We start from the raw sequence: 133,447 nt of genomic DNA, 5'->3' as shown, positions 1-133,447 counted from the left end.
GCACCTGACAACTGTTCTTATTCAGTGCTAAAATATTAAAATTCATTTCGGCCGGACGAGGCGAACGAGCTGTCTGGCAGGGAAACAATTTGCCATGGCCATCGGTAAATAACATAAAATATAAGAAATAGTTGTGTGCACCGGTGATGCCGAAAACCAAGTCATCGCCTTACACCGCTCTGATCCAAGGCTTAAAGAGGGTCCGAATATCGCACAAACATGTGTTTGTGTAGTTAGATGCATGCCAGGAGATAGCCCCCGCCCCGGAACCGTCTGCACATCTCCAGTCGATTGCAACCCATCCGAACCACCGCAATGCCAATGACTTCTTTTACAGGTTAGCGCTGCGCAGTCGGTTGACTGGCAATAAAACTTTCATAACTCTGCAGCTAATGGAGTTCGAAATGCTGGCTCGTAAAATATCTGTTGTTGGCCGGGCTTGTTCCCTTTGCCATCGGTATAATTGCTCTCGGACTTGCTGGCCGAGAGTGGACGTGGATGTGGATGGGCCTGGTGCTTCTGCTGCTGGCAACGGAAGCGCCAACCTGGCCGGGCCGAGAAAAATTGTCATAAAAACACCACCGCGCTCCTTAGAGGAGTTGCATCTACACTGGCATTTGAGTGGGGCGGCTGTGCGCCATTTCGGCCGAAAGGTGATCGGCGGGCGCGCTAGCCGGACATTTTAATTGAAACCGCAGCCAGCCAGGGTTATAAATAACGAGAAGGGGTGAAAAACCCACTCGGCTGCAATTATTTTCCGGGGAAAAAGTTATTGAACAGACAGCCGTACGATGGCCAACTTAATCACCGCCCGGAACTTCAACAAATGCCAAAAAGTAACAACTACTTAGGGTTAGCCGAAGGTGGCCAAAGCGGGCTGGGGACGGCTCTTCTTGTTTTTTTTTGTGTGTTACTGGCAGTGGGAATGGGAGCGACTTCTCCCGGCCGAGTCCCCTTTGTTTTTGTAGGCGTCAACCTGCTCTTTAAGCCGCATTATTTATGCGGCTGTTCAGCGATAACGCGCTTGCAAAAACGCCACGACTCCAGCCCGACTTCAGTCAAGTTCCCCAAGCCCAAGCCTGCAACCTGCAGCAGCGCAGCAAAAGCAACATAAAAAGCAAAAGCACAGCAGCAACTGGAGAAGCAAGAGCAGCAGCAGCAGGCTGCACTACTTTTAAGGGCTTACTTACTGCACTTAAGCGCTGGAGAAGAAGGCCAGGCCAGGCCAGTCCGAAGGCAACTGTAGGCAGTTGGCAGGAGTGAAACGAAAATATGAGATATTCCTTATCAGCTGGTATGCATCTGAGCACCTCGGGCGCATCTCCTCCTGCTGCTGCAGCTCCTCCTGGGCCCTTGCCCCCTGCTCCACCAGCCCTCCTGATCCGGCTGTTTGCAGCACTCGCTTTCAAACATTTTCATTTGCCGCTGAAAAGAAGCTGCTGCAGATTTATTGTCTTTGCTTTTGTTGTTGCAGCCGCTGGAGTCCTGGTCCTCGCCGCAATAATAATCATAATATCAGTCGTAAGTGCATTTGTTGCTGCCGCTGCACTAAATACCAAGGAATTTCCCATTCGAGGCTGCCCACTGCTCCAATGGGACTCCACTGCATCCACCGCCTGGAGGCTCCAGGGCGCACTGGCTCGCACTGACTCCGAGCTCCCCTTCATAGCTCCCCTGGTGTTTTATTGTTGCCCGGTTTCGATTTCTTTACTTAGAAGTGGGCAATGAATGTCTGTGCCTGACTTGCTTTCCTCGGAACGTGGACAATGCCGTGGGTCGGGGACCGGCGAACGCTTCTTTCCGGACATTTCGCATAGGAACTATTTTCCAAGGAACACGCTTACCAGACAATTTCGGTAATTTAATATCGAGAAATTCCTGTAAACTTTTGGGGCTTGCAAGTATTTTATTGATGTGATTTGCCATGATGTGCGGAACCATGTTAGTTGTTTCTTAAGATGTCACAAGCAGTTAATTATTATAGTTATATATTATTTTTTGGTCAAGAAGGGGACTTAAGTGTGAAGACATTAACTGAATTTACTAATTTTTTATCGTCGTGTTAGGGTACCAAACATTTTTAGGGGACAATAAGACACAAATTGCAACTTCTATACAATTTTGATAATTCTGATAAAGTGGTACGAAATAATACAGATATGGTGAGGTCGGAAGTCTGCTTTTCTTGGGTTATTTATAATAGCTATCATATAAATATTTTATCTGATTAATATTAACCTTTCTGTAGAACGTATTTGGTTAGACTTCTGCCCACTGTGCCCCAAACACAGAAGCAATTGCTGTTGTGTGTTGCCAAGGTTGCATCCTAGTTACACAAATTCATAACTAAAGTAGTGCAATATTTGTATAATACGCACATCTATCTGTATCTGTGTGCACAAGATTCGCCGGGCAAATCTCGGATGGTTTCGCCTGGTTCACGACCAAAGACTGTGCAGCAGAACAACAGCGACCAGACCGAGAACAGAGCCTCATTTAAATGCTTATCAGTGGAATCTGGATGAACAAAAGCGGCTGCTGCTACTATTCGAGACTGCTGGCCAAAACTACTCACTCAAGTGCTGAGCAATGGGGAAAATATTCTGGGGATACGGCATGCCATGGGATGGGGTGAGATGGAATGGCTGGGTGCGGATAGCAGAAAAATGAGAAACCACTGAGATAAAGTGGCAGAGATTCGCAGCATTCAAAAGCTGATGCATTTGGTGTTGCTGCTGCTGCTGCAGATTCCAGCAATCCGCAGCGTGCTCGGTGTATTTGCAAATTTTGGATTATTCATGGTGGTGTTTGGATTGCCCTGGCTGCAGCACACCACTTGATGAAGAACAACAGTGGTGGCACCGGCTGCGGCAGCAGGAGCTATTGCTATTTGCTATTTGCTCAGCATAAGTAGTGTGCAGTGCTGCTGCTGCCGCATTTCTTACGCAGATTGCTGCGGCCGGGGCCGGGCCCTTATGTGAGCGAGTTTTCCTTGAAAGTAGGCAAGACTAACTGCGGAATGGTTCTTCTCCTTATCAGCCATCTCCTGCGCCACACTGTGCCCACGGTGCGCATATTTAACTCTCGCTGCGTGTGTCTTGGAAAGCCCCCCGAAAGCCCCCATTCCGCACTCGCAGCACCATCGCTGGACTGGATGTGATGCATCATTTTGGTCTAATCGCACCGCAAATCGTTGGCATTAGGCCCGGGCCCAAAGTTATGTTTATGTTATGTGCCTGCGACGGCAGCTTCTCCGGCCCCCGGAGATTCCGACTGGGCCCAGGTTTTGTTCTTCTGCTGGTCTGCCACCAGTGCCTACTTCTGGCAATTTTGTGATATTTACTGGCATGTTTGCATTGGTTTCTATTTGCCTTCGATGGGTCCACCGTTCAGATGCACAGATAGGGAGTTTCGCAGGCAAGTAGTGCAGGGCGCTTCAGTGACTAATTCCACGGCTGCTGCAGGGGTAAATTAATCACTGCCATAAAAACGCATAAGTAAAAGAAATCAGCGGTTCTTTTTATTCTTTGTACTTACTTTTAAAACTCAACTAAATATTTTCACTATTGGGACATAATTTGATTTATTCCGGAGAGATCAATCTAAGATCACTATGGCTGAGCAAGGCCAAATATACCACCTTTATCGCCTACATCTCACTGGTATCCACTTCATTTCCCTGCAGCCCACAAAGCGAAAGTCTGAAATGCATTGGCCCAACAAATCTATTTTCCATCCGATTTCCGCGTAACATGTTTCACTTGTCAACTGGGCTTATAAAAATAGACAACAAATATTGATTGGCTCGAGGCCAGCCAACTAGAAACGTAACAAATGCCCGGACACTAGCCGCTTGAGTTTACTTAGCGTCAATTAATACGCTTTCATTAAAAAACTGAATGCTCGATTAGTCAGGCCCGGCTGGAGGGGAGGGGGATGGGTCGGAGGAGTGGGTTCCAATCCGACAAATAGGAATCCCAGTCAGCCGGCCACCTTTGACACGTGTGACCCACAAGCTCCAGCAACGTGTGCCGTCAAGTGGAGAAAATTCGCCTTTTGACAAATGTGGTTTCGGTTTCCGAAACGGGGAAAAGTGTGCGGAACGAAAAGAAAGAAAAGTAACACACATGCCTCCATAATGCACAAACAAATGTTTGTAAGTCTTCTGTTTGCTCGACGGACAATTCAATCAACGATGCGTAAAAACGAGCCAAGAATAAAGTCGACTTGGAGGAGGAAAAACACGTAAGAAGAAAAAGAAAGCCAAACTGCAAAGCCTTTGAGCCAAGAGTTCGATTCACGGGGGAAGGAGTGCGGCCTGCTAGAAATTTATAACCGCAAGCGCTGCTCTTTAATTACGAACGACACAGAATTCATTTCGAGTGTCTCAATTTTGACATTATTAATGTTTGCCATGCCACCCAATATGCGAGTGGAGTGGGGCCCTGGGACATGGGATATGGGATGCAGAGGGTTCCATGGCTGTAGCATGGGGTCGAGCCGGTTTGCTGCACACGTTCTGGCCATACAAATCACAACATGGCCATATGCGCAATAAGACCGCGCCTGATATACGATTTTGGCTTAATCTTTGTGGAGCATGTGCGTCTCCGCTCGAGGATGTATGATGTAGTTTTGAGGGGAGTGCGTCTGTGTGTGCCGGGGCACGTTCGAGATTTGCAGTTATAGATACCAGGGCCACGCACTGCACAAGTGCACCGCCTTGCCTTCCAAAAATGCAAAAACGAACGCAAAACGATAAGAAAAATCAAATCAAGTTTGGCCAGCCTAGGCTCGGTCTCGGTCGCAGTCGCAGTCTCAGTTCCACAACCATTCTGTATCCCCCGATAGACTCCGCTCCCCGAGCGTTACTAAATCCATAAACCGTTTCAATACCGAGCCGAGCAGCGGGCCGCCAAAAGATACATCGCCCAGTCGCACAATCGAGGCAATCGCGAATGCATGGGGCCAAGTAACTGGAACACAGCAGGATGACATTTTCATTGAGCCCAGAACGCAGAGCTCTGAGGGACAAAGTCGGAGTCGCAGTCGGATTGGTCTTGGATTCGGATACCCAGAGCTGGAGTTGCAGTCGGAGCATCGTGGTCTTGGCTTTGGCTGCGACATTGAGTCAACGTCAGCAGATAAAACAAGTTGGTGCTAGTCGCAGCTAGGAGATGTTAGGACTGGCGAGTACCCAGTGAAGGCTTTTAAGTCTGCAACAAATCATAGACCATTTTCTAAGTCTGGGAATCTATCATACCCTTATTAAACAATTTTGGGATTTTATCTTCTTCACCTTAAATAATAGGCAATGCATTCTAAACACGCCGAGCATAGTTTTATTTTAATCTCATATACCTTTAGACTTTCTTACTAAAAACATAATTTCAAATGAAAGCTGCTTCCAGCACTAAAAACGAAACGGCTCCACACATTTCGGCACACCTAGCTCGTTGCCTCCGTTTTATAGACCCATCCAAATTGCACTCAACTAATCCCTAAAAACGAACCAGAACTCTTCGAGCAGTGGGACAAAAGCAGGGTGGCGGTGGAGGTGCCTCTCTCCCTCGTACCCAGTGCATATTTATGGGCCATAGTCGCATTAAAATTTATGTCTTAGAAGTGCAAAATATATAACACAAAACACGGGGCCTAAAAAATGCACCGCCCCACAGCTCGATGTGGGGGAACAGAAACGGTCGGAGATTGAGGGCCCGAATGAATGGAGCATTTATCCAAACGACGACGACAAATGGCCACGCTTGCCCATAGGAAATTAAGACTTCCTCACGGCCCCCATCTGCCGTGTGCACACCTTCGCACACACGAAAATCCATACGTTTTCAAACCCATTTTCCACTTCCCGATATGCCGATGCGTTGTAGCTGTGGCCCACAAAAACGTTTGATCGCCGCCGCCAAGAACACACACGCGTATTTCAGCTCGGTTCAGTTTGGATTTCCTGCGAGATGGACAAGTAATTTTTCTCAAGTAATTGATACTCTGCCGCGTCGCAGCATCGCCATTCCATGGCATACCATCTCACCCGTACTCTGCCCTAGCTGTCCGGACAGCTGCTGTCCGGCTGTCTGACTTTCCGTCTTTCAGTCCGTTACCGCCTGACAGTCTGCTGTTGCATATTAATGACTTTCTTTAATGTCTTTTCCTCATTTATTTTACACACGGACACATTTCACACAGTCTTGTTGTAAGGGAGCCTTAACTATTCTAGAAGATTTGCAGTGTTTGACTGGAAACCATTCTTAACGAATAAAATTTAAGTTTCTAAAAAATTTTCACAATATTAGTGTTAAATGATCGATATTTTTACTCTTATTAACCCTTTTTAAATAATTTCGTATTCCAAATGTATTTTTTACATATTATACAACGTCGCCCTAGTAATGATCTAAGATTTTAAAAGCTTTTTAAAAAAGGTATTGAAAAGTATACTATGAAAAAATAACCTTATTATTGAGGCATTCTGGCTATACACATATGCATATATAGATCTGTTAAAAATATAATATGTAGCTCATTGGTTTAGTACTTTATTTTAGACCCTAGATCTTTTTGAAGAGTAACTAGAAGTCGACCATTATTGCTTTCCGCTTTGCCAGCTTATTTTTAAGCAGTGCCGTGTCGGCGATTCGCTTTTGGCTTTTGAAATGCTCTCTGTGGGCTGTGGGCCACCCAGATCCACCCATCTTCGGCACTGGCACTTAAACTCTGGGCCGCCACCGCACGGCTACAGCAAATTGAGTTAGTATAATTAAATATGACATTGGCAAGCGTATATCCGGCAGGGTGTGGGTTGCCGCTTGACAATTGAAATTAAGTGTTGATGCTCCCTGTGTCCGTATCCGTATCTGTATCTGCCTGGTGTAAGGGAGCCAGCCAGTGAGCCAGCGCGCCAGGCAAGTTGCAGGCGCAGTCGGGCGACAAATATCATATGCATATCATGTCAGGGCGGACGTGTAATGAGCGGGCAGAGCAGCCAACCAAACAGGCGGACAGATGCATTGCGGCATAAACGCCTCACAGGCGACGCGCGCAATTTTCAATTAATGCATCCACATTCATGGCCTCCCGTCCCCATGGCCATCCAAGTTTCCACCCGAAAGCCCCGTCTTCATTCGCTCAGCTGCTCGCCGGCGGAGCATTCCCTACTTCCAAATTCACGCATTATGCCGCGTAACTAAATCAAAATTCAGCGACAACAACAGAAGCAGCGAATGCAACTGCAACTGCGACTGGCAACTGCATTTGCTATGGCGAATGCATCTGAAGCAGGCGATGCTCATGAAATTTGTGTGCAATTTATGTCCGTGTGTGGTAAGTGCACAGTGCGCTGGGGTTGCTCACAGGCCGAAGTTCTAGTAGGGAGGTCACCTCTTAAGTAGGGATCGTTTTTCAGGGCAACGTTTTTAAGGGGTTTCATTAAATATATGGTTTTCCACCAAGACAATGATCATTTTTCCTGCTAGTTTTGTAATTAAAACCCAGTGTCATAAGCTTATTAAGTCCATTCCTGAAAATATGCAACAATATTTGTTGCATTATTTATCAGAGGTTTCAAATCTCAAAATATTGTCAAAGCGATAAAAACAATGTGATTTTCTGTTAAGACAGCTTCAATTGTTCCCTGTGCTTATAGGCTTATAGAAAGCTTAAGTTAGATTAGGTATCATAAGTTTTATTTTATAATTGAATCGCTCTAATATTTTCTATCCTCTATACGTCTTTATTAGGGCTCCAAAAGATACATATATCTGTGGGCACTCCTTCTTTTTATTTGCAACTAATTGAAGGTCTAAGAAACTCAGTCTAAAATTGGGAATTGGCAGGAATGTCCCAATTAAGCGGCCGCATCCAAAAGCGCTATTTCCGAGTGGAGCAGCATTTATTGCCTGCTTCACCCCTATGGCCACCTTCTGATCCAAACCAGACCTATTTGCGAGCGGGAAGAGCAGCAGCAAGACCAATACCACCATACCAGCCCACCGAATCGTCGGCTTTTTACAGCGACAATTCCGCTGCAGCACATGCCTCATTGCAGCGGGGATGCCGAGGTGCCGGGGGCAGTGTCATCGCGATAGAAGCCTCCCTGCAGCACGGAGATGGCATTTCAGAATGGAGCAGGGAGTCGGCACATAGCACTCAGAATGGAGCGCCGAGGAGGATGGACGACCCTGCGATGGTGCCGATGACGACGAGGACGCCACCGGCGGCTGCGAAAAGTTTTGCTAGCCGGGCGACAGCTGTGAAATATGCCGTCAGGCATTTGAATTTCGCATAATGCACGCCTGCCTGCCAAGTGGCCGTTGCACAGTGGGGCAAATGTGGAAATCTGGAAAAAAGAATGATACAAAATTTTCAAAACTGCTTTGCAATTATATTTGTTAACAGATTTATAGTTACAATTACAATTTTCTGTTTTCGGTCTTTGCTTTCTTTGCCCACGAAAATTTGTTTATTATTGAAAAAGGACTCTAAACTGTTATGATCTTTAAAAAAATGTTAATCCAGATTATAAATAAAACCATAGTAGTCACTTATTTCATTAAACACTTTTTCAATATTAGTTTTAATTCAAATGCTGTCTAACTTAAAGAAAACATGTCCAAAAGTTCGTTTGTGGTTTTTCAAGTAAAGCACAGATACAACAAAGATTTAAAAAGAATGCTCCTTTATAAATAAACTCTTTAAACCATTAAGCTACTGTGGAATAAAAAATCGCCCAATTTCCTGCGACCCACTGTGCAATGCTGCCTGATTTGTATGCAATCATATTTCGGGCACCGTGCAGAAGTTGTCTGGGGTCGATCCGCTCCACTGCGTCGCGCTCGACTTGATGATACTGTTGGATTACATTTAGGATTGTTTATGTTGTCATCTCCTCCGCAATTGTTGCCCGGCCGGCGAACATGCGACCAACAATTGTGCATGATATACGATGGCGACAACAGCAATGATGACGCTGAAATGGAGCTGGTTGAGCGGATGGCTGTGCGGCTGGATGTGGAGATGGAGATGGGGCTGCTCCGACTACGGATAATCACGATGATGGTGATTCTGAAAGGGGTTTCTCGGGACGATGATGATGGCGGCGATGATGACGCTCTGGCGACATGAAATGCGCGTACAACAACGCCATTTAGGCTGCCGCTGTTACTCGGCCCACATAAAGGCACTAGGAAGCGAATACATTTGGAAAATAGACCAATTTGCTGCCTACTGTGCATCGCTACCGTCTGTCCTCCTAAAAACCAAACTCCACTTCACGTGGGCGCAGTTTCCAGATGCGAGTTGCGAACTGCGAGTTGCAATTGCAATTGCTGCCGCTGTTGATCATCAGTTGCTGTTGCAATTGCAGTCGTCGGCAATTGTTATTCATAAATGCGAATTCAATTTGAAAATTGCTTTAATTTTACTAGGCTGTCGTCACTTCTGAGTTGCTGCAAAGACAAAGCTGCAGCCCGTCTCCGCGTATCCCCGGAAAATTAGCATTTTGTATAAGTTTTCCGCTCTCTGCGAAATGCCCTGCAAAAAGCCGGAAGGAAAATAATTTTCATACTTTTTTGGCTCTCGCTTTTTGCTGCAACCGAAAAATGATCCAGCACACATGTTTCAGAGATCTAAAAAATGTTATCGAAATTAAAAGAATTTGTAACCTCAGTTGGAATACACTTTCCAACAATTAATTAAGAAAATAATGAAAATGAACAGTAAATAAACCCTTGGTCTAAGGTAACCTCGGCAATACGTTAGATCGTCTTTTTATTAAGTTGATTGCTAATCTCACTTTATAATGTAAAGGTGTTTTTCAAAATCACAGCTGGAATAACAGTTGTCATTTCCATTTCCATTCAAATTGAATGAGTTAGTTGTGCTTAAATTAACGGAAACGGCAAATGGCCAGCGGCCGTTTTTGCTGCAGCTCCCTTTTTTTGAACTCTGTATTTTGCGTATCTGACCGCTTTCAGTTGGGCGCATTTAACAAAAAAATCTGCATTAAGCGCACCAGGATTCCGATTGGGATTGAGCATGAGAATGGGCCTGGGGCTGGGTTTTTTGGGCCTTCTCGCAGGGCACACGCAGCCGAAGCAGACAAAACAAAATCATTTCTCAATTTCACGCTTCAAATAATTTACTAATTAGATTTGCATATAATTTTTTGGCAGCCCGCATGTCCTTTCGGCCGGACAAAAAACTGACTTGGCAAGCTGGTGGGCAGAAGCGTATCCAGGATCCGCATCCTGCTGGGTGCAATAAAAGTACGGTCAAAGTTTTGTTTGCTAAATAGTTGGTTACAAATTCTGTAAACTCCTGGCTTTTTATTGCTGCCAGATTTCGGACCAACAAACAAGCATCCAAACTAATTATTCCAAGCAAACACACTCACACGAGGCGCTCACAGTGGGAGTTCAATTTTAGCAATTTAGCAGAGATCATCATAATTTGCATTTCGGTTTGGCCGAACGGTAGAGAGAAGCGATAACAATTAGCTCAGGGCTGAAAAAAATGAAGAATTAATTTATTTTTAATAAAAAACTATAATAAATGGATTAACTTTGTTATACTAAGGTAGTTAAAATAATAAAGGTATTTCAAAAATTTTTTGCTTGCAAAAATATTAAATTTCATATTTCATTTCATAAGTGTTAAGACCGATGACCCTACTTAAGGTTATTTATTTATATTGATAGTTTTTGTTTTATACATTTTCAAAGATATATATTTTAGGACCCGATCTCAACCCGCTCCATCCCTAGCACTGCAAACTGACTAACAACTTTTGAGCCAATTTAATCAAAGCCAATGACAGACGACCCAATGAGCGCAATGAAAGAAAGGCGAACTGCTCCGAAGGAGAGGCGCTTGGGAAGAAGGGAGCTGGAAGACATCCAGTTCAAGTCACTTGGCTGCATTTCGCATTTGCATTTTGAGAATCTTGACAAGGCTTGTGCTCCATTTGGGGCCGACTGGCAAGACAATGATGCGGCCGGGACTGCGACTCAGGCTGCGGATGGAGGAAATTCATTTGGGTGCCTTTGTCTAACCGATCGATCTTTCAATCAATGACCGCCGAGCACCGGAGCGTGCAGATGCTGACTCAGAGCATGCAAATCTTCTGCGGTCCCAGCAGAATGCATCAAAATGCAATCAAAATTAAGCAAAGCCAGCCGGAGGCATGAATCACGGGGGTCCTCCAGGCTTTCCACGTGTGGGGGTGCACCGTCATTCTATTTTAATTAATATGACAGCCCGATCATGCAAGCGAATTCAAATGAAGAAACGAAAAGCGAGCACCTCTGACTCCATTAGGAGCTGGCTGCATTGCTAATTTGGGCTGGAACCGATCGGAAACCTGGAGAGCCCCCAAAAAGCCAGCTGAAAGAAATGTCACCATTAGGGCGCTCGACGGAGCTGACATTTAAGCAATTCCAAACGTTTTGCTAACAAATTTTACGGCAGCAACTGCAGGAAATCACAAAAATCAGCATTGACCTTTTGACATATGGCTCTTGCTCCGCGACTGCGGCTCTGTGTGACTTCTTAACTTGGCCCAAAGTTGCTACAGTTGCAACCGATGTTGCTGCCGTCGTCGTCGTAGTCGAGCCCGTCGTCGTGCCAGGCACTCATATAGGGACAACTCTGAGCTCTCGGCTCTGGCCAGCACACAACAGCGAGACATTTTACAAATGTTTCCAATTGAATTGCTCTGATTTTGGCCAAGACCCCCTGCAGGCCCCCTTGGCCGCCCGTTCAATTCAAGCCGTTAACGCTAGCGCTGGCGGCAGCAGCGGCAGCCGAAAATGTCGTGATGATGGCAAATTGTAAATAGCTTAAATGGTCTAAATGGTTTAAATGATTTCAATAGCTCTGCCTCCGACTCGGATTGCCGGCGCTGGAGGAGGAGTCTCTTGTCCAAAAAATAAAACGGAGAACGAGAAGAAAATAAGAGGGAAACACAGACGACAACGAGGACGACTGTTGGCCAAGTTAGCTTCTCCGTTTTGGCTCGTTTTCAATGGTAACAGTTATCACACAAACTAATGACATGAAATTAGGTATTGCCCGACTCCAGCCCCGACTGCCGCTGCAACTCCTATTCAAACTCCCACTCCAACCCGAATCGAAACCCCACTTTTTGGCTGTGACTCCACTGACTTCGCTGACTGTGCGCGGCTTTTGCTGCCTGCCAGTCGGAAAACAAAGCCGGGGAAATCGGGCAACAAAAGCTGCAAATTTAACCGCTTTGTTGTCGCTGTGTTTCGCCTGCCATAGTTACCTTTGAATTTTAGCTTAATGCTAGGAATACACTCGGAATAAAGGTGTTAACTTAGAGTCGGAAAAGTAGAGCAGTTTCCAGAAAATTGTCTAAAGGGGGCAAGCACAAAAGCAGTGCGATTATGAGCTTTCATTTAATTTCACATATCATTTAATAATCCAAGGTTGAAGTTGAAGAAAAATGTTTCTAGCTAAAAATGTAAATCAAAAATTTGAGATAGAGAGCATTTTTATAAAGACCCTTTCCTAGATTTTGTTATTATAGTTATAATTATTATTATCGCTGTACTCATACTTAAAAAACAAATTTTTATAAATACCTTGTATTTTTTTCAAATATAAAACTTCAAGTTTCTTCTTAAGAAAAGTGTATAAGATGCTAAATACGTTTAAGGAAATTCAATGTGGGTTCCTCTACAAAATTATACAATTAACCAAATCAAATACATAACTTAAATCTTTTTTCCTCAACTGCACCACCCACCAGGCGAGAAACCGTTATATCATGAACTGCAGGCCCAAAGTTCGCTACCAAAAAAAAGAAAAACCCCAAGCCAAACTGATTCTGTGTCACAAATATTGCGATACATTGTTGAGGTACATTATGAATTTTCCTTATTGATTTGTGCTACCAAAGTGATCGGAAAAAAGGCTTCGGGGGACCACCGACCGCAGAGCAAGTTCATGATCTCGGACAATCAAATAAAACAATAAAATCGCGCTGCCATTGCTTACCTATTTCCTGGTGAAATTATATGTATTGGAGGCGGGGAAATGCAGATCCGAAGTGCACAAATTTCCCAACGAGAGGAATCGGCAGCAGCGGCATTCAAATTCGGGTCGTTTGAGGCATTGAATTATGGTAGCTCATTAGGCGGGCGCCTTGTCAACAGCTTGGAGGCGGGGAACATGCCCTTTTCCTTCAATCACGCCACACAGATCCCGAAATCCGGTAAAACATTCAACATTTTACAATTGGCCATAAAAGGCAGGACCGCAGACACAGAACGCGGCCGTTGAAGGCTAGAACGGATCTCTCCCTCGATCTATCCCGCTTCTCACAGAGCTGGAAATAATTTAGATCACGAATTTGTTGTCGTATGCAAATTAATCAAATGTCGTCTGGTAATTCAATAATGTCAGAGCGGGCCAACGAAATCGATTACTTATCGGGCAGCCCAAAACATTTTGAACTTTGGGTATTAATTACCGACCGAAAGCATCTTGATTTCCCCATAAAAATATAATATCAATATGCTAGATAAGCGCTCGGCTGCCTAAAATGCAGCTTAGTTTCCTCACCACAACCACCACCTCTCCCGGGGTGGTCGTCGACTGTCCAGGAATCGGACTCCGCGTCGGAACCGAATGGTATGCCCATGTCTGGTTCGGGTAATCCAAGACGGCATTTAACCAATTTAATATTATTATCTATGATCTGGTGGTGCAACACACAGACATCTCCTCATTCTCATTCTCGGTCTCGGTCGCAGTCTCATTCCGCAGTTGGCCCCGGCCTGTAATCAGAGAACACTGGAACATGGACTCTGAGCACGGATGGGATGGTATATTGGGAATGGGAATGGGATGGGGCTGGGATGGCTGGGATGGAGGAACCAGTCTCCGCGCTGCCCGTTTGTTGACAAACGAAAATGAGTGAAATATTTTTCCAGCTCTTTCTAATTGGCGCTTGTAGCCAGGCTTGTTCAAACGATCGCAGGCTGAAATCTAAAATCTACAGCCTTCTTATCTTACCAGAAATGAGCAGTCGGAGCATTCCACGGCTGTCAGGCTGCCAGATTGCCAGAACAAACGGACGGACGGACAGACGGACGGACACATACGGACAGCGACATTGATGCATGTTTATGTAACCGCAAATTGATTATCCAGCCTCTAGGCCGCATCTTCTAGCTCTTAGCTGCCGACTCGCAACTGCCAGACTTCCAGTTGACAGCTTTCATCCGCAATTAACTAAAAGCGGGACGAGATAAATTTCACAAGTGCAATCCCTGCTGCTGTTCATAAATACGATTATTTGGAATTTGATTAGACACTCTAGTTTTAATTAATTACTTTGTTGCGGCTTATCTTCGCATCAGAGCCCACCTCTGCTCTTCCGGTTAATTGATTTTTGGCCGCCCGCAGAGACCTTGTTCTTCATCGCATTTCGTATCGGGGTCAGTGGCTATCGCCAGCATTAAATCACATTTTTGTCGTAGCTTTCGACGAATGCATTGCCATTGTGTTTTATTGCGTTGCGGTTTTGGAACCGATCTGAAACTTTAATTGATTTTAAAGCCAACCTCGTGTGTGGGTGGCTGCGAATTAGCCAGGTTGTGTGAGTTGCATAAGTGCTTGTATGTGTGTTTTTCTGTGGCTGCAGGCACTCGCAATCAACCAGCCAACCCTCCCGACAAGCCGCATTCTGATTTATTCATTATAAATAGTTGATTTAAGTTATTTATAAATTGTTGTGCAGGAATGTTTCGGTTTGGGCCTGAATTTAGCACAATGCAAAAGGAATTTCACAAAATGAATTAGTGATTTTGCCGACTTTTTTTGCTAAAGCAATCTATGAATATTCTGTTGCCCATGGAGAAGAAATGTGAAACGTTCGACAACAGAAAGGAAAATATTTTCTTAGGCTATTACAGACTACTTTCGATTGGGCCTTGAGATAGTTGGCCATTCTTAGACGGGCAGCAAACTAGCATGTTTAAAAGTCATAACTAACTTATACTCTTGCTTAACAATTGCACTGAAATTAACTTGTATATTGTTAAAACAAGTACAAGTACTGGTAAAATTAACCAACGTTACGAACATCAAAGGAGGGGTTACACTTATTCTGTAGTGTAGTCCAATTATTTTTGGTGAGCATTAGTACATTATATTATATATACTCGTATTGTTTATTTAGATATATTCTTTTATTCACTGGCATCTCAGTCAGCATTTAATATTCAACTCGACCCGGAGATTTGCAGGCGTGGCACTTTTTCACAATTAATTGGCCCGTTCTGGGCTGGTCAACCGAACTCGGGCAAAGCCCCGAAACCAAAAGCAAGCCAACAAAAGTTTTCTGGCAAAACACACATATGTGTGCACACGCACGGAACTGCTCCACTTAATTTCAAAAACTGACCGCACACAATCACATGCCAATCTCAATCCTTGGCGAAATAAAAATCAGTTACGAGTACACGGAATTTAAATTGAAGCTCAAATATTTGGACAGCCGGAGGAAAAGCCCCCACACGCTGCAAATGAACGAAGGTAAAGTTGGAATGGAAACCGAGTTGCATTCAATTAAAAGAATTTTCGATTATACAAAGTGCGTTTTGTCAGCCAAATGCAGGCGACGTCCACTGGCTCTGGGGCGAACTGGGGGCGTCGACTCGGCCAGATCCATTCGGTGGATTCCCACCACCGGGTGGGAAAAGATGGCAGAGGAAAAGGTAAATAAAAGTGGACATGTTAAACATCCTGTACATGACAACTACCAAAGTTACAAAGACAGCCGTTTCGAATAGGCCTGTGCCGGCACTTGACAATGTCCGAAGTATAAGTGCTCGAATTTTAAAACAGCCGAGGAAAACCACACACAGAAAAATCAAACATGGCATGGGACACCGAATGGTTGCGGGGGAAAAACAAAAGTAAAAACAAGACAACAAATGGGGCCAGGAAAATAGAAATCTTGAATCGGAATTTCAGCCATTTCAAAAATTGATTAGAAGCTTTAGAAACACTCTGCTGAGCTGCAGCCCAGGCGAAGGGGAAAACTGGTGGCCAAGACAGCACCAGGTTGGCCCTCAAGGATATGCGGGAGTCCGGGGGAGATGCAGATCCCGTCCTGGCAGCTCCACAGCTCGGTCTGCTGGATGCGACGACGACATCCTTGCCCCGCTTCGTTGCATGTTGCGGACAGCCCTGGCTCAGCTCGAGTTGCAAGGATATTCCTGTTTGTCGATGGGCAGGCTCTCTGTTTTCTGTTTGTCCCTGCCTCTGCTTTGTTGCCTAATATCCCGGGGACGGGTACCGGCGACGGAACTGGGTCAATTCCTGTAGCCCGGGCTGCGAGCTCGGGCAGCACACGTAGTGGCAACTATCTGAAAATGACGCCAAATTACCAATGCAAAGTATCCTGGTCTCGTTTGGCCAGTGCAAATATTACCAAAAAAAGGAGCAAGACAGAGCCAAGAAAATGAAAACTCAAACATTGCCCCCGTTTGCTTCGCAGTTACCTCGGCCAAATCGCTTTGTTTCGTTTCGACTTCCTCTCCGGCAGACAGCTGCTGGTTTGCCACTCTGCAGTGTTTCTTTTTTGGAAAGGAAATTTCCTCGACTAGAAGTTGGCTCACATTGTGACAACACAGGCACACAAAGTTGGGCTCTTGGCCCGGTTCGCAGGGTCTCCACTGGTCTTTTGCACAGGTGCTGGCGGCTTTGAGTATGATGAAGTGTATATGGAACGGATATAACGTAAACATTTGGCGGGATATTGAAAGACAATGTGTTTGTTTGCTTCCCTCGCTGCTTTTGATGATGGCAAATTGAATTGGATGAGCGGACTTTATTACCCTATTACGTAGGGGTGAGTGGAGCGAACTTAAAGGTAAGGTTTTCGAAATGTAGATGGCATTGTTACAAAATAATACCAAATCAATACCAAATAGCAAATACTCTAAAAATTCAAACAAAATACCCATGTATCGTTAATCGAACCTTTATAATGTTTATTATTAACTTTATCTTTAACTGACATCATAAGATTAGGTAATATTTTCCATTCCACTCCTGTCCACCGGTTATGCATTATAAAGTATAAACTTGTAATTCAATCTAAGGAAACATACCATTAATGCCGCGAGTACCTTTAAGGCGTGGAAAGCCTACATTGACGACTTTACAGCTGAAGTACTCAGTTCTAAAAACTTCATTCGTTCCCTCATTTCGCCACATCTAACTCATTGCGAATGTAAATTCGAGTGTTTTGTCGCTAAATCGCAGTGCTCGGCAACTCGGCTAGGTTTTTGCACTTCCTTACACATTCCCAGTTTAATTAGACCAAATTAAAAGCGCGCAATGAGCGGCGAACAAAGGCGGCGGGACAAGACCTATGGGGGAGTCCGGGAAACGGAGATGGAGCTATGGATACGAGGTAACCTCCAGAGCAAGCCAGCCAAATGACTTAATCGCATTGCGCGACTTTGTTGCCCATCTCCTCCCTTCCTGCGCGCCGGCATTTGCCATAAAAATGCAAATGAAAAACCCCACTGGAAGCAGGGGAAAACAGGGGAAGCACCGGGGGCTCCTGGAGCGGGAGCGGAGAGGATGGAGTGATGAAGTGCAAGAGTTACGCCATATCACGATGTTGTCTGTGTTTGGTTAATGCCACGGCTAATCCGCGTCCGTTACCTTAATCCCCCTCGAAACAATTTTGTTAACAAACGAACATCAAAGAAAATAAAATGTGCAATAAATTTAATTTGCACTGGCGTGCTCGCTCGCCGGCGAAATAAAAATCACACTCCCCCGAACGGAGGGCGACTTCCTTCCTGCCCCTATATCTTCGAGTAAGTGGAGCGGGCACCGAGTCCCCGACTTTGTCCGCTGTTATCGCCAGGTTTTATCGACAAACTTGGAGTTGCCGAATAAAAGTAAAAAGGGAAAAAGTGTCAGTGGAACTTCGCAGCTTAAGCGGACTCGCAGCGAGCTCAACACTTGATCAAAATGCCACAAAGCGATTTGCATATTTTAATTAAATTCGCGCTTTGCTCCCCGGCATAAAAAACGAAATTAAAAAGAACCTCCGCCAGAGAAAAGCGCAACACGGTCGCCAAAGTGAAACGCAAGAGGGGGCTCTGCCGCCTTTGCTATTTTGAAAAATATGTAGAAAAAACCGAGCGCAACACATGTGACCACAAGCGTATTAAATTTTGTCCGCTCCCCCAAAAAGCGGAGCGAAACACAAAATAAAAAGTGGGAAATAAAAGCACAAATAACAGAGATGGGCAGAACTTGGCCGGAATGGCTTAAAATAAAAGCATGGGTGGCGGCAGGGGGTGCCAGCCATGTGTGTGGCCAAAGGTAGCCAACTAACAGAGTCACAAAGTGACTGCCAGTGGGAAAGGTCAGCGCAAAGCACTGAAAGAAAAAAGGTAATCCACAAAGAAAGACCTACACAGTTTGGCAGCGAAATTGGCTAGTTGGTGAGCTGAATGGCTTTGAGTTGATACGCTCTTCAAACCACCTCCATTAAAATAGAGTTTTTCCAAATTTCCCTTAATTAAACAGAAAAGGAAGCCTTTGCAATGTGTATGGTGAAACAGGTATCTATTACACTTACTAATGCGCCTTTGACAATTGCTTAACTTTTGAATAACTTACTGGAATCGTAGTTAAATTTTAATTAAACCTTTTCAAATTATTAATTTAATTAGAGCACGCTTATTAAGAGACAGGTTGCCTTGACCTTATAAAATAAATGCTGCCCATTAGTGAATACTTAGGCTTATGTGATAACCCTTCAAAAATAAATAAAGAGCCATTTAGCAATAAAAATACAACCAATTTCATATATTTTTGGTTGTTTGCCTTTTTATTTACGCTATTTTGATTGTTTTACGCTACTTTGGTAGTTATAGTTTCTTTAAAGAGCATGATGCATACAACAATATTTGGTCAAAGTGACCGCTAACAGTCGAATTTGGCCTAAAATAACATCGATTGAATTGAAATGGATAAGTTCCCCCTGAAAACTATGCCCTATAGACCAGATTGCCCCAGTAAATCGCTTCTCTCTGTGCAGGGCCCACAGCCATATCGCAGGTATACGTGGCTGCTGTTGCTGCTGATGTTACTTACCGCAACTTTGCCGTTTGCCGCTGCAGCAGCAGCAGCAACATGGCCAAAGCGTAGTGCAGCATAAAGTGTTAAATTGGATTAATCCAGAAGATTTACGCTGCGGGTGATATCAACATGGTAGCGTAGCAACAGCAGCAGAGGCAGGCGGCAACATGTTGGTGTCGTTGCTCTTGCAGTTGCTGCTGCTGCTGCTGCTGTAGCTGTTGCTGCTGCATCAGCCGGCAGCAACACTTGAGCGGAGTCAGCAATTTTATTAAAACCGGACGCGTACTTCAACACCACCGGAAATGCAACAACAACAGCGGCGAAAAGTGTGTCAATGTGTGTTGCTGGTGGTGTAGCATGCTGTTGTTGCTGCTGCTGCTGCTGCTGCTGCTGGACGTCAACGACCATGCAAATTTTAATACGAAATTGGGATTACTGAGGCGACCGCGGCCAACAACAATCGGGGCGCAGCCCGAGTTGTTCTGAGCTAGTTGCAATAGCAATAACAAGAGCTGCAACAGCAACCCGGCGTTAAAAGTGCCTCGACAGCAGCAACGTGCAGCTGCAGAGAGGCATTTCTGCCAGCGCGTTGATTATCCCAATCAGCAACACTTTACCAGCGTAAATCTATTTAATTTGCCATCGGGCCCCCATGCAATCCAACCACAAATCAGCTGTTTCACCGTCGCTCTTGTTAAATGTAATTGAACCTGTTCTTAAAGTTTTGTTTCGTAATTTATTATGGGCGCATGAGAGTTGCAAGCCGAAAGCAGAGAAAATAGCCCCAGTTGGGAGCTCATTGCCCATAGCTCCGCGATCATCATCAGTACCACTCGGCGTACTGATGATGATGGTGATGATGATTGAGCGGCCAGGCATGCGAGGATCGCGCGCTCCTTGCCAAGATCGTGCCTGACGCGTAATTGATTATTACGAGAGTGCAACAGCAACAGCAACACCACCAGCAACAGCAACACCACCAGCAACAGCAACACCACCAGCAACAGCAACAGCAGCCTCAGCGGCAACTGCAACAGCAACAGGAAAATACCAGCGTAATGATGTATTAGTTAAACTTGGCCAACCGGTTCGCATTTCGGCCATGAAAAACGGTTTAGAATTAGGAGCCGTGATTACATACTTCTGGTGCCCCATGCCACGGACCCCAGTGCGTTGAAATTGAAAAGAAGTGGTCACCATGCTGGTTACCTGCAGTTACTGTTGTGTCTTATGTTGCTGGCTGAGATCCAGATTGGAGTGCATCTCTGCACTGTTTAAGAATGTTTCTAAAAACGTGGTTGTTGGTATTTTGGCTTAAAGAGCAATACGGGGAAATTAAAGCTGCACAAATGAGTTGCAAAACTAAAACGCGTTATAAATCACAAAGCTCAGTTCCGTTTGTTTGAAATGGCGAAGGTTTATTGACCAGGATACAAAAACAATAAAACTAATTGCAATTACATTCTATGTATGGTTCTAAAAACTGTGCCTATGCTTATGGATTTATTTAGTAATTTAACTAATTTGTCAGATTTCCATAGTAATGCTTTTATCCAGTAATATGATTAGATAATAAGCTTGGTGTTCATCTTGGCTTTTTGATTGTTTCAGCTATGGGTACTTCTGGCAATGTTGAGCATGGGGTTATTTTACATGGTTAAATAGCTAAGTAATTCGTACAACTGCATTCCGTTGACTTACCTCCAAAACAGGAGTTTTTCGGCCGCTTCCCGGAGCATTTTCAATGCCAACACTCCAACAGCTGGGCAATATATATTCGTGTGGACTGCTCGTATCTAATGGCACTGGCGAACTGACAGCACAAAAAGCTATGCAGGGCCATGCCGACAACGGGGGCCATAACTCATAAGCTACAGCACATACCAAATACCAAGGGTCTACTATGCGCGACTGTGCCGCCACACGAAAAACTCAAATTTTAATTGCTCGACATTAAACGATCGACGACGACAACAGCAGCGGAGTTGAATCGGAACTTGGGCTTCGATATAGCCCATAGTCGAGCAGTGCAGACCGCAGCAGAGCCATAAAATATGCACGTTTCGTTTGTTTGTCGTTGGTTTGCATATGTCCCCATCCCCAGTGCCCAGTCCTCATCCGCATCCCCATCCGCATCCCTGAGGCCCCATCGCAGGCAGCCCGGCAGTACGGGCCGCGGATCGAGACTGAGACTGAGACCGAAGCCGCGCCGGAGCAGACAGCATTTAGCGTACGATTTGGCGGCGCGAAAAAGATAAACTCATAAATTATGGCATTGAATGTCACTTCAGCCACCGCCGATTCGCCAAACGCCGACAATAGCAACAACGACAAACTCAAGCCCGACTTCGCGGGCAGGACGCGGGACTGGAACAGAATCCGCGGCCGGGGCCGGGGCCGGGGCACCGGCGATAATGAAGCCCATTTTAAAGTCACTACCATTCAATGCGATTTGATTTACAATCCCATTTCGATTATAATCGATGATGATGTGTGTGCGCGCTTCGACCGAGCCATGAACTTGCATATAAATACCAATCTGTGTCTTTGCCAGCCGCAGACTGCAGGCTGGGGAGTCGGGAACTCGGGAAGTCGGTATTCCGACCAGGGAGCCGGGATGCTAAGCAGAGCAGATCGGCGGTCTCTAGCGGTTTTCCAAGGAAATCGAAAAGCTGCCGCAGATCCGAGCAGGAGTTCAATCTTGTCTGCCCGCAGGCCCAGGCAACAGGCGCTGCACAGTGGGTTTTTGTTAACTTAAATAAGCCAATGTTTGTTAGGATTAAATAATAAAATCTGAATCTACATATATTTCCAAACTTTTCGCTCATATAATAATCAATCCATTAAATATATTAAGTTCTTACATCAGATAACTACTTCTATACTTTTCATAAGTTCAGGGCCGCCTACGCCTCAGAGACCCTTAAACTTATGATCTTACAGAAATATTTATAATACTCTAATCTTATTGGAAATACTATAAATATTTTATAAAGACTGTAACTTAACTAAAAAAATACAAATTTTAATTTCATCCTAAATTATTTTATCTAAAATTAAAAATGTGTATTTTAAAATTATCATTCTTATATTTCAACAAGTTTTTTTTTGTTTCGTTTAAGAAAGCTTACACGTCTAACAGTGGGATCACATAAAAAACAATAAACACTCTTATGCAATAGAAAGTTGAAGCGTAACCTTTAAATCTTTCTCTAAACAACTGGCAGCAGCCCCACTGTGCAGTGCCGTCTGGCAGTCTTGGCCGTCCGCCTTACCTGTTGGCGCAATTGAACTTGAATACGCTTCGGCAGCGGCGTTTTAGTTTAGTTAGCCCGCCAACTTGTCAGACAAACGAATGCGGAGCTAACGAACCCACAACCTCCCGACGACACCCCATCCTGTCCCCGAGCCATCTGCAGCCCGGCCGACCCGATGATCATTGTCGCATTCGCATCCGCCACGATGGTGGCAATTGTTTTGATGGCCGCTGATAACTGCAGCGGCGGGGGGCACCAAGATTCGATTCCACTCGATTCCTCTCGATTCCACTGGGGACAGAGACCCCTAAAAACAAAACCCGACAAAACGGAGTTCAATACAATGGGACCTTATATATTTTGTCACCAGTCTGGAAACAGTTCTTTATGGCCTTTTAATTGAAGCTGAGACCATTAACATCGGCCAGGCTGTTCCAGCCCACGCGATGGGGCCTAAATTTATTACAACTTAATTGTTAGCGTTAACGCTGTTGTGCGCAATTGTATCTGCCGTTCGGCTTACGAATATGTCTTAATTTTGGCGTAACGCCCACTCAATAAAGGCGCCCAATGGGTTGGGCGGTTCCCCAAGCCGGACGTGACTGAATTTGTGTAGAGAACTGGGATGGTCCTGGTACTTAGCACTCGGGTAGAAGATACAGATGGAAACATAAAAAACGTGTAATCAATCAAGCAGGTATATAAACATTACTTACCTTAGAAAATCTACTGTTTCTTTGGAAAGGATCATCTTGGATCATACTCAAAACTACATTAATTGATATAAAGCTGTAAAGGACCTGTTGAAATACTGGTAGAGATGGTTTCGCTACTTTCAGTCCATATAGGACTGCCTGCCAAAGATCGACTTAAAATAGAGTGATTTTATCATTCTTTGTATCTTTAAATATAAGGTTCTTAAGTTGTAGAGCTCTTTTTCATATTAGGTAATAGCCTTTTTGCAGAAAAATGTACGTACAACATAATATCATGGAAAATAAATAAGCAATGGATTGTGATAAAATGAAATAGTTTTTATAGTTCGCAATCTGTTACTCCATTTGTCGCATTTCGACGCCCACGACCTTTCCTTTTGGAGAAAGCGCTTGTCGCACATTTTTTACTCCCCCTAGATGGTAAAATGGATGTGGAGAAGACTTCTTCCCAGGCAATTAGTTCAAATGCAGTGTGCGACTGTGATATAGTCGCCCACTTAGTAGGCCCGCTGGCAAAATGGCCTAAAATATGGCTGCCAACTAACTTCCATAATTTCATGAGCAATTTTGGGAGCCGACAGGAGGAAGGAGCAGGGGGTTGGATGGAGGATCGGAGGCTCGGAGGCAGGAAAACAGCTCGCATGGCCGCGGACGATGTTGCTGGCAAAGTGCAGTGATAAATCAGATTGTCACTTTTGTATATTTGCGCCGACTGACGACGCCGTCTCCCTTGAAACCGAGTTGCATGCATGCGAAAGCAGGCTTTTGATGCGTTCATGCACACCAGGGAGCGCAAAAATTAAATGTATAAAAAAGACGCACATATCTAATAAGCAAATTCCTTTAAATAGTGGCAAATCTTTAACTGGACTACAAGTTAAATGGAAAAAATACTACATTTAAATTTAGTAAAATAAAATATTTCTTAAATGAAAAAAAAAACAATATCATTTTATTTTTAAACAATTATTTTAGAACATTAAATTTATTGAATATAATAAAAGCTAATTTAAAAACTGGTGCTATTATTTCGACAACCAATGTATTGCATGCAAGTGTCCGCCTTAAAATGCACTCTCTAAACAGGAAGGGAGAAAAAAGCGGGACAACATGCATGCACTTCACTTTGCCGATGGGCCTCGAGTCATAATTATTATTATTTTGATTATTTCACCTGAAAGATGACATTATTAACATCGCTAATGTGTCGAAACGGGGACGCGATGTGCTTACAATAAGCATACTTGAATTAGTAATTCACTGCGAGAAATTCAACTCGAAAATAATATTTCCTACTTGTGGTTAAAATCATTTGTATAATTTGATACAGTGAGTGGCCACTTACTGAAAGGGTTTCCTAGTGCCCTCATCCTGGATAGAATTCCAGTGCAACAAAATCAAACAATGAAAAACAGATAATAAAAAGCTATAATTGACACTGGAACAATGCTGTCTAAAACATGCACTCCTCAAAGTTAGTTAGCTAATTAAGAAATGCTTATTATACTACAATTTTAAATGGTTAATTGCAACTCTGTCCAGAACTACTGTTTAGACGATGTCGAAAAAAGCGCATCCAAAGTCAATTTAGATAAATTGCGACGAACACCTAAAATCCTGTATATATTAAAGGTTTTTAATAAGAAAATAATAAAGTTAAGGACCAACAAGTTTATTATGCTAAAAGCTTAACCTTTAATAAATTCAACAAAATAAGTTTTTTCTTTTATTGTATGAAAACAAATGTGTATGTGCTGCCTTCAACTACTGACTTGCCACAGCCATGTCACGCTGGGATTCCGGTATTTGAGAAATGTGGAGCTTCTCCAGCTGAGAGGCCTCCTCCTCGTCCAGCTGCCTTGAGGAGTCCATATGTCCCAGATACTCAGACGGGTGCGAGTAGTCCACTGATGTGGCCTCCTTCCAGCAGGGACTCTTCAGCTGGTCCATAATCTTGAGATGCCGATCCGCACAATAGGGCTCCACGATGATGTAGTGGGGATCGTCCGTATGTGGTCGGTCGTACATGCGAAGTCGCGAGGCATTGGCCTGTTCCTGGACACGTTTGATGAACTCGGGCCGACTCTTGGCCAACATGTTCAAGGCCTCCATGTTGTTGACCTCATCCAGGACGACGAGGTCGCCCGCGGAGGATTGTCCGGTGCAAATACTGCCCTCGGGGTCGGCGAAGATGGCCTGGATGTACCGCAGCAAGTGCCAGATGTGGTGTTGCTCCTTGCGCCACTCCTTGAAGACGGGTGTCAGATCGAGGGTATTGTTCTGCGGACAGATGTGCGGATGGAGAACGACGGTCGAGAAGACCACCGTGGGCAGGATGAGGTCGTCCGGGAAGCTTTCCGGCAGCAGAATGGAGAAGCGAAATACGCTGCCCGCATAGATTCCACTGTGCACGAAGAGCACGCCGTACCAGTGCAATCCACAAGCATAGCTTGGGATGGCGTAGATGTTCTTCAGCTCGTCCTTCGCCAGGTTGTACTCGGCCAGGATCCGGTAGCCCTGCCGAATGAGGGCCATCCTCGGGTTGGTTCCCGTAGAAATCCACATGGTGATCGCACGGCTTGGCTGTGGCACGAGATGGATCAAGCTCCTCCAAAGATATAAGTTGCGACTACTCAAAATTCGGAAGAGCTTGTGGAATCTTGCGGGACGTTTAAGTATGACAGTGGTTCCCTAGAGGCCTAGAAATGAAATGATATGGAAAACTACATTTTTTGACAACTAATTCTTATATTATAGACACAAGTTCAAACATTTACAGGGATCTCATCAATTTATTAGCTAAAGCAAACTTTAGAGTTAAAGATAAATCATACAAATCTGCATATTGTTGACCCCTTAAAGTATGTTTGATAACTAAATGGGTTCCATATGAATATGGAATATTTTGAGTGGACATATAAAAAATGTTGAATATCATGATTTTGATTAATATTTAAATAAATATTAAACAAATATTTAATTAAGCTGTCCACGTTCATTTTGATCGGCCAAAAGCCTTAAAGCACATAATTCTAAGCTTTTAAGAATATTTTTAAATTATTTTAATGACCGTGACAATGATCAGTGTACTTTTGGCCAACAACAATATATTTACACTTACATTTATGCAGCATGTCGACTTACTGCAAGACAACATTCAATCGGAAAACGGGAACTGTCCGCAGAGACCTCAAAAAACTATGTCTGTCCAGTCACAACTACATAAGCCTCACTGGGAGGGGAGGCGGGGTTACCAGCAGACGGGACTGGAACTGGGGATCTGGAACTGGTACTCAGCGGCATATTCAATCATGTCAAGTGTAATAATTTTGCGAATAGCAGATACACGCAGAAAGCGAGCCCGCAGCCTTGGGGAGCTGGGGATTCGGAGGCCTGGAGGCCCGGAGATCTGGAGACGGGGCTTAGGCGCATCGCATGTGTGAGTGCGGATTTTTGATTTATTGTCGCCACGGTGCTCTGATGTACGGTTCTTTCACGCACTGGCAACATAATGTGGCATTATAATGTCGCATGTTCTGGCCGTGTGAGCCGGTGTTCGGCTCTGCGTCCGTGTGATTTGTTATGAATTTATTATGTGACGGAAGTGGCTCTGGCATGGCTTTGCCAACCCGCAACTGGTCGAACAGGCGAACAGTTTGCATGCCGGTGACGACGGCTATGGGCGCAGCTGCTAATTGGCGAAGCGTCGCTCACCTTTCCTCCTTAAGAAGTCGCTCTTGGCAAGACCACAAAATAACTTTTGATATTTCTGGCACTTTAACACGGGGCTTGTTGTGCCCTGGAGGAGGCTATCACCTGTTTAGATCGAGATATTCTCTTATTAACAATGATACTGAATATACCTTTTTTTAAAACCTGCTAGCATTTAAGTTGAGTTGCAAATTCTATAAAGCAATCAAACAAATTATTCTAATAAGATAATGAGTGCTGGCATTTGATTTCTAACCGTAGCCTAAGGATCATGATAATAATGCACCGAAATTAAAATAATTTTTTTTAGTGCCGGCAGAGTATTTCCATTTTCGGTCTTCAAGTCCCAACTCCTTCTTCTTATTTATTCCCCTAAAAATACATATCCAAAACACTCACAACAAAGACGGACAGACAACGAGGCCTCCTTGATAAGTTCAGCCCAGAAAAGGGAATGAATCGAATGCATAAACGAAAAGATAAGGGAATTGCTAAAATAATGAACGGAAATAAAATTTGGTGTTGGGTGCTACAACTCATTAAAAATTATACGCGATATGTGGCGATATGATACGTTATGATTTGCGACTGTGGACCCGCGAGACTTTCTTTATTTCTTTCACCCCGAAAGGCATCCAACTTGCCTGGTGGTTAACGTTAACGCCAGTTGTCAGGGGCTCTGACATGGGTGCAACACCCAGGCGTGGAAGGGGGTTCGCTAAGGCAATTTTCACCTACAATCCAACTGGGTGACACCCAGAAAAAGGGGAAGTTAGGGTTAATATCTCTACTATAAATTTATTATTAATTAATTCAGTTAGAGCTGCTATTAAATCCATATTTTACATTTTCAAACTAGCTTATGAGGCCAACAAACTAAATTAAAATTCACAATGAATTCACTTTAAATATACCTTCTTTTTCGGAGTGCACCTAACCCATGTCAGATTGTTTGGCCCCAGGCAATCGCTAATGTGAGCCCGATTCCCGGGATTGCACCTGTGGGGGATAGGGACTCCGCTGGCTGTCACCTGGACCGACCTGTCGACCGACCACGGGTCCAGCATTCAATTTCGGACTCCACTCCAGCTCGAACTCATATGCGGGCAGCAATTTCTCCGCCCTGCTGCCTGTCCTTCTTATCAGCTTTCTTCATTTATGCTGCGCTGCCTTTCGGGAACGGAAGAACTGGGGATGCACAGAGCCCAGACCCATCCCGAGTTTGAGGTCCGGCATTTGTAATACGGTGGCATATAACACTTAAGTGCCTGTTGTTGTTTTATAAGATAAACTCTTGCGGGGCCCACATACGGCCACTTTGGAGGAGGGGCGGCGGATAAGGCGATGCCAATTTCATTTACTGGCACTTTCATTAACCATCGCGAACAACCAGGCGAGTCAAAAAAAACGAACTGAAGTCGAATAAAATAAACGAATTGGCGTGCTTTAAAGTTCTCGCTGAAAGTTGCGGGTTGGCCACAAATGTTTGCTCAGCCCACGAAGGAGGGAGGGAATTCTGGGAACTGTACTCAAATTAAATGGGTTTGTATTTCAGATTCAGCGATTGCTATCAATCAGTTATATTCGGGGAAAGCTCGAGAATGTGGTAACAGAAATCGCTGGAAGCAGTGGGAAGTGAGCAAAACTTGCAATGACAGGAACAAAAACTTTGATTTCGAGAAGTGCTCTCTTCTTGATTTTTAGTACTAACTCATTTCACTCACTTAGACACGCTGTGTTTTAAACACTATGCGAACATTTACCCAACTAAGTTTAGTTGTAATACTACGCGGAGAGAACAAAGTCTTATTCGTCTGAGTTGAATATATTCTTGATAATAAAATGTTTTTATTGAACTCAAATCAGGTAAACTATTGGTCCAGTCAGTACTTCATACTTCTCTTCTCACCATTTCATTCCACTATTGAGAACAATAATACCAAGATACCTTAACGGGTTTCAAGAACAAATGTTCTTATTTCAAGAACAATGTAAATGAAAACTAATCATTGTTCAAACTTTAAACTTAATGAGGCTACCACTGTAAAGTTTTTAGGCTATAAAAGCGGTTTAGTAAGACAGTTGGCTTTTTATATACAGTGGACCTACCAGCAAAAATCAGAAACCATTTGACCTTGCCAAAACCAAAATATTCGTTCTAAAGGCAGGTAAAACGATCTATTCGAAATGCCTCCTTTTTGACTTCTCAGAGCAATATACAACCATTTAAAACTATGGACTGACAACTTGAAGACCCTCCTCCTTATGAGTTATGAGCATGCGACTTATCTTTTTGCGTGTTGTGGCATACTTTCGGGCGGTGCCATAAATAGTGCCCAACTTGAAAGCAATGTGTGGAAATGTGAATTATTATTGCATTGCCCTTACTTATTTATGCGAAAAGTGTGTGGTGGCCAGGAAAATGGGAGGAAGGTATTGGTCAAATGATATCCCAGACTCAGACTCCGAGGTGCACTGTGTGTGGCTTATTCAAATTCAAATTAGATTATATGCAAACACCGGCCACTCTTTCACTTGCCGTTCTTTATTATTATATAGGAATGCCGCCCGAAAAGAGCAAAAACAGCGAGCGACGGGAACCGACGGTCTACTAATATTTGCATAATCGCAGGCAGCTCAACCGAGCCGGGCTGAGCTGAGCTGGCCAACATGCGGCAAAGCAATTATTTCTTTAAAAATAAATTGCATGCACAATTGGTAGCAATAGCAATTGCAGCAGCAGCAGGAACAACAAAGTACCCACGGAGGATGAGGACCACCAGAGAATGGATCCAGCGAATCGCAGTCGGAATCGGAATCTGGCCGAATGCAGGTCCCGTCGCCGACGACGACGAATTTGGTCAAAACTTCTTTTCTGTGGCTAAGACAGGGGAGGAGGGGGCGTGGCAGCCAAGCTCAGCTCGCTCGTTTTTGCGATTTGTGTGTACGCCCCATTCGTTTATTTGCATATCGATTTGGAGTTTTTAGTCCGACAGAACCTACTGCTCTTTCCTCCACTCCACATCACTTCTGCCAAGCGTTTTCCCTAAAAATACTTGGCATGATTTTATTTGCCCACAAACAGTTGCATAATTGAACAGCTTCCCCAGTCTTCGGGCCAAGCGTTTAGCCCCCGGCTTCATGCTCATAAATAGACGCCCTAAAACTCAAGTGCAAATTCAGTTTTTATAGCACACTTACTTAATCTTCGGAGCCATCTCTCGATGGGTGACATAATGCCAGGCGATCTGCTCGATAGGCACGTGCCCCAGCCCGATTCCATCAGTGAGCTCCTCCTTGGCCGGAATGTCGATGGGTGCAATAGTCTTAATTCGCCGAACGACCTCAATTCTTGGTAAAAGTTTTCGGGCAGTCACGTAGCCATAACGCGTTGGTAAGTCCATTGTTGTTGCAGGAAATTGAAAACTTTTGTGGCCCGAAATCGGGCCCGTCAAGCCTGGCATATGCCAAGTCCCTTCACCGTTCAGAACTTCGAAGTACCTCTGGTTTTAATAACTTTTGAGAAACTAATAGTTTCAAATTGTACATAACTTACTTTATTTAATTAAATAATGAATGTATTGCCATAAGTTACACCCTCCATTTAAAATGTGTGGTTATTTATCCACTCGGACTTCCATAATCTAAGCCTTCTTCTTTTTCTATTACTTCTGTACCATTAAACTGAACAATTCAAAAAATGCAAACCTACTTTTGTCGTTCAACATAAAAAATTCCCTATTGTTTGTTTGTTTATTAAATCTTTTTAACAACTTTTTTGAATCACTAACAAAACATAGTCGGGATTGTATAAAATAAGGTTGCTTATCGCTGCTGCCAGCGCAAAATTCAATTTAGATTCTTTAGAACTCATTCAATCTTTGCCCGAGTAAGCTTGACTACAACTAGGGTGTCCCACATTTCCTTATCCTAGAACGTCAACTGCCTCGGGGAATAATTAAAATTTTCACAAAAACCCCTCCCCCTTTTTTGGGCCCTTAGTTTTTCGTTCGCCTTGTTAGCCACACAGTCAGCCCTTTGACCAGTCAACTCTGCAAGGGTGAAGCCCTCCAAGTCAGTCACTCTCATTATGTCCGCTCGCTTTATCATGTTCCTTGTTGACATTCGCGCAGACACAAATGAAGCAATTTTCCTGACATGCAAAACGTGCAACAGTTGCGACTGTTGCAAATGGGAATTGGAGCTGGAGCAACTGTTGCTGCAGTTAATTTTCGTATATTTAATTCGCTTTAAATTATTGCAGAGCGGCTATGACGTTGGTAGCTGGCCGCTCTTTGATGTGCGCCCCGTCACCCATCGCCTCATCACCCGTTAGCCATTTACCATTTACCATTGGCCGGGCCAAAAGACGAGACGCCAAAGGTAAGGCCAGCAAAAAGGAGCAGTCTCGAGCCCCAACAGCGAGCTCCTCTGCAGCTCAATGATCCATCTGTGCAATTTGCAAGGCAAATCAAAGGCTTAATGAATTCATTTCAATTAAACAAACAAAAAGCGAATCAAACCACAACCGCATCAACGGCGATAGACAGTTTGCATTAATAAATCGTTTAGCTGGGAGCTCCGTTTCGCATATCTCGGGCCAATCCATTTGAACTTGGCATTTGCGGTCGGAGTGGGCAAAAACCGGCACAAAGAATCTTGTTAATTGATTCTGATCTTTGAAGTTCGGCCCATGCAGCTGCCAACAGAAGAATGGGCCTCACTTAAAAGGTTACGGGTCTTGTAAATTGTGTCTTCTTTTTAATGAGCTAGTCGCTCTAATAAAATAATTAGTGCTATTGCTATCTGAAAATCTTGAGAGCTCTGACTAATTATTGTAAATGTTCATTTCAAAACTAGTCCATATTACAAAAAATGTTAGGGTTTGCCTAGATATAAATCAATTTGATACACAGTACGGGTTATTGTGTATCTTAAGTAGCTATTATTCTTCAATTCACACATTATTGGATTGATTGATTTTATAAGCAAACAATACATTTAATTTATGAAGATTCTGTTTATACATTTTACAATTCTCCGATTAAAATATTATGTTTATTTTCGCACATTCCAATCAGCAGCTACACAAAGATTTCATGTTAAATGATGTATCTTCAGTAATATCTTTAATATTTAACTCATTACATGATCTCATTTTCTGTTTGCACATTTTACAATGCGGCTATGTATATTTTCCGCAAATTCCGGGCTGTGTATACAAGCAGCTTAAGTTTATGCACGGGGTCAGTCGCCCGAGACTTTCGGATTGCTCCCCTTTTTGGGAAGCAACCGACAGCCGCATGGTTGATAAGCCTTAAGCTGCTTAATCGATGAGCAGAGAGTTGTCAAAAATAATTCACAGGCCGCGGCAGCGACTGAAAGGTAAATACAAATACAGGAAGACGGCCCGGCGTATACGTAATGTTATCGGCCGGCAGATCTACCCTTTGGAGCTGCCTCAAAGCCCGCTGGAAGGAGGGGGCCTCCATCGGATGGCCAAATCAGAGTCTCTTGGTCGCGGGCCCTTACATGAGAAATATTTTAGCGTACAATGCAAAAATGGTAGCAGCTTCGCAGCGTTTCCTTATCAGCGCAACTCCGCTGACGGATGCTCCCAAAAAAAACAACGAGGTGAGCAGCAGAAATGGGGAAGAAAGGAAACAAAGGCAGAGGTGGAGCCGAGATAATGCCACAATGAAGACAGCATAACGCGCCGCTGTTGAAAAATCGGTGCTCGAGCCTGACCAGCAGCATCAGCAGATGGAGGGATGCGTCCGCATCAAGATAAACGAGCGTGCGCCCGGTCTCGGAACTGGCTGGCTGTATGCATTCACGAGTGTATATGCCTATCCGACGGATCGCCCCGCTGACGGTAAGCCGAAAATCAAAGCTATAATAATGCATAAGTAATTTGCAGCAGCGGCAATCGAGAAAGCCATCACAGCCGAGAAGCTCGTGCCTTGGCCCTCTGCCCTGACAACAGTTAATCAAAATGCCGAGGAGCAGGCCAAGACAACTCAAGCACACTGCCTCTCGAGCTCCTTCTCCACCTGGGGCATTATTTATTAACTGAGCAGCATTTATCGGCACATCGTTGAGAAGCCGGGAGGACACCGCCCATATTTAAGGAAATCTTAAGCAGGGCAGTTGAAAAGCTCTCTTTCTGTCATTTAATATAAATGGAGATGTTTATCTGCTATGTTGCTGTTTAAAATAAAATCAAATATATTTTCGGTTTAACGACTCCTAATGAGAACTTAATAAAAAATACATAATAAATTTAATGTAAAAAAGTTTTTCAAGCGCGTGGCAATGAATTTTGTAAAAATACTCGAACAAATCAAATGTCTAAGAGTATGTACTTGTACTTGCGAATAGAAATAAAATGTAAAACCTGCGTCAACATAATATTATATTCTAAAATTCAATAGTAATAGTATTCAATGAGTGCATTTTGTCACCTAATCATATATTTATGTGGGGTTTCGAAACCCTACGGATTTGTGTGCCATAAATAAGTTAAAATCTATTTTTATACCCTTGATAAATGATTTCAGTCAGAAGCTTGCAACGCAGTGAAGGAGACGTTTCCGACCCCATAAAGCATATATATTCTTGATCAGCGTCACAAGACGAGTCGATCTAGCCAAGTCCGTCTGTCCGTCCGAATGTCCGTCTGTCCGTCCGTCTGTCCGTCCGTTTCTACGCAAACTAGCCTCTCAGTTTTAAAGCTATCGGGCTGAAACTTTCCTAAAAGTCTTCTTTCTATTGCAGGTAGTATATAAGTCGGATCAAGCCGGATCGGACAACTATGTCTTATAGCTCCCATAGGAACTATCGGGGAAAAAAAATATATATATATATATCTTTCGTGTTTTTTAACATATACCTTTCTAAGCTTGGATATAACATTTTTAAATTCTAACATTTTTAAGTTCTGAATTTCGAATTAAATTTTATCAAAATCGGACGACTATATCATATAGCTCCCAAAGGAACAATCGGAAAATTAGTGGTAAAATAAAATTGAAAGATTATATCTTCGGTGTTTTTTAACTTATAACCTTATAAGCTTGAAAATAAAATTTTTTAATTAGTTCTGAATTTTGAATTAAATTTTATTAAAATCGGACGATTATATCATATAGCTGTCATAGGAACGATAGGATAATTGCTTGGAAATAATGTGAAACAAATTATAGCTTTGTGGCTTTTTAACATATTATCTTATAATATTGGGAATATACATTTTAATGTTCTTAAGAATTTCGAATTCAATTTTATAAAATTATTGATTATTTTTATAACTCCAAGGGTATACAAACTTCGGCTTGCCGAAGTTAACTTCCTTTTTTGTTCTAATGCATTTTTATTTAAATGTAAGACCTTTTCCCTTTCCTTCTTTATTACTAATAAATAGTTTTTTTCACGAAAACATCGCTACTCTCTAATATTAGTTGTGATACAGCAAATTCCTGTACCCCGAACTCTGTTTTTTCTCTCGCCAGGAGCGTGGGCCAACACTAACTGGCCTAACAAGTTCAACAAAAGGCATCGCAGCACAATGGCCCAGGCCCGGGGTGCAGTCAAATCCAGTCCCAGCATAGGGCCAAGTCCAAACAATGCCACTCGGCCCGTAAAAACACAGGGGAGCACCCAGTGGCCGAGCCTGCGGACACTGAACTAGATTTTCATTACCATAAAAAAAGGAATTAAGCCAAGAAACGGCAGGGAAAAAATGAAATCAGGAAGTGTATTATATAATTTTATAGATACTAAACTCAACTTTGACACAAATCGGCTGAGTGCGGTCTGTAAACATGACATTTGCTGTACACGAATCCAGCCAGGAGTCGCCACAACTTGGCCAAGTCGATGCTGGCTCGTTTGGACCACTTCTTGAGAGGAGCTGCAGTTGCTGGGTGATGCTTATCGCAAAACGTTCAATTATTTTATTTGGTGCAGATGTGGCCGGCGATAAAAGTGCCTGATAGCAACGGCATCGACATCGACATCGCCGACGGACCGCAGCTCCTCTGGGTTCAGTAGCACCGGGAATGGGACGGGAACGGGCCGAGCTAAGGCCGCACTTGGGAGCTGGGGGTCTGCAGAGCTCAGTTGGCCCTGCTTTGTATATGAGGCTCAATTAAAATCAGTAGAGGCCAGCGGAAAAAGCAGCTAAATAATTGACACAAGAAAGCAAAGCCGCAAATTTGCCGACCCGCAGCAGGAGCAGCAGGAAAAAATGTGTCATCCGATAAATGTCCGTGCTGATGGTCAGCCTCATAAAGAGGTCTAAGCTAAAGGCCACAAAACGAAGGGGAGCCACAAGTTACTATGAGAAAAGAAAAGAAAGACCATTTTGCTCGAGAGAAATGATCTTAAATATGTCCAACACTGTATTCAATTCAGTGTGTAGTGTACGGGTTGGAAACATTGTTCAGCAAGGGTCAGCTTTTGTGTATTTTATTTGTTAAACTTGCGGTATAACGTTCTACGAAAAAGATCATAGAGACATTGTTGAGAGTTTTCATCAAATAACAGCCCTAACGCTCATAAGTAAAAAAAATCTTAATCAGCTTTTTAAGCACTTATACGCAAGATTTTCTTAGACATACAGTTAAATAAAATGCCCCTATTTGGAATACAAATATATTGTAGCATTCTTTTTGACACTGTTTTCTAATCTGAGCTCGCATTAATTTATGTAGAATAATAGAACATCTAAAACATTTTTTGTTTTAAATATTTATTTTAGACAATAGGTCACATTCTTTCATGATGTCTTTACAAAAACACAAACCACATATTATATAAATATAACATACTTTTAGACACCTTTAAAAGGGGCTTGAAAGTAGTATAAACTACCGTGGCAGCTAAATCAGCTTATTTATCACTTATACTCAAGATTTTCTTAGGCATGCAGTGAAAAAGAATGTCCCCCTCTGAAACAAAAAAAAATTTTGTAGCATTCTCTAAGACACTTTTATCTAAGCCTCCCTTTATTATATGTAGAATAATAGAACATCTAAAACCATATTTGGTTTAAATATTTATTTAAGACAATGGGCAACATTCTTTCATGATTTCTTAGCAAAAACACAAACCACATATCACCTTTTTCATATTATATAGATGTAGCGTACATTTGGACACTTTTAAGGTGGCATGGAAGTAGTTTAAATTTCCGTGGCACCCTCTTACTTCTATACATTTTATTCAAACTACTCTGCATAATGGGAATCATCGTTTTAACGAAAAACACAACTCAATTACCCTTTGTTAAAATTAAAATGCAGTCAAACGAAGCTTAAACGCAAATATTGACTGCGAGCTCTTAAAGACAAGACCTCGGCCAAAGCCGCAATGAGCGAGGCTGTTTACTAGCTGTTTGCTGCAGTTGGCAGCAAAAGTTACAATTAAAATTGTTGAAGCGCAGAGAAGTGCTGACCAGAAGCCAACAGGCCCCGGCGAAAAGCCAAAGCGGATGTTGTGGGCAGTGGTGGCAATTCGTTTGCTATTGTTGGTTGTTCTTGCAATTAAAATTATTCCGTTTGAGCTATTGATGATGAAGACCCCCTCGAAAGAGGGCCCAGAGTGGTTGGCATGGCACATAGTGGAAGCGGAAAGTGTGCCATTATGGGACAGCTCGATTTAGTTATCTAACAGGGCCAGAACTGAAGTGAAACCGACCGGCTGTGGCCAAAAGTTCGCAGAGAGTGCTATATCAAGTTGAAGTCTTTCGGTTGCGGCCCGGGCAACTGGACCAAAAAACTGTATGTGGGACGGGAACCGCAGCAAGTTGGAGTGCCAATGGTTTTTTAATTCTCGCCCCGTGCTGAAACTTTGCACGCGGAACGGCTAAATCAAATCCAATTTGCAATCAAATGCAAATTGCCATTAGATTAGTTTATTTGTGGCAGCCACCGCGACACGCGGAATCCATCCTGTCATCTGTCGCGGAGCAGTGACAGGTTTTTCCCGCATCTGGAGCTGAATTATATTCGCCCAGCCCGCCGAGGTGGAGATACAAGAGTAGAAGAAATAAAAGGGCAACGCAGTTAATAACAAAGTGACGGAATATGCGACAGCAGCTGTCGCCCTGGCAAACAGCTCTCAAATGCCAAAAGGTATGCCAAAAAGACACTGCCAGCAGTCATGTCACTACCAAGGAGTCACTACCCCGGGCACTCCTGAATTGAGTCTGATCAAATTAGGGTCCGTGGGGGTGTGTTTGAGTGACGCTCCGGCTGCGGATGTGGGCGTGGCTGGGGCTGGGGGCGGGTGGCGGTGTTTGTCAGGGGGCGTGGCTGTGGGTGTCCAACAAGTTAAGTGAGTTCTAAAGCTTCTACCGCCATCGCGGAGACTTTCTATATGAAAAAAAAAACATTTCAGGGGTGAAAAGGCTTGAAAAAGAAAAGGCTCTCTGACTTTGCAAAAGGGAACATTTGTATGACATAATGATTTGTTGAAAAATATAATATAATAAGGAAATTACCACTAAATAAAGTAAAAGAAAAATATTCAAGCACATTGTTCATAAACTAGGCACATTTTGAGTTCCAAGTTTTCAATATAAGAACAAAATGACTATTTGATGACTATGCTACTGACTGCACTAATAGCTTATTTGTTCAGATAAGCAATGAAAATATCGCCCATTCAAATTGCTTCAAGAACATTGAGAAAGTTTTCAACCTAAATAAAGTCGTTCTGTTTTAGGAACATTTCCAACTCTGTGTTCGAAAATTCAAATAAGATTTCAGCATCCTGTATTAACAATGTACCTTCAATCGTCTTTATCATTTACCTGAGTACGTGTATTAGCTTTTTCAGATATATGAAACCAAAGACTTGAATATTAGACTAACTGAAGTACAATACTGGCTACTGCTTTTGCTCTTCGATTGCCCCCACATATGTTAGCTGGTGGTGCCGCTTAAGCAGCTGAGTCTTCTTTCGTCAGCCACCCACATTGACAGTTTCCAATTGTTTGCATTACATGTTGGCCACATTTATGCAGGGACTTCGAACGGGAGGAGTGGAGAGATATTCGGATCTGGATCTGGAGGCACCCAATGCCGGGCTGCCAGTTGCCATGTCCCAGGAGCAGGAGCTGGAGCTGGGCTCGTATTTTCTGGCTCTGCCCGCCTGTGTGTTATGCTTTACTTTTACTTCGATGCACACAAAAGGCCATGGAAAACTGTCATTGGCAAAATCTAAACAATAAGTTTGTTATTTTTGAGCAGAGCCAACGAACCGAAAGAGGGCCTCTGCCACTGCCACTTCGCTCTCCTTAACGATAATGCCGCACCCTCGGAGGTTAGGCAATTTTCCTAGACTCGGGTTGACACAATTTCCACTTGGCCCGATGTTTTCCCAATGCTTCTGTGAGTTCCTCTGACGCAAGCCTAATTGATTTCAATTTTCCATCGCAAGGGAAACTTCCAGGCGGGCAGTTAATAGTGCTAATTTCTGCCATTGTTGGCCCAACATGCATTATTAGTTGCAGAAGCAGAAAAAGCACTCCATTATCAATTTCGAACAATTGCCCAACAATTTTCTATTTTCCGCGCTGCCCCTAGAAACAGGAGCTCTACATACCTACCAGTCCTGTGATGTTACGCAAAATTTACATATTTGACAGCCGTGTCATGGTCAGAAACGGAATAGTTTTCATTCTTCCAGCCTGGCTCTGACACTTTTGCCCACACTTTTTGTGCAAATGTTTTGACAATTTGACTGGCAGTTGATTGCTCGGCCTGCAAATTTATGGCCAAAAATTTCACACTGCACCTGTCAAGCAATTAAGTTCCAATTGTTTTTCATTTGCTTTATTAGATAATTGAAATGGTTTATTAAGCAGTCAAAGAGAGTGTTAATTGTTGCACAGCTAAGCTGGCGAAACCGATTGTTTAGATCATTTTGCCAAGGTACATAAAAATTAATGGCTTTCAAACGGTAGAGGAATATGTATTTAAGATGCCAAAATTGTGCAATTATTTATGTCTTCCTTTAATTTACTCACGCAGATAGATACTTACCAACAAATTTATTGGTTTCACTGCTGCCTGGAATGGAATTTAATACTGGTCAGTTATTGCAGCCATAAAGAAAACAATTACCAGAAAAAATGTTGACAGCCACATTTAGTGCTGCTTGTCCACTTGCCGACCCACACCCATTGACCTTTTTCGCACCCACCTCGGAAAGAGAAACTCCCCCGTGTATTTGACAACTACAATGGTTTCATTGGGACACCGTACCAAATTTATGCAACGCAATGTGCGGCGCCAAATTATGTACACTTCATTTCGCGTACAATAACGAAGAAAGCACACGCCATATATTTCGCACTTTCCCCGGGAAGGAATTCACATCAGGTGCAGACGTTGCCGCTGACCTGAACTTGGGGTCAGTGTATTGTTTACCTACTACACAGCAGCAATAATGGCCAGGAGCTGTGGACGTGCCAATAGCTACGAGGGGGCGTCCTCGGATCCCCGGCTGGTCTTATGTGAATACATAAACACATGCGAACTCGACAAATTCGACACAAATGTGAAAATGCGACAAGATTTATGCCAAAGTAATAAATATAAATGCGGTTTTGAGTAGAAAATAGAAACACAGGAGCATTGGCGCACACAAAGGTGCGTTTGCACATCGGGCACCTAGTACATATAAGTATATACATTAACATATATGTGGCCATGTATTCGGACGGACTGGGGCAGTAAATCATTGCGGTTGGGCTGTCAATTTATCGTGCCGCCCCCATCCATCTGGCCATATGTTACAGGAGTGTAAATATTGAAATAACTTAAGGAAGTCGGCTCGGAATTCCTTGACTGGCCGACTGGTCGTGTGGACATCGAGGCGCCCCAATAAATCACACGAAAAGGAGCACTGGACGAAGTACCACCGGGCGCATACGTAATCTATTTGAAAACGGCATTGGCAAACAAAAATGCCACTCCAGCTGGCCTGCGTCGGGAAAACGCAATTTTTATACTTTTTGGCTTACCAATCTGATGCTCTTCCACCTCCACACCTCCATTTCGCATTTTTCTGGCCGGGCGACTTGCAAAAATATGCAAAATTTGCAGCTTTTCCGAATTTATGGTTATTTGTGTTGCACTCTTAATGCTATTGAACTTGCACTTAACAAATGGCATGGCGCCCAATCCGATTCGCCTGCTCCGGACCCGCCCAGTTGCACTCCATTTAGACGATGAAATACACGCTGCCCCACCTCCTTTCCTTTCCGCACTCGCATCCCTTCTTTTTGTGTTTTTGGCTGTCTTTCAAAGCATTTTAGTTACATTTTGTATATTGCATTGCAATATGCGTTTCTGATATGTGTCTGCCAATTCGAAAGCAAGTGCAACAAAATAGCTTTCCCGTACGTAAAAAGAATATATCTGGCTTTCAGAGGTCCGGTCCTAGGTCAGTTTTTAAATACTGAAGCTTTAATAGAGAATTCAGTGAAGTGCTTGTGCTTGAGTATTTCAGTTTTATAGAAAACATTCAAAGGTAAATCTTTCTTTGACCAGCTTGCTGTAAAGTTGAATTGACTCAGAATCGTTGAATACCAAAGGATATATTTTTAATATTTAGCTGCGAATCGGTTAACACCAATACGTTAGTTTCCTGTCGTTTGGGAATGCTTATTTTCATAAATCTGCATTGCATGTCGCAGCAGCTGATCAGGATCCTAGCTTTGTGAGCTTGGACAAGAACAAAATTGAGTCTGAAATATATCTAGATTATTAAAGTAATAAAAAAGCTTTTTTTCTGTGTGATTCATCTAAGTTATAGTCAAAAACCATTTAGTGATACCACATTAGAAATTTTTTTTTTGTATATTGTTGGGAGGTACTTTTAATAGTGCAGATACCTACATTTTACGTGTAATAAGGGCTTGATATTATTATTTTCACTAACTTATATAACTTAACTTACTTACCCTTATTATCGCCAATAAGGAACTAAGTTTTTAGAGAATATATATTTGGGTTCATAGGAAAATTACTTCGTAATAACAACTTTGGCAGCTATCGCACAAGGCTTTCTACTTTGTGCCACTGCTCGACTTTAATAATAGACAGCGTACTTTCTGCAATACCCAATCGTTTCTCAAATTTGACATTTCTGTGTAAATTTAGTTACCGAAGTTAGTTTTGTTACCCTAGCACTGCCCCCTCTTCCAGATATGCTCGAAGCCACCCACTAATTAAAATCCATATGCGCCAGCTAACTGACAATAATTAGCACACAAGCGCGTGCAAACAAACACGCAATTAAAAGTGCATAAATATGCAAGAATTGCGCATGCTGCAGAGGTCTTGCCATAATGCAACCCCACCCAGACCCCAGCCCCGGCTGGGTATAAAAACTAAAGGCATTATAATGTCAGGCTGGCTTTTATGCACACGTCAGGCTAATCGCTAGCACAAACACACCTCCACAAGGGGCTCTCGATCCCCGTCCCGCAGCCCCATAGCTAACCCCAGCCTAAACCCATCCAAAACCCCGAGCTTGTGCAGGGCAAATAGAGCGAAACCATAATTGTTGTACTTGGCAACTTGAGTTCTCTCCTCGCTTTTTGTGTCGTAGTCAGCAGCCGCCGTTGGGGCCATGAAATATGAATAATGTCAGTACCCAGCACCAAAACCAGTTCACAGTTGGCCAGATCCGAGGATGGAGGAGCTGCTGCCGGTGCTGCATGTGCTCGGCAGTTTGATGTGCGTAGTATTTGCTAAACCCATTTAATGAACCCCGTCCGAGCCCCTGCCCGCTCACTAATTTCGCTTAATTCGCTGCCAGCGGGTGACTCTTCAGGGGATGATGATAGTTTGACTCGGAGAAGGATTCCGTATTATTCTTAATGAAACGAGCGGCGTCACTTTCACGAGCTCGTAACTGCAAATTGGCCGTACTTTTCAGCCAGCATCTCCGGTGACACGGACCACGGATGATGGAGAGGCGGAGGTATTTGCATTTAAGCCCTGGCAGTTAAATATTTGTGAAGCCACGTGATGGTAATTAAATGGCGTTTGCAAATAAAAATGGCTTAGCTTGTGTGCGCGGCAAACCCTGTTTTCGAATGATAAAAAGATTTGCTCGTGTCAAGGATAACCATTAAACATTTATGAGAATTCATTAGAAGGAATACGAGCTAGAAACAAGAGAAATGGAAACAGTGAAGAATTTACATCGCATCACATAAGAAACCTACCAAAGAAAGTCAAATTTTTATTAATTTAATTTAATGTATTTGTTCATAAATGTGCTTAGCTGGAGAAGCTTTTTTGTTTAAGTTGCCATTAGTTTTCATAAATTTTCTATAAAGCTCAGTTTTTTTTACTAAAGTGAGAACATTTTTAAACCCTTGCATAGCGTATAATGATGTTAGTCAGAAACTTGCAACGCAGTGAAGGGGACGTTTCCGACCCATAAAGTATCCATCTAGTCGTGTCCGTCTGTCCGTCCGTCCGTCCGTCTGACCGTCTGTCCATTCCTTTCTACATAAACTAGTCTCTCAGATTTAAAGCTAGCGGGCTAAAACTTGCCGAAAAGTCTTCTTTCTATTGCAGGTAGTATATAAGTCGGACAACTCTATCTTATAGCTCCCTTAGGAATAATCGGAAAAAAAATTCTAAAAATTTAATCTTTGATGTTTCTTAGCATATAATAATATAATATTTGGAATATATTTATTTATATTTTTAAGAATTTCGAATTAAAATTACTAAAAGTCGGACGACTCTAACATAAAGCTGTCAAAGAAACGGTCAGAGAAATAATAAAATATTTTTTTTTAATATCACTGAAGGCAACAACAATACTTAAACATTTCACATGCTGTTGCTAAGATTGATTATTTCTCATAAGTGCAAGGGTATACAAACGTCGGCTTGCCGAAGTTAACTTCCTTTCTTGTTTTTCATAGTTTTGTACGAAGCAAAACCTCCCTTGAATCAGATTCTTACAAATATTCCCTAAGTAAGGAAAAAAGGTAGACAATTCAATACTGGGGTTTCTCAGTATCCAATTAAATATCGCATGTTCCATTGGGCCATCCACAGGATGTCCGAGGTCCAGTAGCCTGTCACGAAATGTCAGTCGGCGTGACCTGCTGCACCATTGGGAACCACATGTCAACGCTGATGCGGAAATTGTCAAGGGCGATTCTTTCGTTAGCACACGGCTGGTGTAAATGTATACAGAATATATTATGCAAATTGCATATGAAGCTGAAAACTGCATTGTAATTATATTTATAGGCTAGCACGCCCAATTTTCGCCAGCTAATAATTTCTTAATTAACCTAACAATTTTGGCCAAAGAGGTCAGTTGCAAACAAAGCGCACGTTGGTCAATAAATGCTGAAAATAAGTGCAGTTAATTAAACAGGACTTTATTAAAATCAATTCAAAGAACAAACAAACAAACTGCTTGCTAAATAAATATACCAAGCAGCTGCTTTAAGACTTCTGAAGAAAATGTTCATTCTCAGTGGGAATCCTTATTACAGATTGAGTGAAACTGAAACAGCCCGAAAAATCATTCAATGAAAATTATTTAATGGCTTAAAATTATTTCATTGGCTGCCACGTAAATTTAACAAGCTGCATTTCCGATTCGAACGGCGCCCATAAAAACCGCACTCATAACCTCAATCGATTTATATGTACATATTTGCCTTTTGTGAGCAAACGTCGATTGGAGGATAAAGAAGGATGCACAGCCAAACGCATGTTGAGAACAGATTTAAATTTTTAATTCACGTGGTCCTTGAAGAGAGACAGGGTAGAAAACCTATGCAATAAATGGTCAAGCTTCGATATATGAAACTTCAAAAAATATTAGTATAACCAACTTTATCTTTTAAATCTTTGTTCGGGGTCTTTTAATACTAGTGTACAGTAGATTAATAGAACTGGGTCTAATAGTCGAATATTTTTGACAATTTAAAAATAACTTTTAAAAAATGTCCCTGCTAGAATAATATTGCATTAGATTTCTGCACAATTTTTTTATAAAGTCCCTATCGGCAACATTTTTCCCATAATATACGAGTTTTTTCAAGTTTCTCCAATAAATAGCTGGGTGTCCTGATTTTTGAAGTTCGACCGTGCCCGCTTTTCAGCCAGGGAAGTCGAACGATTTTATGTGCCAGCGTGGGGAGTTCCTGGTGTTTGCATGTGTGCCAACGATGTAATGAAATCCCTTTAAATGTTTATGAAAAATTCATGACGCGTGCAAATGGCGCGAAAACAAGTTGCCCCGCGAGTGTGTTCCAAAACGTGGGAGTGGCTCAGGGGGCGGCCGGACCTGAACTGGACCCACAGAGCCGTTGCACGGGTGAAAATGACGGCGCCAAGCTCGCCGGACACGCAGTGTTGCATGCAAAATATGTTATGAAAGGAATTCGGACGTTGTATTCCGTATTACCAGCGTGGTTTTTGCTGCCCTCAATGGTCTGGCGGCCAGTTGGACACGTACATCAGCCCGTGCGCCCAATAAGTGAGCAAGTGCACGGACACGGACATGGACGCCTCGAATCGCACGTGATCTCAAAAATGAATCCATTTGTTTGTTAACTCATTTTATCTCAATTATGCGCAAACAATGGGATTAAAGGCTACAACAAGAGCACACAGTTAGTACACACAAATAAATGTGAAATCATGTAAACCTCTGCCAAACTCAAAAAATCAAAAAGGTAAAAGTCAGTTATGGATGGCTTACACGAAGAAGTATCGTATATTTAATGTGGAATTCTATAGTCTTATCGATTACTATTTACGAGTAATTGGTTACATTTAAATCGCCCAGCAACAACAAAAAAATGTCTTAGTCTTCGAAATCATATAACACCACTCCTCAATCCTGTTTCTAACAGCACCTCAAAATAGTAATTCAAATAGGAAAAAAAATTATTTAGAAAAAAAGATCAATATTTTGAATGGATATACGGATATATATGTAATCGTAGGAACACCTGGTTCATACTCCTTTTTTCTATAGATGAGTGTAAGTTTTTAATGTAGAAAAATCGGTAGAATAATAAAAAACACATACTACAATTGCATCTTTTTGACATTTACACACATCATATTTGTCAACAATATTGTATGACCCTTTATAATACTTAATAGTTTTTGGCCAATTCAAATTGGTAAACGATATCCTTGCTCCCATCCCTAGCCCCTTTCGTAGCATGCTTATGTGCGAGGGCGTCAATGCGCGAACAGAGGGCAACTTTCGAGGGGAAGGGAGGCGCTCGAACAACTTCGACCGTTTCAATACTAATGAGGCTGTCAAGTGTTTTGCATAAAAAACCGGACAAAAAGTGTGCCTTTCGGGGGAGAGCTCTTTCAGCTAGGCCGCTTTTTATGTTAATGGCCCACACACACGCAGCTTGGACCTCTGTGTGAGTGGGGCACGCACACACAAGTAAATTAAACTAGGCAGGCCGCCGTTTGTAGTGCAGGTCAATTTTTCGATAATTCGAAAAGTTTATTTAATACAAAACGTGATTCAATTACAAAACTGACCGAAAAGTACACACGCACTGTCCATGGGCGGAGGAAGGGAGCACGGGGGGCGATGTTTGCCGTCCACTCCTTGACCAAAAAGTAGTTTTCTCTTGTAAAGCGCAGCGTGTGCGCCATTTTCGCAGCTGTCTTTTGACCCGGCCATTATTGTTGTTGGCGTTCGTGCCGCACAATGGCGCTTTGTTAGTGTAACGGAAATGTTGCGGGCGGGTTGGTGGCTCATGTTTTGATCCTGGTCATTATGCCGTTTCTGGGGGTTTTCAAAGGACTGCGAAAAGCTTTTGCGGCGAATGTCCCCAAAAACGTTCTACTCACCTGACGAACGTAGTTATAATAGCTTTGACTATGGTCAATTTAATTTTGATTTCCGTCTTTTACGTTTTCCCTGCATATTGACTTTAAAAACTATCGTCATACTAAACCTCAATATGTAGCTTAATTTGTTGACCATGTTCATCAAATGTTTAATAAAGCAGTGCAACATTTTCAATAAAATCTGAAAAAATAGTAGAAAAATCAAAAAAGCTTAATTTATTTTCACAATAAAATTATTTCACAACTGGTGTAAATTACCCCAGGCTATACACAACTTTATCGGACAACAAGATTTATATTTCTGTTTAGATCTTTCACTGCCGCAGCTTTTGTCGTTACTATGGTATACGTTTAAGCGATACGCTTTAAATGTATATTTTAAAGTTTAAGAGTAAGTGAAATAACAACTTTAAGACTTTCACGCACCTTTTAAGAAACCGGATTTGAATGGCAATAAAGCTGATACAAGCAGATGTTAGAATGGTAAACTTTCTTGGAGTTTGTTCGCTGATTTTCACAATTTTGCTTTTTACTCCCAAAGCTTTAAGCTTTATTTTTGTGAAATTAGTTACTGAATTTCGTCGTGGTTTGCCCGGTTTCAACAGCAAACATGTTTGGCCATAAAGATTGTAATAAAACGCTCAGTTCCAATAAATATTTTTTGATAACATTACTGATATCGCCGTGTGCTGCTGTTAGAGAGCTTTACAAGAACGCATTGTGACCTCGCAACAAAGCTATCAGGCTGTATCCAGTAAAATAAACACCCCACTTTTTACAAAATCAACTCAAAGAAGGTAAAATTGATATCAAAATTATTATTATTATTCTATTGTATTGTATTTAATACATTTAGAACTACATTTAAAGTTAAAAATCTTTCCATAATTATATTGATATTTACATTAGATTAACCATTTTAAAACACACACTAGATCATGACGATATTAAAACCAACATTATTATATCGTGAACATTGTTCTTTTCAAAAGATTCGGATTACATAAAGCCTTTTGTAAATATAATAAATCTAACTAAAATCTTAAGTATTTAAATAAAATTTAAAAAAAATTAATAGCCGCAAAATTTAAATTTCAGATAAATAACATTTATTGGCTTATAAGAATAGATGATTAGTTATACTTTATTTCTAAGGGAAATTAAGTTACATAAGATTTCGTAGTTCTTCGGATGTTCCACTTTACAAATAAGTATTTGATGTTTACCTATTTCAGCTAATCGCTGGGTGGGAGCTTTTCCCCCGACCTAGGGCAAACCAGCCACCAACAGGTACAAGTAGAGCGCGTTCGCTGAAGCTCCGCACAGACGCTTTTCGGATTTCGCCGAGCACGCAGATCGCTGCCACGTGAAAGAGGATGATTGTAGTTACCTTCGCTCTGGGCCTCATATTGGCCGGCCTGCTCTACGCGGCTATGACCTGGAACTTCAACTACTGGCGAAAGCGGAATGTGCCGGGTCCCAGGCCCAAGCTCCTCACCGGCAACTACCCCAACCTGTATGCGATGAAGAGGAACATGATCTACGACCTGAACGATATTTACCAGTGAGTAGAACCAAACCTCCTAAGGTCAATGGTGTGTTATGGCGGCTTTCCCACTCTTTAGGAAGTACAAAAGCAAGTATGATGCTGTGGGCATCTTCAGCGGACGGGTTCCCCAACTGCTCGTGATCAGCCCGGAACTGGCACGTCGAGTTTTCGTGTCGAACTTCAAAAACTTCCACGACAACGAGCTGTCCAGATTGACCGACGAGAAAACCGACTTTATCCTGTCCAACAATCCGTTCTCGCTCACCGGGGAAAAGTGGAAGCAGCGGCGGGCTGATATTACTCCTGGTTTGACCAATAGCCGAGTAAGTTAGGTCATAAATCGATATCTGTCAGTATATTACAACTGCATTGTAAACGAATAGATAAAGTCCGTCTACCCAGTGACGAACAAGGTGTGCCAGCAAATGAGCGAGTGGGTGAAGAAGCAAATTCGTTTGGGTGCAGTCGACGGCATCAATGCCAAGGATGTAAGTAAACAGATATGAAAGAACATCAAATTCACGTAATATTAATTGTTATTATTTACCACAGTTGGGTCTCTGCTTCACTTCCGAAATGGTCACCGACTGCGTGTTGGGCCTCAGTGCCGAGAGTTTCTCGGACAAACCGACTCCCATCATGGCCAACATCAAGGACCTGTTTAACCCGCACTGGACCTTCATGATCCTTTTCGCCCTGGTCAACACCTTTCCCTCCCTAAGTCGCCTGATCAAACTGCGCTTTGTACCGCACCATGTGGAGCGTTTCTTTGTCGGGCTTATGGGAACGGCGGTGCAGTCGCGAAAATCCCAGCTGGCAACTGGCCAGTTCCAGCGCACCGACTTTCTGGACTACCTGATGCAACTGGGCGAGAAGAGGAACCTGGATACCCGCCACCTCCTGGCCCACACCATGACCTTCCTTCTGGATGGCTTCGAGACTGTAGCTGGCGTTCTGTCGCACATGCTGCTGCTACTGGGCCGCGATGAAGTGGTGCAACAGCGCCTGCGGGAGGAGATCCAAGCCCATCTCCAAGACGGTATCGTACCCTACGACAAACTCGATGAGCTGCCCTATCTGGATGCCTGCCTACACGGTGAGGAAATCCATTTTCCAAAAATGGGAGACATATAGTTCTCTTATCATATTTTGTAACCTAAATCTTTGAACCGCCTTTGCAGAATCGATTCGTTTATTCCCACCTGGCTTTATGACTTCCAAACTCTGCACCGAATCCGTGGAGCTGCCCAACAAAGACGGTCCCGATTTTACCGTGGAAAAGGGTACTGTTGTTGTGATTCCCCACTCCTGCCATATGATGGACGAGGAGTACTTCCCCGATCCGCAGACCTACAATCCTGACCGCTTCATGGATCCCGAGGCCGCCAAGAGCTTTCGCGAACGAGGTGTCTACATGGGATTCGGAGATGGTCCGCGTATCTGCTTGGGTAAATGTAACTCTTCTTTGCTCAAAAAATAGTCTAATGGTTGAAACTTTCAATAGGTATGCGCTTCGCCACATCCCAAATAAAGGCGGCCATCGTGGAGCTGATCAGCAAATTCAATGTCAAAGTCAATCCAAAAACCCGCAAGGACAACTTGTACGACCCCACCCTGTTCCTAGCCAATCTAAATGGAGGTATTTGGTTGGATGTGGAGGTCCGGCAATAATTACGTTAAAAGGTTTTACCAGCTATAAACTATTTATTGGGGGTACATTATCTCTATAAGTGCCTTATCTGGCCAGTTACTATTACACAAGTGCTTTTTAAAGGTTCATTACCATATAATCAGCCATTCTTAAACCAAATAAAACAAAGTATAACAACCAATAGGTTTTTTTAATTAAAGGAGTATTGATAATAGCCTCCATTGATACTTATAATTTTTAAACGGTGGCCCCATTATTTTTTCTCTTTGGAAAACCACAGCGAAACCCAAGGAGAGAGTGGCTTAATAAATACATAAGTTTTCTACAAGACCCATAAATAAAGAAACTTTTTCAATTAATTTAAAGTGTTTAATTCACTCAAATATTCTTCGAAGAGTATTAACATTTTGTTATCCCAAGGATAATTCTTTTAGCGCTTTTCGTCCTTACCTTTTTGCCAACTTGCCGCCATACCAATGAATTTTTATGCAAATTGCAGTCGCCTTGCAGTTGACAACGCCGGCACCAAGTGAAGGAAGCTGCCGACGACGCACTCCCAAAACTTTTCCCGTCCCCCGAAAACACTTGAGGCATTGCCATAAATCTTTGAGCAGTTTGGGCCACCCCCGAGTTTCAACTGGTGGGTTAGCCGAGTGGGGTGGAACAGTCTGGGGTGTTTACCTTGTTAGCTCGGGGGACTCGGGGGTCCTGCTGAAAAATACTCGAGGCAATCAGACGGAATTTGCATAATTTGACAATTGTTTTCAAATTGCAATAACAATTTTAGCTTAATTGTTTTGCACACGCCAGCGAAAATATTCTTTCCAGGGCGCTGCCTTAATTCCCATTCACTTGATTAGTGGGGCAAAGTTGCTCCTCCTGTACGTTTTGCGGCAACTGCCACAGGCAGAAACTTTTTCAATTCAATTGTAAAATAAATATTTTACAAATAATTGCTGGCGAAAAAGAGGAGCAATATTTCGGAAAAGTTTCTATTTTATACGCCACTTTTTTAATGGCCACACAATTTGCTGCGTTTAGCAGTCGCCATTTCGAGGGCGGGGCAATTCCTGCCGATGAACCGCAGCTGCTGCGCAATTAAAATGCATGGCTATTGTCAAGGCAAATTGCTTGCTCTGACAATGGCAGAACAATTGAGTCGGGACGGGACGGAAGTCGAAAGGACCTCGCAGTGGTGGAAATTGCTGATGTGATTGAGCCCTACATGTTTATGCTAACTTTTTTGCCTTTAAGTCATCCACTCACCGCAAGAACTTTGCATAAGCAGCAGCTGCGCTTTCGGATTTCATTGTCACTTTAGGCAGAACTGTCTCAAAGTTTTCCGGAAAATGGACACGAGCGAAGTTCCAAATAACCAGGGTGCAATCGGATCAAAGAACTGGTTCCACAGCAAAGTAGATAATAAAAAAACACAGGGAAGTTGAAGTCCTTAAATAATGTATGCCCAAGCACTCGATTTGCTCTAGAGGTGCTTCGTTTTAGGCCACCTTTAAACATGAGTTCTTGAATTAGTAATACAAGATCTTAGGAAATCAACAAAAAACTTCGGACAGATGAATTTTATTTTTATTTTTTTCTAAGCTATACGGTTCTGGTTTGCTTTCAACGTAAACCTTATATCAAAAAGATAGGAAATTCATTTATTTACTAGCCAGAATTTTTTTATAGATTGTTTATAAAGCAAACCAATTAAACTGAACCATTTTTGAAATCCGGTCTTTCACCAGGCATCGGTGGTTCAGTGGTAGAATGCTCGCCTGCCACGCGGGCGGCCCGGGTTCGATTCCCGGCCGATGCAAAACAGCTATTTTTGTTTTTTTTTTTCGGCGTGCTTATCAAAACGTCTAAACGTCATACAGGCATTACAAAAACCTTGGCCAAGGTCCAGAGACATTATTACTGGAAAAATATGTTCAAAGAAATAAAAGAGTACACAAAGAAATGTCCTATTGGCCAAAAGCCGAAAACGACTAAGCATACTAAAACCCCACTAACTTTAACCGAAACTCCACAAAAAGATATCGATATAGTAATTGTAGATACTATTGGTCCACTTCCAAAATCTTATAATGGAAACGAATACTAGTAACACTCATCTTTGATTTAATTATTTATAAATTACCTAGTAGCTATACCTACACCAAATAAAAATGCAAATACAGTAGCAAAAGCTATATTTGAAGATTTTATTCTAAACTGCGGACCAATGAAGACGTTCATTACGGACATGGGAACAGAATAAATAAATTCAATTATTGAAATTCTTATTAATATTAAGATTTAACTAAATACCTAGTAGCTATACCTGTACCAAATAAAAGTGCAAATACAGTAGCAAAAGCTATATTTGAAGATTTTATTCTAAAGTGCGGACCAATGAAGACGTTCATTACGGACATGGGAACAGAATAAATAAATTCAATTATTGAAATTCTTATAAATATTAAGATTTAACTAAATACCTAGTAGCTATACCTGTACCAAATAAAAGTGCAAATACAGTAGCAAAAGCTATATTTGAAGATTTTATTCTAAAGTGCGGACCAATGAAGACGTTCATTACGGACATGGGAACAGAATAAATAAATTCAATTATTGAAATTCTTATAAATATTAAGATTTAACTAAATACCTAGTAGCTATACCTGTACCAAATAAAAGTGCAAATACAGTAGCAAAAGCTATATTTGAAGATTTTATTCTAAAGTGCGGACCAATGAAGACGTTCATTACGGACATGGGAACAGAATAAATAAATTCAATTATTGAAATTCTTATAAATTTAATATTTATTTTTTAACTAAATACCTAGTAGCTATACCTGTACCAAATAAAAGTGCAAATACAGTAGCAAAAGCTATATTTGAAGATTTTATTCTAAAGTGCGGACCATTGAAGACGTTCATTACGGACATGGGAACAGAATAAATAAATTCAATTATTGAAATTCTTATAAATATTAAGATTTAACTAAATACCTAGTAGCTATACCTGTACCAAATAAAAGTGCAAATACAGTAGCAAAAGCTATATTTGAAGATTTTATTCAAATTCAATATTCAATATTCAATTATTGAAATTCTTATAAATATTAAGATTTAACTAAATACCTAGTAGCTATACATGTACCAAATAAAAGTGCAAATACAGTAGCAAAAGCTATATTTGAAGATTTTATTCTAAAGTGCGGACCAATGAAGACGTTCATTACGGACATGGGAACAGAATAAATAAATTCAATTATTGAAATTCTTATAAATATTAAGATTTAACTAAATACCTAGTAGCTATACCTGTACCAAATAAAAGTGCAAATACAGTAGCAAAAGCTATATTTGAAGATTTTATTCAAATTCAATATTCAATATTCAATTATTGAAATTCTTATAAATATTAAGATTTAACTAAATACCTAGTAGCTATACATGTACCAAATAAAAGTGCAAATACAGTAGCAAAAGCTATATTTGAAGATTTTATTCTAAAGTGCGGACCAATGAAGACGTTCATTACGGACATGGGAACAGAATAAATAAATTCAATTATTGAAATTCTTATAAATATTAAGATTTAACTAAATACCTAGTAGCTATACCTGTACCAAATAAAAGTGCAAATACAGTAGCAAAAGCTATATTTGAAGATTTTATTCAAATTCAATATTCAATATTCAATTATTGAAATTCTTATAAATATTAAGATTTAACTAAATACCTAGTAGCTATACATGTACCAAATAAAAGTGCAAATACAGTAGCAAAAGCTATATTTGAAGATTTTATTCTAAAGTGCGGACCATTGAAGACGTTCATTACGGACATGGGAACAGAATAAATAAATTCAATTATTGAAATCACACCACCACCAGACAGTAGCTACCGTGGACCGAAGCAACAGAACACTTAATGAGTTAATTCGCTCATACATCTCAGTTGACAAAACAGTTTGGGATTTAGGGCTGCGATACTTCGTATATTGTTTTAATACAACCCTATCTATGGCACATGACTATTGTCCATATGAGCTAGTTTTTGGTAAAAGTTCAAATCTACCAAAACATTTTAACAGCATAGATAAAATAAAACCTCTTTATATTATAGAAGATTATGCTAAGGAATCCAAATTTAAGTTGGATTAGGCTTGGAAGGAGCGGCTGCAGTGCAAGTGGAACGCCTGGAAGGAGTAGCAGTAGCGGAAGTGGAAGGAGTGGCAGCCTCCGTCTTATCCGGCTTTGTCATCCTCCGCTTTGGCTTCGGCGGTTGAGCGCTCTTGTCCTTCAGAATGCCCTTTACGCCAATCTGACAGCTGCGCCAGGTGGGCAGCATGCCTCCCTCGTCCGAGCGCGGCAGGGGCAGAGCAGCATCCTGGCTGGTGTGCTTGGCCAGCAGCTTCATCGAGCGCTTGCTCGGCTCCTCGGTCTTCCTCAGCTTGCGGGTCTTCTGCAGCTTCGCCATCTCCAGGTCCTCGACACTCACGTTGGAACGGTTCGCCAGCTTGGCGAAGCGTTGGGCCTCCTCCAGTTTTTCGCGTGCCAAAGCTGAAGCGAGTCACTCACTAAATATTTGCACCTTCTTTCGGGCTTCAACTCACTGTAAGCCAGGTTCAGAATAACGCCACGCGTCTCCGGTTCCGCCTCCAACTGAAGGTCCCCGAGCAGGCTATCCACAAACGCCAGATCATGACCGATATCCAAATCGCTCTCGCTAAGCTTGTTATTCGTTTTCTTCGCCATCGTTATTGGGAATGATTTTCAAGTGCCTTGAAAGGTCTCGACAGTTTGCTTAGGCCAACTTGATTACTGAAATAATTTTTCGTTGGCAGGTTAGTTAGTGGAAACTCTGCATTCGTAGTATGTATGTATGTATGGCATATGGCATTTGTCATGATTTTTTAGTGTGGAAGAATGGCACTCAGATTGTAGTAAAAATTAGGATTCCCACCAATTTAATGAACATTTATTTTTTACGAATTTTCTCATTTTTTGTAAGGAGTGCATCATGTTTTTTTTATAAAAAACTCAAATTTTAAAAATTCTTTGTTTTGAATACCAATTGATTGGAAATTAAATTTCTAGTTTTGAATATCAATAGATTGGAAATTGAACAACGAGTTCTATGAGGTATTTCACGCCGCAATCTGAAGGGGTGCATCATGTTTATTCCCTTGCAGAGGGTATATTGATTTCAGTCAGAAGTATGAAACGCAGTGAAGAAAATGTTTCCGACCCCATAAAGTATATATATTGTTGATCAGCGTCACTAGACGACGATGTTTTGATTGAAGCAAAAGCAAAAAATGTATTACATCGTCATCTTCGCTCTTAGTTTCTTTAAAGTAAAAAAAGAAAGAACAAATTTGTTCATAAAGCACCATTTCACTAAAACACTAACAAACGCCAATCCTAAGTTTCTATCAAAGGAAGTGCCCACCGAGTGGCCATTAAAATGCAATTCACAAATGCACACTCAAGTAACACCAACCTTCTTAGTGCTGTCCCCCAAGTAGAAGTCAACAATTTGCATAACCACATGGCAGAATGGCTGGGCGGCGGAATGGGTCACAACGGGTCAGTCAGGCAGTAGTTAAAATGCTACAAAATTATACATTAAATTCCGAAACTTGGCACATCCGATGGCCAAACAATGGCCCAAACAGCTGCCAGTGCGAGGCACCTGAGCAAGGCCAGCCAAACAAAGCAGCCAGGCAAAACCAACAATAACAGGACTCGTTGGCCGGCTCCTGCCGGCTCCGGCTTGGTTAGCCAAGCCAACCAGCCACTTCCTGTTTTCCAGTTTAAGCCGCCGACCCACCGGCACGCACAGGAATATCCATACGCATTTTCAACCGGCGAATCCGACCCATAATTTTCACAAGTGCGTGCTAGAGGTGTTAGTGCAAGGAGTTTTTACAAAAATATGAAAAAGAGTAATCAACTAATATTACAAAATTGTTAAAACAAAATTTGAAAATATATTAAACATTTTGTTTAATTACACATCTTTAAAACCATATTTTTTAGGTTATCTAATATAATTTTTATTAATAAATAACTTTAAAAAAATTGTTTTAAAGACTCAAAGAAAATATTAGTTTATAACTTACAAAGTGTAAAATATCATATTTCTCTGTATTTAATACCTTAAATAATAAAGCCATTTTATTGAAAATTAAAAAAAATATTTGTTAAATATCAAGTATATGCGTATTTATTGTCTTAAAGCCTTTTATTTTCAAAAATTAATTTATACTCTCTATAATTGGCTAAAACATGTAGTATAGCTCACGTACTCATCTCTAATCGCTCGCCTTTAATGGAGTTTGCACACACTTTCGGAGCCCTGGAAAACGCAGCGAGACGATTGCCGGCTGCCCGGCAGACACAAATAGGGTTTTTGGGTTAAACTGCAAGTTTTTGTTGACATTTAAATTTGCATGGAAACATTTTGGTTGCAGGCCTGGCCTGTCATATTTGATGTTTTCCCAACCGAAGGCAGGCGGAAGGGCGCTGCCAACTGTCAAGCGGCGGCTGTGTGCATATGTGCTCGGGCTTGGGCCTGGGTTTCGGCGACCGGCGAGTGTGTTTTAACTGGTTTTAAAATTGTTTTAATTAAGCCCGTATTGCTGCGCATTGTTGCAGATCCCAGCGACCAACCAGCCAGGCGGCCAGCTCCGAGTTCCCCACTCAGCCGGGCTCATTCAATATTCAGCATATTTTTAAGTGCTTGGGCGCGGAAAAATTCCGGGATCCTAAAAGTATGCAATGCAAAAAGGAAATTGCAATACGGAAAGTTTGCGCTGCTGTTGTTCTCCTTGCTAAATAAAAAAGAAGGGAAAGGGCTGAAGAGGACCCTGGAAAATGGCCAAATGCCTTTCCTTGGCGGACCCATCAACATAAACAGCTGTTTCCGCTAAGTGTACCTGGACACTCCAGCAGCTCGGCCATATTACGTGTACGTAAGCCGAGGTGTGTGTGTGGAAAATGACAATGCACAGTGGACAGCGGAAAATCGGAAAAGCGGGATAACAGATGCCTCAGTTGGTGGCGTCGTCAAGGAAACGACGATGGCGTCGTTTGGTGGCCTGATGGAATTTTCTTTCTTCCCCTTCTGCCGGCAAAGTGGGGTCAAGTGTCAAACGCGAAGAACGAGATAACGCCGGGATGGGTAAGTAGCTTACAGCATGGTATGCTTAAATTATGTTGTTCTAGCCGATTTAAAAGAATAAATTACAGGGAATATGAACGTAACTTTTTGAAGCAGAGAGAAAGAGAAAGAACGGTTTAATACAAAAAGAGCAACCAAGTTAAAAAATAGGTCAGGTCGCCCATGAGCACATTTTGAAACCCTTGTGACAACACTTATAACTGAGAAAAAAAAGAATCAATTTGAAAGAGCAAGAAATCAAATTTTTGGTTCAAGATTTCTCCAAGCGTTTCGGTTTGTATGCCGGGGGCCGAAAAACGATAATAGTTTATGGATAGGCTTCGAGGATCCCTACATGGCCAGCATATTCGCAAATACGAACCGTGAAATACCGTCTGGAAGTTTCACAAAGAACGAAACTTTAGGTATAAAATTGATTCTTAAAGGCAAAACATTCAAAAGTCTGCCATATATCGGCGGAGCCCACTGGCGTCAAACATTTTATTGTACATTGCTAAGAATAATAATAAATATTTTAACAAGAAAGGAAGCTAACTTCCGCAAGCCGAAGTTTGTATACCCTTGCAGTTATAAAAAATAATCAATATTTTTATTAAATTGAATTCGAAATTCCTAAAAATATAAAAATGTATATTCCCAATATATAAGATAATATGTCAAAAAGCCCCAACGCTATAATTTGTTTCACATTATTTCCCACCAACTATCCTATCGTTCCTATGACAGCTATGTGATATAGTCGTCTGATTTTAACTAATTAAAAAATGTTATTTTCAAGCCTATAAGGTTATATGTTAAAAAACATACATACCCTCTGTAAGGGTATAAAAACACATTATTATAAGAAGTTTTTAGAGTTTTAAAGTTTTTAATAGTTATATTATAAATAAAAAGTAAATATTTTTTTAAGCAGAAAACATATAAATGTGTTTGATATTCAACACTAAGTGTACATCTTTTTTAAATTCGAGAATTATTTTTTACTCCTGTCATAGGAAGACACGTGGAAAGATATTTTTTTACAACAAATCACGCAAAATCAAGCCAGCCGTTCTCGTGTTCTACTACTTTTGTAGCTGCTGAAACTTTTCCTCAAACAATTCATTCTTAGATTTTATTCTTCTATATCACTCTATATCACTGCTTCGAATTTTAAATAAAATGTACCATAAACCATCGGAAAGCTCAGTACATACAAAGATACCATAGCTATGGTATGCATAGGAACGTCCTGCTCTTGCAGAAAATTCAGATTGCCGAAGCTAGTTTCCTTTCTTGTTTAGATTATTTTGTAAAAATAACTAAAATTGGTAACTTGAACTAAAAATCTTTTTGAGTTGTTGTTAAAAGTATAAAAATTACCAAATTGTAACGGAAGCATTTCCAGACAGAGGACAAAAAATTATGATATGATATGCATAAATATCAAGACATCAGGAGCCAGAATAGACAAGCAAACGCAATTGGACGACCAGACCCTTGATTTTGTTTACCGGATCGAATTTTAATGCAAAATACTTATCTGGATATAGTATTACTTTTGTTTATTGCTTAAAAACTATAGCCGACCGGGTAATTCAACGCTATTAAGGGTAGACACTGTGTTTTTACAGTAAACTCATTAAACACGAATAAAATACGAAATACCGCTGTTTTTAAAATTTAGTTTCGATTCAAAAACGAAAATGAAGTGAGAAGAATAGTAACAACTTATACACCGCATCTATTATTTTATTAACCTTCTCAATACACTTAAGGCGTCTACAGACTGCTGCACCTCCATACCCGAAATGCAGATGCATCAGATCACCACAAGTCCAAACAGCGCAAGTGTTTATTTATAATTTACACCTCAATAGCCAGCAGAGGGATCAACAAGTTGCCCCAGTTCCGTGCCACGAAGCGGAGGCCCTAAGACCTTGCCCAAAGTGCCGGTGTCTAATTTTAAAATCGAAAATGAAAACAACAGAGAATCGGAATCACAACAGTTGCTACATCTCTAGCACAGATCCGAGCATCAACAAAAATCAAGAAAGAAATAATAACCAAAATAAATCGGAAGCTCTGTATGAAGAGACGGCGAAGACGCAGGTCTTTGGCAGTTGCGAGGCGGCGAGAACCTAACAATTTCGAACACGAGAAACTGAAAACAGTTTTTCAGTCTTCGAAAATAGCCAGCAGAGCGATTTGAATATGTGAAGGAATCACAATCTATTCGGGAGACAGTCGCTGGCCAAACGCGACGCAACTGCGAGTGCAGCGGACAGTCGGTCGGTCCCACTATATAAAAATAAACCGAAAGAAGAAGCCGTCGGCACAGGCTGTGCCAAAAAATTTTCAAATTAGAGTACATATAGTGTAGTGTGTAGTGTGCGGTCGTTTGCGTTGTAAATAATTTGAAAATTCGTAAAGTAACAATACCTCACTCCCCCAAACATGAGTGCACTGGGCGTGGGGCGGAAGGGCAGCGGCCAACTGGAGGTTATGCAAAAGGCTGGCTGGAAGATCGATGGAGACGAGAAGGGTAGGCCGAAGAATGCCGTGACAAGTCTGTGCAATAACCTGAAATGCTCTCCAACACCATCCAGCCTGCTACATAGATGTCGACGAGGATGACGACCAGGACCAGGAGAGCATGATCGAGTCAAACTGGCGTTACCTACCCGACCTAGTGCTCGAGCAAATCTTTACCTACCTCAGCCCCAAAGAGCGCTACTATGCGGGATTGGTGCGTATGTGGAAATATTACAAGAAACTATGGGATTTATGTTTTTGCACCACTAGGGTGACATTATATTTATCATTTTAGCATATATGCACAACGGACCTAAACATTTAACGGAGTTAGACGACATTTGTATTAACTTATGGGGTTTTGATTTCCGGGCTCTTACTTACTTTAATTATTAAAATAAAATTATGAGTAGTAAAAATATCTTGCTAAGTATAAATTAAGCTTTAGCCAAACCCAAAGTAGTAATATTTATAGTTCTTAGAAATCCCGCAAAAAGAAGTGCAGATTTTTTGGAAACCGCTCTTTCGCCAAGCATCGGTGGTTCAGTGGTAGAATGCTCGCCTGCCACGCGGGCGGCCCGGGTTCGATTCCCGGCCGATGCAGAATCACTTTTTTGTGGCCCAAAACGCCGTTTCATTATTTTTTCCTATTCTCCAAAATATGTTTCGCTCCCCAAAGTATTTACAATATACGTAACCGCAAATGCAGAATGTTTACATTACAATAGCTGACCTCTAAATAAAACATACCCATCAGTTCAAATGGAAAAGTTTCCGCTCAGTTGAACCAAATAGCAGCTGGTATCGTAAAAGTCTGAAAATTGCCTTCACTGCACCAGCAAATGGTTTATCTCCTTAACTTGAAATTTAAGAGGGGCATTCCGTCAGAGAGTTAGAGATATGATCGTTGAGTTTGGGAATATTGAATTAATACATATATTTGTCATCAGGAAGTGATAAGATAACGATGGCACAATCTAATCTTTGCAAAAAATTTAAAAGAAGATCTCCTGATCCTACACAGTCTGGCTAAGAAAACCGTGCAACAATGCAAATCCTTCAGATAAAGTTTCTCTGTGATCTCTTGCAGGTTTGCCGCCAGTGGTATAGAGCCTTCTACTTGCCAACCGTGTGGAACAACTTCTTGGTGGATGATCGAACCCTCACGAAACCGAAGTTCAACTACTACTCCGGCTGGCAATTTTGCCTCGATCACATGCGAACCCAGTTCTGCCTGTCGAAGATCGGCAAGTATATGCGGGGCATCGAGTTTCGTCCGTGGCACAGTTTCAACAACATCTTTCAGTTTATGACCATGTTGTCATGGAATATCGACAAGGTATGCAAATATTATATTTATGAAAAATAAGCTACATTTTTAACTATTTCAGGGTAGAGAGGAGAACCCGGGTACGGAGTTTATTGGCATAGGCCGCCGGATACGAACCCTGGTCTATCACTTCCCTTGCAACATGTCGCAGCCCAACGATCCGGAGGGAATCAAGCTGTTCGGCACTGGAGGTCAGCTGCTGAGGGTGCTGAAAGAGCTGCTCCTGCGATTGACTGACCTCCACACCCTCAAGCTGGTGGACTTCGTACTGGAGCGCTACGAGGCGAATCACCTACTGGACGAGGTCGTCTGCAGTTGCTGCACCAAGATGAGGGTCCTCAATCTGGTGAATGTGACCACGATGCACTGCCCCATCATGCATGTGGGTCTGTTTCTCAATCTGCAGGTGAGAGCGCTTGAATTTCATTTGTTGTCACAGCAGCGAGTAAACGTTTTGGTTTAGGTGCTCACCATATCGCCACAGAACATAGATGACGACGTTCTGTCCCTGCTGGCGGACACCAAGCTGCGGCACCTGCACCTGCTGCAGAACTGCTACACGCCAAACCACCTGACAATAAGTGCCTGCGGCGTGAAGGCCTGGCGGAACGTGAAGAAGACCAACCCGCGCCTGCGAGTCCATCTGCGGATGGAGAACCTGGCGGACGGGGAGGTGGTGCTGCAGCCGGAGGCGCCTGTCCACAGCATCACGTACTGCGCGCCGCAAACCCGGATTCGGGCCGAGCTGCTGGTCCGCATGGTGGACCACTACCGGAACACCCTGGCCGTCTACGGCCACGAGCTGCTGCCGCGCTTTTCCAGCCCCAAGCCCTTTCACAGCCGCATCGACAGCTTGATGTTGCTGATGTGCCGGCAGTGCTTCAATGTGGACACTCTGGTAAGTCCCTCGAATCATATCTCCAGCTTAGGCAAATATTGATTATAAAACTGAACTTTTCAATCTATTATTGATAAGATCGCTTTATACCAACTCACTAACTTACTTTTGGAAACTTCCTTTGGATATATTACTTAAATCAGTTTTAATAGCTTTGAATCTTAGTATCTCATAATTTATTTTTATATTTTTTAGCACTTATAGGAATTTTTGGATAGTAAATAAGTTTAAGTCACACTTACTGACTATTTTAATAATCTAATATTTATCTCATATTTACTTTGAAAGTATTGCAATTTGAATCCTACTTTTGGGGTATTCCTTAAATGTGTACATCGGTGACCACTTATCACCTTATCACCGTTTTCCCCAGGTCATCCGCGAGAAAGTCTCCACCTCGACGCTTTTGCTCATTGCCCGAACAGCCAAGAATCTGCAGCATCTCTACGTGCGGCGGTTTGCGGTGATTCTGCGTTGCGATTGGCCCAGACACCCGGAATGGAGCGACGAATTCAATTCCTGGCTGAAGCGAAACTCCAGATCCTACGAGGCCGTCGAGCGGGAGATCTCAGAGATTCTGGGCTACAAGTGGCGCCTGCTCAGCGACCGGGACTTCAAGCAGCTGACTGTGAACGTGAAATCCGGAGCCTAGGTGCCTGGGACTTTGCGAATTCTGAATCCCCCTTTAAGACTTGTGATAAACGGTGTAGAGCTTTAATAAAAAACCCAAATAATGAAAACAATTAACGACTTGAAGGGGGCTATTGAAATTTACTTAACTTTTGCTTCTGTTTGTCAACTCCGAAGGGTGATTCCAAAAAACGCGGTTGCCAGAATGATTTAAAAGCCAATGCATCCGAGGCAAATGCATCAGTTTGCGAAAGAGCCGAACCAGAAACATGAAAGCTGTGATCATCCTCGTGGGACTTCTGTTCATCATGGCAGCCGCATTTGCCGCACCTCATTTTGGAGGCGATCCGCATTACGATCCCCACCACGATCACCACCACGATCATCATTACGATCATCATTACGATCCCCACTACGACCCGCACCACCATCATCATTACTAGGGAGTAATAAAATTCGGAAACAAATGTGTTTCAAGTAAATAAATATCTCCAACTTAATACTTCTCTTTGAATGACAAATAAAACGCTTGAAAACCATATATTTACAGGCCTGAGAATTACCTTATTATCCAAAATAAAGCTAAATATCGTGAGCAATTGCCAATTCGCATGGGAGGGGGAAGTACTCAAGCAGCAATTCGCACCTTTCGGCAGGTGAAATTCGATTACTTTGTTTGTCTACGCTGTGATTGAAATCCCCAAAATCGCAGCACCACCGTGCTTAAAAGCCAGCAGCCCTCCACAGATTTGTCAGTCAGTTGTGAAATCTTGCCAGAAACATGAAAGCTGTAATCGCTCTCCTCGGACTTCTGTTCTGCATTGCCGGAGCGATGAGTACGCCGGTTGTAGTTGGGTTGCCGCTGCCCCTGCCGATTGGCGTAGGATTCGGAATACCCCCTCCGCCGCCTCCTCCGCCACCCTACGGGTACTACCCCTCCCCCTATCACCACCACCACCATCATTCTCCCGGATACGGCTACGACTACGGATACAACAGCTATGGATATTGAAAATATTTTTGAATTTATCACCGAAACACAAATAAATCTTTATTTATAATTTATTTATGTAAAATAAGCAAGGTCCTTTAGGTCAATTTGAAATGTTATAAGCACGAAAATAATCGTTTTTTAAAAAATATTTGATCCTTGTATGATTTCATAATTTTAATCAAATGTTATAAATATTTATGGAATTTGTATTTCATTTGAATGTAGAAATCTTTGGTATTTAAATCAAACAGTTTATAAGCCATAAAATTACCATTTAAATCATACAATTTCGCTACCACTAAATAAATAAAACACTTACCTCCCAAATAAGAAAGAAATTAAGCAACGCAATCGTGGACTGTCTATAAGTTCTTAAGCATATGTAAGTCATGGTACACTTTCACGATAGCCGAGCTTGCACTTTCCAGGGAAATGTGCTTTCCGCTGGGCCATTTATGGCAACTTGCCATAACCCCATTTTCTTGCCACAAAGCTCCGCAACGCCGAAGCTTCGGAAGCTTGCCCTTTGCACTTGGCTGGCTGCAACGACCTTGAATGCAGCAAAGACCCCAAGAACAACAACCCACTGGGGGAGTGAATCAATGCAGGGAAATTCAATGTCAGTGCCAAAGCTCCGTAGGCATTTAGCCGCTTCCAAAACGAAATGGTATACTTTCGGGCACTCGGCACATTACGTATACGTCGGTGGTCAGTGAAAGGCGCGATGGTGGGTGGGCGATTCGTTATTGAAGCAATAAATATGTAAGAAGAAAACAGAATCGGGGGAGATAAACACGGCACTCGCGAGAAATTGCGACAGGGCAGTGAGACAAATTTAGCCGAGTCAAAATCTGAACCGCATCGAAGGAGATTCTCGGCGGAGAGCAAACTGTTGCTGCTGCTTCTGGTGGTGCTGCCACTGGGCCTGAGCCACTGGGTGGCTGTGGTGGCGCTGGTGGCGGTGGCAGTTTTTGTTTGGCGGGTGGCGGTGCCAAATGATGATCATGACCGCGTAGAGACGCAGATAAATATAATTGAAACACCACCAACTTATAAGCAAATAAAACCCGACGACGCCACCGTAGTGCGGGCATTGTGTAACTGCAACGGCATCGCCAGCATGAACAAAACGATTCTGCACTGGAGCTACCTGAACTTCAAGGATGTGCCGATGGACCTCTTCCTCTACGAGGACCTCGAGGAGGTCTATCTCAAGGAGAACTTCATATCGGTGATCCCCAAGTGGCTGCTGAACATCACGACCCTCAAGTTCATCCACCTGGCGGGCAACAATCTCAGCGAACTGCCCACGGACATCTACATGCTGGAGAACCTGGAGTTCCTGGACGTGTCCAACAATGAGCTGCGCGAGCTGCCGCCCACCCTTGGTCTCCTGTTGAATCTCCAGCAGCTGAATGTGTCGGGCAACCAGCTCACCGAACTTCCAGTGGGTGAGTAGAGGTCCGCTTCTTGGAGTCCATGTCCGCTTACTTCGCTCCCAGAACTGAGCAGCCTGCGCAATCTGGAGCACCTGAACATCGCCAAGAACCAATTCCGCCGACTGCCCATCCAGCTGAGCGAGTGCGTCCGCCTCAACGAGCTGAACGTGAGCGACAACGAGGCGCTGCTCCACATCCCTGAGCGCATTTCGAACCTGCCCATGCTGCAGTCCCTCGCCGCCGATCGTGAGTAAACTGGGCGGCTGGGGATCGGTATCTGTGTCGAGAGAACCTCACTGTCTCCTCCCGTTGGCAGGCTGCGCTCTCGTCTACCTGCCGGCCGCCCTCTCCAAGTTCATGAACCACGTGCGCATCTTCCACAACACAGCCATCAACTACATACCCATGGTCTACGAGAGGTTCTACCAAAATTTCTACGACAACCGCCAGAGAAGCACTCCCATGTAAGGAGTTCCTTTTACCTTATTTATTGCAGGCAATTGGCAAGGCAATGCTTATATACAATATTGCATTGATTGATTTGTTTGGCAGCTCACTGTCTTCCCGTTTGATAATAACTAAATTTAATTTCGGATGCAGCGAGAAAACAAATCAAAATGTATGTATTCTTGGCTGGTTGCCCTCAAGCATGACTAAGGGAAACTTGGGACTTTGATATTGACCAATACGAAAGTGCTAAGATATCTCAAAGAAGCAATTTCCAACGAAATTTGAGTGGAATAAATATATGTTAAGACCAATACAAGGGGGAAACAGTAAAACAAAGAATTATGTGTTAGGTTTTACAATTAAGATATGTAATTTTATACATTTCTTTATATCCTCCCCACAATCAAATCTTTGTCCGCCACTGGCTATACAATATTAATATCCAAGGTCGAGCAATTTACTTTATTTTACATATTTTATATATTTTGTTGTTTATCCCGAATACTTCGATTTTTCACTTTTGTATTTCAATTAGCCCACATTTATATTACTTTGGGATCTTATCCTTTTGCTATATCCCTGTTCTCAGCGCCGTTCGTCGCAAGGGTCTTTTTTGGGTCCGCGAGCTGGAGACGAACACCAGGCTGTTACTTCCGGTGGGCACCCGCACAGTATTTCCGGTTCCCTCGACGGAGAACCGGGTCACGCTCTACGACGACTGTGTGCACGCCCTCCAGTCGCTGAACCGCTCCTTGCCCGTCTACGAGAACGCCGCCCTGCACCGCCTGCTCCCGGAGCCGTATATCAGTTCCCACATCAACAACGGACCCATCGCCCGCTGCACGAACTCCACCTGCTCCAGATGTCTGTACACCTCATACTACTTCATGGTCGTGAAGAGGTGGGTCGGAGTTACGCTGACGTTAGCTTGGCGTTAGTCATGTGGTCATTGTTTTGGTACCGCTGAAACCGGTCCGCTTTCTAATTGGGGCAAACGGACCTATCACAACCGCAAGAAGTGCAGTGAAGTCTGCCTATGAAGGAAATTCTGACGGCGTTTGTTATTCAGACTTTTATACACAGCCCTGCTTTTTTAATTCAATTAATTTAAAACTAAAATGAACTTGTAAAGTTGGATGCCCCCATTTCATATTAACACCGAAACACTTAATTTTTTGGTCACAATTTCCACTGCCTCTAATCTCAAAAATTAAACTACTAATTAATTAATGGATTCTTCATATTTATATATATTTTTGGAACGAACTTATACACAACCAGGCTCAAACCTGATTCATTCACATTGCATCGAAACTTAAGGTACTGCAGTTCACTTCTTACAAATTGCGTTTTCAAGTCTTGTTTTTAGGGATTCCTTTGATATTCTAGCACTGTAATCCAACATTTGCAATTCCTTATAGGCGTGGCAGCACTTCCAAGCAACTTTTCACCTGCAATTTCTGCACCAACCGATGCGCGCTCCTCTGGCTGACGAGCAATGACAAGAAGTACTACCAACTGAATTGGCGAGTGTCAGATGATGACGACGATGACGAGGAACTCGTGTCCAGTGGCAAGTAGAGCCAGTGGAAATTGCCCGACCTCGTTGTATATAGTCATACATGTTTAATTATTTAATTATTATCTTTAATTACCATTAATTAGTTTTGTACATGTCATGTAAATGCTATTGAACTACTGGCAACCGGCGCCATGTGTCCAAAGAGAAAGCCCCCGATAATCTAACCCTAGGCTTAAACAAAACTCTGTGTGGGTCCCCGTTCGTGGAGGTGTACGTAGTCGTCCAAAACGCACTTACGGGCCTCGGGGAAGGCCTTTCGACAGTCGACACCGTGACGACCCATCCTGAAGGCATCCAAGTACCGACCGTCCAGCGTTCGATGAGGTCTGAGGATAAAAGTGTTACACCTGCTTCGAGTCCAATTGGAAGTCGGCTTACCTCAAAAGCCTGTGTAGTATTTGAGCGTAGAGTCCACTGTGCTCGTCCACCTGACCGTTCTCGCAGATCAATCGGTCCAGGCAGGCGCTTCCATTCTGACCCAGTTGATTCATATAGCCCTCGACGAACTTGAATAGCAGAAGCTGGGGTTCATCCACCAAAAGACGATCAGGCACCGACGGAGGAGCTGGCTGGGTCTCAGGTCCCTTGAGACTTCTAGAACCATCCCAGAGCTTCCACCAGTAGATGGGGGTTTGCGGCTCATTGAACTGGTAGTGGAAGTTCATCAGCCAGACCAACTGGCGCCAGACCTTCTTCTCCATCAACGGAACCGGAAATGCACAGCCCGTTACAAACTGTTGAGATACAAATTATTATTATTCGCAATACTCAATAAATATTTGATGTCCAACCTTGACAACACCGCCGTTCTGATAAATTAGGAAGCGCTTCTGCCGCCTGTGGTGATGCCAGGCAGTCAGATTGGCCCTCAAAGCACTCGCAGCCTCCAGGGTCAGAAGGAAGAGTATAATCTTGGCTCTAAGTGGGGGATCAGTGGTCAGTGGAAATTCAACAGATGTCACTCTACGGTTCATTAACTCACAACAGGTTCATTTCTCCGCTTCTTGTGCTACCCGCTCGAGCTCCAAACAGCATTTACCGCCTCGATTCTTACAGCTCCAATGCCATGGCTTCGATTTACTATAGTCTGTAAGCCCAGGGAGATGGGTGTAGACACGGTGTTAGAGAGAGGTGAGAAAAAGCACGTGCTTCTGTGGGTTTCCTACTTCTGCCAGACTAATTAGCAAACACTGCGTCTGCGCCAGCAGCCCACCGTAAGAGGTGGCCATGCCTCTAGAAAGTCATTCGGCCGCGGCCCCTTTTCAATCACTGACTGGAATGCTTTCAGGTTCAACGCCGAAGACGGTGTCACGTGAGTCCACTACAGGTGGCACTGTCACTTGAAGGTTGAGTCCGCAGAGAGGAGGTGTCAATGCAGACTTGGAAACAATTTATTTCTTGGAATTTATTCATACCAGAACCCTCTAAGTCCATTTTCCTTTACATTTTCTAGTGGAAATCTCGGTGATTTAAGTAAAAATAACTACTCTGGGTAAAACGCAAGTAAAATTTGTTTGTAAAATTTACATTTTTCATTGTTTCTTCTAATCCCCCTCTCAAAACAAGTGCTTCGAAGTTGTTGCTTGCGTTTTGGGAGTGGCCCGAAGTCCCAGTGATATGCGTCGAAATGGCCACGAAGAAGGAGTGCAATGTGTATTATTGTTAAGAAAAAACTCAGAGTTGCTCCAATAAAATTCATCCCTAACAGTTTGGCATTACTTTATACCCAGTACATCAGTATATTCCAACTTAAAAGTCCCAAGATTTTTCTTAATGTACTTAAATTCCCTATCCTATAAATTGCCTATATCCTATACTTCCCTTTCAGACCATGTAAGAGTGTTATTGGAAATATGATAACGATAAAAAGTTGTTAAATTGGTAAAGAATAGGCTGTGGAAGCAGAGGCTGCCCCCACTCTCCTTGGAAACCGCTACCAGTTGCAGTTAGCTCACTTTACGGGCTGCCATGGCGAGGTGGCATTGCCATAGTTCCGTTTGTTCCATTTATCGAATAGCAGCGGAAATGTCGAAGCACTTGGGCCAGTCGAGTCCAGAATTCTGCTGCGTGGCGTTAACTGCCACAGAATTGCTTTCGGCTTTGAGACAAATGTAACCACAACGCTTTGGCGAGGGAATTGGCACAAAATTATAAGTATACATCCAAGAGGGTACGAAATTGTCTGTGAAAATGATGCGACTTCCGGGAATGCCCATGTTGCCAGGTGCGCAGTTCTACGATGTAAGTGGTTGCAAGAAGTGCTCCAAGATACTAAACTGAGCCTCCCTAACAGCGCGCCAAGCGTCGCCATCCGCGACAGCAGACGTTGATGCACTACCAGGGCATCCAGATGCTATCAGACCGCCGGGAGCCGGAACTCGTGGAGCCCAACGGCATTGTGGCCGATCCCAAGTGTCCGCCTGTGCCCGCCCAGCTCAACAGCCTGTGGGCCCCGAAGGCCACCACCAAGCTTCCCCCCTGGCTGGCCTACGACAAGCAGGTTCTCTGCTTCAGCGCCTACTTCAAGGAGAACCTGACCGAGGTCTACCACGCCCCCTACCAGGTGCGCAAGGTGAAGATCTACTTTTACCTGGAGGACGGCACCATGCAGGTCACCGAGCCAAAGGTGGAGAACTCCGGCATCCCACAGGGCTGTCTGGTCCACAGGCAGCGCATCCCGAAAGCGCTCCCCACCGACCGCGAGTTCATCTCCATCTTCGACCTCAACGTGGACACGGACGTGCAGATCTTCGATCGGGTCTACCATATCAGCGGGTGTGACATCTTCACCCGTCAGTTCCTTAACCGAGCTGGAATCTTTGTGCCTGAGGCCCAGCAGGAGCCATGGTAAGATGGGGGTTACTCTTACCAAATTGAAGTACAAACATAGTTAATCTGTAGCAAATACATTAGATCATATAGTAAGAGTCTTGTCAACTATTTCAAAGCGTTCTAAATACTCCTTTCAAAAATTTAAATTTTCTTAGCGATCCCACCACAGAAATCCGAAAACGTTCCGGCTTGAAGCAGACAGCAAGTGCCTCTTCCTCGGCGCTCCCCAAAAAGCACTCATTTGCCCAGTTTCTCGAATTCGATAGGCGAGTGCTGAAGTTCCAAGGCTATTGGAATGATCGCAGCGAGTTTGGCGACGTACGGAAGCTGGAAATCTGTTACTACCTGGCCGATGACACCATTGATATCAAGGAGAAGTTCCCACGGAATTCTGGGCGAGAAGGGCCCAGTACTTTTTTGAAACGGGGCAAGCTGCCAAAAGAGTTTTCGGGACTGCCGCTGCCCGGACAGCAGACGGCCATGACGCTGCTCAATGTGCTGGGCAATAGTATGCGCGATGTGCGTTACGTAGCCGACCCGTTGAACACTGGCCAAAAGCAGGTCCACCACTACACCGATCAGGACCTGCAAATAGGGGCAGTCCTTAATGTCTTCGGAAGGCCTGTCGTCCTCACAGGCTGTGACCAGTTCACACAGAGTTACTACAGGGAGAAGGTGAGTTACGATAAATTTGTATCCTTTCGTTGATTATTTGAATCAATAACGAATAACTTTTTATAATATTTATGACCTTAATTCAACTTGTAGTACGGCATCCAGGAGTTCTGTGCCCAACCAGTTCCGGAGCGCAGTGATGCTCGACCGTACACCCAGGGAGGCATGGGATCTCGTAGGCTGCCACCCTACAATGGGTGGGGAAGCCATGAGGATTCAGAGGGCAATTGTATCACGGTAGAGCCCAAGCCACCGCAGGCAGACTTCAAGAAGCTCTTTAAATACGATGGCTGCATACTGCGCTTTGGGGCAAAGCTCGTCTCGGCCATTCGGGACAATGCAGAGCGTGATTTTGTCATAAGCTACTTCCTGGCGGACGATACGGTCCAGATCTACGAGTCGTCACGTCGAAACTCGGGATTTTTGGGCGGGGAGTTTCTTAAAAAAGCCCGGGTTCCACTGCCGGGTCAGGATATGTTTAGCTCCTCGCGTCCTGAGTACTACAGGGCCAACGACTTCTATATTGGACGCACCATGACTCTTAAGGATCACATTTTCCACATAGTTTCGGCGGATGAGTTTACGTTGATGTACATGGAGCAGCATCCCAGCGAGGTAAACATATCAATTCGCATTGATATTGTTAAATTATGAAATTAAAATTTATTTTCTTCCAGTTCCCCGTAGCCGATATTCGACTGATTATGCAAAAGATCCGCGAAGCAGTGCGCCCGGAGTACAAGGAGTTTGTGCTGCGCTGCAAGCCGGATGGAGACCTCGGAGACTTCACCACCGTCAGCTTCGACACGCTGCGCTCGACCCTCCTGTCCTATCTGTCCAAGGATTGCCTGCTCAATCATGAAATTGTGACCGTGTGTCGCTTTTTCTCGGCTGAGCAGGCAATGCCTCCCAGCTGCGACAGGAATCGAGTGCGAGCTGCCGCCCAACTGGAACTGAAGCGAGCTTTATGGAACGGCGTGGAGCAGCTGAACGACCACCTAAGCCACATCAATCCGTCGTGCAGGCCATACATCAGCGAGGCTCAAGTGAGGTCCACATTGCGAGGGTGCCGGCTGCCCTTTAGTCTGGAGCTTGTGGAAGACATCTTGATGGTGCTACAGCGCAATGGACAAAACGAGATCGAGGTGCGCGACTTCCTGGCCTTCTTCAACATGCGCAACGACCAGGTGCCCGACATTGCTCCTCTCAATATTGCCTTCGAGCTATGCCCCAAGCTGCCGTTCCTGCACAAAGGTCGCCTGGTGGATTTCACCTGGTTCCTGGACTACCTTGGCCTAGAGGAAGAACTGAAGCGAGCCAACAGTTGAGGAGTATAGAAGGCGTATCAAAAATTGCATGTATATACAGAAAAATTCGTGGCAATATAACTTTCGGAATGGTGAACTTTGTGCTTAAGACCTAATCGTACATGGTATCCTAAAGTTTTGACTCGGTGAGCCAGTTGAAGGACTGCGGCTTGCGATCGGATGACGGACTGATGGCCACATTGATGATGGTCGGCCTGTCCTTCAGCTGATTGGCCGCCTTGACAGCCGCCTGCAGCTGTTCGATCTCCGTGCAGAAGTAGCCCTGCATACCGAACATTTTCATCATCTCTTCGTAGCGCACCTGAACGCCCAATGCCGAGGGTGGTGTGCTGCAAGATAAGATTAGCCGTAAGTAGTTGTACCAGATAAACCGATAAGCTAGCAGCACTCACATTTGGGTAAGATCGCCCTCACTGCGAATGGCCTCAAAGGTGTCCTTGTCAAAGCCGCCATAGATCCCGTTGTTGTTCACGATCACGATGGTCACGGGCAGCTTGTACCTCACCATGGTCTCGACCTCCATGCCTGAGAATCCAAAGGCGCTGTCGCCCTCCACGCACAGTACTCGCTTTCCGGGGGCAAAGTCGCGGCAGTACAGCGCGGCGGCCACTGCGAATCCAGGACCCACTCCCATGGTGCCAAAGGTGCCGGCATCCAGGCGGTGCCGTGGCTGCTCATTTAGCAGCATGGAGCGACCAATATCCATGGTGTTGGCCCCCTCACTGACGATGATTGTGTCCTTGGGTAGCAGCTCGCGGAGATGGTGGAACACCGCGTAGTAGTTTAGCGGGGTCTCCGTGTTAGAATACATCTTTTGCACAGCGTCGCGATTTTGCTTGCACTTGATAGCCAGCTGCTTCCACCAATCCTGTTCGTAGCCGAACCGGAAGTTAACGGCGTTCATCTGCTCGAAAAGTTGTTCGGCAAATGGACGGATATCCGCCTGGATGGCCACAGAGGCCACCACCGAGTTGTGCAACTCCTCGGGGTTGATGTCCACCTGGATGAACTTCACATCCTTATCGTAACGCGGTGCCTTTCCGAAGTGGAGTATCCAGTTAAGTCGAGCGCCCAGGAGCAAAACAACATCGGCCTTCTGCAGGGCCAGGGTTCGAGCCGAGGAGACGCACTGCGGTGCTGTGTCGGAGACCACGCCCTTGCCCATTGGGGTGGGCAGGAAGGGCAGGTTGGTGTTCTCGATGAAGTGCCGCAAAGTGTTTTCGGCATGAGCGTAGGCGGATCCCTTTCCAATGATCACCAGTGGTCGCTTAGCTTGGCGCAGCAGCTTGGCGGCCCGGATCACATCATCGTGCGGGGGATAGGCGAGTGGCGGAGCCGGATGGGCCAAGGCTTTGTAGATGCGGTCCTCCTGGGCTTTGGACTGCAGGATATTGCCGGGGAAGTCAAGGTAAGCCACTCCAGGGCGTCCATACGTTGCGTACCGCACCGCCTTCTCCACGTGCAGAGGAATAAGGGCAGCGGTGGCCGGGCGGGCGGCGTACTTGCAGTACGGACGCGACAGCTCCACTTGCGGGCACTCCTGGAAGCCGCCGATGCCCTCGTGATCCTGGTTGGTGGCCCCGCCGATGACGATCAGTGGCCAGCAGTTGACCTGAGCGTTGGCCATGCCACCTGATTGTGGGATTGGGCAGCATTAGTAAGGATTAACTATACCCCTTGCTTTTTTATGTAGCCGTACCTGTTACATGGAGTAGTCCGGGTCCGGATACCACTAGGCAGACACCGGGCTTTCCAGTCAGATAGCCGATAGCCTGGGCAGCGTAGCAGGCGGCCTGCTCGTTCCTCATTCCGATGTACTTCAGCCCGGCGGCCTGGAAGGCCATGGACAGCTCGATGACCGGGATGCCGATGATGCCAAAGACATACTCCACGCCCTGTGTTCGGATAAGGAGATATTTGCCGGTTATTTAGAATATCAACTCAGTCGTCAACATTCAATCGCTCTGGATATTTATAGACCAAATCACCAGCCAACGTACTAACACGTTCTTAAGTGATTTGCCCGGAATCCGGTTAAAGTTTATTGATTTTAATCTGCCCCCCGGCGATAATCGCCGCTGCAAGCACGAAGGTGTTTTGGGTCGTGGTAGCAAACCTTTGGAACACGGTCTTTATCAAATCCGCTCCGCTTTTATGAACGGGAGTAATCGGGGGCCCAGTGCCAGCGACAACAGCTACCAAGTGTTTTTGAACTTTGCACAACAAACAGGTGCCTCGAGATAAGGGACCACTCCATTGTTCTCGCCAGCTCCGCAGATTCCACGGCCCCATCGACACGATATACATTTTCCGACATTTTCGCCGCCAGCGCGAGTGCAGAAAGTGCATTGCGAAAATGTCGGACAAACGGACCGTCGGCCAGGTGATCCTCTTACCTGTTGCTTCAACGACTCGGCAATGATCTGCACGGCTTCAACCTCGGCCATTTTGCGCGCTTTTAAGTATTAATTGTGCTAGAAATGTATTATGCGCCGCCGCGTTACCTTGCGTACTGGCTTAAGAATTTGTTAAACAAATTAAAACAGAGTCCAACAAAAGAGGGTGACCAGTGACCGCGGAATCATCGATAAGTTAGTCCGTCTCGAAGAAATATACCGTTTCTATTGTTCGAATATACCAAAATATTCCAAACGGCCACACCGAAGAAATCGATTTTACCGCGAATACTATCGAATATTTTGTTCTCGCGGGAACTTTTATTCGATTGTTTCAATCCAACATTTTCTTCAAAACTTAAATTTTTTTATAAAAGAATTAAACGAATATAGTGAACTTTTATATATGGAGGCGCTTAGGTTCATTTACCCAATCAATAATTATGTTGAGTAGTTATTTCCATATTTATAGTAAGCTTTATGAAACATTGAAAAACCAAAATAGATTGTAAGCGTCTGAATCGGAAAGCATTGCTTAATTTTAATATTTCTATACTCCCTAATAGTAATAGTGTCCTACTTGATTCCTTGTTCCACATATTTATTTAACTTATCCATAGAGTTGAATTTAGAACCTAATTAACTAAAACCGTTTTACTAAAGTACCAACTAGTACTTGTATAAATATTTTCAAATACACCCCTGACTTTTATTTTATTTTATTTTATTCAAAAGATATTTATATTGATTAAATTATAAACTGCTTTAGGTCAAACTAAATAAACGCAGGTTATTTACTGCCACGCCTTCCTGGGAAGCAGAGTCTTCTGGAGTTGGTAGTTGATGTACAGGCGATACGTGCAATAGTAGAAAAATTCCACAACAGAGATCATGCTGAGTCCAAGGCAGAGATTAAAGATGCCACCCAAGTCCGCTGAAAAGGGCAGTAGTTATTCCCATAGTTCCCAAGGATACCTGTACTCACATAGCAGCCCTATCCAAGACATAACAGTCACTTTCCGGATAACTGGCACCACTTGCTTTGCCAAGTAGACGCGGAGCACGAAACTGTCGCTGTTGATCAGCTCCGGAGAGCTGTTGGGGAACGAATCATGTGACAACCCAGGAAGTACCCTGCAATACTCACTAGAAGCGGCTCACGGAGAACGGATGCTGGTTAAGATCCGTTTTGTACGAAAGAGTGGAATAGGTTACATCATAACAGTTGGGGAGGCACTGGTCACATCGCACGCTTTTGAAGTTGTCTGAAAGGGAGGAAATTAAAAACCTTTTTGGGACCCTATCTATCTAAGCATCAAAAACGGATTTTCTTTAAATACGTTTAAAATAAACACAGCTAAAACAGCACAAACTTGCAACAAAAATATTAACCAATCAATAAATATTTTATATTTTATAATTTGCAGTTCCATAACATTTGGGGTTTTTGTTAGTCTAAAAAGGTATCAATGCTGTCGTTATTATTACAAAATCGTAAGAAGAGAAAACTTAAACTGAGGTTATTTAACATTTTTTTAATAATTAACTGGACTACTAGACTAGTTGTTGAGATAAGCAGTGCAAATATCTCCAGTTCAACTCAAATCAAGCACTTAAATAGAGTCGCCAAATTTTAACTAAATATACTTTTCTCGTTTTTTGCCACGCCCACTGTAACCCCCCCACAAACCGCGAAAAACTGTGGCGGCCCCCCTAACGCCCACAAACAGTGAAAACTCTTAAATCTGTCAGCCGCGCTAGGTGGCGCTCACTCACTTAAGATGAGTAAAGAGTATCTAATAGTCGAGGCACTCGACTATAGCCTTCTTCCTTGTTTTGTATAAAAGGGCCTGCCTTGGAGATCTATTTTTGTTATAGGCAAGCAAATCCTAACCATGCTTGTAGGAATGCTTATCTTTTGACACATCCCAAACGAAATACTGTTGTTCTGAAATATCTAAATAATTCTCGATAGAAAAAGTAATATGGAAGAAGTCGTTTTGGTAGAGTTTACCATGTAAAGAAGTCGTTATGGAGTAAACGTAGAAGATAAAAGTATAAGGTCTTGGATATTGGAGAACATTGACAGATCTCTTACCATAGTTGTCTGAGTAGCAGAAGGTGTCGTTCAGGTTGCACTCCTTGAACTTGTTCCCCACAATGGGCAGCAGATAAGGATGGCAGCCACACTTCTGGACGATGGCCTCGGTCTGACAAGCGAGCAGGCAGGCGGCCTGACGGTAGCTCCTCAGCTGCAGGTCGTCCGAGATGAGGCAGTCCCGCTTCCGTTCCGAGAGTTCCAGCACCTCCACCGAGGAGCTCTGCACCGTGGGCGAGACCTCCACAAAGCTCTCGGACCGAGCGGTGATGGTGACCGAGGCTGCCGACTCCGTAACATAGTCCATCGGATGGTGGACCAGGACGATGAGGCCCGTGTTCAGGTTTCGCTCACTGCCCTCCGCCCCCACGAAGGTCAGGCCGCCGTCCATACCGAAGATGTTGGCCGAGAAGGGCACAAAGCTGGTATTCCGCGGATTGTAGTTGAAGGAGCAGCAGGGCCCCAGGTACGCCGTCGTGGGGATGAAGGACAGGTACTCGTGGCTCTGGTTGCACTGGAACTCCGTGTGGCCCCAGAAGCAGCGCTTCACGTAGTCGGAGCAGCCCGGGCTGACCGCCATGGCGGCCTCCCAGGTGCTCACATTGTTCAGCCGGAGCACGGCGTCAGTGGCCCGATAGCTGTCGTGAGCCGGCGGCTCAAAGCTCTGATCCGTGAAGGCGTTCAGGAACTCAAATCCGGCGGTCACCTCTGCAATGTCGTACTCCTTGGGAATCTTACTGATAGGAAACGGGATTGTAAATAGACCCCTGGACACATTTTCGAAGCTCCTCACAGCGTCTTGACATAGCGATCGACCCGCTCCGAGTTGACCACCTTCGGACTGCAAATGGTAACGCCCGGAAAGGCAACGTCCGTGATTGAGAGGTCATTGGATATGGTGTTCAGGATGGGGTACGAGTAGAACTTGAGCCACAGCAGCAGGGTGAGGTAGATGCTCAGCAGGAGCAGCTGCAGCAGCACCGACGACCAGATGAACCTGGACAGGCCGTAGGTGCGATTCCGACGCATCAGCCATATGCCGCTCACCTTCGTCCGCTCCGTGTACTCCCAGAAGGTGGCGACCATGGCCGTCCTAAGGGAGCTTGGGCCCTTCCGCTTCTTCCTGCTGCCATGGCTTTCCGAGTTCCTCTTTCCAGGTGAAGGCCACTTTCCCGGTCCTATCATTTCGTACTGACTGGACCTTACACACGCAGCGCAGGCTTTTATAAGCCTGGTTGGTGTCCTTAATGCCCCGAAGTTCGGGTGATAATTATGGGATCCTTAAGTGGCGAACTTGTAGTGGCGGAATACCTCATTTGCGCTGACCATTAACGGTAATTATAGAACCCTGTAAATGTACCGGTAAATCAATAAAAATGTTCCTCTATAGGAATCAATTCTTTTACAAGATTCTTAAGATATGCATGTTTGCTAGCTTTGTTGCCAGATACTGTTCATCAGCCTTACTTTTTTCAAAGTTATGTATTGATTTTTTATTGGCATTACATTTTCAAAAAGTAATGGGCTTATAAGCATTACTTTCTCAAAACGAATTAGTTATTTAGTTTCAAACTTATTTAAAAAGTAAGGAATTACTTAAAACACTACACTGGACAAGGTACTTATTTTACTTAAAAAGATTACCAAATTCTATAACCTAGAAATCCAAAATATGAAATGTTTAAACAGCTTGGGACATAGTCGCCCCAAAACATTTTTTTATATTGCCTAATGTCTATGACTAACCATTGGAAATTAGAATTTATAACGAAATTTCGCACTTTATAAACTGCGCCTTGACTTCGCTGATAACCTACTAAAAACTCGTATTGTCATGACGCTAAATCGCAATAAAGCGCGGCAATTTGTTAGTTGAAAGTGTCCTCAAATTTGATTAGCATATGACTAATTATGAGTGTCAATTCCGTTTTTGCACGAGTGCCTAATCGAATAAAGTTCTGCAAAGAGCCCCCAACCAGTTCCCCAAAGTGTTCCCGCAACCAGGCTAAGGTCGTTGTGCCAACCTAAGACGAACTGGTTTCGAGATCAACTGACTCGTGACTCACAGTTCACGTGCGCCTAATGAAACCATTAATGGTTAATAATAAATACTCTGCTAAAGCTTTAATAGGACTCTCCATAAACAGACACGGTTCGTAGTTATGGCATAATACTAAGAATACAAAATCACAGGTGATTGCCAGGGCACAAACTACAACTTTGTGTTGACAATATCCTCGCGCGACTCGGTGGTCTGAACCTCGTTCCACTTCTGGATCTTGCCCGAGCCGAAGACCCAGAAGAACAGGGCCGGCAATATGTAGGCAGCTGCTCCAATCATGAAGACCCAGTGCCACTGGTCGATGGTGTTCTACGGGAAAGGCAGCAAGTAAATAGGTTAATAACGTTGCTAACGTATCTTAAGAGTGCCCCACAAACCTCGTTCTTCGTGAAGGCGGCCACGATCAGGGGCGAGAAGATTCCCGGAGTGGTGCCGATGCAGTTGATGATTCCGTACAGCGTGCCCGCGTAGTTGGGCGCCAGATCCTGCGAATTGGCCAAGTTGGAGGCTGTGGCAGCCCCGTTGAAGCCCAGCGAAATGGTCATTATGGCCACGCAAACGTAGGGATCGCGACCAAAGTAGGCCAGGATTATGAGCATCACGCCGGGCAAGATGTGAGCTGTCCAAGAAAATTAGAGCAAGCTTTAGAAAAATGTGTCTTGTAATAATCTAAAACCACTTACAGGGCAAACAGAAGGCCTTGCGCATTTTGGTTACGGATAACCAGCCCCGGCGACGAACCCAATCCGCCACGGCACCGAAGCCGAAGGCGCAGATCAGGCGGGCCACGTGTGGCAGACTGGACAGGAAGCCCGCGGACGAGAGGTTGAAGCCCAGGACCTCGCTCAAGAACTTGGGCGTGGCGGTGATCAGGAAGAACAGGCCCCACATGCTTCCGTAGTGGAGCATCATAAGCGACCAGAAGGGGAGGGAGAGGACCAGCTCCTTGTATGGAGGCCACTTCTGCAAAAAAAGTCAAAGGTTGTCAAAGGTAAGGTTGTAATGAAGAGTTTTGAAATCCCACTTAAGAAAGTGGATATACTTTATGAACAAATATTTACTTGTCTGTAAGTCTACTATAGGTATACTTCTGACACTCAAGATTTGTTATTTTTTTTTGTCTTTTATTAAAAAGAAAAGGTTCTAAAATAGTTGATTAATATTATCAATCAAAATGGTAATTATCCACCAGAGCCACTTACCTTCTTGCTGCTCAGAGTGTCGCCCAAGCTGTTCTCAATGTATTCCCGCTCCTTAAGGCTGATCGTGCTGTGCTGAGCCGGAGTATCCGCCACTAGGTAGAACCATATGGCCACCACGATCAGCACGAATATGCCTACGATGTAGAAGGCCCAGTCCCAGCCCAGGTTCTCGATGATCACTCCGCTGATTGGCCACGTGATGACAGTGCCAAAGGTTCCGCCCATCAGCGAGGCCACAAACTTGCCCTTCTCATCCGGAGGCGACCACTTGGACACCAGGCTGTGGCAACACGGGTACACCACGCCGTTGAGGAAGCCGATCAGGAATCTGACGGCGAACACCGCATACTTGTCCCAGGCAGCCGCCGCCGGAGTGAGAGCCGTAAGGATTCCGGCCACCAGACAACTGTAGCCGGCGACATTCCGGGCTCCTAGCATTTCGGCCAGGGTTCCAGCGGGCAGAGAGGTGATCATATAGCCGTAGAAATAGGCTCCCAGCAGCAGGGCCTGATCCGACTGCGTCCAGTTGTAACGCGGTCCATACTAAGAGGGATTATACGTTTGAATAAATATTAAAATATATATTGTTGTAGGTTAAGAGCTTTTAGGATAGTTCACAACTAAAATGTTACTGTTTTTAGACATTGAATAGGGTTTATGTATTGTGAAATATATCTCATTTGTGAAATATATCTTGAATTTTTTATCATGTAAATCAGGGAAACTCACATCGGGCAGGGCCTCCACCTCCGTTCCGTTTTCGTGGCTGCTCGTGTCCTCCACCATGGCGATGATGTTGATCGAGAGATTCACCCGCATCATGTAGCTGAGCAGGCAGGCCATGAAGAGCATGATGGCCAGGTTGACCCGCTTGGGCACATAGACTGCGAGCGACAGCAAATATTGGTTATTGACAGGTGGATATTCTGTTTTCGATGGCGGCACAGGCCCCTCGCAGCCCATTAGCTCAATTAGCGGATCGGAAAGACCTGATCTCTAATGGGCTGCGCATGCGCAAATTCCAATATTTGAGCTCGATTTCATTTTGGGGGTTCACTTCGCGGATCGAAGATCACGTGAGGCGTTATTGATGGGACATTTTTCGCATGACTCGTGCTGCGGGCGATTCCGAGCGTGTGGCAATAATAAATACATTTTGGTACTTACAGCACGGCATGAAGGCCATCTCGGAGGCTTTTGTTATGGCTCCGCTGCCTCGCGTCAGGTGTCAGCTGAAAGCAACAACAGGAAGCTGTTAGCAAGACTCTTATGCAGATCACTTTACGGTACGGGTACGGGTGCGGGTACGGGTACGGGTACTCCCCGAGGCATTTGCCAAAACTGCCGCATAAATTATACGAGTTGTTGGGTGCCGACTCACTGTCGGCTATTTTCGGAAACAGCTGATCTCAAAGAGTCTATCAATTTTAATAAATTTACATTTTAAATGCTCTGTGTCAGTTTGTGCCCCCCTCTTATTTCAGAGAAAGAGCTTATAGGCAGTAACTATGTATAAAATGGCCATCAATTTTGGGTTCCTCGTTTGAATATTGGTATCTCTATTAAGTTTTAAAATAAATAGATGTTTTGAGTGGACAGCTAATTATACATGTTAATAGGTTATTGGTATATATGTTTTTAAACGGGAAACAAATTACAGTTAAGCTTAATAATACCAATTAAGTAGTTTATAACCGCTCATTACATTTAAATGCTGCTCATTAGGCATCTGTAACAATCGTTTGTACCGCGAGGGCGTGTCACAACTAATAAAGTAACACTTTCGGCAATTCAGCTCTACTCAGCTTCAACAAAAGTTGCAATCTAAAAGTGCTCGTTGCATGGAGATGTCGCAATACCCGATAATCGTGTGTGCACGTGTTGGCGATCTATGTAGAACCGACCCTGAATTTTTAGAGGCACCCGCTAGCCATATCGCCGAGAGTGCTTTCGGCGGTATCTGCGTGCAGTGCACTTGTCAAATCTTATAAGCACGTCCCACTTGGCGCTTTAGGCCGGCACGTGAGGCCCCGTTTAGGCAAATCGAGCTACGGGCCAAAAGCAAAACACATGCATAACTAAATCAAATGCCACCAGCTCCGTCGCCGATCGTGCCCTGGAAGTGTCGAAGGGCATTGGCAATGTCGGGGCTTGCGATCGAGGAAGCTTTACGATAATTGCCCGGCGGCATGCCACCCTCATTTTCGAGTCATCCCATTCGGACGATCTCTGGGATATGATCTTGCGATAGCATTGCTTGGATTCCATCGTTGGGGGCCCATGTTCTGGGGGCGAGGCATTTAAACAGCTGCCCCCGCTGGATTCGCACAAAAGAAATGTTTGCGCTAAAGCTGTTCAACTTTCTCACATAAAGGCTCGCTGCACATAAAGCGGGCTGTAAGTTGATGCAGAACACTTGTTGGCTGGCTAATATGCCCTACATATCCGGTCAAAACCAAAATGAAAGTGCCCAAAAGGCGTCCCCTTTCCGTTTCCCGTACTCCACGCAGTGTGAATGGTCCCCTTAAATCATGAAATACGATTAAATGTTTTATTACGCAGGGGATAATAAAATTTAGTGCCTCTTTGTACACGGATGATAAGCAATCTCAGGCCAGGCAATCAATTCTCTGAATGGAGCCAAGGCATGGCAATAGCGCCACTTTATCTTTAGCAGCACCACGATCCCGCGATGCAAACAGACGGCAGTAAATATAATTCCCCCTTTGTTTTGCCTTCCTGAAATAGCACTTCCATATACGTACGGGTACACCACTTCGTATCCTCCGACTTAGGTAACTGTATCTATGGGAAAAGAACAAAACCGCCCCTTTGACCCGCCTGGAATCGCAATGATTCGGGATGATTACGTGCCTTGGATGTGAATACCCGTAGATTGGTTCGGGAAAACTATTTTGGCAAACAGCCGGGAACTAGATTGGAATTATTGATTCGCAGTACGTGAATTGAAATTGCTAATTACACCTTTGAGCCGAGATCAAAGAACGCAGCCAACGACCTTGCGCATTAATTTGGCCTAATAGTGAGTTAGTGAACCCCTAATTGCAGGGAGCGTTACATCAGCCAGAGATCTTGGTTCCCGACAACCCAGGGCACTGTGCACATTCTGAAAGCCCAAACAAATCATTAGGGCGAGGCTAATACACTTTTCTGGTTTCCCCCACTCGGTTATACGGGGAAACTAAGGCAGCGCCAGCTTCTCACTCTAATCTGTGGCGTTAAATCAGCTCGACAATTTATGGGCCGTTCGGAGGTGTTATAAAGTTTAGTCGAATATGGCGCATGGGCAGGGACTGATAAGTTGGCCAGCTTGTTAACGAGGATCATTAGAGTCCGGTTAATCGTCAATTAGCCGCAATCGCAGTGGACCCTGTGCCTTCCCCGGGCCGGGCATTGCCGCGATAAATGATTTGATTTACAATCGGAAAGCGCTTATCTGGGAGGACCAAAACACCGCATATAGGTACGAGTCGGAATCCGAAGATGGAGCCAAGACGTTGTATATTCACGACACGCGTTCCATTTACATAAGACTTGGTAACCCACTTGACACGGTTTGCGGTTGGTCTCGGTCTCTTGGTATCTTGGTGTCTCTCCCCCTTCTCGCGAACCGATCCTCTGGTCCCCAAAAAGCCCCATTGGCTGTCACCTATCTGCGAGTGTTTTCAGTGTGATTGCGATTCTGGTCTCTGCAAATTATTTCAGCGGCAATCAAGCGTAACCGACTAACAAATCAGGACCGGTAATGAACCCAGTTAGTTGGCAGTTATTGTAGTAGATCATTGTTTTTGCTCATTTTCGGTTCTCATAGCCCCACAGGGCGAGCTGAACTGCCACTTTGCACCAATTCCCATTGAAATCACATATATGTGTTTTTTGCGCTTTGCATATTTGCACGTTATAATTAAGTTTTAGAAAATTACGTGCCGCATGAAAAAGTAGTACACTCTCTGTAATGAGTGTAAATACCCATCCCTCTATTCGGTAAATGGAATAATGCGAAATCGATGCGACAATTGCGAAAATTGCACGCACATGTTAATAAAAATCACGAGTGGCAAAAATGGGTCCGTGCTATTCATATTTTCACGAAGCGAACCCATGTAAGTTTGCTGGGCGAACGTTTCGAATATCGTGTGAATATTTTGCGAAGACCCAAACCCGCACATTAACCTAGATACTTCTTTCAATCAACCCGCCAGAGTCGGTCCACAGTCCCAAGTCCTGGCCAATTGGAATAATTTGGGAGCATAGCCTTCCTGGCCTGTTGCCAAGGCCTGGAATTAGCGGAACCCAGACGCCACTTGTCTGTCCGAAAGCGAACACAAACCAAATTGAAATTGTTTCGAATAGTGGTCGCGGTTCAATGAATCGAAATAACGAAACCTGTTATTATTTGAAATGCAAATTTTCGGTAACTGAAATTAAAGCGGTCAAAGCCGAAGTAAGCGCCAGTTCTGGCTTTTATTTTCGAATGTTATGCACAAATATTTGAGATTTCTCTCTTCTCAGATATAAATAATGCAAAAACAGCATTGGTTACACTTTCTTAAAGATGGCCTAACATTTCCAGAAATTTCAATATCTCATGTTTCGAAGATAATACGAAAGGGAAAATCGGAATGGCTACTTCTAGTTTTGTACTACTTTGAAGGGGGCCTGTCTTCCCAGATCTCTGTTCATCGATTCGCTGTGGAAAATTTGCAATGAGCCGCACTGTTAGCACAAAAACAACTCGCGATCTCAAAACACCACAGTCATCTCTGTTTATCTCCGCTTATGTTTTCGATTCGTACTTCTTCGTGGCACCAATTTTGCATGGAATTTTTCCACGGAGCCCCGCCGTAGCATCGGTCCAAGTTGGGCGCCAAAAACTGCGCTCGAAATGCAGCAGGCGATTTTTGAAAATTCAAAAAACTGGACTTTCCCGTTGAGAGCCCCGAAAATGCGTTAAGTGCATGGGCTGCACCGCCGAACTGAACTCACTTTATAAGGCTGGTACTTTTTGGGAGCGATCGGAGCTCGGACTGCTGAGAACGCCGCGCAACGAATGGAGCTAAATCGGCGGTTGCCAATGGCATATATACTTGGGCGACGATTTTGAGCAACGGCAGCGGTTAAAACGGTTAAAAATTGTTTAAATTGCTGCCGACGGTTGAAGCTCACCGCCGACTGGCTTTTTACGCTTTCTGATAGCGTGCCAAATATCGCATGCGATTCGCGGAACAAAACCCGAGAAATTTTTCAACAAAAATATCACAAAATCGTGCTAAAATGTAAACCAATAAACACGATGACTAATAATTCAAAAATATGACCACATTATATTAAGTTTACTAATTTGTTGTGTACATCCAGCCGAGTCCAGCGAGTTTTAGAATGCTAGTTTATGGCCATTTTTGTATCAAATTTGCAGTTGAGCAAATCTAGAAATACACAATAATTTTCGAAAACACCATTATAAAACACGTGCTGTGAAAACTCACTTGACCGTTCACTTGTTTTATAATTTTTGTTTAATTAGCGCAATTGGCAAGTGACAGTGAAAAGCCACAGAAGCGCAGAGCCCACATTATTGACTTAAGTTTATTTATAATTAAATATTCACCTACGCCCGCAAATAGGTGTTCACACTCCTCACCTTGGATAACTTTATTTTCAGAGTAGACAGCTGGAATCGGAACCCTTTGGCACATCCGAGACTTTCCGCTGCTCGCCGCGACTTGATTTCATGGCAACAATTAGCTTCCTGGCCAACTATCTCGCGATGTGTGTGCCATATAAAACGAACATTATCTCCGGCGGTTATCCGACTTGTACCAACACAAAATGTATATGTTGCCAGCCCATAAAGCCAAATTGATGCATTTAGCTGCTTGTTTCAGATAAGCGTCTGTTATGAGTGGAAACTGTCAGCTTTTCAGAATGTGATTTAATGACAAGCATCTTTTCCCTTAAACACCGTAAAATGTAGGTTGTCTGGAGTTAACGAACCAGAAGCAAAGAAATTATCTGGCAGAAAATAAAGATTCACATTATTGGAACTTAGGAGCTAAAACGTTTTTAATTTCAAAATTTTTTTTTATGAAGCAGTTATTTTAGTACATCATTTGTGCCAATGGAGATTAACAATCAAAAAATTTCCATTGTAAACTCTACTTGACTAAGATTACAATCGCACAGACTGAGCAAATGAAATTCACAACATATTCACATACAGCATACGGTGGGCGCAGACTTTGCCAACCAACTTACTGTACTCAATAATCGTATCGACCTCGTTGTCAGTGCCGCGAAGCTGTGAAGTAGATTCATGAATGTTAGAAGAATCTAATATTATTTGTTACAATTGCTGGTGGACATACCTGCTTGTAATGCTTGTAATCGGCGCAGGTTTGGGCATCCAGCAGCAGCATAACTTCGTCTAAATGCTCTATTAAGAACTCGTTCACATCCCTCGCAGAAGCGTCTGGGTTTAAGCGTTGGTATTTGTTTTCGTCCAGCTTAGCACGAATGGCTAGGAAAAGGGGTTTCAATCAGAAGAGAACTTGGTTCAATTCACCGCCAAGCTTACCATCGGTTAGCGGCAGCCATTCGTAAGTCTCTGGGCACAGCAAGTACGAGGCGGACAACTTGCCCTTGTAGCGCATCTTCGGGCAGGAGTGTATGTAGAAACCCATGTAGTAATAGTTCAAGGAGGGCACACTCTCGGCGAGCGACTGCACAAAGTCAATTTCCCTGAAAGGATTCAAACAATGTATTTATGTTTTATTCCTCGCGAATCATTTGTTACCGTAGTGAGCCGTATGTGCCCAGCGATAGAAAGCTGTAGTCCGGATCGTAAAAAAAGTAAACTGAGCTCACACACGCGGGCAGAATGTCAATCACGCCTACCGCAATCAACTTGTCGTCCAGCCAATACTGCTGGTGAAAAGATCCATAGCCGATCTCGGGTCCATCGCTGGGCTTCTCATTCTGCAAGGGACGACATAAATACAATATAAGTTTGAAGCGAAACCACTATCAAGACCGAATTGATGTGCACTAGAAGTGGGAAAAAACCTTCATGGGCGTCAGCTGCAGATGATCCTTGTAGGCGGCCTGATCCCTGGGAGGATCGTTGTGTATCGCTATTTGATACTTCTTGTACAGCGCAAAGCTCTCGGGCAGGGTTCGCTTAAACTCCTCGCCGTGGACGTGCACCAAACGCAGCTGTGAAAACATTTCGGGTGAATTGGCATTTATAATTACCTTAAGGGGTGATTTGACCAAGAACCGCTGCATACTAGCTAGGGTGAGGCGTGCGGGGTTATCATTGTGAATGGTTATTTGATATTTGCGATACAACTCAATCACTGCATCGGCACAAGTGCGCTCTGTGTCTGAGGATGCGACCAAAACGATCTGCAAGAACACAAACAGCACAAAGACAGTGTGTCTACATGTAGAGGGAGACTCGTACTTGGGGGACGGACACAGAAAACACAAAAGTACAGTACTCAAATCAACTCATAACAACAAAGGAACACGACAACTAGCTAGTCCACGCAAACGGTCTAACAAAAACTTTAATGTCCTATCAACTATCCATTACGTACCTTTAGCTTGTGTTTGTTGGTCTCGTTGTTGATTAATAAGAAGTCCCGAAGGCTTTTTTCCTGGGAAAGGGTTTTCGTTGAAGTCGATGCAGAGTCCCCCAGCTTGGCTTGCCGGCGCTCCAATCGCATTTGCTTGGCCTTCTTGCACGGCTTGTTTGAGATCGGTGCTGCAGCTGTTGAATAAGTAAATGAAACATGAGAAAGCAGATAGTGTAGTGTTCTAGGAAATATAGGGTTCTTCGAATCTCGGAGATTTGAAAATGTTTTTTTCACCAGATGGGCGATCAGGTTGTACGATATTGACTTAATTTTTATGGCGCTCTTTTCCTGTCTTTAAGAAGTTAGCAAATAAATACAATCGTATCTGTTTTGTTAAAATCTTATTTGATTTATTACTTTTCTTTAGGGTTTAGTTATGTATGTTTGAGAGCCTCTATATATTTAAAAGTTTTCTTAAAAAAGTTTATCAACCTAATAAATTTACTTAAAGGTAAGCTTGACAAAATCACTCTGGGTGAAAACCAAATAGCTTTAAAAGTGTATCTATCTACTCTGAGTATCCAAATAAAACCTTCCACTTGGGCCTACTAATAACTACGATTTGCGGATTATACCCACATTTGTTGGATCCCAGCGTTGGAGCTTCGGCTGCTGGAGCCGCCGCCTGTTTGGGCGGCTTCTTTTGAGCTCGTGCCAGTGACGCAACGTGTTCCACATTGATAACAGCCGGGCTCTTATCGGGCAGCTGGGGCTGCGGCTCGCTGGCAGTGACCTCGATCGCAACTGTGGCGTCATCGGCATCGCCTTCCCCGTCTCCCTCGCCTGCCTCGGGCTTGGACTCCCGCTTGCCATCGCGCAAAAATCGATTCATGCGGCGCAGAATGCGCTTGTTCGACTTGGACAGCTTAAACTCCAGGCCATCGCACTTGATCGTGTAGCAGGGGCAGCAGGTCTCTTGGTTGCGCTGCTTGTAGCAGTAGTTGCCGCACCGCCTCCAGCCGCGGTCGATGAGGTCCTGGTAGTCCTGGCAGTCCAGCCGGTAGGCGTGCATACCTGTTATGCATGACGAATGCGCAGTAATGAGTACATTGCACCTGGACCTTCTGAACTGGTTTTGCATGTTCTTACCGTGCGAGAGGCTGCAGTTCGCTCCCGCGCAGTAGCCGCACTTGCTCTGCTGGCTGCCGTAGTACTGCACAATGCTGACACTCATTATCCTGTTCTTCGCTCGCCGATCACAGTGCAAACATAGTGCATTTAACTGCAATTGGGTAAATCAGTTCAGCTGCGGAGCCGCTCTATTGCGAAATTTTTGGGCAGTCTAGTGTGACCAGTGCCCGCCGGCTAAAAAATAACTTCGAGTCAGACAATAAGGCTGCTTACAGACTGACTCCACTACAATTTATTTATACATATTAAATGTGTCCAACTAAGTTAAAATACGTTTTTTAACTGTGAGTTATAGAAAAAACTTATTGCAGTTGAAATTTTAGCTTTGCAAAATAAGACTATTGTTTAGCTTTATAATCATTTTAATTTTTACGAATTTTTAAAACTAGATGTTTTGTGGTATTCGATTATTCATGCAAAATTAAAATCGTATCCTGTTTTAGTGTTTCATATTGTTGAACTTTTGGCTAGAAAACTTACAATTTAAACTTTGAGAGACGCATAAAATTTGAGTAATTTAGAACAATTTAAAATATTAATATAATATAAATCAAATTCAAACTTTTAATTTCAAAATACAGTTTTCAAAATTTGTGAGTCCCCCTTTCGCGAATCACGGAGCAACGGCATTTTTTCAACACAGCCACACTGACCAGCAGTCGGTTAACTTAGTCGCGAAGTCTTATAACAATAGTAATGCTGGAGCCCGCAATAGTTGGGCCAATTAAAAATGTATTAAGCTAAGAGTGAGGAGCCCCTAATCTGTAGGTAAATTGGCTAATAGACAATCAGAGTGCAGGTCCACGTCACACTGAGCAGACCGAACTCCAAACTAATTACTTAGTGCGTAGTTGGGAAGTGAAAGTTTTCCATGGCCTTTCTTCGGCCCACAGTGTAATTAAAGTTTTGGAAAAACCTGAATGGTTGTACCAACGTATGCAGACCTGGGAATCGGCTAATCCTCAGTTCCTTAACTGCATTTGTTGCCATTAGTAAACTGGCTTAGCTCTGTCTTTAAGGCGACCTTCACACCGTCAAAGTTAGTCACTCTAATCCGGAAAAGCAATGCAATAGTTGGACATGGTTTATCACCTGTGCACATGCAATGGTCTTTGTGCGCAAAAGCGGCTAACAGTTGCATTACTGCCTTTTCTTACAGTGCACAATGATTGACGCGGCTTCCGCCGAGCGGGGAAGCCCCAAGTTTATTGCCCTCTTCAATGACAATCCAAAACTGGGCCACCAGGACGACAACCCACAGCCGATGAACGGAAAGGACACCGATAGCCACGTACCCGCCGACCTGCAGACGGAATACAGAACACTGTTCGCCGCCTGCCAGGACCACGCCGCCTTCTTCGCCAGGGACCACACCGAATTCGGCCAGCGGCTGCACGCCGCCCACATCGCCTGGCAGGACTTCATCGTCCTGGCCAATCGGCTGGTCCTGCAGATCGAAGCCTTCGCCCACGAGTACGACTTTGACGAGCAGACGCCGGGCAATGGATACCGGAGCTTCATTTACGTCACAAACGCTTGCATCATACACGGCGTAGGCATCTGTCAGCAGCTGACGGCCACCCGTTCCGCCATGTTCTTCCGCAAGAAGTTCTACATGAAGGAGGTGGAGGCCTGCTCGCAGCTGTTGTCCTCGCTGTGCACCTGCATGCAGTACCTGCTCATCCTGCGCCAGTGGTCGGCTAGCACGGGGGATCTGTTCGCCTGCGGCAACCACACGGCTGAGCAGCTCTTCGAGTTGGGTGACACCATCAACCAGTATTGCTTTTACGGACGCTGCCTGGGCTTTCAGTACGGCGACTCGATACGCGGCGTTCTCCGCTTCCTGGGCATCAGCATGGCTAGCTACTCGGAATCGTACTACTCGCAGGAGGGCGACGGCGCCATCGTTAAAACCACCCGCAGCCTGTGGACCAGCGGCAAGTACCTAATGAATCCGGAGCTTCGTGCCCGACGCATTGTTAACATCTCGCAGAATGCCAAGATCGACTTTTGCAAATCTTTCTGGTTTCTGGCTGAATCCGAGATGATGCACAAGCTGCCCAGCATTGTGGGCAGCTCTATCAAGGTCAACCGCCTGATCGAGTTGCCAGCGGAACCGCTGAAGCTGCCCCGTCGTAAGGACTTTAAGCCACCGGAAGTTCCCGGCAACGATGTCAATCAGAACCAAGGCGATGACGACTTTGTGGAGATTCCCGTGCCCTCAGCTCACCTGGGTCCTGGACTGCCAGTATCTGTCCGCTTGCTGAGCGCCAAAAGACGATCGGGAATGCTCGGGGAGGGTCGCTATCGTGGCTGGCACAAGCCCACAGCGCCAAGTCCCTCGATTCTGTTTCACTGCCATGGCGGTGGCTTTGTGGCCCAGTCCTCCAAGTCCCATGAACTGTATTTGCGCGACTGGGCCGTGGCCCTGGACTGCCCCATTCTCTCGGTGGATTACAGCTTGGCGCCAGAGGCTCCGTTTCCACGAGCGTTGCAGGAGGTTTACTACGCCTACTGCTGGCTTCTAAATAATACCGAACTTTTAGGCACAACGGCTGAGCGTGTTGTGTGCGCTGGAGACTCGGCTGGGGCGAACCTGTCCATCGGAGTGGCCCTCAAGTGCATCGAGCAAGGAGTTCGAGTACCTGACGGACTGTTTCTGGCTTACTGCCCGACTCTCGTTAGCTTCGTGCCCAGTCCTGCCCGCCTCCTCTGCCTGATGGATCCGCTGCTACCCTTCGGCTTCATGATGCGTTGCCTTCGTGCCTATGCAGCACCCGCCCAGGAGACTCTTCAGGAGAATGCTAGACATGTGGAGGATGCCGCCCAGATACGCAATGCCCCCAAGTCTAACGTGGGCAGCTTGAATTCCAGTCGTCGCACCTCGATGGCCAGAAGTCCGCTCACGCCGCTGGAGCCCAACGCCGATCCAGATGACGAAAGCAGCGACACCTTTGCCAGTGCCTCGGCTTCTTACCACAGCCAGACCGTGGAGCGAACCGATCTGCCCAACAGCGAGGGCGACAACAGCTCATGTGTCTCCTTCGAAGACGACTCGCAGCCCATTGTCCACTACCCGATTGAGATATCAGCCGACCCACCTAAGGACTCCGCATCTGCAGCGTATATTGACAACTTTCTGGACAAGTATCTCATTGACACCGCCACAATGGAGGTTACCGAAGAGACAGCTGCCGACGCAACGCAAGTGCAGGCAAATGGGCATGCCAAGATCAGCTCGGATGACGATATTCTGGTGGAGACTGGTCGAGACCTCGTAGCAATGGATACGCTGCAGGGTCGTCTGCAGGAAGCCGTCAGCAACATAACTAATACATTGACCCGCTGTACGCAGTCCTATGCGATTCATGGGAGCAACGTAATGAGCCAACAGGACGTGCGCAATATGGACGCGCTCATAGCACGGAGTCCAAGCGAGGAGTTTGCATTCGACGTGCCTAGGGATCCATTTTTGTCGCCCTACTGGGCCAGCGATGAATGGCTTTCCCAACTGCCAGAGACCAAAATACTTGTAAGCTGATAAAGGTGTAAAATATTTTGATGAAATAATTTTATGTCTCCCCATAGACTCTTAATATGGATCCCTGCCTGGATGATTGCGTTATGTTTGCCAAGAAACTGAAGCGCCTTGGTCGCCAAGTAAACTTGGAAATATTGGAAGGGCTTCCGCACGGATTCCTCAATTTCACCATGGTACCAAACCTTTTGGCCAGATAAATAAGACAAACTAATGTAAACTTCTTTAATTTAGTTATCAAACGAGGCCATGGAGGGATCCAAGAAATGCATAAGATCTCTACAGACGTTGCTTCAAGTAAATCCGAAGCTAAAGACCAATGACAAAGCCAGCTCGCTGGACGACGAGGAGTCCTCCAGTCCCAGTGCGAGTCTGGCAGCTTCATAGGATGAATTTCAATCGGTCTATATGCCCATAGAACTGGAGAGCAAAACACCCGACGAGGCACAATAAAAACTGATGGTAAATTGTAAGTGACAATGGGGTTTCAGCTTCACTGTAAAATATTGTCACCTGCATTTATCCCCATTGGATTCTTCGTTCACATGGGCGTGTAAACCGAATATTGTTATGCGGAAGAACAAACTGAATTGTTCACTGTTAAATGCACTCTTCTTGCTTTTTTGTGTAATCTCAAATGTTTTTATACACTTTTATATGACACAGCTTTCTATGTTTTATATACTCACAAAATATGTATAGGATATATCGCTTTTAGCAAAAGCAAGCCAAGTATGCAAGTATTGGAAGCGTGTAAACACGCACTATTTATTACGTATATTTACGATAAACGCTCTTGACTCCAGGCACACACTCGCTAAGAGCTGTTTAATGCAAAACTCCCGAATATGTGCCTGATACGAAACGAGTACTTATATACAAGTGTATAGAATATGCGCCCTTTACCCCTTTTTCACACCGCCCACAGTCTGTCCAGTTTTTTTGGAGCTATGGAGGCTAAAAAGTTCAACTTTAGCTATGTTATAGATATGCCTAGTTTTCTTTGCCTGCCCCACGCGGACCCGTCTGAAAGTATATCTTTGGTACACCAGGTGTTTGATATACTATTCCACTTTATACATATATGTTTGCAATCTCTCTCCCTTAACTGTAGCCAGTGTTATACACAAATGCAAATAAATGGTTATTAACATTAAACAGCTTTTTTATTGATCAAAAATGCGAATTTAGCTTAAAAATTAGGAATGAATTGTACGTGGGAGGATGAGAATATACGATGGGGAGATAAATACGAGAAAGACCGCTGGCTTATGTCTCGTTGTCCTCAATCTTGGGTGCCAGGTAGTAGCGAATATGACCCAGATCCTTGATCGCATACTCGACCACCAGTGGCACATCTGCGCACATCGACAGCTGCACCTGAGTAGACAATGGCGTCGCCTTTGTGAAGGCGTTCAGGTAGCGACAGGCGAAGGTCAGGGTCACCGGCTCCTGCATCTCGATGATCACCGCCTCCTCCTCTTTGTCAACGGATCCGGTTTGGGCCAGCTTGATGTTGGCTGTGCCCACATCGCCGCTGGCCGAGAACTTGACGCCCTCCTTGGTGCAGCAGATCACGACGGATTCGCTGAACTGCGCCAGATCGCGGCAGATGCGAGCAAACTCCATGGCCGGCATGCGGACCACGCACGAGAAGTCGGTCTCCGGGATGCCCAGGTGCTCCTGGTCCAGGTTCATCAGCTTCATCTCGTAGTCGGAGACCTTCTCCTGGTTGGCCGACTCGAACATGATGGTGACAGTGTCGGCGTTGTCCTGCGCCTTCATCGTCACGTTGTCCTCGTTGTTGGCGCACTTCAGGATCTTGGCCATGCTGCCCAGGTTCATGCCCATGGAGAGGTTGCGATCGCAGCGGAACTTGTCGAAGCCATCGGATCGCAGGGTCAGCGACACGAGCGACACATGGGAGTTGTCCATGGCCTGCAGCTGTGGGGTTACAAAGAGTTTAGATTTCCCTGCTGTTCAAGGACTTCTCCAAGTCATTTTACCTGAATGCCGGAGTCGCTGCAGTCGAAGGTGGCCTCGTTGAGCAGATCCTTAATGGCGTCCAGAATCTTCTTGAGGATGGTGGCTTGTCCCAATCGTGCCTCGAACATGTTGAGTGGGTTTCTTTGTTTAAATACTGATGTTGAAAGTAGGAGTTAATGTTGCCGAGGCAGTGACTTTAGAAGGAATGACGAACGTGGGCAATTTTTACATATGCGTCGGATCAGGCGGGCTAAATGAGCGGGAAAGTGGTGTGCAAAGCCACAGGCGATATCGATTACGAGTGCGCGGCAGCTATCGATATGAGACTGCCAACCTGATATAACACATAACAGAAAGGGCCACTCTAAGACAGATATATTTTTTAAGTAGACAAATTACAAAACTTTTAAATATTCAAGTTACATATTTTCAACGGAGACGATTACTTAGAAAATTTCGGGGCGCGGACATTTGCTGCTTGTTTAATCGTGCTGCTAGCTTCGTCATTCCTCGCAGTTCTTCAACACCAAGACCTTGAATTAATTATGTTTAAGAGAAAATGTTAATTTAAACTTAATGTTTTTTAGTAATTACCATGCACTGTTTGAGTTTCCTGTACTCCCTGTGGATCCAATTGAGTAAAGTATGCCTCCAGGGCGGAATGTTTTTGCATTGTGGCCACGCAGAGAGCCGGGATCATAGAGGATAGGTTGAAGTCCATATAGGAACGTCGTCGTAGGAGCTCCTTAACCAAGGGCAAATGGCCAGCATAGCTCGCCAGAGTAAGAGCGTTTTGGCCAAAATAGTTAATGGCAAAGATGTTTCCGCCGAACTCCAGAAGAGTGCGGGCACAATCGAATCTTCCCAAGTAACAGGCCTTCAGAAGGGCGGTGTTTCCGTAGCTGTCCACTTCCTCGAGGTTGTACTGTCTGCCATCGCGTGCCATTGTACAGACGATCCGCAGGGACACTACATCATCTTGTCCCACGCAGTTAAGGGCTAGAATAAAGATAATTAATTTCTGAGTTTAATTGTTCTACTTAAATTACCATTTATTTCACCCATTCTGCATGCTTTCCATATAACGGCTCTTTGCGGGAACCAGGGATGTGTAAATCGGTAAAAGCTCTGATCTTATTAATTAGGGTGTTCCCTGTAAATAAAAGTCAATCAAAGGAATAAGAACCAAAACTAACTACATAAATTTAATGTTCGAAAATTAAACAAAAACTAATTAACTATTTAAGCAACATGAAAGTTCTCTATTTTTACTGATTTGTCTTTCACTTTTATTTTTTTCTGTTTTTTATACACACCCATCAAATTTTTTTCCGGGTAAAAATCTAAAAATAAGTCTTTTTAAACAACTGATGTTTTAGCATGGACCGTAATCTTTATGAGCTTTATTTAAAAACATAACAAATAATCATTAAAACACGAGAGGAAAGTAACTTCGTCAAGCCGAAGTTTGTATACGCTGCAGATGTAAAAAGTAATCAATGTTAGTAACACCATATTACATGTTTAAGGATTGTTGCTCGCTTCTTTAACATCTGTTCGTTATAGCCGTCCGAATTAATATTATTAAATTGAATTAGAAATTCTTAAAAATATAAAAAATGATATTCACAAAAAACACCCCAAGCAGCTATATGACATAGTCATCCGATTTTGATAAAATTAAATTCGAAATTCAGAACTAATTAAAAACTGTTATTTCCAAGCGTAGGAAGTTATTTGTTTCTAAAAACAGAAGATATAATTTATAACTTTTTTTCCGATTGTTCCTATGGGAGCTTTAAGATATACATAGTTGTCTTATCCTGCTTATTGTGACTTATACGCGACTTATTGGAAAAGTTTCCTAATAGCTCTTTAAGTGAGAGACTATTTTGCGGAAAAACGGACGTACAGACGGAGGGACAGACAGACAGACAGACTGACGGACGGACGGACGTACGGACGGACATGGTTAGATCGACTCGCCTAGTGATGCTGATCAAGAAACGTCTCTTTTTCTGCTTTGCAAACTTTTGACTAAAATCATAATACCCTCTGCAAGGGTATTATCAATAATCATTATTCTATCCCTGGTCTTAATATTAATTTAAATATGGAAAAATAGTACTCTACGCGGCTTTTAAGTAACTTTTTAAATTCAGCGATAGAACAGAGTGCGCCTAACAGCACTTAGTAAAGTGTTAACAGCACGCTAACTGAACGCGGCAGCCAATTTTAGGCCCTTTTCCTCTCTTGAGGCAGCCACATTAATACGGCCTTCTTTTCTTTTCCCGTTTCCGGTGAGTGGTGTGCTCCGCGTTTAATTTTAATGCATTTTTTGACCAAATTATCCATTAATTTATTGCAGTGAGGAGTAAATACGAGAATACAAACGGCAAAATGGTGAGTGGTCTAAAGAGCAGTGAAAATTGAAGCATTGAACAACGAAAAAAGAGATACATTTCAAAAATGTTGAGAGCCTTCTGTTGCGAAAATGCGAAAATGGCGTGGCTTACAAACCATTTTAAAAACATTTTGTCTTGTCTTGCAGTCGCTCGTCATCCCAGAGAAGTTCCAGCACATCCTGCGTATCATGAATACGAACATTGATGGCAAGCGCAAGGTGGGCATCGCCATGACCGCCATCAAGGGAGTGGGTCGCCGCTACTCCAACATTGTGCTGAAGAAGGCCGATGTCGACCTTACCAAGCGCGCCGGTGAATGCACCGAGGAGGAGGTAAGCTGCAGGAGCTCAATCCGCTAGTCCCGGCTCACCCACTAATCCCGCTCTCCACCCGTGCTCACAGGTCGACAAGGTGGTCACCATCATCTCCAACCCCCTGCAGTACAAGGTGCCCAACTGGTTCCTCAACAGGCAGAAGGACATCATCGACGGCAAGTACTGGCAGCTGACCTCCTCCAACTTGGACTCCAAGCTGCGTGACGATCTGGAGCGTCTGAAGAAGATCCGCTCCCACCGTGGTCTGCGTCACTACTGGGGCCTGCGTGTGCGTGGCCAGCACACCAAGACCACCGGTCGCCGCGGTCGCACCGTCGGTGTGTCCAAGAAGAAGTAAGCTGCTACGTTCCCTGCCGGATTTCCGATCTACTTTAATTTTCACATCAACCACAAAATAAAAGAAAACACGGAAGCCGGAACGTTTTAGTGCGGAGTATACGTGAAGTTTGTTATATTTCTAATGTGTAACGTGCTGGCGTCATCGAAATAGTTCCAAAATGTCCGGTGCCCCCCCGCCGGCAAAGCCGCAGAGTAGCATCTGCATGTTGTGGCTGATCATTTGCAAGACTGCTCGTTTTCAGCTGTCCAATACGCTGACCAGCGTGATCATCATTGTGGGGCCCATCGTTGTTTTCCTCGTCTATGCGGCCACGGCTCTGTTCCGGGAGCCGCTGGCAGACTCTGCGGTGAAGCACCCGCCCGTCAATATCACCATAAGCGAAGTGCCGTATGTATAAGTCACCGACAGACTGCCACAATAATCCAGGCAACCCTGACACACCCTCTGAACCAGGTACATTTTCTACTCGCCTAAGAATCTGGTTGTAGCGGGAGTCATCGAAGATGTGGTCCGCGATCTGAAAGCCAAAGGTAGCGAGGCCTTTTCCAGCGCCGTTCAACTAAATAGTGCTCTAATAGAAAAAGGTTCATATGGCTACGTGGGCATTGAGTTTGAGGACGCCTTCAGCCAAATTAAGGTCCTTCCGGGTAGAGTCAAGGTGGCCTTGCGCTTTCCACTTCACTTCCGAACGAATTACAAGCTGACTTGGGACGACAGAGCGGTCTTTAAGCACTCTGACCTGGACACTGATTACTACCAGGAGGAGGGGTTTCTAGTTGTGCAGGCCAAACTGAGCGAAGCGTTGATCCGGGCCAAAAATGAAAACGCCATCCTGCCCGAAGTTATCGTGCGTCCCTACCCAGACCCAAAGCACTTGGAGAGCACGTTCATGGACAGCAGGATGTCTTTGACTGGTGTCCTCCTCCTGCCCTTCACCATATCCGCCGCATATCTTGCCCAAGTATCCCCACTAAGCCCGATCACGTGTATGGTAGCTGATTAGTATTTTTTAGATGATTGTAATGGAGAGGCGGGAGCAACTGAGGGCCATGTTGCAGCTTCTGGGCGTCAGAGCGTGGATCTACTGGCTGTCCTGGTTTCTGGTGGCCTTCCTCCTGTTGTCCATTCCCACCGTGCTTATGATTCTCCTGCTGAAGTGGCGCTACTATCCGCTGAGCGACTGGACTCTGGTGATGTTTTTTCTTCTGGTCTACAACTTCCAGGTCTTGTGCTCGGCCTTTATGATCTCATCCTTCTTCTCGGACACTGTCGGGGTGCAGGTGGCCATCCTGATCGTGCACTTAGTGGGCTGCCTGCCGTGGCGTCTTTTGATTATGGGCTATAGGCCCACTGTACCAGGGACTCTACTCGTCTGCCTCTTCCTAAACAGCTCGTTGGCCTTGGGACTGCAAGAGTTCATAAAAAGCGAGAACCTCCACGTGGGAATGCATTGGAGCAGACTCTTCGAGAAGACCGATTGGAAAGAAGAATTTATAAACTTGGGTCCCATCCTTGTGTTCATGTTGCTCGGCGGCGTGGGTCGCCTGATAGTCCTGGTTTACATGGAGCACCTGAAGAGTAACCAGACCAATAAGTGGTACTTTCCGATCCAGCCATCCTTCTGGTGCCCGCGAAGGGAGCGGCGGCGAACCACTGAACGTGATCTTGAAGGGCAGGGGGAGGACGAGACGAGGGATCGTGCGTTGATTGTCCAAACCAGTAGCCTGACAAAGGTCTACAACGAACGCTCTGTGGTTACCGATGTCAATCTTAGTTTTTACCAGGATGAAATCACAGTGATTCTGGGACACAATGATTCGGGCAAGACGACTATTCTCATGCTCCTGGCCGGATTCGTGAGGCCCACCTCCGGCGAAGTGGCCATCAACGGATATAACCTGGCCTCCAAGTCGAAAAGGGCGCGTCAGTCGATGTGCATCTGCCCGCAGCACAATGTGCTTTTCGAAAAGGTCAAAGCCAGGTGGCACCTCAAGTTCTTCTGCCGGCTGAAGGGAATGAACCGGAAAGAGGCTTCTGCCGAGGCGGACAGATATCTAGAGGCCGGCAATATGCAGGAATTTGCAGACACGAAGGTGAAGGATCTCCCCAGCGGCATGAAGCGAATGCTCATGCTGTGCTGCAACCTGTGCGGCAACTCGAAGGTTGGCATTCGGCTCCCGAGAACCCTGTGTAAGTCTCCTCTATTGTAGATCCTCCTTTTGGACGAGCCAGGCACCAGTCTGGACCCTCTGCTGCGGAACGAAATGTGGAACCTGCTGCGCCGGGAACGTAGGGGGCGCTGCATCATCATGGCCACGCACAACACGCACGAGGCCGAGGTGGTGGCGGACGAGATTGTCATCCTGTGCGACGGCCAGGTTATCGGCTTTGGCACCACCGGTTTCCTCACTCAGGTGGCCGACACTGGCTCCTCCTACCTTCTGATCTGCACCAAGTTGGACGCCTGCTTTGTGGCAGCGGTGACGCACTTTCTGCAGATACGCTTTCCCGACATCAGGCTACATGAGGAGTACGGTATCTACGTGTCCTACGAACTGCCCACCAAGTACGTGCAGCAGTTCCCGGTTCTGTTACTGGAGCTGGAGGACGCCCTGCCAGATCTGTTGCTCCAGGAGTTTAGCTTGTGTGCCCCCACACTAGGCAGTGTCTTTCTGCGGATTGGAGAGGAAGTGCGGGAGGCCTGGGACCGGGACAACTCGGTGAACATGACGTCACGCCCGTCGCCCATATCATCCCTGCTTAGTAAGTGCAATACGATTTACCTGCTATCATTTTAACTCGAAACTCATGTGCGTTCTCTGACCTGAAATCTATTTAGTTAAGCGGTTAACTGATATAAATGTTATAAAGCAAAGTTAATGAATAAGCAGTACACTGAAGGTATACAATAACCTTTGCTTTCTTAATATTATTATAATAATAATATTATTATTAGAGTAAAAGGGTATACTAGATTCCTCGGAAAGTATGTAAAAGGCAGAAAGAAACGTTTCCACCCCAAAAAGTATAAATATTCCTGCCGAGTAGATCTAGCCCTGTCCGTTTGTCCGTCCGTATCTCGGAAACTATAAAAGCTGGAAGAGTCAGACCTGGCATGCAGCTTCCTGGGCTTTCTGCGCAGTGTAAGTTTGTTTCAGCAGGGTGCCACTCCCACTCTAACGTCCACAAACGGCCTTAACGCTTAAATCTGTCCGTCACACGTGGTGTAGAAGGCATTCGCCAATATATACACGAAGAAATAAAAATCTACAGTAACCGACCGAAGGTTACGAGTGATACATCAATTGAAAGGTATTGCAAAAACTAAAGGGATTGCATACCTAGACAAAACAAGATTGTGGGAGACTTCTCAAATGAGAAATTACTACTATGATGTTTTAGGATCCCAGAAATTTTAGACGATGTTCAACAGCTCAATATAAGAAACATTAGTTCTACCACTTTCGAAAAAAATAGCTAAGTTTGGCGAAGAACAGCTATAAAAAGCTCAATCTTAACCTAACTTGTAAACTTATAAAGCTACAGGCTTGTGCTAAATGTTGTTGGATAGGTACTTTAAAATACTATTACCGTCTTTCAAACGTGATTTCTCTAAATATCACTGTTTACGGTTATTACAATTATGGGCCAAAAATTACAATTACCATTATGCTAAAAAACGGATCCAACGATTTTGAATTAAATTATAAGATAGATAGATTTTGAGATTCCTCAACTTTTGACATACGGCACATTGTTGTGAAGAGACCCGTTTGAAATTTATTAATATAGGAAGTGGGCACATTTGCCAGTTCAGACTTTTTTTGTGCGTATCCACACTCTATTTCCATTTCTGGAAAATCTCGCTAGTTTGGCGGAAAACAGCTTTAAAGACCCAAAATGTATACCCCTTAACTGGCGAACTACTAAAGCTTTAGACTTGCACTATATGTCGTTAGAAAGGTTATTTCAAAATACTTTGTACGCTTTCCTAACGTGATTTGTCTAAATACCATCGTTTAAGGATTATGTCCAATTTCTTTTTTTTAGTAGTTCTACCTAAACTTTTTCCCGGCTTCAAAAATTTAATATGACTACAACAATAATTCTGCAAAAAAACTATTTGTGTATAATTTCTATGATTTTTAAAAATAGTTATCAACCATTTTTAAAGATTAATGAAGTTTAATTTTACGGACTTTGCTACTGGACCGCAGCGTTCCTCTTTACTTAACTTTATCGTTACTTATATTTCCCCTCACGATTCCCAGACCTCCTGCCCACATTCGACGTCCGCGAGGACGACGGCAACGTGAAGTGCTGTAATCAGTGGCGGGCCATTATGGAGAGGAAGAGAATCTTCGCGTGGCGCCACCGAAGGCTGTACTGCCTGATCATCATGATTCCGATCTTCGTGTGCGGGCTGGTCATCAGCTTTGCGCTACTTCTGTTTGTGTTAGACAATCATCTTTTTGAGCTACTGGTCACGGACCTGGGACTCTACTCCAAGGCGGTGTTTGTGATCGAATCTCCCGGTGACGATAATAGCTTAGCCCATCGCTATTGGGAGAACATACTGAGCAGAGGAGGCTCAGCGCGCAGCACAAGGGGAACTCCTCTCGACGACTATCTTCTGAAGCAGATGGAGTCAAATCAGATGGCGGTGATTCATTCGCTTCTGGCCGGCGTAACCTTCAACGCCACCGCAGGCTCGATCGTCGCCTGGTCGAACAACAAGCTCGAGCACGGTTCCCCGCTGTCATTGGGCATGGTGTACGCGGCCGTTGGACAGGAGCTGGCCCAACTGGATATCGAGATCCTCAACAAACCGTATCGGGACTCGGTTCTGCAGGCCATGTCCGGCATCAGCGAGTTCTTCTACATAGAGTGCGCCATGCTCGTGTTCTACTACCTTGTCGTGGCGACCACCATTTTTGCCGCCCTGCCGATCATCGAGCGCCAGACCAACGTGCAGCACCAGCAATTTTGCAGCGGGATGAGCCGGACCACCTACTGGCTGTCCCACCTGTTCTGGGACTATTGCTACTACATCGTCATGGTGGTGGCGCTGCTCTTGGTCAACGGGATCATAGCCAAATCGCCCTTTCCCGTGACACTCTTACTGCTCGCCTTCGGATTTTCCGTCATTTCGTTCACCTACATGCTGTGCTTGATGTCCAACGATTCTGGCAGGATGTTCAGCCTTATTTTGTACATTAACATGATAGGTAACCAAAGTTTAATTGTCTTTGCATACGATTTTGACGATACTCAACTTTCAGGCGTTCTGGCTTTGTTCATCCATCCCAAGAGCAACGAGACGCGCTATGCTATTCTTGAGACCATGCTCTTGGTCCATCCGCATTACTCTTTTTTCTGTGGCATGCACGATATAGTCTTAAAAAGGTGTACCTTCTGCCTTAAGCACCTTAAGTTTCTGCTCATCAGCGGTGCGGTGTACCTGATTCTGGTCCTCCTGGCTTGGGTTCCACGTCGAATAAGCTATGCCTTCAAGTTATGCTCAGATCAAACCTCCTTTTATGCTTTGCTGACTAATTACCAATTTTCAGATCCATTAGAAACGAAAAAATAGACCCAAGTCATAGAATCGAGGATAGGGAAGTTAGCGCAGTCCGGCAGAGATTAGCCTACTTGACCACCAGACAATACAATAGCTTCCCTCTTATCCTGAAGAACGTAACCAAACGATACGGCAGTTTGTTGGCAGTAAGATCTTTAACTCTGGACGTTAATCCGTAAGTGTAAACGAAAGATTGCATTTAACCGTATATAGTAAAACTGTGCTCGACTCCTTCGGTTATTAATCACCTGTAACTCAGGTATACTGGTTTAAGAACACATATAATCTATAAGATCCTTAGGTAGGAGTAAGCTTGAGAAAAGAGTTGAAGTATTTTATTCTTCTTGTTCTGTCAATAATTGAAAGCTGGTAAAGAAATCACTGCCTCGTACAAAAACTTTACATATAAATTGATTCAAAATGGTTTAGTTTCATATAAATGCACTGATCAATAGAGTCAAAAATTAAAAGAAAAAGGTATTTCAATATTCTATTATAAAATTAGAATACATACGTTATAGAGTCGGATAAATATGTTTTTCTTGGAGTAATGTGTATATAAAAGCATTTGAATAAAGTTGAGCAGTTGTGACATTATTTCGTAGCTGGTGAAATAAGTGCTAACTAAAACAGAGTCTTTAATTCTGCCTCTAGGAAGAATTGAATAAAAACTCATTAAAATGGTTTAGTTTTGTGAAAAATTGTTATTAAGTAAGCGATAATTGAATATTAAACTATTTTAATATTAAATTATAAAAAAGGCACGGATTTCTTAAAATGTATTTTGTAAAAAAGGAACTACATAAATAAAAGTTAAAAATAATGATACCCACTTTCGGTCTAAATACTACAGATCTTCTTAATATTTCAAACAATTGTAATTCCATACGGTTTAAAAGCATTGCTGTTTATTATATACAATTGTCTCGTTATCTGTTTACCTGAATATATTTATTCCTCCAGCTTCGAATGCGTCGGTCTGCTGGGGAGGAATGGGGCGGGCAAGTCCAGCACCTTCTACATGATCGTGGGCATGCAGTCGATCACCGTGGGCAGCATTCACATCGTGGGATTCAGTTTGAAGAGTCGCCCGAAGGAAGGGTTGCGTCACGTGGGCTTCTGTCCGCGCGAAGAGATGCTTTCGTCGTACATGACCGGCAGGGAAGCACTCCACTTCTGCTGCCTTATCAACGGCATCCGGCGGGAGCACATCAACAGACTGGTGGAGTCGATGGGCGAGTGCTTTAAACTCGTCCGCTATATGGACAAGCGTATCAGCACCTACAGCAACGGGACCAAGCGGAAGCTAATGATTGCCATGGCCACCCTGGCGCCCACGCTGATGTGCCTCGACGAACCCACTGCCGGCGTGGACATGCATGCCAAGTACGAGATCTGGAAGGTTCTGGAGGGCATCCGCCAGGGCGGTCGCGCCATCCTCCTCACCACGCACAGCATGGAGGAGTGCGAGTTTCTGTGCACCAACGTGGGCATCATGGACCACGGATCGCTGCTCTGCTACGGAAGTTTGGCGCGTCTCAAGCACCGCTTCAACAAGGGCATCTTTGTCAAAGTGAAGATGGGCACCCAAGCGGAAATGGATGTTGCGGCCGAGGTTTACGGACGGATCACCATGATGCCCTCAAGCGACAGTGAATTAGGAAGCACGCGTGGCTCTCGCCGGATGTCTTTGGCGCACTTGGTGCGACATCATAAGCCTACAATGGAAGCAGTCAGGAATGCGGAATACAGCCGATCTCAAGTTAACACCGCCAGTTCGGAATTAGACAATCCGGAGAACTACGACCTTTTGTTACAAAAATTAGAGCAAGTTTTCATGAAAGACCATCCCTACAGCACTGTCAGGTAGGATAAGCCCTTATCGATATAAGAGCATAGCTTCCATATCAGTTTCTGAAAGTTTCAAAACAATTCTTTTTAATAATACTTAACTTGGTTTACAAATTATTTGTTCGATGCATATGGTAGTATTCTTATGTATGTTTGTGGCATGCATACCAAAATAATTTTTACAAATTCCATTTGTTTACGCATTGCATGAGTATGAATAAGCTTATAAAGACCTTGCAATTTAAGTATTCCTACCCAACCTATTAGGCAGCGACTGAAGGGATTTTAGAATTTCGATTGTTTTGTTCGCATTGCTGTAGTAGACTGTACGTGTTTTTAAAATCACCTGCTCCCACGAATTAAATACTTGCATAGTAGGTGTATTCTTATAAACAAGTAGGCCTTTTGCTTTGGCAATGCACCATGGTTTATTTGCAATAGCATGTAAACAGATAAATAATAATCATCAGTGCGGGGAATCGCAGTGCTACACAAACAAAATTATCTTTACTTAAAAGAACTTAGAGTGCCCACTTTCTCTTTCAGCGCGAAGTACCCCTACCGAGGCATGATTACCTTCTGCATTCCGAACGGGAAGGTAAGGTGGTCCGCGCTCTTCCTCTACATGGAGAACTTGAAAAATACGATGCAGATATTGTACTACTCGGTCAGTCAGACGACCTTCGAGGACGTGTTCATGGAGTTTGTGAGGAAGCATAATGAGGAAGAGCAGGTCCCTGAATGAATAACACATATGCTTATCAACCTGCCGAGTGGCGGAACCCTTATCGTGCCAGTACTGGCTTTGAATAACTATCTGTGAAAGCTGCCACCAAGTGCTAACAAATCGCTAAGTTCGTCAGTTTGGCGTGCAAAAAGAGCGTAAATAAATCGGGCGATTTCGCTGAATCATGAACCGGCATTTCGGCACCCTGATACTCTGGTTTGTAAAATGGCTTGTATATATTTTATGACACTGCTTACAAATAAATTTGAAGTTAATTTTCTGTACATACACTCCCAAAAAATATTTATTCTGCAAAACCCAGCCGTCTTCGCGGAGTAAACCAGTGTCGGGTAAAGTCCGGCTATTACTTCTGTTGTTTTGGACTCTTCTTTCGTCAGAACTTCGCCAAAAAGTGTGTCATGCGAGTCTATTGGCACTTTGAACTCTGGATCAGAAAACTTTCCACGAAAGACAAGGGCAGACAAGTTCTATTAACGATGTTTCGACATACATATTTCAATTGGCGTTTGTTTGCAGGCAAACCCATTCACATGGTGACCCATGCCTCTTCCAATTTTAAGCAATTTGCTGTCTCCGACCCTCAATTAGACTTTGGTCCCGCCTGGCGCAACAGTCAATTGGCAAAGGTAAACGCTCAAAGTTATGCCATTCGTTCCAAAATAGATTCCTCACAGAGTACGCAATGTTGGGAGAGCCTCGCGTAACCTTGGTAGCGATAGCGTCGAATTTGCTTATCGGAGGAAGTTCTCAGCTGAGAAATATGTGGGCCGCCCAAGGTAATTATAAAAATCCAAGCCGCAGCTTTTCTATAAGTGATTCCGCAACAAAAAGTCTGCCAGTCGTAGAACACTTTTTAATAGTCAGCTGTTTTTAGAACTACATACAACTTTCACCGCTATGAGTTGTGTATTGTTTAAAAGTTGATAGCGATGCACGCATATATATTTGATTCTACAGTATATTTGTGTACATTTAGAGGTATATAATTAAACACAATTCACAATGTGGCGCAATGCAATGCCTAACATTTAGTAACTATTTGTAGGGGTGCTCACTGTATATAAAACCTAGACCTCGAGCTGTATTACGTGAATAAAAGATTATCATGAAAATATCGAATGACTGACTAAACATAGATCATAAAATTAGTGGCATGAATATAAATATCCCAATGAAATTAAGTATACAAATAATCAATAATCTGTGTGAGGCATTGTGGCTGTCAATGCTCAACACGGGAAAGTAGTCGGCCAACGCGCATTTGGGCTTCGTTAGGTTATTGTCGCTTGTAAAAGTCAATTGAGGTAGAAATCTACTCTTTAAATAGTATTGTAAAAAACATTTGACTATTCCTACGAGGCCTGCTAATGGCCTGCTTGTGAACATTTGCAACTCGGTTAATAACTACTAATTATCGTTGTTTATATGTATATGGAAGACTCTGTTTTGGTCGCTCTGTATGCTTGATTCGTTCACACAGGTATACAAAAAGGTCACATAGTTATGCACTTTTAGGTACGACATCCAGCATCCATCCATACGACAGCAAATACCGCGATTGTATAGCCGACGCCTCCTGGAAATTCTTTTCACTTCATAAATATATTACTCTAAATCTTAGCTGGTCGGAACTACTGCTGAGTTAGCTTGGTGAGCGTTTCGTCCTCGGCCGTTTGTTTTTTTTGTTCAGCTTGGCGTCGCCAGCGACGAGAAAGCATGGGCGCGAATAGGTCGTAGTCCAGTTCCCTCTGGAACTTGTCCACATAGATTTCGGCGTTTTCTGCCCATCCAAAGTGCACGAGCACAATACTGCTGCCGTAGCCGACGGCCACAGCGATGATAAATCCGATCACACTTAGCCACAAGTAGGAAATTCGATATAACCAAAAGTAGTGAGGTTCGATGACCACTGGGCTGCTATTTGCGCTAAGTTCAATGGCATGTGCTAGTAGAGCAGTGGCGTTCTCACAGCCGGCCGTGCTGAACTCCATGGTTATGGGCTTTGGCTTGGGTCCGCCGAAGCCCATCCAGAATGAAATTATAAGCGAAACGAGGAATCCCAGCAGCACACCTCGTTGATTGGTTCGCGTGGTACAAACTCCCAGGGTAAAGATGGCCAGCAGAGGTCCACCCACGACTCCGAAGATAGTGAGCGAGGCTTGAAGAACACCGCCCATGGAGCCAGCCACAAACGCCAATCCGACGCAGAGCAGCCCAAAAATGCAGGCCACAATCTTAGTGGGCAATGTGGACTTGGAGTCGACTAGCGTCCGCTTAAATATCGCCTTGTACAAGGGCTTCAGGTAGTCCTCCAGCGTTACGGCAGAAAGTGAGGTAACAGCCGACGAAATCGTGGAGAGACTGGCGGAGAATATGCCCGAAACAAAGAGGCCGCACAATCCAGGGTATTGACCTGTCGTTCAATATAACTTACGTAAAAAGAAACTCCTAAGGATGCTAACTAAACTTACCCATAGTGTCCAGTGCGAAAAGTGGCATGACCTGATCACGCTTTTCGATGCGTCCCTCGAGCACCGGGTCACAGTCGCGATAATAGTAAAAGATAGCCAGGCCACTGAAAATTGTGCTAAAGCTAAGCATTCCCAGAATGGGCAGATTCCACCAGAGCGCCGACTGAGCACTCTTCAAATTGTGGACACTCAACAGCCGCTGGACCTGTGTTTGATTCACTCCGTACAGCGATAAGTAGGTGACCATGCCGCCAATGATAAGAGACCACCAGGTGTGCCTCACGGTGGGGTCCAGGGAGAATTCATCGAACTGGATACGGCCTCGCTCCACGGCCACCTCCCAGATAGCAGCGAATCCGCCCGCTTTAATGGCCGAGACAGCGATCACCGAGAAGATGGCGGCGAACATGAGGAAGGACTGAAACACATCCGTGATGAGCACCGCCTTCAGGCCGCCCAGTGTGGAATAGAAGGTGCACACCAGTCCAATGACCACAATGGCCCATGAGCGCGGGATGTTTGTCACCGCCTCCAAAGCGAGAGCCGGGGCATAGAGGGCAATGCCCATGTAGAGCACCATTTGCACGGTGAACGCCAGGGAGGCGGACAGCCGGGTGGTTTGGCCGAAGCGCCGCTCCAAGTACTCGTACACACTGGTCGTCCGCATCCTATAGAAAACCGGCAAAAAGATGTTGGCGGCGATGGGCGTGCTCAGAATATAGGATATGTTGATCACGCAGAACATTGTTCCGAACTCGTAGGACTCGTTGGAGACGCCCATCAGGGAGATGGCGGACATGAAGCTGGCCATCAGGCTGAAGGAGACCGGGAAGGTGGTCATGCTCTGGTCCGCCATCAGGTACTCCTGCGTGGTCTTCTGCTGGCCGCCCGCAAAGCGGTAGTAAATGCCGATAAGGGCCGAAACGACCAGGATGCTGATCAGGACAGCCGTGTCCCAGGCGTCAAAGGTACCCACGGGCATGTTGCTGTTTTGATTGTCCGCTTGTCACAGAAGCGCAGGTCGACGTCCGTCAGCGGCCTGAATTGATTTTTCCACAAACGTCACAGCCAGTGATTGGAGCTCCCGCGTCGCAATGACCTTTCCCACAGTCAACGCTTTCTACAGTGCGTCCAAGAGCACGGGCAACGGAAAAAACAAATCGCGTGTTTTCGAGCTCCGCCCGCAAAAAAGAAACGTTCTCCCGAAAGCTTCGACCGTTAAATAACTGATCAGCTGCACGTTGAGAGTGACCGTTCCTGGTGTGCTGGAAAATATTTTGATACCACCGTTTCTTTAAAAGTCCTTAAAGCGAACTTTCTCACAACAAAAGGGGTGTTCTTTTGGTGCCATATATAACTTGGTAAATCCCGCTGGTTAATCAAAAAGTTACCAAAAGTGATTTAAATCAAATTGGCCATTTCTGTCTCAACATGCAGTCAAATCAAAAGCTTAAGCTTAAAAAATGTAACACTTAGTTTTAAATTTATATGTACATATGTGCATTTAAATTGTTTTATAAGGAATAGGGGGTTCCACAGAAATTGCGCAGGCATAAAGTTGCAATGTATGCCAAAGCAAAGTGTACATGGATCTTTATATTATTCAAACTCTCAGTTTAAAGCTTTTAAGAACCCGGATTTATTGTCATTTGCCTAGAGAATTCCTTCCAATTTAGAAAATCACGGACAACCCCCTAATAAAATCGAGCGGTGTGGCAACGCCCCTGTGGACTGGTCCCACTCATTTTTCCCGCCCATTGTCTTGCTCAATTGGTTTTTGTTTACATCTCGCAAAAATGGAATCCATGGAGGTGGATGAAAATGCTCCCCAACTGTAAGTCCCTCCCAAATGGATTTTAACTCCTCACTAACCCAGAACCTTTCACTAGCTACATACGCACACCGGAGGATGTGAAAGTCATTGTGAAACAGGCAAAATTGGACGAGCGCCAACTGACCCAACTCACCCAGGCGCTCTACTTCCCCTCGGCGGACGTGGACTCTGATAATCTGCGCCTCCTGGAGCTGGACGGGCACATGCTGGAGCAGATCCGCGACGGCCAGACGCTTTACTTCAAGGGCGGCCAGAATGAGAAGGTGGTGCTCTGCACCGACGAGCGAACCTACGACGTGAAGGGCGCCGAGATCTCCAACAGCCTGCTGTTGGTTCCGGACCTGAAGTTCGCCGCCGCCACCAGTACCTCTCCGTTGAAGAGTCCGCGAACGGGTAACGCGAACGCCTCCCTAGAGCGAAGCCTAAACGACAGCACGGAGGATGAACTGGAGGTGCCACGAACCCTGGAGCAGCGCCCGGTGCTAAAGGTGTTTCACGAGTACTTTGAGTGTCGCGAGATCAAACCGCGCTTTCGCAAGCTGGGTGAACTGCTTCAACTAACGAGGTATTCTGGCCCGGAGAACGAATTCTGTGTGGAGCAGAAACTGCTCTTTACCTTCTCCCAACTCCTGGACACGGTGCAGTGCAGCCGCGCGCAGTTCTTGGAGGGATTGAACAATTATCGAGCCATGGAACTGGACGGCCGAATGCGCGTCATGGAGTACGAGTACGAGTATCGGATTATTAGCATGATGCTGGGAGTGATTAGCGAAAACTCTTGGCCACTGGACGAAGTGGAGAGGGAGGAAACTATCAACGCGCTGAAGGGTATTGCTCCTGAGGAAGTCGTAGCTGGGCTTTTTGATATATATACCACTCCAAGCGAACGTTGTCCGGGCAAGTTTGAGTACCAGGAAGAACTGGTCTCCCGGATCGTGGCACAAAACATTCTGCAGCCTGGCCTGAGGTTTCGCAACGAGGAGTTTATGCGTACTTGGCAGGAGGCGCTGCCGGAGGGCATGTCCTGCCAGTTAAAGTACCTTCGGGGCCTGGGCATCTGCGATAAGGAGGGCGCTCAGCCGTGCATCCGATCGCTGGCCGAGGAGCAGTTGCCCCCCAACATCAACGATCGCATGAAGGCCTTGTTCAAGACTAAGCAAAGGTGGACAATGGAGGAAATGGAGCCTTACATTGAGTGAGTAATGATCAACACTTGCGCCGAAGGTTTAGTTAATTGTGATTTTTATTTCCAGATGTTTTACTACCCCCACGCTATCCGTATCCACGCTGCTGGCGAAGCATGCTCGCTCACTAACAGATGGAGGTTTGCGGTACTTTGTCTCGAAGCATTGATAAAAGTATGCAGAGCTTTTACTTTTTTTACATTTTATTCAATACAAGGAGTTGTTAGTTTGTCCTAGGCATTCCTCTTGCGTTTGTTGCGATCCTTTTTGGCCTGCTTCTGGTCTTCTATGGCCGCCTTCATGGTCTCCACTGCACTTTGGGTGTGACTCGTGGCCAACTGGGCTGCCTCGCTATTGGGATACTTGAAGCTGAAACCTCTGGGGAAGATGGGCTGGGCCAGAAGAGCATTAAGCTGTGCTCTGACTGTCTCCACTCGCAGGCGATTTCGTCGCCGTTCTATCACAAAGGGATCCTCATCCTGGTCGCTGCCACTGGATTAAGAACTATTAGTTTACGTTAACGAGGCCTATTTTATAAAACTTACGACTCGTCGTTGTAGCCGTCAATAATCATGTCCATCTCCTCAGCATGTTTCTTCATCCAGCCGCGCTCGCTCTGAACGCGCTTAAGCTTCAGTTCTTCCTTGTCCAGATCCCTAGCAAGATTTACGCGCTCCCTGACAGCGCCAAGGAAGCGCTCAGAGATGGGAAAGAGTGGCAGATCCTCAGCTGAAATGGTTACCTTTAGGCATAACTTGTCCGATTTATGTAATCAGTCACTCACTTCTTTCTAGTGTTTTGTAAAGCTTTACATAGCTTTTGACCTCGCCAGGCTCCATAAACATGACGGTTATGCCGTGCTTATTGGCTCGGGCTGTGCGTCCCGACCTGTGGACGTAGTTTTCGCTGGTGCGCGGCACTTGGTAGTGGATCACGTGCTCCACATTCGGTATATCCAGGCCTCGGGCAGCCACATCAGTGGCTATCAGCAGACCCATGGGACTGTCGCGGAAGCGCTCCAGGTTCTTCAGACGCTGCTTCTGGATCATATTGGCATGGAGAGGCAGAGGATTGCAGTCCAGAAGGCCAAAGAGCGTGGCCAGTCGTTTGACGCAGTCGATGGAATTGCAGAAGACGATGGTGCGCCCTGGATGGCGCTGAATAAAGTAGTAAAGATAGAAATCCTTATGATCGATGGGGCACAGTAGACGGCTCTCGGTCAACGTTTGGGCAGTTTCTGCAATGGAACATTGAAAGTCTTCAACGCAAATTTGGCTTGGTCCACTTACGCTGGGAGCTGGTTATGTCCACAATCTTGGGTTGGGAGATGCCCAGCTCTTCGATAAGGCTCTCAATTTTCTGATCCACTGTTTGCTTTACAAATTTGGGTCGCTTGCCCACATTGCGCTCTGTAAAAATTAAAGGTAATGTAAGTGTTTTAAAAGTCAAGTGGTACCCAAGGGAATACTTTGCATGTGCTCGGGAAGATCATGAACCAACGTCAGCGTGGCCGAGTAGACAAAGTTCTGGCGCTGATGCTTCTTCTGTTCATCGGAGTTGAGAACCTTGAGCAGACTCCGGAGCTCTTCAAAGTGACCCTTCTCCACCATGCGATCCGTTTCGTCGATAACCAGGAAGCTGACATCCTCGATCTTGCCCAGATGACGGTTGCCCTGGGCATAAAGTTCCCAGAGGCGACCAGGTGTGGCCACCACGATTTCCGGACACTGACGAAGTATTCGCTCCTGTTTCGCGACGGCTAGTCCTCCGAATATTGCTGCCACTCGAATGCCCGTGTATTTGGCAGCCGCTACCAGATGATTCTTGACCTGCACCGCTAACTCTCGGGTGGGTGTGAGCACCAGACCGTACAAGGGGCTTTGAATGCGCTTGGCATGCTCCTCCGCATCGCTCTCCTCGTCGCTCGCTCCGGAAACGTGATCCAACTCCTCTGGCGGAGGCGTCAGCTCGTGCTCATCCGCTGCAGGCTCGGGCTGCTGTCCCTTCACCTTGGGTGCTTTCCGTATGCCAGAACGGATATTCCGTTGCTTCAGCTCCATGATTCCGGACAGCATGGGTATGCCAAAAGCCAGGGTCTTTCCGCTACCCGTTTCTGCTGCTCCAAGGATATCCTTCTTGCCGTGGATGGCAGCCGGGAGGGTCAGGGCCTGGATTTGAGTGGGCCCAGAAAAGCCTTGCTCGCCGAGGGCGCGCAGAATGGGAGCGGGAACTCCCAGTCCGTTCCAGGCGGACACATCGGCCATTTCTCCTCTGGGAATTGGCACAAGGTCTGGGACTTCTTCACCACTGGAATCCGACTCCTCAGCCTGTGCCACTTCTTCCTCTTCGTCCGATGGCGGCGGCCTAAGCAGAGCAAAGCGATCTGCGTCGTACTCATCATTTGAATCTTCGCTTTCTTCTTTTTCCTTGGCCTTTGACTTCTTTTGTTTGCGCTGATCCTTACGTTTCTCCCGCTTCTCCCGCAGCTTCTGCATTTTTAGAACATGACGCTCGGCCAGACGGGCTTTCTTGGACTTGGCTGCGGCCACCACTTCATCCTCGCTTTCCGATTCACTGGAACTCTGGGAGGAGTCCTCGTCGCCTCCCTTGGAAACCTTCCTCTTTTTCTTCTTCAGCTTGCGCTCCCCGTCCCGATTCCGGGAACTGACTCTCTTCTGAGAAGACTTTACTAGAGCTGGATCGTAGTCCTTGAGGACCTCCAGACCAATTAATCCCTCGTAGCCACCGCAATCATCGGAAATCACGTGGCCCTTGATCTTCACTTTTTGCCAGCTCTCCGCCTTCGAGGCGGCAGCCTCCTTGGCCGCGCTTTTCAATAGCTTCGGTGGCTTTGCGGTCTTCTGTTTATTCTGAACCATACTTGGATATTTAACTAAAAATAATAATAATTCGATGAAACTGCACTTAAATAAAACCGCGTGCTGAGTGCTGCTTCTTCTTTCCGCTGTTTGTTGACATTCGACAGGGCTGTTATGCACAGCTGTTCGGTGTTGGGCAGAGTCTGTTCTGAAGTGTTGCAAAACGCCCAGGCACTACCTAAAGCTTTGGCGGTTATTTGAACTTGGCTTAAAGATTACGAATTTTTTAAAAGTTGCTCATTTTGTATTATATTATGTATTGGGTTTAAATTTTAAAGGTGTTTTACGGAAAAATTCACGTTCTTAATGTGTCTGGTGCTGACAACTTGTTTAAACTGTCCCAAAAATAATTTATTTTAATTGTGGTACAACAAAATACTTTTTAAAATTTTTTGATCTTAAAGATGGATTTGGAAATTTTGGTTATACTATCAGCAAGAAAAGAAAACTAGAACTCAGTAAAATGGTGTTAAATGAATGAACAAGCCTAAACCCAGTTTTAATTTTTATTTATATGGTTCAATACTTGCAAATAAAAGGAGTCTGTTTGATAAATTTTTCAAAAAAAACTCAAAAGTTGCAAACGAAAAAAAACTAAAAAACATATGATGATGATAATGGATACTCTAGTATTTTATACGATTTTCCTCGCAAAATTTTAGAAATAATTTAGGGTGTAAAACTATTCAAAAAAAGAGTCGGATTGGAGTTAAACGTTCAGAGGTAACTCTGCAATTCAAAGAACTTTAAATTTTCGTGTTGTTTTTATTTACTGTGTGGTTTATCTATACAAATCAAGTTTAATTCGATTAACATTCTGCTCGCTCTAAATTTAAAAACAGTTAGCTTATGGTTGGTTTACTGCTCGCCAGTCACGCCCAGCTTCTTCTTCAGGGACTCGGGCATTTCTGGTGGTGGTGGGCGTGGCATGCGCAGGAACACCTTGACGGCGTCGTAGATGAACCACTGGGCGGCGGTCAATGTGCCGATCATCACGATCCTGGGCACCAGGCCGCCCCAGAGTCCTGGAAGTAAAAACGAGTAAATATATTAGGACGGAGGGCCAAGGGGAATCTGAAGAAAGGTTTACTCACCAGCCCAACCCAGCTGCTTGGCCACATCGAGGGCGGAGGCGCCCTTGGCCTGGTTAAGCTTGGACACCACCGTGTCGGCCGGATGCGAGACGATGGCGCAGAACACACCGGCAATGTAGCCGGCGGCGAAGGTCACCACCAGCTGCTCACCCTTGGTGCAATCGGCACGGGGCTTGGGCACCACGTACTTGTACAGCAGCTCCAGCGTCCGCTCGAAGCAGGCGAACTTCATCATGGTGTAGGGAATCTGGCGCATCCATAGCGGCACCAGGCCCTTGTAGAAGGCGGTCACGCCCTCCTGGGCCGTCATTTTGGGCAGAGCCTCACGCAGGTTCCTGGCAAATCCGGGCGTGGTCTGGATCTTGACCTTGGCCGCCTCCATAGGCGCCAGAGCGATGTCGGCGAAGAACTCGGCGGAGGCCGACGCGGCCAGGTATAGTCCGGTTCTGTACAGGAATGCGTTCTCCTCGCCGATAGCATCGCCGTACACCTTCTTGAAGACCTCGTAGAGGCCGAACTTGCACAGACCCTGCATTGAGTATCCGATGAAGGTGGGGGCCCAGCCCTTGGCCAGTCCTCGGACGCCCTCCTCCGCCAAACTGATGCGGAAGCCGGTGAACACGCTCTTGTACTTGGCCGGGTCCACCTGCAGACGGCACTTGACCAAGTCCAGAGGCACCACCATGGTGTGTGTGGAGCCGCACGAGATGATGCCGCCCAGGCCGCACAGCAGGAAGTAGTGGTTCGAGCCGAACTCGCAAGAGTCTACAGTGGAAGATTAGAGGAGAATTCCTTCATTTCATTTTTGTAGGCCGTTATACAAATAAAATGTGTCCTTCCAATGATCTTGCTACAACAACTTTTAGATTAAGAAAGCAAAACGATACAGATTTGAGCTACCCATCTAATATGCCGAATCTGTTAGTTTACCATCCCCGGCTATAATAATTATTTAATATTTCCCAAATCGTTTTCAATATTTTCTCTTCAAGTCTTATTAAAGATTCCCTATCTAGGTACATTGCATATACATGTACATTTACATGTTTAGTTCCCCTATCCAGCATTGCTTGTAAAGGTATAGATTAGAATAAGTATAATAATTGACATAGAAAATCAATGCATTGTATGTCCAAGTTCGAGTTATGGAGACTGACGATACAAGTAATTCGACATCTAAATTCTTCGAAGTTACGGCAATTTAACCATAACAAATATACAACTATCAGTTAATATATTGTATTGATATAAATATTAGATCTCAAACCAGGTTTAAAATGGACTGCTTGATCAATATCTCTACTAGGTGGTTTCCTACTTACCGCCCTCAGCGGCAGCAGCGGCAGCGATGTTGTGGCTTGGAGTCAGCTGGCGTGGGCTGACATCCTTGAGGGTCGGGGTCACCACAGCGGAGGATGTGGGGGCAGAAGCAGGCGGGGCTGCCTGGCAGTTGACGTTGGTGAATGGCGACTTGAACGTTGAGTTCTGCGCGGCATCAAACAGGGACCTAAACATGGTGCCTCAAAAAGTACCTGGAAAAAATGATCAAGGATTTTTAAAGCTTTAAGGTTAAGGTCATGATGTAACCGAATTGGTTCCAAAGTCCACCTATAAAAATAATGTGGTATTTCCTTACAAGTCCTAGGTCCATTTGTATTAGTTCGGATAGTCGTAGTATCATTCTCTTTTAAAAGTTTGTAATGGGAAGTGGTAAAACAATTTATTCGTGAAATGTCTAAATATTTAATTACATGAAAATGGAAAAAAGGAAAATCTAATCCGTTTATTTGTACCTTTTTATATTACTTACATTATTCGATAAGCAATACCTAATAAAAGCATTGTAAATAGTTTACCACTTTTCCCTTCTGCATGTTATTTTTTTTATTTTATTTTGTTAGGCCCACAAAAACCAATCGAATAAATTTAAGAATGTATAGTTTTTTTTTTACATAAGATTGTTTTTTCAGTTTTTATGCATTGCGTAATGTTTTCCTCTCGGTACGTATCGGATCACTTTGTATATATTGCGAAAACATTTGAAAACAAAACGGTTTTTGGCAACAAAACAGATCGACTCACTTCAAAGTGGGGGATCGAAGGAAGTGAAGTGCAGATGGGCTTGAAATACAGTTGCAGTATAGAGTTGTTGTTGGGCTGAAGTGTTGGGACCCAAACAACGTTCGTCGTGCGCCAGACCAGAAAACCAAATGCAATGGCTGCAATGGAAAATTGAGAGCTAGCAGCTTCTGAGCAGGGTTGCCAAGTGCGGGCGAAACGAACCGGTAGCTAACGGTTTTAAATCGGTTGGGTACCGGGTAAAAAACAAAACAATAGGTTGTACGTAAACTATGCATTGGGGCAGTCCTATATAAGCTTTAAATTATTTGCTCTGAAAAGCACCTGACAACCCCTAAGAAGACATTGTTATTTATAAATTGGCATTTTTTGGCCACCACCACCACCACCAGCTGAGAAACTGCCCATTGAGCAGCGTCTGCCTTGCTTATAAACTGAATTCGTATAAATAAATTCATTACCGTTCGGCCAGCTGATCGGAGGACGAGAAGTTGGCAGCTCAATCGATTCGTCGGATCGGCCTGGATCAAGGTTAAGAGCTTGTGGGTTTTTGCAAAATTTAAACATTTTATTTTATAGGTACATTGCTATTATAGATGTGTAGTACTAAAATCGGTAGTTATTAACTTTGTGGACTTAGGATCTATTACAAAAACGGTATACGACATGGTATCTTACAATCAGACAAGTAAGTACATTTTTCTTGGTGGTGTTTATAAAATAAATGCTAAAAATATCGGAAGTATATAGCTGCACATAATATAGTAATACTTTTTGCAATAAATTACAGTAAAATACAATACAGTACATCGATCAAAAATGGCAGAAACAATGTCATCACTTAATAGTTGGTGTTAGACTCGTATAATGTATAATAGATACAGATGGGCCAGATGGAGTCCATCGAGCCCCTAGTCTGGAATGCCTTCGCATCATTCTGGACTGGCGGCAGTTGAACTGCCCGTTCGAAATCTTACATAGCTATATTGGCAAACAAGCGGATATCTTACGCTCTAAAACTTAACAACGATAGAAGGACTACGACTCGGCGGTTTCCATGTGCCTGTGCACCGTCACTGGAGCCAAAATGTAGTGTGGTCTGGACTCATCCCCCTCGAGGGGCAACGTGGTCTGCCCGTATACACCAGGCACTCCTGCTGGCGGTCCGCGACAGGGCGAGGGCGTGGCCTGCACCTGCTTGTAGCGTTCCGTCTTTGAGGTCGGCTGATTGCTCAAGTACGGATGCGTGTTGGGCTGGGTGGAGGACTGCTGGCGATTCGTAGGACTCGATATGGAGGTGGATATGGACATGGTGTCCGATTTGCTGTGCCGCTTATCGTGCAACAACAACGGTTCCGCCAGGGTGAAGCACTGTTGGTCGGAGCTATCCTCATGCGGCGTCATGGTGCTATAGCCATGATCCGACTCCCCGTTCGGAGGCCTGCGGTAGCTACTGCCGCTAGATACGTGGTAGGGCGATATATCCGCCGCATGCATCAGCTGACGTTGTGCAGATGCGTGGTCATAGCCGCCACCTGGAGGCGGCTCGTCATGCGCCTTGCAATCGTCAAAGTTAAACCTGGACAGGGGCAGCCCATAATTCTCTTCCTGCACCGAGTCCACGTAGAATTGTTCCTGCGTCTGCGCGTCCAGATTGTGCCTGTAGCAGTAGATGGCAAATCCTATAACCATGACGAGTACCACCATTGCTCCTCCTAGCGGCCCAAACGCGGAGTAGGCGTGCTGCTCCCTTTGTGGATTGTGGGCGGCCAGAAGTTCCAGCTCGTCCAGTTCGCCATAGGGTGTCAGGGAGGCAAGCACTCCGTTGAAGCAGCTTGCCTGCGACGAACAAAAGGCCGTGGAAAAGCTGTTGCCGTCCACATCCTGCTGGCACCATTCACAGCCCATCACACCAAGGCATTCCCTTTGCGTGGAGTAAGTTTCGCATATGCCCGCTGATCCGGGACAACTGGGTAAAGCACTGAGAAGTTGCGTGGTCGGAGGGAGAGCAATGAAGTGTTCACTTGGGGGTGGACAGTATGGGAACTGTTGTGTGTAATTGGCAAAGTAGACAAGTGAGGATGGGGAGCTGCTGTCGCCCACCATGGGACACTCACAAGGGCACTCGCAGTCCGTTTGATCCATCCGCTTGCAGTTGAGGCATTCCCGGTCAATGGTGCTGCATGGACAAAAGGCACCGCCATCGCAACTGGAGTTGAGTACAGCGGCGAAAAGGTTGCTACCCCGGATTAGGGCGATTGCGTACTTCGTTCGCTCGCCGTGCACTACGTTGGTTAAGATGGTGGCCAGAGACGTGTTGAAGGCATAATAACGCTGCAAGGTGCGGTTCTGATAGCTGGCACACCCCAGTTTTCTCACCAACTGACCGTGGTTGAGCACGTCGTTGGCCAAATATGATTCCTTGTGCGTAAGGTGTTCGTGCGGCCGTCGTTGGTTTCTAGTGAGTGTGGCGGGTTGCAGCATGCTGGGATGGGCCAGCAGATATCCTTCGTGCTCGAACAACAGGCACTTCATGTGCGGCAGCTGACAGATCGGAGTGCCCTCCAGAATGAGACGGTAGTAGAAAGCATAAGGAACGTCGAGTGCTACCACAGCCACAGGTCTGTCCTGCTGGACAGAGTGCAGCGCATGGGCTTTGCCTTCGAAGATGGTGTGCGCAATGGTGATAATATATCCCGCGCCTCCAGCATCCAAATACGGAGCTGTGCTTACAATCTTGCCCGGTTGAGCCATTGCCTGCCGGAACCATGGCCTTCTTGTTGGATCGTAGCTGCTGCCGAGCAAGCAGCCTGGGTACAGTTGTAGTACTCCACTCACACTGGCCACGTACCGTCGAATGATATGACTACGCAGTGATCCTCTGGCATCCTGGTGTCTGCGACGCAACTGCTGCATCGCCTGATACAGTACACTCACCTCATGCCGAATGCTGGGACGCAGTCCCATATTGGCCAACAGGCCACTGGAGTCGCGAAGATAGGCCATAATGGACTCGACGTGACGCAGCTGGGTTCGAGGCCTATTGTTGTGAAGGAATCCGAATGGAGACTCAAATGCAGCAGCGCTGAGGAACAGAGTGGGAGCATCTATAAGAAGTATAGATTTAATAAAATGTTAAAGTTGTAAAGTACCCCAAAATTTACCCATTGTGGCCATTTGCCTGAAGTATCGACATGTTTTGGGCGGGGCACTGCCGCCCTGATTGAGGTCCAAGCGATGGTAAAGCAGGTCCATGCTCTCGCCATAGTAGCCAGGTTCGTAGTTGGACACGGCGTCCTTTAGGTTATATCGTTGTGGAGAGGTAGCATTTCTCAGGGAATCGCCACCACCGCTGACCAGGCAGAGAACATAAAATCCCAGCACGGATTTCCAGTGATAGGTACGCTGGAGCCGCAGTCTGCCTACATAGACATCTGTGGTGGCATTGCCGCTTTCCTCGTGCAAAAGGCGGTTCCGTATGAGGCTGGAAAAATCCGTAGCGTTTTCCAGGTAGGCGATGTTTACAGGGTATGAGGTTTCTCGCTGAATAAGCGGCCTCGGAAAGGCCGGGTGAGCAAGCGTGTTTCCTGTTGACCGATCGAGCAGAAAAGCATACCCGCTACCCTGCTTGGCACTAGATGGAGAACTGGGATAGTTAAGCAGATCCTCGAGCAGATCCGACAGGTACAAGTTCACGCCCACAACGCCATAGGGAGGAACGGCATGGGTGATGGAGACAAGAACATCTAAAAAGCAGCGAATATTAGTTGGGCAAACTACATTCTTTGAGACTCACCTCCGCTGTCTACGTCCACAACTGGGGGATGCACCTCCAGAGTATCGCTTAAATATCTCTCTTGAAAGAGCTGACCAAAGATCTTTGAACTCGTCTGTGGTAGATACGTGTCCGCATGCATTTTGCTGAGCACAAATAATCGTCCAGCCAACTGAGATGCTTGCTGCCCACTTGGCCACCAATTCGTCACATCAATTTCGTACTTGGTGTAGTTCTGGGTGGCCACATCGTTTAGGAATTGCTTTTCGTACATAATCCGCTTTTCGTCGAGCACGACTGCGCAAGTATTAATGATCACTGGAGCCTTGAGCCGCCGTTGACCATCTGCCACCACTCGCAAAACTGCCATAGCATCAGATAAATTTGTGAGAAGTCCACGCGTAACGTAGACAAATTCCACTGGTTGCTCTGCCGGGTTAATCATTCCCGATTGCTGCAGTCGATGGAGTAACTCGAAGGAGTACTCAAAACCCAAGGAGTGATTCGTAAGAGCTGGTGCCCGGCTCAAGCTGTTGATGTAGCTGAATATCTCCTCCTTGTGGCCACGTGTAGCACTGTAAATGCCGTGGCCGGCCTCTGTGGGAAAGGCATCTAGGTACATGAAGTTCGCGTCACTCGCAACGGTTACCAGTGACACCTTATCTGTGTCCTCCAGCAGCTGGAGCATTTCATGGACTAAGAGTAAATAAAATGTATTTTCTGGCACCCAATGTTAATTATAATATTTACCAAAGCTTTTTGTGAGGGCAAATAACTCTGCGTTAAGTGCTGACCCCACATCGATGAGGAACAGCACAAATTTCCGCTTAATGGCCGACACATAGAGCTGACGAAAGTGTAGGCTAGCAGAGGCTCCATCCGAATTGGACAGGAAATAGATATGCTTAAAGTGGTTGCCGCTGCTGGGCTTGCTGCTCGAGTTTTCGGCATCGCTCCGACTAAGCCTGCGTTTGAGTAGAACCAGTTGATCAGATATGTACCCATTGACAGCCAAGGAGCGGGCATTATTCTCATTCAAGAAGGTGGCCCGAGCATCATCCGACTTCAGATAGTTGAGGATTTGAATCTGCTGCCTGTTGTAGTGAATGGATTGCGTCGACGAGGAGCCGTACTCCAAGTCCGCTTCGTAGTTAGTCTGACAGTTTTCAATTTGGCTGTTTAAGTAGAGATGCATATGCTCGTTGGGTGGTGAAGCCGTGTTCCTGGCATGCAGATCGTCCAGCTCCATCTCCAGGTCCAGCTCGCTGTCCGACTCCTCATCCTCGTCGTCGTAGCTGTACTGCCAGACCTTGGTGAGGTTGTAGCGAAAGAGCTCGCGCAGTTCCAGCACCACGTGGGTGGCCTTCTGCAGTTTCTTGCTCAGACGGCTGCTGAACATCTGCAAATCCCGCTGCACTTGAGGATTGTTGGGGCTGCTCTCGTTGCTTGGGGCTTGGCGTGTGGGCGGGGCTAGGTTGGAGCTGCTGAAGTGCATGGAGTCGAAGATTTCCTGCAAAGATGTATGGAACAATAAGATACGTTTACTAAGGCTCAATTTATGGGTATTTCACCTGGATTTTGGCCACCCTCATCTCCATATTGCGAATGTTGCGCAGCTTGCCCTCCATGCTGTGCCGCAGTTGCATGGCATTCTGCTGGTTGTGGTTGACGAAGAAGACGCTCGCTGGCGACTGGTGCAGGGGCATGTAGCCAGGATCCGTAGGCACTTGGTTGCTAGTTGAGTTGGCTATGGCCAGAGGAACTTGTTGACTGCTAGTGGGGCTCGCCAGCACTGCCATGATGAGCAGCGCGGCGTGGAGGCGGCAGCTGGGCCACATGGTTTTGGTGTTTTCGGCGGGCTCCGTGGCCACTTGCGCATAATAGGTGGTTTACCGCATGTCTGAAAGGCAACAAAAAGTTGTAGAACAGTGGCCTTCTCCCCCGGAATTCTGCATTACCAGGTTCTCCTCGAGCTGCACGCTGATTTGTTTATGGAATTTCGTCACATAAATCTCGCTGATTTCTTTTTGTTGGGCATGGCAACCAAGCGCACATTGCTTACTGGTACTAGGACAACACAGAATTAAGTAGTAAATACACTCATGGTACCGTTAAAGCTATATTACTAACTTATTTTGCTAAAGTTGTGTAGTTTTTTTCAACATTCCATCCGCGAGGTGTGACCGTATGATGTAAATTGTAGGACCGTCGACGTGAGTATCCAAAATCCAGAACTTATTAGTGAGGTTGTATTTAGAAAGATTTAAAAGCATTAGTGTGGGTACCCTAAAATAACGTATTTTTAAATTTTGGAAGAAATAGCTGCTTCTCTTTGAAAAACAACTTTTTTAATTCTAATAATCTCAAAACTATAAATTAGTTACGCAAAATTTCCAGTGGGTGAAACTATTTTATTTCTTATAATCAGAAAACTAAAAAATACTTATGCGAATTTAAAGTCATTCTACAAATTTATGATGAAACACTTAGGTCTGAAATGTTAAACTGTTTACTCTGCATATCATGTGCGATATTTTATATTTTTTTTTATTATTTTAAAATTAAAGTCATAAAAGGCATTAGTATTTTACAATTTTACAATTGCAATTACAGTTTTAATTAGTTTATTATAATAACAATAGTCAACTTTCCCTTTCACTTTTCATGAGCATTACAAAGTTGACAACCGTTAACTAACTTCTGTAACCGAATCCAAATTGAGCCTTTGCCAATTATTCGCTCATCCGCTGTCAAGGTTGTGTACACTCGATTCTTTTTTATTTTTGTCGGTTGGATACGTGACTATGTAGTCTGAAGATGGAACAGATGCAGTCCAATTGGTGTCAGACGAGCAAGGTGCGTGTCCAGCATGATAAAAATTGCAATGGCCAATATAAAAATGACCAAGTCCCAAACATTGCACTGCAGTTTCAAACGCACCGTTCGTCAAAATGGTTTCAAAGGTATTATACAGTGTTCGATTACCGGCATATTTTTGTCATCTGAAAATTGTTTCTTAAAGATTCATTTACTGATTACATTTCTGGCTATTGTGCGAGGTGAAGTTGGTCCAACTGTTGGACGAAGAGCTCCTTATGCCCCAGCTGGCTGGCATCCGCGGGTCCCATTCAACTTACCCAACGAGAATGTACCTCGTCAGGGAGTGGAAATCACCAAGGCTCGAGTTGACCAAATCGAGCCAGTGGATAAACCTCAACCGAACTATCTGCCCCCGCAACAACTAGGAATTCCCGATGGAGAGATTCTGCCCAGCTCCCGGCCGGCCAACCAGTACGGTCCCCCGGATCCTAAATTCAAAATTATCTATCCTGACGAGGAAGAGCCAGCTACTCCAAGGGATTCCGCAGACAATCAGGAAGCGAAAAAAAGAGAAGGCCGCTACTTCGTCATATCGCAGGATAACAAACTGCAGAGACTTACTTTCAGCTCTCAGCAGAACGGCGATGGTGAGGACTTTACGGCTCAGTTGAGTTATGCAACTGTGGGGCAGCTCAAGGATCCAGTCTACCGATACAACAGCCAGGGACAACTGGAGCGGGTCTTGAAGTAGACATTTTGGATTAGAAGTACAAAATTTCTGAGACCGATCGAATTACTTTCAAGCAATAGATATTTCGGGACTCGATGAAAGAATGCAAATAATTAATTTCTATTAACATGCTAAAAATAAAAACACATCTTGGGCTTTCTTTTTGACTTTGTTTTATACAAAAATGCTTCTTTATTCATTTGATAATTATTAAATATACACAAAAATCTCATAAGTTCGTTTCACTTTCAAATTTCCATTTTCGTTTAAAACTAAATACAATCCTTAGCATGTATGTATGAATGCGTATGGTCATGGTGTGTGTGAGTGGTGTGTGTGTGTGCGTAGACTAACACAAAATGAAGGCGCTTAAACAAAACAAAACGGCAAGGAGTTCCAGGCGTAGAGACAGGAAGCTGGGGAAGGAGCGGAAACGGAAACGGAAAGGAACGCGCCTGTCTATGGCAAAATGGCGGCCGTCCCACTAAGGGTATTCGTAGAGATAGGGACAGACTGACTGCGATCGCTGGCTCTCTGGCTGGATGGGCGTTTAATACTCGGCCAGCGGTCCCATGAAGTAGACGAGTATAGTTGCGGGGTCGACCTAATCGGGAATCCACGTTCCCACCTCCGCTTAGTAGCCGTTGAACTTGCCCTGCTGCGCGTTGCTGTCGTAGCCGCCGCCATTGCGTCCGTTGCCGTTTCCGTTTCCGTTGCCATTGTTCACCTGCTCGTACCGGATGGTTGGGCGGTATCCGTTCTGATCGGCCTCGTACTCGACGATCTGCTTGCGACCATCGGGCAGCAGGACGTAGTAGCGGCCCACGGCCAGATCGCCATCCCGGGACTCCATGTGGCCGAAGTCGTTGCCCGACTCGTAGTCCTGCACGTCGTACTTGAACTCGTACTTGGCCGGTCCGTACTGCTCCTCGTCCCGCTGTCCGTAGCCGTTGCCATTACCGCCGCCGTAGCCGCCGTTGCCGTTGCCATTTCCGTTTCCGCCCTTGAAGATGGCACCCGTCAGCGCCGGAGCACCATATTGGCCCTGGGGTGGGGCGATGGGAGCTCCGTAGCTGTTGCTGGGCGCTCCGCCACCGCCGCCGGTACGCTGGGGAGGCAGATAGTTGTTCGACGGCGACTGGAAGCCCTGCGTGGGCGGCAGGTAGTTGTTGGAGGGCGCCTGGGGCGACTGGTTGGGCGGCAGGTACTGGTTTTGGGGCACTGGCGGTTCCGCTTGGGTCCAGGCAGCCAGGCACACGAGCAGCGCAATCGACGTAAAGGCCTGAGGGGAAGAGCAATAGACAACATTAGCATAATCCCAAGTAAACTGGAAAATCTCCTTTGCTTTTCTTCCAAAGTAGCAACCAACGTAGTAGAACTCCAACCCCCAACCCACTCATTCGAAATTTCAAACGTTTTTAATTCACTTTTAGTGTTGTTCCCCTACCAAGATAGCCACTGAGGACGAGCAGCCATGACCGACTCGGATGAGACAGCCTGGATTCATTGGTTTTGCAAGCAGCGCGGCAATGAGTTCTTCTGCGAGGTGGACGAGGACTACATCCATGACAAGTTCAACCTCAACTTTCTAGATTCGAATGTGACGAACTACCGCTGTGCGCTGGAGGTGATCCTAGACCTGAACTCGGGCTCGGCATCGGATGCGCCCGCCGAGCCTGAACTGGAGGCCAGTGCCGAGAAGCTGTACGGCCTGATCCACGCCCGCTTCATCCTCACCAACCGCGGCATCGAGCTGATGCTGGAGAAGTACCACAAGGGAGCCTTCGGCACGTGCCCGCGCGCCTTTTGCCAGCGCCAGTCGGTCCTGCCCATCGGACTGAGCGACAATCCCGGCGAGGAGATGGTCCGCATCTACTGTCCCAAGTGCAACGACGTGTACTTCCCCAAGGCGGCAAGGCACTCCAATCTGGACGGGGCCTTCTTCGGCACCGGATTCCCGCACATGCTCTTCATGGTGAACCCAGATGCGCGGCCCAAGCGGACGAAGCAGAAGTTTGTGCCCAGGTGAGCTTGGCCTAGCTGCCAGATTGCATGCTTATAAGGACCCCCAAATTGGTATTAGTTTATAAAACAACTGAATACAATAGTTAATCCTACATTATTTTTTGGTATTTTAAAATGTATTTAAGTTCTCTTTATAATTTTTCAACTGAGCTGTAAAAAGACCTCACTTGTAAAAAGACCTCACTGCTATGTGAGTATCTTGGGCGTCCGATAAATTATATTTGATTTAACCTTGTATTAGACCTGAACTAAGTCTTAAAATATAATTTCAGAGTACTAACACACTTATGTTTCCCCAGGCTCTACGGATTCAAGATCCACCAGTTGGCCTACCGATCGCCCGCTGAGATCCTTAAAGACATGACCCCCGAACTCGAAACCCCAGCCCATGTCTGATCGCAATGCGAAATTTTCCATGTGAATTTGTCTGCGGCCCCGTGGCGCACTACTGTTTGGCTAGTTGGATTGCAGCTCATTAAACTCCCATAACGAAACCATAACTGCTCAGGCTGCGACCCGCTTGACAATCTTTTGTTCGGATTTGATTGCTGCGAGCAGGCCCAGAATCGGCTTTGTCTTTCCCATCTTTACAGCGTTTAGCCGGGGCATATGCAAATCTGCGGTAATTGGTCTCAGGTGAGGCTCCCATCGGGTCGGATTGGATTTGGCTGAGCCGCCGGAGCTGCAAGTGAAGGGCTGATCTCTGGCTTGCGCAATGCGTCTGAATGTTAAGTATACGCCGTGTGGCGCGGACAACCTGTGGGAGAACCTCCTCGCGCTGGGCTTGCACAACTTATTTCCGAATCTTGTGCAAAAGATCTTCAGGGCCGTCAATGACTTTCATGCTTCATTGGCGTTAAAATGCAATGCTTTTGGCTGCGCTTTTGTCTGCCTTTTTATCGCCGCCTGGTCATCTCCAGACTACCCTACTTGGGCATGTCCAGTAGTTCTTCTTCCGCCACTTAAAGTCTCTCTAATTTATTCATTGCAAAACGACCCCAGGCTTGCCGTTCGTTACCCACACCCTAGAAATGTACTGGGATCGCTGGCTGCAGTGGTTTCCCAGGCGGATGGGATCGGTGTCGTGTTCTAATTCCGTAACCCGCGAAAGGCGAAAAACAGTAGCCAACCCCAACAAATTGATTGCGATCTTAGCCGAGATGATGGCAGCTTATGAAATTTATTATGCGGATCTCCGCTTGATTAATCGCCCTACTGAACTTGACTTTAAATGTGGCTCAAAATTGATATTTCACGTCTTCTCCTTCCGACTAGCTGGCCAAGTGTTATGAGACAATCAAAGCTTCATTAGCGTGATGAGTTGTTTAATTGATTGATCGATCTACCGCCAAAATCCATTTTAAATGAGGGCTATTGATTGGCCAACTTGTTGCTGGCACCTTTGTGATCGAATTTAAATCATAAGGAAATGTTTATTCATATTTCTAAAAATGTTATACCAATTTTGGTATTAAAAATGTTTAAAAAAAGGACGAGTATGTTTAATAACTTTATCTGCTTTTTCAAACTGGAAATGGACATGAATAGTGCTCATAATATAAACCTCTTCATCACTTCTCATAAGGCGAGGAGACTTCTATTTTACTTATTTTTTAAGTATCGATCCTTGATAACACTATTGGAAACTGGGTCCTAACGCCTCCGTTTATCCTCAATATATTGCCCAAATAAATCCTTCATCCCGCTGGGAAACATGTCCTATTGAGAGGACTCTTTTTCGCACAGCACACCACTTGACACTTGACTGGACAGTTCTAGTTGGCTAAGGGTTATACCTTCATTTTGTGTTGTCACTTGTTTGGGGTTTTGGCACACACGAAAACGGTTTTGTTAACTTGGCTCTGTTGGCTGTGTTCTTCTTGCGAAGATGGTTGACTTGATTGTGATACTGAAACAATTTCGTAGGCCCGTATTTATATTTGAAATGAGCAGCAGCTAACGCAGCTAACGTCGACGTCGGCTTCAAAAATTGCGCGCCAAAAAGTGTTTTTTTCATCTGTTCATTTCAGTTCAGTTCGTTATTTCAATTTTCGGGCAGTCGGGAAAAATAAAAAAGAGTGCCTCGGCCGCACGAGCACTCGAAAAGCATTACAAAATAATGCAAAGCACGGAGCGGAGGAGGAGCAGATTGCTCTCGGTGCTCGCGAGAAAAGAGGGAAATCGCTCGGGGAGGTTTGTTATAGTAAACTAGTTACTTTGAAAATTGAAGCGCCAAACATTTTGACGATCGGGCCTCGTTTCGGAGCTCGGGCTTGGCAAATGAGCGGAGATGAGTGCCGCGGCGACATCCAAACAGCCAAACATTCAGCATCCAAATACCCAAACAAATGACGTCGCGGGAGCACCGCGCTCCTGCGGCTGCAGGCCATAAACATTTGTTGCCGCTCGTGTAATAGCAGAAACACTTATTTGTAATGGAATTAGTCATGCGGCGGGCAGCGACGTCGACGGAGGCGTCCGCAGCCAGGTGAGCGGAGCTGCAGCCGCTCCACGCATCTTCGCCTCGGATCGCAGGCTTCAGTCTTGCGGCAGCTTCAGCGGCGGCCGCCTCGAAGACGACAAAACAAAAGACTCAGGCAACGAACTTGCTGCAGCAAATCGTTCCCCTTAGTGCGTGGGAGCTTCTGCTGGGCTTTTGTTCGCTTTTGTTTTTCGGCACAGCTAATGAGCTGGATTATGCCCCAGAGTTCACAGATGCGGCCGTTTGGATTGGCGTTGACATGGATTCAAGTCGGATAAGCTGCAATTGAGATGTGAGCACGGCGAGGGAATAGCGATTCACGGCGGTTTCAGATGCGTTATCTCGCTGGGAAAGATACGCTCTAGTGTCGCCGAGTTTATTTGAATTTATACTGATCAAAAGAAGTTAAGTCTCTTGTAGATAGGAAAAGTTAAACAATACCATGTTGCTTTAGAAGGCAATTTGTATTTTACATTCAGTGGATAAAAACAAGAAAGCATTTGATTTATAAATTCAGGTGGGAAAAAGTTGAGACTTCGAAAATTCATTGGAAATAAAACGGAGCATTTTCAAACAAATGTATGAACTTTAAAGGCTTTTAAGAAATGCAATGCTACTACTACACAAAAGTTCTTTATTTTTGTAATGTTTATATTGGCTACACCTTTTAAATTGTGGTGAAAGTTGTGTGCAAGTCGTGTAATTTAAGCATTCAGTTAGTTATACAGATTTGAAAAATCTTTAGTTTAATATATTTATATATATTTTATCTTAAAATATAAAAATGTCCTTGAGCTTTATTGTTATTTTTTTCATTTAAAGCCACAGAAACACAGAGACTTTTGCAAATATATATTTCCTGAACAAAATTAGGTACTTCCAGCCATACGTATTTGAGTTTGTTTAATAGTTTCGAATATTTGCTTATCCCATTAAAAAGTCGATTGCATAACACAAAGACAACTTGAACTCTTAAAAAATACTTGAGCGCAATACTTGACAACGGGGAAAAGTAACTCAATGTTTTTACTGCCATATTCCACGTTCATTGAAACAGTGGGCGTAGCATCCATCACGACCTGCAAATATTTCGTTGGTCAATTGTCTTTGGCTCATTGATCGAATGCGTAGCAAATTTTGATTTTGTGGCAGGCATTTTGTTATATCGGTTTTTGCTCATTACGCGATTTGGCACGAGCTGACTTTCACCTTCGATAATGCCAAGTTTATGAGTTGTAAATTCAAAGGTCTCACGATGCCACGCCCCAAGTGAGCTGGAAGTTAACGAAGGCTGCAAGGGATGGGGATGAATAGCTTCCTAACTGCCAATCCCGCAAAGCGCTTTTTTGCAAGTAATACTCGACCTCGCCGCAGACCACAGCGAAAATAAATTAGAGAATAAACTCCAAAATATTGTAATTACCGAGATCATTTCAAGTTATGTTTGCAAATATGCGAATGCGAAAAATTAAAATAAACAAACAAAAACTATAACAGAGCTAGGCCGACTTCACTGCGTAATGGCTAACATGAATTTTCGGCTGTAAACAAAACAATTAAATAAAACTTCATTTTGCCGCATTCCTTGCCTCGGAAACGAAAAAATGAAATTCATATTCAATAGCACTCCGTGAACAACTTGAAATCTGTTTTCGGTTTTCAGTTTTCAGCGTCTTCTGCCTGCTGTTTGCGTCTGTAATCATTTTTCCAGCACATTAAAAAATCATTTAATTTCCTGCATCGGCTAATTTACATTGAACGTGCCAGACAGAGAGGCCATCTAGATGGAGTTGAAGTTGGAGAGGGAAGCTAATGGCACCTGGCCAGGTGATGATGCGCCAAGTCGAAGACAATGTCGACTTGTAATTTCTGATGGCTGCTCTAGAGCTTCGAGAGGGGCGGACCTTGAAATACATATGTCTGTACAATTGCCCCAAACTGAATCCGATTCCGAGTCAGCCTCTGTATCTGTATCCGCATCAGTATCTGCAGATCCGTATCTGTGTTTGTTTTGTAACTTAGAATGCCGCCGAGTGGAGCGCCGCCAACGTATAATTTAAATTAAACCACGATAATTTCTGATGCAATGCCCCCAAGACGGACGGAACCATGGAAGCGCGGACGGAATCAATTAAGGCATAGGCTTCGTTTGATGTAAATTGCGCCTCACTTCGAAATTATCGAGGCACTCTAGATGATGATATTTCGAGAGTGATTTCTGATTTCTGGGGCTCAACGTTCTTCGCGCACCGACTGCATTTTTCCCCCGACCCGAAGGTCGCTGCCTCTTGCCAGAATCGGAGTAAAAGTTTAAAAGATTGACTCACACACAAAGTGCCAAACTTTGACATTTCGAATCGCGCCGAGGAGAACTGAAATGGATGCGAGTGAGGTGGGTGTGGGTGGTTTCTGGAAGGAAGTGACTTGCATTAAGATGACTTTTTAATATTTTTGACTTAAAACAACTTTATCTATTCAGCTAAAGTTGCTTAAAATATTATATTAATTTTAAAAAAGGCATTGTTTCATTTTTTTTAAAGAATAAATACCAATCAAGTTTTTTGACAAATTAATAAGTACATTTCGTTACAACAGAAAGCATAAATTCGTGTTCCTTACCAAAACTTTAGAATCCAGACTATTTTTTCATTTCATTATTTAATGTCTTAATGTCATTATGAAATTTAGTGACTTTAAGTTAATTTGTATTACAACTATTTTCTCGCGAAAACCTATTAAAAAACTATTTTTGCTTAACGACATAATCAAGAACATCCAAAACAGTCCCGGCAGTTATTGATAACATTCCATCGAGCGACTCAAGCACGCGAAGGTCGCACCTGGGAATCTTGCACTCATCCTCCGTGGCTCCAAGCACCTTTGGCATTTGAGCGATGGACCCGATCTCGATCGCTCTGCACTTCAATGGCTGTCATAAAAGACGCATTCACAGTGCACTCCATAAAGTAATTACACTCACACAGCCGCCTCGGCAGTTGGCCAAATTGCCAAATTAGTTGCTGCTAGTGCTCCATTCAGCGGAGCCCCACTCACAGCTCGTGGGTCTCAGAGCTCAGCACTCGTAATTAAAACGTATGCGGAGTAATTAAACTTGAAACAGAACGGGCAGAAGAAGCTGGTCTTCGAGCGGCGGCACGGGCATTCTGGTGGGGCCCAATCTGGGGCAGAAGGGGGCCGCTATGATTGATGTGCGCCTCCACACTCAGAAAAAATGCAACCTAAACCAAAACACTCTTACAAAAAATAGAGTAACTTGAAAATATTATCCGCACTATAAACGAAGAGTACCAAACATTATACGATTATCAAACCACAGCAAATAGGTACAAACCTTTGATCAAGATATAAAATTAATAAATAATAATAAATACCTTGGTTACTGCAGGTTAAGCTAAGAGGTGGAAAAGGCCCATGTGTTCGCTTAAAAATTTGGAGCTTGAAACATACTCTCTGTTTCCTTTAGAAGTTAAACCTGGCTTTATTTTAGTGACCTGTGTGTCTTCGACAACGTAACATTTTTAAGGAACGTTTCTTCATGTGTATACACACGTAACCAAAGCAAATAAAAGCTAGTGACTAAACATTGCATTTTGTGGGCGATGGGAGCAGGGGTCCTGTGATTTATTTACGGCCCCAGTGGTCATAAAGATAGTTCCCACTGCCAGTCAAGGCAGCAAATGATGGTGTTGCAGCTACCGAAAAATTTGCCTTTTGTTGGGGGAATTGTCTGCAGAGCACCTTTGTCATTGTTACACAACCCCGGATTCGGCTCGAGCCACATTAGATGGCCGAAATCAATTGAAGAACCCTCGATGAGTGCGTGCTGCGTCTGAGGTTTGCCCCACGGGTCACTGAATGGTCCATTGTGTCTGGCCCTGGAATGCCGCAGATTGCACAGAGATAATGTGCCGCAGTTCGCGGCTAATCCGCTCGCCAAGTGCGGAGCTACATTCGTACGAACGTGTGGATCAACTCGATGCCACTTGTAAGAACTTCAGCTCCGACTACATCCTCTTGCGTGGGGGTCAACCTGTTTCTGTCTTCTAGGGGGCACTTTTGATTGGCACTTTCTGCGGGCCTACCCACATCAGCACCTCGTCGACGGGCTCGTGGATTCCAAAGTTGAATCAGCACACATATTAATAGACGGGCAAACATGCTTACGATTCTCGCACGTTGCCATATCGATGAGCACTTTGATCCGACTTCCGCCTTCCCAGCGAGAAAAGGTTGGGCCATCTACATCTAAGTCTGGGTACCTATCCGTGGCACTGAACCTCGGCCACCTCATCCTTAGCTCGCAGCACTGACATTGAAACTCTGACACGCTGGATTCGGATGTAATTCATCTGAATTGAACTTCAATTCGGGGTGTACAGTGGTTGAAACAAGTGGGAAAAGTAATATTTCACTAAAATACTCGTATGTAAGAAAATCTCTTACAATCATTCATTCGTTCGTTTAAACGAATGAAAGTTATTTAAAACCTTATTTTGGTAGGTCGAAAGAATTTGCCTTGAGATAGTTAATAGATTGGCTTAATCTTTTCAACTCTGTGAGCAAGGTCCTTAATATAAAAATGTAATTCTCAGTGACTGAAAAGCAAACATCTTAAATTTTCAAGTTACAGAGATAGCTGTAAGAGGTTCCTTTTTCTCTGCCGTTCGCCCCACTGTGCCTGCCATAAAACAATTAAAAACCAACAGCGAAAACAATAACAGCGCCAACTACAAGACACCGAAAACTTTAATAAAGAGCATCTCGAGTAAGGCAAAATGATTATGGAATTGGCTAAGCTCCATGCAGACCGAGATGTCGGGGTCTGGGGCCCAGCACCATAGGAGTTCCAAGCGGCGAGGACCGAGAAACACTTTCGATTTCAGCCAGTTTGTCAGTGCGATGCAGATGATTGTGCAAGACGATGGTTCAGTGGGTCGGTGGTCCAGGTCGGGTCACATCCGAGAAGTAGCAGCTGAGCCACCTGAGGTTGGACAGACTTTTACCGCCGCAGAACACGTCTCGTTATGGGCATTACCCGTGGCTGCTGGGAAATTGTGGGAGCAGAGCCCCTGTCGTGGATCGTAATTCCTGTCATTTGCGTTGGAACTGGAACTGCTCGCCCCAGCGGAGCGATTTCAATTGGCATGTGAATGACGAGGCTGTCATTATCGCGAATGCACTTCGCCGAAGGCGGAGATCCGTCTTGCGAGTGGGGGAGTCGATCGATCATTATCACCATTATCCAAACGCTTCTCGGTCGTCGATCTTCATCTGCACGTAGCAAATGTCAAGGCACATCCTTTCTTGTTTTGCATGTCGCCTCGCAGAGTGCTGTACAATCTACCCCGAACAATTAATAATAAGTTGCCGGATAATGAAAGCTTTGCCGCTCAAAAGCCGAGCGAACGCCGCCAGCCATGTAATTGGCAATATAAAGAGCGGTTTGCACGGAGGTTGCTACAAAAAGATGACAGCCTTACCATATAAGTTAAATAATTTAAATTATGCAAATATAATAACTAGTTAAATCAAAAATTTGTAATACCACAAAAATCAGAAAATGTGAAATGCTGTTCTTAATTAGATACTTAGTTAAAGTATATTAAATATATGAAGTAATATTAAATGTCTAAATAGAACGAATGACCTAATAAATAAATATTTTTAAAGCAATAATTTGAAAAGGCGACGCCATCAACAAAACATTTAATTTAGGTCCTAGTTTAATTAGTTGAAAATAATGGTGGGGCTGAAAAGGTCATACGTAAGAGTATATAGTATGTATGAAATCCATATAATAGACACCATTCTCAATCATTTTAAGTATAGAACCCATATTCTATACATAAGCTATTCCCTTTTCATAGCTTTATTTCTCGTATAAACGCTTGCACTTGTTTTTTGTAGAGCAAAAGCAATTCCGAATCAATTTGGTTTCGA

The 133,447-nt window shown here is 44.6% G+C and overlaps 24 protein-coding genes and 2 non-coding genes across 35 annotated transcripts; 12 read left to right on the top strand and 14 right to left on the bottom strand.

Annotated features, from left to right (window-relative positions):
- Window positions 1-24,841: 24,841 nt before the first annotated feature.
- LOC108029426 (protein crossbronx-like) lies at window positions 24,842-25,878 on the bottom strand. The gene has a single exon (XM_017101671.3). It carries the CDS (start codon window positions 25,691-25,693, stop codon window positions 24,893-24,895), a length of 801 nt encoding a protein of 266 aa, XP_016957160.1. The 5' UTR covers window positions 25,694-25,878; the 3' UTR covers window positions 24,842-24,892.
- Window positions 25,879-47,066: 21,188 nt separating this feature from the next.
- On the top strand, window positions 47,067-49,107 carry LOC108029375 (probable cytochrome P450 28a5). The gene is made up of 6 exons (XM_017101603.3): window positions 47,067-47,290; window positions 47,352-47,598; window positions 47,659-47,763; window positions 47,828-48,371; window positions 48,457-48,723; window positions 48,780-49,107. Exons 1-6 carry the CDS (start codon window positions 47,103-47,105, stop codon window positions 48,944-48,946), a joined length of 1,518 nt encoding a protein of 505 aa, XP_016957092.1. The 5' UTR covers window positions 47,067-47,102; the 3' UTR covers window positions 48,947-49,107.
- A 1,567-nt stretch (window positions 49,108-50,674) lies between these two features.
- On the top strand, window positions 50,675-50,745 carry Trnag-gcc (transfer RNA glycine (anticodon GCC)). The gene has a single exon. It is a non-coding gene; the product is annotated as a tRNA-Gly (tRNA).
- A 2,276-nt stretch (window positions 50,746-53,021) lies between these two features.
- On the bottom strand, window positions 53,022-53,769 carry LOC108029456 (uncharacterized). Its single transcript, XM_017101708.3, has 2 exons — window positions 53,538-53,769; window positions 53,022-53,484 (listed from the first exon to the last, which is right to left on the bottom strand). Exons 1-2 carry the CDS (start codon window positions 53,677-53,679, stop codon window positions 53,072-53,074), a joined length of 555 nt encoding a protein of 184 aa, XP_016957197.1. The 5' UTR covers window positions 53,680-53,769; the 3' UTR covers window positions 53,022-53,071.
- A 4,556-nt stretch (window positions 53,770-58,325) lies between these two features.
- On the top strand, window positions 58,326-61,595 carry LOC108029806 (F-box only protein 39). The gene is made up of 6 exons (XM_017102324.3): window positions 58,326-58,634; window positions 58,699-58,838; window positions 59,715-59,963; window positions 60,016-60,360; window positions 60,418-60,852; window positions 61,226-61,595. Exons 1-6 carry the CDS (start codon window positions 58,547-58,549, stop codon window positions 61,502-61,504), a joined length of 1,536 nt encoding a protein of 511 aa, XP_016957813.1. The 5' UTR covers window positions 58,326-58,546; the 3' UTR covers window positions 61,505-61,595.
- Trnag-gcc (transfer RNA glycine (anticodon GCC)) lies at window positions 59,157-59,227 on the top strand. The gene has a single exon. It is a non-coding gene; the product is annotated as a tRNA-Gly (tRNA).
- Window positions 61,596-61,815: 220 nt separating the features above from the next.
- LOC108029725 (protein lap4) lies at window positions 61,816-66,746 on the top strand. Of its 3 annotated transcripts, none has more exons than XM_017102203.3 (7): window positions 61,816-61,959; window positions 62,033-63,927; window positions 63,979-64,161; window positions 64,232-64,379; window positions 64,955-65,266; window positions 65,647-65,685; window positions 65,787-66,746. In XM_017102203.3, the coding sequence occupies exons 2-7, from the start codon at window positions 63,597-63,599 to the stop codon at window positions 65,944-65,946; spliced, it is 1,173 nt and encodes a 390-aa protein (XP_016957692.1). In that variant the 5' UTR covers window positions 61,816-61,959; window positions 62,033-63,596; the 3' UTR covers window positions 65,947-66,746. The 3 variants fall into 3 exon arrangements, with proteins under 3 accessions (XP_016957692.1, XP_043948141.1, XP_016957693.1); XM_044092206.2 differs by having other exon boundaries at window positions 65,735-65,897; XM_017102204.3 differs by lacking the exon at window positions 65,647-65,685.
- Window positions 66,120-67,314, bottom strand: LOC108029726 (uncharacterized). The gene is made up of 4 exons (XM_017102207.3): window positions 66,930-67,314; window positions 66,739-66,865; window positions 66,326-66,681; window positions 66,120-66,273 (listed from the first exon to the last, which is right to left on the bottom strand). The coding sequence occupies exons 1-4, from the start codon at window positions 66,980-66,982 to the stop codon at window positions 66,120-66,122; spliced, it is 690 nt and encodes a 229-aa protein (XP_016957696.2). The 5' UTR covers window positions 66,983-67,314.
- Window positions 67,315-68,026: 712 nt separating this feature from the next.
- On the top strand, window positions 68,027-70,782 carry LOC108029714 (EF-hand domain-containing family member C2). Its single transcript, XM_017102189.3, has 5 exons — window positions 68,027-68,188; window positions 68,241-68,794; window positions 68,935-69,454; window positions 69,548-70,069; window positions 70,132-70,782. The coding sequence occupies exons 1-5, from the start codon at window positions 68,138-68,140 to the stop codon at window positions 70,780-70,782; spliced, it is 2,298 nt and encodes a 765-aa protein (XP_016957678.1). The 5' UTR covers window positions 68,027-68,137.
- On the bottom strand, window positions 70,779-73,379 carry LOC108029715 (2-hydroxyacyl-CoA lyase 1). Its single transcript, XM_017102190.3, has 4 exons — window positions 73,179-73,379; window positions 72,482-72,677; window positions 71,175-72,414; window positions 70,779-71,111 (listed from the first exon to the last, which is right to left on the bottom strand). The coding sequence occupies exons 1-4, from the start codon at window positions 73,227-73,229 to the stop codon at window positions 70,892-70,894; spliced, it is 1,707 nt and encodes a 568-aa protein (XP_016957679.1). The 5' UTR covers window positions 73,230-73,379; the 3' UTR covers window positions 70,779-70,891.
- A 593-nt stretch (window positions 73,380-73,972) lies between these two features.
- Window positions 73,973-76,461, bottom strand: LOC108029442 (sodium channel protein Nach). Its single transcript, XM_017101690.3, has 5 exons — window positions 76,070-76,461; window positions 75,277-76,013; window positions 74,326-74,443; window positions 74,164-74,273; window positions 73,973-74,112 (listed from the first exon to the last, which is right to left on the bottom strand). The coding sequence occupies exons 1-5, from the start codon at window positions 76,459-76,461 to the stop codon at window positions 73,973-73,975; spliced, it is 1,497 nt and encodes a 498-aa protein (XP_016957179.1).
- A 913-nt stretch (window positions 76,462-77,374) lies between these two features.
- LOC108029690 (sialin) lies at window positions 77,375-84,291 on the bottom strand. Of its 2 annotated transcripts, none has more exons than XM_017102151.3 (7): window positions 84,203-84,291; window positions 79,708-79,772; window positions 79,270-79,424; window positions 78,541-79,083; window positions 78,022-78,301; window positions 77,716-77,957; window positions 77,375-77,647 (listed from the first exon to the last, which is right to left on the bottom strand). In XM_017102151.3, the coding sequence occupies exons 2-7, from the start codon at window positions 79,724-79,726 to the stop codon at window positions 77,489-77,491; spliced, it is 1,398 nt and encodes a 465-aa protein (XP_016957640.1). In that variant the 5' UTR covers window positions 79,727-79,772; window positions 84,203-84,291; the 3' UTR covers window positions 77,375-77,488. The 2 variants fall into 2 exon arrangements, with proteins under 2 accessions (XP_016957640.1, XP_016957639.1); XM_017102150.3 differs by lacking the exon at window positions 84,203-84,291 and adding an exon at window positions 83,548-83,630.
- Window positions 84,292-84,606: 315 nt separating this feature from the next.
- On the bottom strand, window positions 84,607-87,498 carry LOC108029689 (arginyl-tRNA--protein transferase 1). 3 transcript variants are annotated; one of them, XM_017102148.3, is made up of 8 exons: window positions 87,288-87,498; window positions 86,778-87,212; window positions 86,160-86,332; window positions 85,813-85,965; window positions 85,355-85,536; window positions 85,136-85,299; window positions 84,927-85,078; window positions 84,607-84,859 (listed from the first exon to the last, which is right to left on the bottom strand). In XM_017102148.3, exons 1-8 carry the CDS (start codon window positions 87,370-87,372, stop codon window positions 84,761-84,763), a joined length of 1,443 nt encoding a protein of 480 aa, XP_016957637.1. In that variant the 5' UTR covers window positions 87,373-87,498; the 3' UTR covers window positions 84,607-84,760. The 3 variants fall into 3 exon arrangements, with proteins under 3 accessions (XP_016957637.1, XP_016957638.1, XP_043947864.1); XM_017102149.3 differs by lacking the exon at window positions 85,813-85,965 and adding an exon at window positions 85,624-85,773; XM_044091929.2 differs by having other exon boundaries at window positions 86,160-86,326.
- Window positions 87,499-87,954: 456 nt separating this feature from the next.
- LOC108029591 (hormone-sensitive lipase) lies at window positions 87,955-92,025 on the top strand. 2 transcript variants are annotated; one of them, XM_017101958.3, is made up of 4 exons: window positions 87,955-88,097; window positions 88,489-90,861; window positions 90,918-91,043; window positions 91,102-92,025. In XM_017101958.3, exons 2-4 carry the CDS (start codon window positions 88,495-88,497, stop codon window positions 91,252-91,254), a joined length of 2,646 nt encoding a protein of 881 aa, XP_016957447.1. In that variant the 5' UTR covers window positions 87,955-88,097; window positions 88,489-88,494; the 3' UTR covers window positions 91,255-92,025. The 2 variants fall into 2 exon arrangements, with proteins under 2 accessions (XP_016957447.1, XP_016957448.1); XM_017101959.3 differs by having other exon boundaries at window positions 87,963-88,093.
- On the bottom strand, window positions 92,009-93,124 carry LOC108029592 (proliferating cell nuclear antigen). The gene is made up of 2 exons (XM_017101960.3): window positions 92,874-93,124; window positions 92,009-92,811 (listed from the first exon to the last, which is right to left on the bottom strand). Exons 1-2 carry the CDS (start codon window positions 92,979-92,981, stop codon window positions 92,137-92,139), a joined length of 783 nt encoding a protein of 260 aa, XP_016957449.1. The 5' UTR covers window positions 92,982-93,124; the 3' UTR covers window positions 92,009-92,136.
- Window positions 93,125-93,213: 89 nt separating this feature from the next.
- Window positions 93,214-94,006, bottom strand: LOC108029593 (DNA replication inhibitor plutonium). Its single transcript, XM_017101961.2, has 3 exons — window positions 93,903-94,006; window positions 93,448-93,852; window positions 93,214-93,386 (listed from the first exon to the last, which is right to left on the bottom strand). The coding sequence occupies exons 1-3, from the start codon at window positions 93,916-93,918 to the stop codon at window positions 93,283-93,285; spliced, it is 525 nt and encodes a 174-aa protein (XP_016957450.1). The 5' UTR covers window positions 93,919-94,006; the 3' UTR covers window positions 93,214-93,282.
- Window positions 94,007-95,117: 1,111 nt separating this feature from the next.
- LOC108029594 (40S ribosomal protein S18) lies at window positions 95,118-96,031 on the top strand. Its single transcript, XM_017101963.3, has 3 exons — window positions 95,118-95,256; window positions 95,405-95,590; window positions 95,661-96,031. Exons 1-3 carry the CDS (start codon window positions 95,254-95,256, stop codon window positions 95,928-95,930), a joined length of 459 nt encoding a protein of 152 aa, XP_016957452.1. The 5' UTR covers window positions 95,118-95,253; the 3' UTR covers window positions 95,931-96,031.
- Window positions 96,032-96,074: 43 nt separating this feature from the next.
- On the top strand, window positions 96,075-104,380 carry LOC108029590 (phospholipid-transporting ATPase ABCA1). Its single transcript, XM_017101956.3, has 9 exons — window positions 96,075-96,320; window positions 96,387-96,894; window positions 96,947-98,095; window positions 98,144-98,696; window positions 100,205-101,161; window positions 101,216-101,447; window positions 101,504-101,689; window positions 102,478-103,380; window positions 103,912-104,380. Exons 1-9 carry the CDS (start codon window positions 96,091-96,093, stop codon window positions 104,108-104,110), a joined length of 4,917 nt encoding a protein of 1,638 aa, XP_016957445.1. The 5' UTR covers window positions 96,075-96,090; the 3' UTR covers window positions 104,111-104,380.
- A 572-nt stretch (window positions 104,381-104,952) lies between these two features.
- LOC108029729 (putative sodium-dependent multivitamin transporter) lies at window positions 104,953-107,831 on the bottom strand. The gene is made up of 2 exons (XM_017102211.3): window positions 106,585-107,831; window positions 104,953-106,526 (listed from the first exon to the last, which is right to left on the bottom strand). Exons 1-2 carry the CDS (start codon window positions 107,564-107,566, stop codon window positions 105,745-105,747), a joined length of 1,764 nt encoding a protein of 587 aa, XP_016957700.1. The 5' UTR covers window positions 107,567-107,831; the 3' UTR covers window positions 104,953-105,744.
- A 391-nt stretch (window positions 107,832-108,222) lies between these two features.
- On the top strand, window positions 108,223-109,960 carry LOC108029703 (sister chromatid cohesion protein DCC1). 2 transcript variants are annotated; one of them, XM_017102171.3, is made up of 4 exons: window positions 108,223-108,418; window positions 108,474-109,613; window positions 109,672-109,776; window positions 109,830-109,960. In XM_017102171.3, exons 1-3 carry the CDS (start codon window positions 108,381-108,383, stop codon window positions 109,769-109,771), a joined length of 1,278 nt encoding a protein of 425 aa, XP_016957660.1. In that variant the 5' UTR covers window positions 108,223-108,380; the 3' UTR covers window positions 109,772-109,776; window positions 109,830-109,960. The 2 variants fall into 2 exon arrangements, with proteins under 2 accessions (XP_016957660.1, XP_016957659.1); XM_017102170.3 differs by having other exon boundaries at window positions 108,224-108,418; window positions 109,672-109,842.
- LOC108029702 (ATP-dependent RNA helicase DDX24) lies at window positions 109,788-112,579 on the bottom strand. The gene is made up of 5 exons (XM_017102169.3): window positions 111,071-112,579; window positions 110,892-111,011; window positions 110,387-110,839; window positions 110,148-110,331; window positions 109,788-110,094 (listed from the first exon to the last, which is right to left on the bottom strand). The coding sequence occupies exons 1-5, from the start codon at window positions 112,479-112,481 to the stop codon at window positions 109,836-109,838; spliced, it is 2,427 nt and encodes an 808-aa protein (XP_016957658.1). The 5' UTR covers window positions 112,482-112,579; the 3' UTR covers window positions 109,788-109,835.
- A 647-nt stretch (window positions 112,580-113,226) lies between these two features.
- Window positions 113,227-115,798, bottom strand: LOC108029772 (phosphate carrier protein, mitochondrial). Its single transcript, XM_017102280.3, has 4 exons — window positions 115,658-115,798; window positions 114,898-115,107; window positions 113,576-114,340; window positions 113,227-113,506 (listed from the first exon to the last, which is right to left on the bottom strand). Exons 2-4 carry the CDS (start codon window positions 115,088-115,090, stop codon window positions 113,340-113,342), a joined length of 1,125 nt encoding a protein of 374 aa, XP_016957769.1. The 5' UTR covers window positions 115,091-115,107; window positions 115,658-115,798; the 3' UTR covers window positions 113,227-113,339.
- A 403-nt stretch (window positions 115,799-116,201) lies between these two features.
- Window positions 116,202-121,670, bottom strand: LOC108029677 (VWFA and cache domain-containing protein CG16868). 2 transcript variants are annotated; one of them, XM_017102127.2, is made up of 7 exons: window positions 121,560-121,670; window positions 121,388-121,496; window positions 121,001-121,329; window positions 120,180-120,939; window positions 119,451-120,125; window positions 118,819-119,400; window positions 116,202-118,761 (listed from the first exon to the last, which is right to left on the bottom strand). In XM_017102127.2, the coding sequence occupies exons 3-7, from the start codon at window positions 121,265-121,267 to the stop codon at window positions 116,693-116,695; spliced, it is 4,353 nt and encodes a 1,450-aa protein (XP_016957616.1). In that variant the 5' UTR covers window positions 121,268-121,329; window positions 121,388-121,496; window positions 121,560-121,670; the 3' UTR covers window positions 116,202-116,692. The 2 variants fall into 2 exon arrangements, with proteins under 2 accessions (XP_016957616.1, XP_016957615.1); XM_017102126.3 differs by having other exon boundaries at window positions 121,388-121,620.
- A 700-nt stretch (window positions 121,671-122,370) lies between these two features.
- On the top strand, window positions 122,371-123,092 carry LOC108029352 (uncharacterized). The gene is made up of 2 exons (XM_050887499.1): window positions 122,371-122,392; window positions 122,452-123,092. The coding sequence occupies exons 1-2, from the start codon at window positions 122,381-122,383 to the stop codon at window positions 122,998-123,000; spliced, it is 561 nt and encodes a 186-aa protein (XP_050743456.1). The 5' UTR covers window positions 122,371-122,380; the 3' UTR covers window positions 123,001-123,092.
- A 43-nt stretch (window positions 123,093-123,135) lies between these two features.
- On the bottom strand, window positions 123,136-126,907 carry LOC108029763 (pro-resilin). The gene is made up of 2 exons (XM_017102268.2): window positions 126,801-126,907; window positions 123,136-124,261 (listed from the first exon to the last, which is right to left on the bottom strand). The coding sequence occupies exons 1-2, from the start codon at window positions 126,804-126,806 to the stop codon at window positions 123,614-123,616; spliced, it is 654 nt and encodes a 217-aa protein (XP_016957757.1). The 5' UTR covers window positions 126,807-126,907; the 3' UTR covers window positions 123,136-123,613.
- Window positions 124,340-125,504, top strand: LOC108029764 (casein kinase II subunit beta'). 2 transcript variants are annotated; one of them, XM_050887498.1, is made up of 3 exons: window positions 124,470-124,618; window positions 124,656-125,004; window positions 125,304-125,504. In XM_050887498.1, the coding sequence occupies exons 2-3, from the start codon at window positions 124,736-124,738 to the stop codon at window positions 125,398-125,400; spliced, it is 366 nt and encodes a 121-aa protein (XP_050743455.1). In that variant the 5' UTR covers window positions 124,470-124,618; window positions 124,656-124,735; the 3' UTR covers window positions 125,401-125,504. The 2 variants fall into 2 exon arrangements, with proteins under 2 accessions (XP_016957759.1, XP_050743455.1); XM_017102270.3 differs by having other exon boundaries at window positions 124,340-125,004.
- Window positions 126,908-133,447: the final 6,540 nt, after the last annotated feature.

This window comes from Drosophila biarmipes, chromosome 2R (genome assembly GCF_025231255.1).
Source record: "Drosophila biarmipes strain raj3 chromosome 2R, RU_DBia_V1.1, whole genome shotgun sequence".
NCBI lineage: Eukaryota > Metazoa > Arthropoda > Insecta > Diptera > Drosophilidae > Drosophila > Drosophila biarmipes.
This window is presented reverse-complemented; position numbering and strand designations above follow the sequence as displayed.

Bases quoted from the DNA above. Each gene is read 5' to 3' on its own strand.
- LOC108029375 (XM_017101603.3), top strand. From the start codon at position 47,103: ATGATTGTAGTTACCTTCGCTCTGGGCCTCATATTGGCCGGCCTGCTC. The intron at 47,764-47,827 runs GTAAGTAAACAG...TATTTACCACAG, and splicing joins ACGGCATCAATGCCAAGGAT to TTGGGTCTCTGCTTCACTTC. The intron at 48,372-48,456 runs GTGAGGAAATCC...CCGCCTTTGCAG, and splicing joins TCTGGATGCCTGCCTACACG to AATCGATTCGTTTATTCCCA.
- LOC108029714 (XM_017102189.3), top strand. From the start codon at position 68,138: ATGATGCGACTTCCGGGAATGCCCATGTTGCCAGGTGCGCAGTTCTAC. The intron at 68,795-68,934 runs GTAAGATGGGGG...AAATTTTCTTAG, and splicing joins GAGGCCCAGCAGGAGCCATG to CGATCCCACCACAGAAATCC. The intron at 69,455-69,547 runs GTGAGTTACGAT...TTCAACTTGTAG, and splicing joins AGAGTTACTACAGGGAGAAG to TACGGCATCCAGGAGTTCTG.
- LOC108029806 (XM_017102324.3), top strand. From the start codon at position 58,547: ATGAGTGCACTGGGCGTGGGGCGGAAGGGCAGCGGCCAACTGGAGGTT. The intron at 59,964-60,015 runs GTATGCAAATAT...TAACTATTTCAG, and splicing joins TGTCATGGAATATCGACAAG to GGTAGAGAGGAGAACCCGGG. The intron at 60,853-61,225 runs GTAAGTCCCTCG...CGTTTTCCCCAG, and splicing joins GCTTCAATGTGGACACTCTG to GTCATCCGCGAGAAAGTCTC.
- LOC108029689 (XM_017102148.3), bottom strand. From the start codon at position 87,372: ATGAGTGTCAGCATTGTGCAGTACTACGGCAGCCAGCAGAGCAAGTGC. The intron at 86,333-86,777 runs GTGGGTATAATC...CTTATTCAACAG, and splicing joins AACGCTGGGATCCAACAAAT to CTGCAGCACCGATCTCAAAC. The intron at 85,966-86,159 runs GTACGTAATGGA...GTGTTCTTGCAG, and splicing joins CCAACAAACACAAGCTAAAG to ATCGTTTTGGTCGCATCCTC.
- LOC108029593 (XM_017101961.2), bottom strand. The intron at 93,387-93,447 runs GTAATTACTAAA...AATTAATTCAAG, and splicing joins GGAAACTCAAACAGTGCATG to GTCTTGGTGTTGAAGAACTG.
- LOC108029677 (XM_017102127.2), bottom strand. From the start codon at position 121,267: ATGTGGCCCAGCTGCCGCCTCCACGCCGCGCTGCTCATCATGGCAGTG. The intron at 120,126-120,179 runs GTAAATATTATA...ATTTACTCTTAG, and splicing joins TGCCCTCACAAAAAGCTTTG to TCCATGAAATGCTCCAGCTG. The intron at 119,401-119,450 runs GTGAGTCTCAAA...GCTGCTTTTTAG, and splicing joins TGTGGACGTAGACAGCGGAG to ATGTTCTTGTCTCCATCACC.
- LOC108029591 (XM_017101958.3), top strand. From the start codon at position 88,495: ATGATTGACGCGGCTTCCGCCGAGCGGGGAAGCCCCAAGTTTATTGCC. The intron at 90,862-90,917 runs GTAAGCTGATAA...GTCTCCCCATAG, and splicing joins TGCCAGAGACCAAAATACTT to ACTCTTAATATGGATCCCTG. The intron at 91,044-91,101 runs GTACCAAACCTT...TCTTTAATTTAG, and splicing joins GATTCCTCAATTTCACCATG to TTATCAAACGAGGCCATGGA.
- LOC108029592 (XM_017101960.3), bottom strand. From the start codon at position 92,981: ATGTTCGAGGCACGATTGGGACAAGCCACCATCCTCAAGAAGATTCTG. The intron at 92,812-92,873 runs GTAAAATGACTT...GTAACCCCACAG, and splicing joins GCAGCGACTCCGGCATTCAG to CTGCAGGCCATGGACAACTC.
- LOC108029772 (XM_017102280.3), bottom strand. From the start codon at position 115,090: ATGTTTAGGTCCCTGTTTGATGCCGCGCAGAACTCAACGTTCAAGTCG. The intron at 114,341-114,897 runs GTAAGTAGGAAA...CTTCCACTGTAG, and splicing joins CGCTGCTGCCGCTGAGGGCG to ACTCTTGCGAGTTCGGCTCG. The intron at 113,507-113,575 runs GTGAGTAAACCT...TTTTACTTCCAG, and splicing joins CAAGCAGCTGGGTTGGGCTG to GACTCTGGGGCGGCCTGGTG.
- LOC108029702 (XM_017102169.3), bottom strand. From the start codon at position 112,481: ATGGTTCAGAATAAACAGAAGACCGCAAAGCCACCGAAGCTATTGAAA. The intron at 110,332-110,386 runs GTGAGTGACTGA...TAACCATTTCAG, and splicing joins TTACAAAACACTAGAAAGAA to CTGAGGATCTGCCACTCTTT. The intron at 110,095-110,147 runs GTAAGTTTTATA...TTCTTAATCCAG, and splicing joins GACGGCTACAACGACGAGTC to TGGCAGCGACCAGGATGAGG.
- LOC108029703 (XM_017102171.3), top strand. From the start codon at position 108,381: ATGGAATCCATGGAGGTGGATGAAAATGCTCCCCAACT. The intron at 108,419-108,473 runs GTAAGTCCCTCC...ACCTTTCACTAG, and splicing joins GATGAAAATGCTCCCCAACT to CTACATACGCACACCGGAGG. The intron at 109,614-109,671 runs GTGAGTAATGAT...TTTTATTTCCAG, and splicing joins GAAATGGAGCCTTACATTGA to ATGTTTTACTACCCCCACGC.
- LOC108029764 (XM_017102270.3), top strand. From the start codon at position 124,454: ATGACCGACTCGGATGAGACAGCCTGGATTCATTGGTTTTGCAAGCAG. The intron at 125,005-125,303 runs GTGAGCTTGGCC...ATGTTTCCCCAG, and splicing joins AAGCAGAAGTTTGTGCCCAG to GCTCTACGGATTCAAGATCC.
- LOC108029726 (XM_017102207.3), bottom strand. From the start codon at position 66,982: ATGCTGTTTGGAGCTCGAGCGGGTAGCACAAGAAGCGGAGAAATGAAC. The intron at 66,682-66,738 runs GTTGGACATCAA...GTATCTCAACAG, and splicing joins AGAACGGCGGTGTTGTCAAG to TTTGTAACGGGCTGTGCATT. The intron at 66,274-66,325 runs GTAAGCCGACTT...TTTTATCCTCAG, and splicing joins ATACTACACAGGCTTTTGAG to ACCTCATCGAACGCTGGACG.
- LOC108029690 (XM_017102151.3), bottom strand. The intron at 79,084-79,269 runs GTGAGTTTCCCT...AATCCCTCTTAG, and splicing joins AGGTGGAGGCCCTGCCCGAT to TATGGACCGCGTTACAACTG. The intron at 78,302-78,540 runs GTAAGTGGCTCT...CTTTTTTTGCAG, and splicing joins ACACTCTGAGCAGCAAGAAG to AAGTGGCCTCCATACAAGGA.
- LOC108029594 (XM_017101963.3), top strand. The intron at 95,591-95,660 runs GTAAGCTGCAGG...CCGTGCTCACAG, and splicing joins GTGAATGCACCGAGGAGGAG to GTCGACAAGGTGGTCACCAT.
- LOC108029729 (XM_017102211.3), bottom strand. From the start codon at position 107,566: ATGCCCGTGGGTACCTTTGACGCCTGGGACACGGCTGTCCTGATCAGC. The intron at 106,527-106,584 runs GTAAGTTTAGTT...ATTGAACGACAG, and splicing joins TTTCGCACTGGACACTATGG to GTCAATACCCTGGATTGTGC.
- LOC108029426 (XM_017101671.3), bottom strand. From the start codon at position 25,693: ATGTGGATTTCTACGGGAACCAACCCGAGGATGGCCCTCATTCGGCAG.
- LOC108029715 (XM_017102190.3), bottom strand. From the start codon at position 73,229: ATGGCCGAGGTTGAAGCCGTGCAGATCATTGCCGAGTCGTTGAAGCAA. The intron at 72,678-73,178 runs GTAAGAGGATCA...ATCCGAACACAG, and splicing joins CCGAGTCGTTGAAGCAACAG to GGCGTGGAGTATGTCTTTGG. The intron at 72,415-72,481 runs GTACGGCTACAT...TCCCACAATCAG, and splicing joins CGGACTACTCCATGTAACAG to GTGGCATGGCCAACGCTCAG.
- LOC108029725 (XM_017102203.3), top strand. From the start codon at position 63,597: ATGAACAAAACGATTCTGCACTGGAGCTACCTGAACTTCAAGGATGTG. The intron at 63,928-63,978 runs GTGAGTAGAGGT...CTTCGCTCCCAG, and splicing joins GCTCACCGAACTTCCAGTGG to AACTGAGCAGCCTGCGCAAT. The intron at 65,686-65,786 runs GTACTGCAGTTC...AATTCCTTATAG, and splicing joins ACATTGCATCGAAACTTAAG to GCGTGGCAGCACTTCCAAGC.
- LOC108029456 (XM_017101708.3), bottom strand. From the start codon at position 53,679: ATGGCGAAGAAAACGAATAACAAGCTTAGCGAGAGCGATTTGGATATC. The intron at 53,485-53,537 runs GTGAGTTGAAGC...GACTCGCTTCAG, and splicing joins TATTCTGAACCTGGCTTACA to CTTTGGCACGCGAAAAACTG.
- LOC108029442 (XM_017101690.3), bottom strand. From the start codon at position 76,461: ATGATAGGACCGGGAAAGTGGCCTTCACCTGGAAAGAGGAACTCGGAA. The intron at 74,444-75,276 runs GTAAGAGATCTG...CCTCCCTTTCAG, and splicing joins CTGCTACTCAGACAACTATG to ACAACTTCAAAAGCGTGCGA. The intron at 74,113-74,163 runs GTGAGTACAGGT...TGCCCTTTTCAG, and splicing joins GTCTTGGATAGGGCTGCTAT to CGGACTTGGGTGGCATCTTT.
- LOC108029590 (XM_017101956.3), top strand. From the start codon at position 96,091: ATGTCCGGTGCCCCCCCGCCGGCAAAGCCGCAGAGTAGCATCTGCATG. The intron at 101,690-102,477 runs GTAAGTGTAAAC...TTATTCCTCCAG, and splicing joins TTAACTCTGGACGTTAATCC to CTTCGAATGCGTCGGTCTGC. The intron at 103,381-103,911 runs GTAGGATAAGCC...TTTCTCTTTCAG, and splicing joins CATCCCTACAGCACTGTCAG to CGCGAAGTACCCCTACCGAG.